A 141,310-nucleotide genomic window follows, 5' to 3' on the forward strand; every position below is an offset into this window, starting at 1 on the left:
TGCTGCCTTTTCACGAGAGGAATCCTGAATTCTTCCTCAAACCTAAACAAAAAAGTCAGCCTTTTATTCGTTTCATCATTATCTAGGGCTGCCACATTCAAATGATTCTCCAGCAGTCCCTTCATTTCCGAGTGCACACGTCGAGAAGGGATTGGAAGCCTTTTGATTAAGAATAAGAGGTGATGACACTACAACCAGTGCAGGGTTGTCATCATTACCGTGTACCTGCACTTCCACAGAGCTCTCGCTCTGGGTTGCCTCTGATATAAAGCTGCTGTACTCTGTGCCCTAATTGAATGGAACTATTTTATAAACACGCATTCCCTGAAACCCAGAAAAGATCCTTTTAGAGGGGAAGATATGGGGAGGGTGGTGGGGAGGTGAGGAGCTAGATGGGCTCAGTTCCTAGCAGACCAATTTTGTCTGTGAGAGAGATTTCTTTGTTCCCTGCAAAACTGCTTGTCGTCTACGAGCGGATATCGTGGGGATTTTTTCCCCTACAAGTCAAATGAATGATCTGACCACCCACTTTTAATCCTGTGATTTTCTGCTTTTGGCCTGGATTACAAGTCACCTATGGCCACCTTCAGCGCATAGCAGGCTGCAAGTTTACACAAGGCACCTAAGGGAAAACATCCGTTCCTCCCTGGCCCCGTTTGTTAACTGTTCGTGTCTGATAATTCAACTGTCTGACTTGGTCACAGTAACAACCTTTTGGTAGCAACACAGGGAAGAAACCTGCTGTCTACCCACCAAGATGCTCTCATCTGTCTCATGAGATTGTATTCATGTGTACATCCTAAAGCCACGCTGCTTATTGTGGGAGCGGCACTCTGCAGGTGACTTGTTAAGCAGCGTCCCTCTTTTCAACCGCTCTGTGCTCACGCTCTGGAATCTCCACTGGTGATTTACTGTTTTCCAGGTTCACTTTTAAGTGCTGATTTTGACCCATATTCCTGTCCTGGCTATTTCTCTGTTTCTGTGTTATAACTGCAGCTGTAGTGGATAGAAGTGCTGTGCCTGAGCCTCAAAGGATGCAGGATCTGTGCTGGGCCAGTGTCTTCTCGGAAACTGGTCCCCCAGTTGCAGTTCAATAGTTAAACTAATCCTCTGCTATCTGTGTGTTTAAAGGTGAAAGGCTTTTATTGTTAAACAAGCTTTCCCTGGAGCCTACATTTTAGTAAGAATACTCTAAAACTGCTATATGAACTTATATTAATAGACAACAAAATTACAGCCAATTCCTGGTACTATTTCAATAGCTATGTATGAAATTTACTGCATAAGGGATGTTGAGTTAAAAGTGGTCAGAGGAGTTACTTTTATCTTGGCTTACATATAGCATTACATTTACACCTGAACACAGGGTGAATTATCATCCAGAGGAGTTGAGAAGGAATCTCTTTTCTCCAGGAATGGCAATTATATTTGATTAGGTACATGGGAGCTTTTTCCTCTCCTGGCCAAGGAGCTGAGGGCAGTGCTTTGAAGATACCCAGCCTCATGATCAAGGTGTAAAGCATAATGACAAATGTGAAGTTCCTGCAGGGTCAGAGTCAGCTACAATAGTTCAGGGGAGAGGGCATCGGACTGGGACTTAAGAGGCTTGACTTGACTGCCCTGTTCTTCCACTGGGCTGCAGGACAAATCACTTCCTTTCTGTGCCACAGTTTCCTTATCTGTGAAATGGTGGTAATGAGCCTTTCTTCTTCATTTCTCTTTGTAATCGCTCCAAGAGCTGCAGGTAAAACATGCTATACAAGCACTTGGTATTACTGTGTTTGATTTGTGGGATTTTTCGGTGTGATATCCTAACACAAGGAGTTGTTTCAGATTGGCACACATAAGCTCAAGGACTGTGGTGTTTGTCATCCTGCTGTTAACAGCTCTTCCCTGAAATCATTTGGATGTACAGGCAGTACTCTGGTTTTGTTTTTGTTAGGATATCTGCAGGCTGCAATCTTAGTGCAACAGGATTTGTTAGTCAAGCATAGCCCTCGAACAAAAGCACCCAGAGGATGTGCCTATTCGGATGGTCTCCTTTGCACGACGAACCCCCCATCCTCTTGCCTCTGGTCTCTGCTGGTCCCCTGTTGAGAGGCCTCCGTGCCTGTGGTCATCAACAGTTTGCCAACATGACGCTGAGGAAGGGGAGGAGGGAAAAAATCCCCTTGACGTGTGGAGTAACCTAAGCCTCATTCCAAATGTGTTTGCTTAAGCACAGCTAAGGGTTCCCTCCTTCCCGTCCCCGTCACTTCTCCCCTCAACCTGTCTTTGTTTCACGATGGAAGGAGGCTGCTGGAGGAGTGGGGGGTTCTGTGGCGGTGCCTGTTGTGATCTGGGCACTCTTTGTTTGACAACTTGTGCAGAGTCCTGGCCACTGTCTCCTCTTGCTAATGAAGCACATTGGGATGAAGAGTCCTAACTGTGAGGTGATACCCCACCGAGGGTCAGAGCAGGCGGGGTGTGGGTGATGCTCTTTAGTTTGGGTCATTGGAAGTGAGAGATGCAGGAGGATGGTAGATTAGTTCCTGCTGAAACCGGAGAAGCTGCCTGTGTTGGTGAATGTCACCCAGTGCTCGGCAAATGCATTCAGATGAAATCACTGAAATCTTGGGTTTCAGGCCTAAGTGACCACTACAGGCACTAGCAGTTCCTGCCTGTGGAATAAACATTTGCTAAACACATTTCAGCATAAGAACACTTTGTGCAGCAAGCAATCGCTCATCACCCTCTGCCTCTTCTCGTTGTTGTGACAATCCGAACTCTACACAGACCACAACTATGTCAATCTCCCCTAGGAGTGTTTTACTAATAAATTGCTTAACTTCTTCACATCCCTTGACCAGAAGTCAGGGTGCAATATTTGCTTGCTGAATGTATTTGAGTTTGTTGTGCTGTTTTTCCCCCTATCTGTTCCCAGGAGCTGGAGAGCAGGGCACTAACGGGCGATGCAGGGCAAGCAGCCTTTCCACTAGCATCATATGCAGATAGTGCTTGGTGCTATCAGCAACCTGAAATATAAAGTGACTTGTCTAAGGCCATATGTTTCCTCACCTTCTCAACCTCTCCAGCTCATCTGCTGAACACCGTTAGCATTTGGGGGTAGGAGCTGTACAATGTTGATTGTTCATCCAGTGCTGTGGGCTATGAGATCTCGCTCTACTACAACTTAGGTAAATCGATTTTCAGGATTTCCAATGGGTGTACCTTTTCTTGACAGAAAATGTCACTTGCAGAGCGAGGACTGGAGCCAAGTCTCTTGACTCCTGGCCCAGTATGTCATCTGCAATGGGATCTTGTTCTGGGGTTGGAGCTCCACGGTGCTACTACACATTTATGCAAGAGGGCTGCTTTGCAGGGGTCTGCTTTGTAAAAACAAAACTGTAGCTGTAAAAACCTTATAACAAAGTGTGGACAACGGACAACATTATAACTTCAAGATTATGAAGATTACAGAAAGGGAGAAGTGTTTCTCTTGCATTTCATCAGGCCTTTCTGCAGTATTTAACTCTGGAATCAAATTTCTCCTCCTGTTTTCAAAATTTATAGAGCCAACTATGAAATTAGGGATGTGTCAACTGGAAATAAGGAAGCATTTGACTTTTACACTAAAATTAATTAAACTGTTATTACATTGATCTCTACAGCATCTGTTCCACTTGTATGCAGAAATGCTAGTGTGCGCTACAGGGCCATTTCATACTGGTGGAATTGGATGCTGTGATCAGCCATATGCTGATAAAATTATTCTTTTGTCAGCATGTCTGCCTGGAATTGCTTCAGGAGCTGGAAACATTCAAAGCAACAATGCTCAGTGCTGAGTGTTTAAGATTGCTGATGTGAAAGGGACTTTTGGTCTAGTTCCATACTCCACATACACTTCATACCTCACATACAGGTTGGCAAGCCTGTTCCTGTGTAAGCATCTAAAAATGGGCTGTTATAGCACTTGAGTTTTGAGACCAAACTTTGTTTACTGTATGGGGTATCACTTGTTCGCGAAGGTCCATCCAACTCTAGTCCAGTTAAATCTGGTAGTTCTGTTGGGGGTATTGGGTCAGACCCCAGAGAAGTCAGGGTAGAAGAAAGCTGACACAAACCCCTGCTGTCTGAGCGTGTCAGGCGGAAGGTATAGAAAATTAGGTTTGTTTGTTGGATGGTCCTTGGTGTGCTGTGTTATGTTTGTACAGCTTATAGATAGATCAGTCACAGGCACCAAATTCCATCAGAATATAAAAGGTTTGTGTGGCAAACGACAGAGCTGCATTCACGCTTTGCCTTCCTCTATGGTTTGCATCCAGAATTTGCAATGAAGCCCTATTTCACCGTGCACAAAGAATGTGAGATTTGTCAGGTGCCGGGAGGGGAACTGGAAAGAAGAAAAATAAACCAGCCATTGCAGTGGTTTGTAGAGTAATGATAGAGGAACTGTCTCAGTCCTGAGGTTATCTGCATTCCTCCCAGTGTGGTCAGCATTGCACATGGAGCTCCGTAGGGATTTAAAAAAAAAAAAAAAAAAAAAAAAAAAGGTGATGACATGGGCCAAATCTATCCATGGATAAAGATCCCCCAAAGATGAGCAGAGCCTCATCTGATTGTCTGGGTACTGTCCATATCTGTAATTAGTTCCTAAAATATGCACCTGAAACACAGCTGTTACAAGCATTTTTTTAGGAAAAGTGGCCATTTAAAAATGGGTATTGTGTTGGAGAATTTTCTTTTTGTAGTTTCTGTTTACAGTTGAAAGCAATTCTCTTCAAGCCTTGAAAAGGATGTAATTATTTGCTTTTACAATTAAAGCCATAAAAGCGGCTAGCTATTGTTGCATGCTCCTTGAAAACATGCTATCGCTTTTGATGACTGTGATATTATTAATCAGTTAATTATCATCACTTCATTAAAATAAAAATGCCCAAGTAAACACAAATGCCTTCTCTTTAAAGAATTCATCTGAAGGCTTCTGAATTTGCATGTGTGCTGCTGAGCACTTGTTACAGCTGTGCTGTACCTCTGTGCACAAGCACCGCGCTCTCGCACGCCGTGAACGTGCGCAGGCCCGACCTGCACCTCCGAAAGCGGGCAAGCCCCTGAAAGGTTGGTGCTTTGTAACAACTCCATCAGATGTCACCACAAGGTATTTGTCTGTCAGCAGTGGCCAGCTAAGTGATTAGCTGACACAGCTACTCGCTGTATGGGTCACTGGCAAAACAGACAGGTTCAAAAATTTAAGACATTTGTTCCAACTCCTCCCCAATGTCTTTCTTGCTTTGTTCAGCCATCAGCTCCGTTGTCTCATGCAGGCAAAATAACACTTGTTGGCACTTAAAACAAGCTCTTTTAAAATAGCCAGCCAGCCCATGGTGGGCAGAAATACTGGATTTTGTTTGTCTGGAGGGGAATTTTGTGGCCTTCCTGGGGCTTTTGCTGCCTCTGGTAGAGTGGAGAGGCAAGGCCCATCTTCCACGCAAGTGTCCACATTTGCACCAGCACTACCTGACAACTATACTAACTTTCTTAACTCTGGTCTCAATTTTATGTCCTGTTTTCACAGTCATAAGAAAACCCACATCAGCCCATGAAGCTGGTTTTAAGAGACAGATAAGCTTTTCTGTCTCCAGAAGTGCAGCTATCTGAATCCACACTGAAATGGAAAATTTGTTTTCATCAAGTTGCATTTCAGACTTGTCCCTCCCATCTCTTTTACTCAAGGAGGATTTGCGTGAACTGTAACTCAGGGATAGTTTGGTGGTTTAACAAAACATTAGTGGTAATGTCATAGCCCTGTAGATAAGAAGTGTAAATGAGTGTTATGATTGTGAGCTACTACAAGCCATAAAAGCTAATGCCCAAAGACAGTGATAAGAAATAGCAAAGATCTCTAGTGAGGCTGATGCCTTAAGAAATGGACAGCCCGTTCTTGTTACAGCACAAGGAAAAAGCTGATCTGCTTTTCTTAATTAAAGCTGCATTTGGCATTTAGTTAGGATGGTTAAAAGTTGCTTTCCATTTAACATTTCATTTTTTTGAGAATTACCCTAATGATATGCTACATCAAAGTTTCGTAAGGGCCTGGTTTCTTGAATTGCCTCCCCTGCACTCAATGCATGTGATTCTCTCTTGAAGTGGTAATGGCTGGTGATGAAAGCTAAGGGATGGGCGCAAGGTGATCCTGCTGGCCAAAAAAGTTGCATAGATGGAGGAAGGTAAAGAGCAGTTTTCATGAAATATAAAAGAGGCAAGTGTGATTGAAAGCCAGGGGATATATTTAGATAGAACAGGATCATGTCCTGTGTCTAGTTTCCATAGTGTCAAAGTCTTAGCTAAATCCTCATATCATAAAAATAAAAGTAGACAGAAATGTACTGTTTTAAATTTTGATTATGTGTCAGAGGGGCAGTAGGATTTGAAGATCTTGTCAACAGACAAAACGGCGGAGAAGTATTATTCTTTTGTAGGATTCAGCGCACAAAAGATACCACTCAGTTGGCCACAAATACAAATGTTGAGAGATATAAGCCAAAGAGCATTTTGTACCATGCGTGCAAAGGACTTTACGTAACTTACGCTGGGCTTAAAGCACCCCAAAAAAGGCCCACATTCTCCTGATATTAAGGGTTTGACTTCAGGCTGAGAGAGCAAAGCTATTCAGATCCTGAAAGCAAAAATGTTCTGCTGTGTTGGTTGTCTAAAAAAGACATGCAGCATCCCACTGAGATGCATGGTGGAGGAAAATATACCTACCACTCCTCCATCCATCCCTTCAGCCCTCAACACCCTTTTTTCACAAATGTTAGCAAAAATCAGTGGCTGTAGTTCAACGTACCTATCTTTTTTTGTTCCCACAAAAAATGGGAAAACCATGAAACCCATGAATACTTTCTCCTTTTTTTTTTTTTTTTTAAACCTGAAGAAGAGAAAATTTATCAGAGGACACATCACCGCTTACTTCCATGTGTTTGTGGGCATGGTTGAAAGGAAAGATGACCTTATTCTGATGAAGCTCGTGTATGCTCCACCGCAGTATTTTAGCAGTCCTGTCCTCAAGACTGCTGAGACTCCTTGAAGTTACTCAAGTCTATGGATGCCAGCAACTCTGCAATAACAAGCCATGGCTCTGCACTCAGGCTAATTACTGCTGAAGTCAAAGGGAGCCGGATTATTTCCTGCCAGAAAGCGCTTGATCTGCAGCAGAATCAATTCTGCGTGCAGAACCATTTGCATGAGTTTTACCGTTTTCCATCCTGAATGCTGAAATTGAGGCAGAGCAGAAATTAAGCGATTTGCCAGAGGCTGAACAGAGAGGCACAGACTACAGGGGGAAAGAGGTGGGGCTGGTGACTCCCAAGATATATTCATCAATTGGCAGATTGCTTTGTCCTACCAGCATGCACTGCAAGGAAAATTAACTACCTAAATGAGATGATTTTGAAAGGACTTTTTTTAGCATCTCCCTCAGCTGTTTTTAAGTAGAGGAAAATATGGCATGCTAGCCAAAACTATGTATTCCTGTAATGGCCAAATGTTATTCAAGCACCATTACTAATAAGAGCAGGCTTTGGCCCTGTGTGTTTGTCCTGTGCTCTTCTCTCTGTTCTGTACTACTCAATGCCGGATCAGGTGTTACTCCCCACTGTTCAGAAAACAGGAGAGGCATATTCACATGAGAAGCTCTAAACCTCACTGAATTCATTGTTAATTAGGAAGGGGTAGAGGAGAGAGCCCTGTGTCTAACTCTTACTGAATTCGTGCAAGAAAAAGTCCAGCCTCAAGTATATTTAAATTTTTACTGCCAAGTTAAACCCTTGCACAAAAAAAATCTTACAATGGAAATGCTGACAGGTCCTTAACTATAGTAGCAGTAGCAGTCTCTGCCATAATAAAGATGTTGCATGTTATCAATAATCCTCTTTTTGCCTGAATCCCTGTCTTTCTAAAGAGAAAGGGCTTACTGACTGGGCAAATCTATTTATAAATTTTGTCTTGGCACAAGAGGAACATATCGACAATGTAGTGGAGATCTGGGAAGGCAGCTGGTCTGACTGCTCACAAGCAGCAAGCTGAGTGTCAAAGCAGGGCACTTAAATTTTCTCTCATTCCTCTAAAAGAGGGAGTGGGGGGAATTAGCAAGAAAAAAAAAGCTTTCCTTTGAACAAGGCAGGGGCAGAGGAGCTACAAAAGATTGAGTAAACTGTCACACTTGGCTCACTGAAGAGCTTTGAAGGGCTTTCACATACTACTCACCATTGGACAGAGTCATCTGAACTGGGAACCAGGGTGTGCGTGTATTTATACCGTACGGAGCCACGCGTACCACGACAGCCCTAGCTGATAAGGATAACCCTCTTCCTGGGGTTTGATGATACTTTGCTCTGAATAAAATGATGGAGATGTAAAGCTGGAAGGAAAAGAGATAAGATCTCAAGGAGGACACTCACTTTTTTCCCCTCCGTGTCATTTGAAAAGGATGTTTTTCTTTTAATATATTGTGGTGGATTTCACATCTGCTCACTTCTAAGCAAAGTCTTACAGAGAAGAAGATGGATTTATTTCATCAACAGCATAAACTGGCAAAAAAGTTGAAGTCCTGTCATTTACCATCTTTTCACATTAGTGATATTCCAGTAGAAATTGGACTTTTTTCCTTTCAAATGGTAAGAAATAGAGATGACAGTGCTCCTTAATGTTCCTGTACACCTGCAGCTGAACAGTACCAAAGAATTGTCATATTTCCCCAGGTCCTTGGCCCATTTCTAACCAGTGTGATAGAGAATAAAGCCACCTAGATATTTATTAAGTGACCATGCTCCTGTGAGAATCAAGGCTTTGTGAATTTTTTCTTTCTCCTTTCTGCAGTTACTTTTCACAATTCATTGTATGCATAGCATCAGTACTGCACACGTACAGACACTGAGCTGCTGTGTGCTATGCGTTGCCACCTTAACTCTGCCTGCAGCCTTTCATTACGTTTCTTCACAACCCTTTCTGTATGTAGTCTTCTGGAAACACTGAGCAGTTGATAAGAGAAATATTTCACTCTTATTGATGGGGTTAATGAAACGATGTGGTAACGGAGTGTGTGTAGAACTAAAGGGTGCATGGACTAGGTGTGTAGTCTAAGTGATACAGCTCTGGTAAGGGTAAGATGGGTGTTTGGGTTGAGGTGAGGATGCGTCCTCTTAGCTTTGCTTCTCTTTCTGGCAGCTGTGTTGCTTTGCAAATCCCACGAGTGCTTCACAACTAAGTACTTGATGTATTAGTATACCTTGGGCAGGATTTTTTTTTAAAGAGCTCACTGTTGTCCTAGCAATGTTTGATTTCAGGCCAGGGATGAATGGCTTTGAAAATCCCACTCCGAACATATGTGGCTGTCCTTTATTACATGGATGTCAAATTTTCCTCCTCTTATACCCAAAGGCTAAAGTTTACTTGAAGCAGAACAGCACGGATCACATTGCTCTCATCAAAATAGCTTACAACACGCAACCAATAAGTAGGTCACTTATCTGAATGGGATACTGTATAAGTAGCATGTTTGCCACAAGAGACTTATGAGCAAGTCCCCTATGGTGTATATATATATAATAGTCTGTCGGTCTGATTCAATTCCCACAGATGTTTAAACTAGACCTTGGTTTAAATGGAGCTGGATCAAGGGGTATGCATCATGTATGAACTAGGGATGTGTCTTTTTCCACAAGGGCTTACTGAAGTAACTGGGGATGTCACAAAAGGCCAAAATTGATTGTATAAGTTCACTTTCAATCTTCACAAGCCATTTGAATGATCTAGACATATTCCTCCAGAAAATGCAGGGTATGCAGGGGAGGAGAATAATGCATGTGGCAGCGTTAGCTGGGGACATTGATGAACTGTTCAAATCTTGCAGGTGACCTGACTGACCCTTTTAGTGACTAAAGAGACATGAGTGTTTCTTTTACATTTCTGTCTCCATTCTCGGCTGGCTTTGGCAGAGTGGCTCAAAGTTATGGGGAAGATGATAAAGACAAAATTCCCAACTAAAGCAAAGAAATACCGAAAATCTTGCTGGAAAGGCTGTAATTTGGGCAATTGTCTGCTGACTGCTTTTGCTAATGGAGCACATTACATCCAACAGCCCCAGCTTGGGAAAGGAGTCACAGTTCGGGGGCCAGGAGCTGTTAAGCTTCTCTTCCAGCACTGTGCATAACTGCAGCACTAGAGAAAATCTCGCGCCCTCTGCAGTGAAATTCCATCTAGGGGAGAGCATGACCCAACGTGTTTAAGTTTAAACTTTGACATGCCTTACGTGAAAGATAACCTTTGACTGCAAGGACCCAGGAAAGCGCTCGCCGCAGGAGTCACCCAGCTGAAATCCCAGCGCCGAGTTTGCTTGCCTCTGGGTTTTGAAGACTGTGACTATAATTAGGAGGTGCCTTTGATGGATTCCACCAACACCTCTTCTCCCAGAGGACAGGAGTCAGGCTTGTGTGGCTAGTGGGAGATCAACTGTGAAAGCTGAGACTCCAACTGTATTGCACTGGAAAACCATAAAGAAGGGGACAGCATCATCATTAATTTAAAACTACTTACAGTGCTGATAACATGACACAAAGAAAGAATTGGCACTGAGAAAGGGTTGTTCTGCAGGGACAAGTTAGTTCTTCTACAGTTCTCATTACAGGAATTGCCTTGCTCTGGAGAACTGTTATTCAGCAGTAAAGTACAGCATTTTCAAGTGATTTGAAAAAAAAATAAACACCAGAAAAAAGAGCCCTCTTTGGCCTTTGTATAATTGCATATGTTCAAAGTCTCGTTGGTCAACCTAGGGTAGAAGACTTGAGCACTGAACAGAACTGAACAAGACCAGACTGCCTGGCTGTACCCTCTCCGCAACTATCCAGGTTTTTTTAATGGGCAGGAGATGCACGTGAACTTATTCCCTTGAGTATCCAGGGTTATCTGATTTCAGCCAACATAAAAAGGAACAAAAATGCCTTATTAGATGATCTGTATATACCTCCCTGACCGGGTCCTCATTCCTCACCTTGTTATAGCTCTCCCTACTAGCAGTACAGGTTTTATACAGGTGTACCTGTTGCCCTTGGTATTTGCACAATATTTCAGTGCTGAAAAATATGCTTAAACCAACGCTTCTGGTTAAGGTGTAAAATTAATTGTGATTTTCTTTCTCTTGCCTGGACTAAGGTACTTCACTTCAAGGAGCACCCTTTAAAGCTGTGTGCAGGAACCCTGTGTGCCGCCACCACAAATACCGTGTATGTGGTGTGTCACAGAGCAGGAGTGGGTGACCAGGACCTTCATTAGATGGCAGATTTCCACATTAAAATGAACATTAGCAATTTCAGCCTCAAAAACACTTCTTCTGAAAACAGTTAAAAGGCTTTGAGAGTAATAAAATATTAATCATTGGCAGTTTTAAGAAGGTAAAAGCATTTCCCGAGGGGCATCTTGTGGTGCTACAGCCTTGCCTTATGCACAGTTTCCTACCTCTCACTTCCTTCCTCATTAGGTTGGCATTGGGATAAAAGAGCAGAATGGGTCAGGAGGTCCCGTTCCAAGTAATTAGAGAGTTGCTTCTTTTATCTAAGTGTACCTTGTTAAAGTATATCAGTGTCAGCCAGGTTAATTGGAACTTTAATACATAATTGATGCTAATTTATGGCCCTTTTTGTTCCAGGATGCTCATGCGGACCCCAAAGTCAGGATACAGTTTTCTTGTTATTAATTATATACCGAAAACCAATATCCCGTTGGGAAGAGACCCACAACTTATTATAGTTGCATAGCTTTTCTGCCCCTAATCCCCTTGGTTCACTAGTGTTTCATGTTTTTTTAAAAAGCCCCTACTTAGTCTCAGCATAAAATAAATGTAAATGTTTATTTCTGCTTTCACCAGTCAACTTGCTCACCTCAATGGAAATGTTCCTCAGCTGTGTGCTACTGTGAGAAGGGTAGGACTCCAACTCTGTAGCTGACACTATTGTTCCCACAAAAATGCTTTTCCTCCTCAAATTGACAAAATACCCACGAAGAGAGAAGTAAATGCTATCACTGCCTTTTAATGAATTTAAAGGGTGAAGCCAGGGCTGCACATTGCTTTTCCAGGTGGATATTACTGAGAAGGAAACACCTAGCAAAGGCAAATGAGGGCTGAGCACTGTGCACCTTTGTGGCAGGTTTTTTTCACTGTCGGAGGTTTGGACCGCCCTGGGGGGTAGCAGCTTTCCCTGAACAGCACTATTCAGTGTCGTTGGAGAACTGAGCTTCTCATGGTGACATTTTATCTGAGGCACCTGGGAGCCTGAAACTTTTTCCTTCATCCCATGGTGACCAGGAAGGGCAGCAGAGGACGCGTGGGTCAGTCTGCAGTTCCCACGTAAGATAGGGAGCTGCTTAAGAAAATCACGGGAGGTATAGGATGGCCAGTTCATTCATCTTCCTTATGGTCTACACATCTCGGACTCAGTGCCTATGGGCTTTCAGTGCTCGTGCAGGCAAAATGTGAGGAATACTTTCCCTTTTGTCAGTTTAGCTGAGATTTTAGTCAGATTTTCTCTCAAAAAGGTTCTTCTAGCCCCTAAGTATAGCAGGGACTGCACAGGTAATATGGTGTTATCAGATGTCCCTGCTCAGACATATCCCAAAATAATGCCATTTCTGGGGTAAATGGTGGTCCTACAAGTGTGCTGGAAGTTCACCTGCTCCTGTACATTGCCAGATACTTGAACTGGTTAGATCCGATACGTGTACAACTGGTTCCTCCTTTAATTTACTCCTCGGTTCATTTTGTTCTCTGGAAACCAGATGTGGCATAACATGATAACATACCTGTAGTGGGTTATGCTGGAACATGACACAACATGTGTCAAGTTTCTTTTGAAGCTTTCTGAGATCAGGTATCAGTCAAAAGGAGGTCATTTTAATTATCAATGATTAATTAATTAGATGATTGTTGGACAGATTAATCCAAAGATTATATAGCACTCTTGATCAGTGTCAGAGACAGTGTAACAAATGAAGATTTTTAAGTTGAATGAATGGAAAGATTGGCGCTCAAAATTTCAGCTACTCATGTGAGATTTGTGTAGCATTTCAGAGGGTTGAAAGCGCTGAGGGGAAGTAGCATCTCTCAGTACAACCTCATGAACAGTGGCAACTAATCAGGGATCACTCTGCATTTTAGAATTGCTTCTTGATTTAAATATATTCCTACTCCTTTTTGGTTTCTATATGTCCAAACTGAACCATTTTGATTCATACTGCTATTTAGGGATTTGAGTGCTGTGCAAAGCTGGTCTGTGCCAGCAGTACTTGCCCAGTTATCCCACGTGGATTCTCCTGCTGATGCTGCCGGACGGTTTGGCTGGGGACCTGTAGCACAGAGTGATCCTGATCAAATCGAAGGCATCACTGATCACAGAAGGCAAGGCACAGACATTGGAGTAGGGATGTTTTGGCAGCAGAAAAATCCTTTTGGTCAGATCTGCTGTTTTTAATGATGCCTCATGTGTTCTGCAGCTCTGTATGCGCCAGGGCCCTGAGGGCACTTATGGTCCTTGCTGGCCCTGAGCAGGCCAATGACCCCATTTCAGCCCATAGTATGCACACAACTCAAGTGCTCATGTGCCTAATATTGTACACAACCTAAAGTGCAGTCAAACTTTGATATAAGATCAGTGTCTTTGATAGGCCAGCCTTTTGGAGACCAGTTTACCCGGGGGGGGCTAAGGAGATGTTAACTCTTTGCTTTCTTCAGTATTTCAACTGACGCAGCGTTTGCTTTTGCAGCATGTGAAATGTTAACGTTAGACAAGGTCCACCACTGCCCAAGATGTGGTGTAGGTCACGGTGAGAGGGAGCAGACGAGAGCCTGGAGGTCCGTCCATGGCTCCCATCAGGAACAGAGAAATACAAAGGTACCAGTGAGCTCCAGCTGCTGCAAAGCAATGAGGAGTTGGGGCCTTTCAGTAACAAAAGTGCATTTGTGAGTGCCCACTCAACAGAAATTGTGTTGGCAACTGCAGCAAAGAGAAAAGAGGGCTTGGCAAGCTGATCAGGCTCGTTGTTGCCTGGATGGCTCCATGGGCCGGTGTTTAACATGTCACTCTCCATGTGACTATAATCACTTGAAGTAGCTTCCTTGTACTTGATGCTTTTTGGGTGCCAGGCTATACAAGGTAAATCTCTTCACAAAGTTTTGGGAGCTCTAGGTAAGATAGCATCTCGAGCAGTTCTGATAACTGACATGGCGTTGCACTGTTCCTTGCTATATAGTGTTTGAAATGTGGCACAGACTGCGTGTTCTTGGCAAATTAGAGGTGTAGCTCAATATTCAGGTTTTTTTTATTTAAGGAATAATATGAGTATCTAGAAGCATACTTTCCAAGGAGGGTGAGACTGAGACAAACACCATTAAAAATTGAAGCAATCTTGAGGCTATAAGGATTGCTTGAAAATCTTGGCTTTTTCTCTCCTTATTCTTTCCTGTCCGAGGATTTCATGAGAGAGGACTGAGTGGAATCGATTAACCTCACAGAAACTCCAGCAAGACTTAATATTCTCAAAGGAAGGTCACCAGGTTTCAGTTTGTGCCAGCACTCACTGTCCTGAGGTATTGAAGGCTGGGGAGCTGGAAGTGAACCTTGGTCTCCAGCAAAGGAACTAGAGAAATCTGCCAAGCGATTTGAATAGAAATTGATGTGGCAGTAATTTTTTCTTTTTTTTGGAAGTTGCTCCTATTTTCAGGACTGCGCTCACCTCAGAAAGGAGGCTGGGGAATAATGTTTCACACGGCTGATTGTTACTGCTTTGGTGGCACAAAATAAACAGAATGGGGAAGGCAGCGAGTGCATTAGGGCAGGGGAAATATAAAGAAGCATTTCTAACCTCTCGCAGCAATAGGCAGCAGGGCACATAATGAGCTCTGCTGCACTAGTGTGAACTAAGGGAGTTTTTTTCTTTCCCCACCTCCCTCCTGATGCCGCATCTACCCGTGCCCCGTGGAGAGCAGTCAGTCAGGGTTAGCAGCAGATAACCCTGTCTTATTAAGTGCAGGGTCTGATTTTAGGGGGTTTTATTGGATTTGATTGGAGGATTTTATTCTCCCTAACATGTGGCTGGGAAACCTGCAGGCCATCAACTTGGATAGAGTTGGCTGGGGTTTTTTCAAAGTTGGGCCAGAAACTGTCCCTTATCTTCACTGTAGCTGCGGCATGGCTCCTCAGGTGAGGAGCCAATGCTGGAATAAATAGCCCTTAAGAAAAACAGAGCCCCTGTTTTCCTGTATATGTCTGCAATAATTAAAAACAAGTGAATCACGAGTCATCTGGCATACCCACAGCTTTGTGTCTATACAGGCATGGGCTTGGCATGACAGACAGGCTGGTGGTGGGAATTTCCTTCCTCTCAGACATTTCTCAGCTCTTGCTGACACCGCCTGCTTGTCCCTACTGCTTTCTGCACCGTATTTACTGCTATGCATTAAATGAATAATGATGACAAAAATAGTATTGATTCGTGAATCTCTTTAAGACAAAGAATGTGCAAAAAGTACCTCAAGGTTGCTTGTTTCTAAGCAGCCCCCCCCAAAGAAGCCCAAGGATTTTTTTTATTATTATTATTTTTTAGGAATAGAACGTAGAAAACAGGGGATTTCACTTATTAATAAACAGTTGACTCCAGCAGTGACTGAACAAAACTGGCTAATCAGAGCTCCCTCAGGAGGGCTGGCAAAATTGGGAAGGGCACCACTGCTCATACCAGGAGAGTAGCTCCTTCTATAGCTCCGTCACCCACTAGAAACACTTAAACAAAATGAGAAATACTCTCCTGCCTGGTCCCCAGGCCCAGGAGCAGCCCTTCCCAACTGTCACTCCACCCGTGGAGGTCCTTTCTGGCTGTTATACATGTTTTGATTTTTTTTACCTCAGGGACACTTAAATTATGAGGCTGTGCTTGCCACACATAGCAGATGCTGCTCCCTGGGGTTTTTAGCTGCTTGGTTTTTAAATCACGCTGCTGTTGCAAACCAATTAGGTCTGTTTTTTTGATGTTGTTTGCCTGGTCACAAGAGTTCAGTTGATGCTTCTGCTTGAACTGTTCTACTTACCTGTTGCAATGTATTTGCACACATGGGCACTGATTGCACCGATGATGCTACAGGCATCCGAAACTGCCTTGTGCTTCACTGTGAAAGGGTAATGTGCAACTCGGGAGATGCTGGCTTTGTAACTCTAAATATTCAGGTGTTATACATCACGCCTTCAAAGCTGTTCACATTAAATCAGTAGAGAAGTACTTTATTTCTGACTCGCATGTTTCTGTTGTAAGCACCGCTGTATCTGTTGCATAGCAGTGTTTTTAAAATCTCAGCCTTCGAAAAGAGGTGAATGGGATTGGGGTTTTATTGAGTGTCTATTGACAAGCTTAGGCTATAAGTACTTTCTAACACCTATGACTGTGTTTGGGTCCAAAATAAAGTGTATCTTGAAGACGTTCCCAGGAAATACCTAGCAAAACGCTGTATAAGCCTCATACTTCCTCGCAGCGCGCTCAGTTCCCCAAAGAGTTTGTAGCAGCTGTACTGCAAACCCAAAGCTAAGGAGCAGATTTCCATTTCACAAATGTCCCTCGAAATGCACCGTTAATTCTACGTACCGAGTTACCGCAAGAGGAAAAAAACCGGCTTGGGTGACATTTGCTTAAACGGGAGCCGGTGCCGAGCTCTGAGCCTGGAGCTCCCTCTAGCGGAGCGAGGTGGGTAGTGCAGCACCGCCTCGGCTCCTTCGGCTCCTGGGGGCTGCAAATCACAGCACCTCACAGACTAGGAGGTGCCGTTATCCAACCCATTGCCCTATCGGTGGAGAACTGGTAACATAAATCCCGTTTTTCAGCAGCGTTGACACCGATCCTAAAATGAAGTCTCTGTTAAAGAGGGGGACAGATGCCAGCTCTCCCCCTGCTAGCCAAAAGACCGACCTTGCCTTCATTCGCAATAGACTGCTCAGCAAAAAGCTGGACTGGACTCCTTTCTTGGTTGCCAGACTGGACTTGATCCCCCCCCAGCTGAGCTGGTTCTCCTGCTTGATTTGGAAAGCGCATGCCTCTCTGAGGCTACGGTCGTAGAGCTGGGACTGGTGGGACTTGAAACAGCTCTTTCCTTCCTTGGTCAAGTGGGTTACAAAAACAAATGTGCTCTGCTAGGTGTGCCTCCATCCCAGGCTAATGGAAACCTCGAGACCCAAGTATTTATCTACAGAGAGTAAAAAAGGCCACCCGAGGAGGCGACGGGTGGAAGGGAAGGAATTGTCTCCTCTCTCCACGGGGTGTGAATTACCTTGTCACTACAAGGACGCACTGTAGGCCTCTTACAGCTCAAGTGCTGAGCGCATGACTTGCTCGTTTCACCTTCCCTTTCCGCGCTTACTGCGGTGGCTGCATCTTGGGCATTTGGAGCACTCTATCGTATGGTCTCTCTCCCCCTTCTTGACCCCATGGGCAGACTGGGCTGACTTCTCTGGAAAAGTAGGGCAGGATGTAGGACAGTCATGTCAATGATGAGTCCCTGGAAATAGATGGGCTGTCTCTGGCGTGTGACCTCTGCTTACCTGAGCCCATGCTTTGGGATAGGATGCTACTCAAGCCTCTCCTGCACACCATGGCTGTCTGTGTGGCGAGGTGGGGCAGAGACCAAGTTTGTGCTCCAACATATTCCCAGCAACTTGTGTGCATTGTCATCAAGTCCTTGAGCTGATGATGTAGAGTCCTTTTGTTTATACCTCTGAATATTGGGGGAAAAATTTTACAAGGCTGATCCTTTGTAACTTACCCTGCCTATTTAGGGGACTTTTAGAAGCTCCCAAGGACTTACCTGCTGCTGCAAAGCCTTGACATGCAAGTTACAAACCATGATACAATTCTGGAATTAAAAGGGCTCATTAAGAGCTATGTGAATGACCAGAGCAACTGTGAACAGAAATATTGACAATGAAAACCTGATTGAGTTATGTTTCTGCAGATAAAAAGATTGAGTTTCAAAATCATGTGTGGACTTTTTCAGGTTGTGCCAAAAAATGTCCTTCTAAGATTTCTCTTCCCCCATAGATCCCATGCAAATTTTAGATTTGCATCCATTGTTCATGGGAACTGTTTTATTTTTATTGGGTTTTGCTACATGAGTGAAGTCATCTTTATATAAGAGACAGTAGTTGGCCTGAACTGCCAGGTGATAAGTATTACTTACATGTCTTTCTTGCATTTGTTTCTTTGACAAATAGTTTATTCTTATTTTTACATACCCCTTTCCAATCCCTTACCTTGAGTCTAGATTGCCAAAAGTGCTCGCCTTGCTGAAGTTCAGATTTCCCATTAACCACTAAAAGTCATGTTGCAATGTATGGCATCACAGATTTTTTAAGGAAGTAATCTATACCACTGATAAATATTCAAAGGGCACTGATAAGTGTCTCTTCCCTGAAAGTATGTCTTGATAAGGAGAATGTAAGTTTAGTCTCCATATCCATTCAGTGCAGATAAACGAAAACCAATGGTCTGAGTTGCTGGCAGCCTATACTGAGTTTGGACTCATGGCCTATATGCAAAATGTTTGATTTCAGTATCAACTGCTTCTGCTGTCTGGTCCCCAAAAGTTTTTCTTTGCCATCCTTTACTGTGATGTGATGGAAAAATACTGATAGCATGCAGGCATATTAGAGTAAACATGTGAATTCAAACTTCCCATATTATAGAATGTGTTGCATTTTAGAAGAAGATAAAGAATGAATGGCTTCCTTGGGAGCAGGAGCCAGTGTCTGGCTTTGGAGGAGAATCTAAATTTCCTAGGTCCCAGGAGTGGTCAGGTCTTGGGTCGGAGCTCTTGGCTTCCAGCTCGCTTTCGGGAAGACTAGTTGTGTGTGGTAGCACATTCAACAAATGTGCAGAAAATCAGTAGCAAGTCTAATTGGTGACTTTGAAGGATGGGGGAGCCGGCAGGAGAGAGCAGGGGATAAGATCTTGACAACGTTGCAACTTTCCATAAACTTGTTTTGTTTAATTCCATGGTTTTGAACATATGGTCTATCGACTCTTCACAAGCATTTAAATTACATTTCCTAGTGACACTGAGGGATACGTTATTAATGCGGGATGGTGGGAGGTGTGTTCACAAATCCGTTTATCAGATAATGGGATTAACACGCATACCTCCCGAGCGCTGCTTTAAAAAACTTCCTTCTAAATCTACATATTCAGCGACTACAGCAGCCACATTAGAGCACAACAAATGAAAGTGCTGGACAAGCATTTTGAAGGCCTTCTCTCACGGTTCTGATAATACGGCGGCGGCCCGAAAGGGGGAACAAGCTCTCACGTTACCGAGTCGGTTGGAGGATGTGAGCTCCTGAGCTACTGATAAAGTGAAACAAAGGCAGAGGAGAGTGCAGCTGTGTTTGACGCAGAAAATAGCAGAACCTAAACACTGAAGGACACTGTTCTGGCTGTACCAGCATCTCCTTTGCTTTTGATTTCAGCGGGAGACTGAATAGGCCCAGGCAGAGAAGGGGAAAGATGCAGGTGATTTAAAGATAGGATCAGACCTAAACTTCACAGTTTAACTTCTGCTGCATCCTATATAGGTCTGGCCATGCCACAGCCTATGTCTCTTTGCATGCACTGGTGTTTTATGACTTTTTGTGGTTTCATTTCTTATCCCACCCAAATTCTATATTTTTGTCTACTTTCTCCTGTATTCTTTATACTTAAGTGCTTTTTTAATACATAAATTGTGGATTGATGTGTTCCTTTTCTGAAAAGTCTCATCTCTAGAAGCAGTTCCTTGAGTTTAGAATATGATCAACCACTGCATTTTTACTATTACAAGCATTTTGCTTTTATTGTAAAATAAAAGTACAGGAAATTGCATCAGAGACAGGTTTTCTGTGTGAATTAGCAGAACAACGTTCTGTTTCTACAGGGACATGTACCTTACTTAGCATAAACTTCTGGTTTCTATGTGGCCAACCACAAAGCTTATCGAAAAATTATTTCTGTAGGCAAACACAGTTTAATTCAAAATATCATTTTTCCCTCTCTTTAAAAAATTCCTTGAAGGGAAAAACAGTATGGGGTTTTTTTTCAGGAAGAGAATTGCATGTTTCTCTTTGTCTTTGGTGGTAGAGACATGAACAAAACTCGGGCTGACACTGCTGAACCTGTGAGTGTTGTAAACATGAACTGCAGCTTTGTAGCACCAGCCTTTGTAGTTCTCTCTTTGCCTGTTTCACTCTTGCAAAGCAGAGAAGAAGGAGCAGTTTCAATATGCAAAGAACATCCCACCATTTGCAGAATGAGCTGGCTTCTAAGAGATGCTGGTCTCCGCATCCGTAACACCCTGGCTTTGGCAGAAAAGCTCTGCTAAAAATTCCGCTCCCCTATACAACCCGCCACGTCTTCTCACTCCCCTGCTGCAGTTCCGACCCCAGCCCCATCGTGCCGACAGTGCTGGTGGGGTAGATATGGGTGGAGGAGATGTGTCTTACCCTGACTTTGCTGCTGAAGCCAACACATCCAGCATATTCTAAGTTTAATGCTCTCACAGTGCATGTGTTAATGTCCACCTGAAGAACATGCACAAATTTAAAGATTAGCAATAACACAGCAAAGTATATTGTGAGATAGGATATGGGGTTTTATGGAGGAAAAGGATTAGTAGATATTGCAAAAAGCCGCTGCAGTAAAAGAAGTGCTGAGATTTTAATAACCTAAGGTATTAAGTTTTTATCTCCATTTTTCTAAAGCTCTGCATCAAGGCTTTTTGGAGCCATAGGGAGGATTTACACACACGCATCATCTATTAATGGAATCTGGAAGCCAAGCAGAAACTCTGGGCATCTTGAGACAAGCCAGGCCCAAACTCAGTGGTTCTTCTCATCATGCAAGTCCAGGGTGCAGGCTGGGCCATGGCCCTGTTAGGAGTCACTGTTCGATTTGGCTCCCGACCTTCAAATGTCAAGGTAGGCTGGATCTGTGCAAGTCCAGCACACGCATTTCTCCCTTTGGACCAAGTAGAACATAGAAAAGTAGACACTGTTTATTCTTCTTTTGCTGCTGCAAGGCCAAAATTGGAAAGAAACAGCCTGACATCAGTACGGGACCCAGAAGAAAACAGCTTTATCGCAAGCTATGACCTTAGCTGTGGCACTTGCAATGTGTGACTGTGTTTCCCTTCCGTAACTCTTCAGGGTTCTTTGCACCACCCTCACAGGAGAAGGACTGCTTGATTCATGTTGTCCTTGGTGGGAGAGCCCTGGCTCTAAGGGGACACATTCAAAGAGCCAGCAGGGCCCCTGTGCTGTCAGACCCTGGGTGTACTGGGAGAACAAGACCTGCAGAGACTGCGGCGCCGTGTGTGAAAGGGTGGGTTACCACCCCGTTCTGGTATGGCGGCATGGAGCCAAGTGAACAAAAGCTTTTCCTTCTTAAACCCCCTTGGTCCTGCTTGCGTGGCCAGCCCGTGGCAGCCGGCACGGGGCCTCTGGCAGGGGAGGACTGTAACCAGCAGTGAGAGCACATGAGAAGCTCCAGGTGGATATGGCAGGAGCAATGGAGAGTAAAACACATACGCAGGGAGCCTAAATCCTTAAATCCGAGTAGGTTGCCACTTTTTTCCTTTTTTCCTAGCCCCAATTTGTTTCCTCAGTTATGATTATACCCCGACTCCCTCCCAAAGAGAAAAGAGAACCTGTACTCCCGGGGCACGAAGCCCATCCCAGGGTTTGTTTCTTTTTCCTTAGTGCCTATCGCTCCCAACAATCCGTGTGTCTGTGCAAGTCTGACCTTCCACGGAGGGTTTTTTTTTCCCACTAGATGGTGCTTGAACATCTCCTCACCGCATTGCCCCGCAGCTGCAGCTCTTCTGTCCAGGGAGCTGAGCTCAGGGCTGGGGAAGCAGAAGCAGCCAGCAGGGCGGGTTTGGCTCTTGGTCTGCACCGTTGGCATCGTGCTTGCCACGCCATATCATGAATAATAAATACATTTCTTTTTCTTCTGCTGAAAACAGCAGTGGCAACAAATTATTAGTGGAAAGCCAGAGACCCCGCCAGCTAATTCCGTGCGAGAGGATTCCTGAAGTCACACGCTTGTTTGCAGAGCACAATCAGGTCATATATATAATGAGGTGATTTGCATGTCTTCCAGTGTTTTCATTTTGGAAGTCTGCTGCGGAGCTGTGTTCCAGCATAAGCTTTGGGCTGTATGGTTTGGGAACTTCCAAAATGTGGCTGGACTCCGTTCTGGTACAATGCCATTTGATGGCGGATTGTCTGAATCCACAGACCTCTAGCGATGATAGGGTTGGGAGAAGGAGCAACACCTGCTAGTCAGGCTGTGGTGCATGTCAGCCCTGAAACTCAGTTACAGTATGGTTCATGTCAGTACTAAAATTAACTGCAAATGCTTCTAGACAGATAGGAAAACTGCTCCGTGAGGGGCTCTGTGAAGACCAAACAGATAGTAATTGATATTTCGCTGGAGCCTGATGGGAATGAGAAGTTTAACTGCATTTCCTGACCAGAAAAAAAAAAAAACAAAAAAAATCTGATTTCACTGTCCACAAAGAAAAATTTAAAAACCATCCCTTTCCTCATATCTTCTGAAAACCAGCAATAAGCCAACAGGGTATTTTTCTAAAACTGTGTGTGTGCCCTTCTCAACCTTGGCATATGTTAATTTCAACTGCTTTTATACTGTATATTTGGACTTCCATGAGTGAAATATTAAAGCTTTCTGAAAGGGAAAGAAGTTTCTGTCAGCGAGGGAGGAGGGAATTACCAGCTGCAGAAGGAATTCAGTGCTCAGGGAAGTAAAGCTTAAAGTGAAGCTGCTGATTTTCCCAGATGTGGGCCTCTCTACATTGCTGAGGGAATAATAAATCAATCTTTTAAACAAGTTCACACAGGTGAAAAAATGTGACTGCTTCCTTCCTATATAAATAAAAGCTAAGAACTTGTTTATTTAACTGAAATGGTCTTCTCCCAAGCATAGTTTCCCCTATATTGTTAGGAAAAACCGTGTTATTAATCTGTATCTGTATTAAATCTGTGGCATAATACTAAGGGGAAATGATGCTTATGTAATGTTCAGCAATTCTGACTATAGGACTGAGGACCTGCAGCAGGACTGAGCCCAGCTGGCTGGTTCCTGTGAGTCTGTACAGCATCATCTAGCTCAGCCTGAATAGACTGAAATGTCTTATAAATCACAGCAATACCAATCAGAAGTGTGCATAACTGCAAGGTGCACTGAGCAAGCATAATTCCTTAAGGAAACATCAGATAGTAAATACTATTTCCAGGCTATTTTGTTCTAAATTGAAGCTTTAGCTGCCAGACAATTTATCAGCTTAAAAATCCAAGATGCTCCTTAAGCTGCATTTCACTGATCCGCATTAAACTCTGTAGAAGAGGTGTTTTCCCTTCTCCTAAAGAGGAGATGTGGAAGCTTGCTGTTGACATAGCAGTCATTCTGCTGCAAGTGCAGATTTCTGCCAAAAGTGCATCAGACATCCTTGAAAGCCCAGGCACGCCTGCAAGCTTGACAAGCTGCTCACCCCTGAGCCTTCCGCAGGCACCGGCGTAGCTCAACGTGGGTGTCAGTTTTCTGACTCTGCTTGCAAAGTGCTTAATTGTGATTGAGCCCAAAATGATCAACCTATTGTGCACCGTCCTCCCCAGCAAAGGTGTCCTCCTGAATGGCTCCTGTTATGTTAGCTCCCCCAATATACTGATTACAGGGATAAATAATGTATGCTGGGAACTACCCAAAGTGATGGGTGAGCTTTTTAGAGCCTGCCTGTGTTGCAGGCTTCAGTCACAAAAGGCATTGCCTTTTTTTCTCCTCTTGTTCTCTGGTTATTTTGAAAGTGTGTTTGGTTTCCAAAGCTAATGGCGACATTGTTTGCTTGCCAGTCAGCTGATTGGCCATTGTTCTTTTAAATCAGAGGGATTTAAACTAATGCTCTTTAACTGTTCTGGAAAAAATACAACTTTACAACTGGACTCGAACAGATAGTGGCAGTGAGAAATGCCACTATATTGCAGGAGGGCTGCTTTCAAAATGGTCACTGGCTGCAGCAGAAAAAAAAGGTTGACTGGCAGCAAGTAACGTAATGATCCAACTGATGTATGCTGTTATACCTGGTTTGTCAGGGGCACCTGAAGAGTCAACTATTGCACTGAAAAAGCGAGGGAAAAGTTATCCTGCGAATGCTCGGAAACAAATATATCATCATTTCAGGGTCATGCCCCCAGTGTTGCTTTGCATTCCCAGGACTCATTTCTGAAGGGAAAAGTACTTGGCTGATATTGCTCAACTGTGGTGTTTCCAAAGGCAACTCAGTGGGTCAGATGCCAGATTAAGAAGACTGAGGCTGGCCATATGAGTTAAGCATTTGTAAGTCCTGTCTGAAAGTTGGGGAGGCAAGTGCATTTAGGACTGAATTCAGAAAAAGTCCAAGATTTGTTCAAAGGGAGGTAAGAAGTCTATCACATGTCCAGAACACATCCTCCCCATGGAGCCAGGAGCTGTCAGACAGACATCTCCGATCTGACTATTTAAAGCATTCTCTTTTCCTATTTGTATGCATGGAGAGGGACAGAGAAGGGTGTTTCTCTTTTCAAATGAGGCTGCAGCAATAGAGTAGAGGCGCATGCCTAGTGCTCCCAACCCCTTTTTATATTCCATCTCTCCATCCGCCTGCCTGCAGTAATGATAATACCCACAGGGATTTGCACCTCTCAGCTGGAGCAGGGGAACTCCTCCAAGCACAGGGAGGAGGGGGAGGCACACAGTTTCAGAAAATACCATAAATATAACTGCCAGGCTCAGGGGAGCACAGATCGGAGATGTTGATTTGAAGAGTTAGAAGGTGGGGAGCAATTCACCCTTGGGGATAAGGGTCCAGCTATGGGGCAACAGCAGTGCTAAGGATGGATGTGGAAGTCAGAGAGAATCAGTGCAAAACTTGCAGCCAAAGCCACGTAGCAGGTTCTTGGGCACTGGGCTGTGTTTCTTCAAAGACTGCCCTCTCCTCCAGAGGGGAGTGCTTCATCTCGCAATCGGTGCGTTAGTTTGTCAGCTGCCTTCACACCCTGCCCTTCCACGCTCAGCAGTGACTTTCTGAACCCTCTGATGCTCCTGTTTTCAAATGTATTTCCTTATTATTTTCCCCAGAGATGAATCTCTCTTGTCACTTCACTACAGGCTATGCTGAAAGTTGTTTTTTTTGTTCTGTTATTCTCTGTAAGTGCTGGTGTGTAACTGAGCTGTCACAAGAACAAATCGGCAAAATAATTGTCTCTGACGGGGTATTCACATCATGTAACTTCCAGTGTCTGGCACGGATATTTAAACTAGCCAAAAAAACTGCTCTGAAGCACAGAAAGGCTTTGATTTTTGACTGTATCACAGATCTGGGTGTTACCTCACTGTCTTGTCTCACCCTCAAGGTCCCACTCTTACCCCCCCAGTTTGGAGGCAGCCTTTGCATTGCCGCTGTGTCCAACCTGGAATATTAATTGAATCTGTGAAAGATGGTGAAGAAATAATGACAACTGTCTCAGAACAAGCGTCCCCCTGCTCGCTACCCATAGCCCTGCTTAGTGGCTCCAATTCACACCCAGGGATGGGGTTAAGGATCTGATTTTGAGGTGGGGCTGGCTTAGTCCAGGACGGCTGGTGGGGTTCCCACTGCTGGCTGTCCACCCGCTCGTGCTGCTTGGAAGCTGGGATGGGTGGTGGGTGAGCTCCAGCCCAGCTGCAGCCTCCAGCTCAGCACTGTGAAGCCAAGTAGAGCTGGTAATACTGGGGCAGATGTGAGAAACTGCACTTCTCACATGGGCATCTTATTTAGGCACACAAAATTAGGCTGTCTGATTACATGCTGGCTGGTAATTTGTCGTGTTCTCCCTTCACTTTGATCTTAGAAGGAATAAAGGCTAAATTTTATGAAGTGTGTTCAGGTATTTAACTATGCAATTAGGAAATGCAATTCGAAAGTCCCACTAATTGCCTGTCTGCACCATTAGCCATTTAAAGAGTTTAAAAATCTATCCCCTCAGTACTTGACCCTGTTTCATAGAGCAACTTCCTTCCACTTGGGCACCCAGCCAGTACTCTGGGTGCAAAGGCAAGTGAGTAACATGGTGCAGGGGACTCTGCCTTTAAGAAATCAGAGTTTGTCCTGCAGCCATGGTGTTTCTTCCTCCTCCCATGTCATCTGCAGCCACTGCGTCCTCATTCTTCCCATTGCAGACAGACTGGCTCGAGCCATGAGCGAGGGAAATACGTGGCAGTAACACAAGGAGTATATCTGTACTGGAAGGGGGATGGTTAGGAAATAGAAAGCCCTGAGGTTCCTTTTACCCCCACCTAGCCAAGATCAGTTTCAAAACTACTGCCCTGCAGGACATCCAAGACTGACAATGACTACAATGTCCATATATACTGCCTAAAACCACCATCAGATTACAAGGAGGGCTCCCTCAATGTGTCCCTTGTTCTTAGTCTCCTTCCCTAATCTGCTGCTGACTATTTTGGAAGACTGATTAAGGCCAGCTGTTCATATGTATGTATTTATATACATAAATATTTTCATACATGATCGCTTTATGGTGATTCAAGAAAGCCACCAACCTTAGACAAGGCCTATTAAAGCTTTTAAATTAGCAATTTTGTTCAGATAACATGATTGTTGTTAATAGTATATATTGATGAGGAGAGAATTGCACCCAAGATTCATCTATGAAGACATGTGATTTCAGAGTAGCTCAAAATTCGTGGTTAATAGCATGTATAGAGAGAAGTAAAGATTTGTGATGTCCTTAGGTAGACTTTAGTACTAGAAAACTGCAAGCTATTGGCTAATTATCACTCATTAAATGTCTGTCAGTGCAGAATACAGCTTATGAGCTTTAAAGCTTACACTAATCAAGAAGCAAGATCAACCACTGATGTAGGTCACTTACAGCTCAGCTGATACGTAGCTGCTCCTCATTGATGTTACCACTTAATCATTTATATTGATGAAACAAAAAGTTACAGTTCTACGATCTGAAGTAGGGGAATAATTGCATTTTGATTATTAGGAAGTCAGTCACCAGTCCCATTTGCACAAACACTCAAGCAGATGAAAGGACAGAAAACTAAATGTATTCAGTGATACATCATCTGAATTGTATTGCTTATAAGTATTGGAGCATCCATGTAAAACTCTTAATTGCTGTAATATTGTTATTTTAACCACAACTATTGATTTATATTGTGGAAGTACTTAGAAGCACATAGTCACTGGGCTACTGAGAAAGAATCTTTCTAAATCTCTCCTTTGTTTATGCAATGCAGAGACGGTCCAACACTTTTATGGAACAAGGACCTGAACACACATCTCAAGTGAGTGTCCCAACCACCGTGTGATGTAAACCAGCCTCTCTTTCTGTCCCACTTACTATTTTTTCCCATTCACTGACAAACTGTTCCAGTAGGCGGGCTGCATTCCACAGGCCACTGTTGCTTGATAGTCAGAGCTTTCTCCTGGAACAGAAGCGATGCAGATTCGGGTCTGCATTTCACTCCTGGCTCAGGTTGCTCTCTTCACATGGTTTCTAAGGATATCCCCTGTGAAGTGCTTAATATGCTTAGAAGAGAGACCTTGGATTGAGGCACAAAAATGAGTAAGAAAGAAATTGGAGTATGTCATGTAACTCTAGAGTAACTCTGCAGCCTTCTGTGAGCTACTGAGCTGCTACTTATATTGGTTCCCAGGGAATGCAGCTGCATTATTTTTATGTATTCTTCATATTATGAAAACTGTTGCCTTAGAAGTTTACAAACTTCTGTGCATGTTAGTCATCATTAGTAGTTGCTATTTACACCTTGGTTCTCCTTTCACTTGCACTGGTGTAGCTGAGGAGTGGTTTGGTGAGAGCAGATCCTGAGTGGATGTAGATTGGCACAGCAATACTGATTTCTAACAGTGGTTCATGGCTCATGGTAACTGTGGGTCTTCCCCAGTAGAGTTATACAAAAGTAAAGCATTCAATTCAGTTATTGAATTCAGTACCATAATTGACATCTAAATGTGTAAAAATGGAGGCAAGTACTCCATAGCTGTGAGGTCTAGGGCTACTTTGCAGAAGTGTAGAAGGAGAATATTGCAGGAAGAATATAAAAGGATTGAGAGTTTATTAAAGCTTAGGAAGTCATTCACACTCTTTCCTTGGATTACTTGGACATGTATTTTAATACTCTGTGCTTTCTAGTTTAAGTAACATTGAGGTCATGAACCAAAGTAGCAAAAGCAAGAAAGTTCACAGTTAATAGTGACATTGTCCTTAACTTGCCCTGAGCTGGAAAGGTGCCTTCATGACACAGCAGAGTACTCTAAGGACATCGCAGCAAACTTAACTCACGTTTCGCCTCTGTGTGCGGCACAAGTGTAAAATAACTGAAATAAATAACTTTGTTTCAGTTGAGAAGCAGGACCAATGAACAAATGTCTGACATGGGCTGCTAGAGAGAGAGCCAGTTTCTGGCCCTCAGTTCTTTCTTTACTTAGCGGTGCTATCCTGGATTTGCATTTATGTAATAATTTGGCCAGGGTTAAAGAATCAAGCAAAGGCTTGGTCTGCCATTCCTTGTGCTTACCAGTGACGGTTTTCCATGGAGCGCAGGGAGTACTGGGTTAGAACCAAAACTAATTAATTTTCCAATAGCTTGTTCTAGAAGTTATTTTTAGTTTATCCTGACCTAGCTGCATTGTCATTTTGTTAAGAGCACTTTGATAAAGTAATACAATCGGATGTACTACTACACAGCAGGATCCATAAAGCAACATCTTGTGTAACAAGACAGATGTAACAAGAGTTATCAGGTAGGAGCTAGTGTTTCCGCCTGCGGTATTCAGCTTGTGGTATGAGATTCTGGGTAACATTAAACGATCATGTTTTACGAGTTGAAACAATCCATCAATGTGAAACTAAACACTCACCAAGGATGATAAACCTTAATTCCTGCTTTTAGATGTCTCTGGTGTAAGGGGACATCTGTGTCTTGGAGAACCCCATTCCATTTTCCAAGCCTCTGCACCAGGAGCTCTGCAAAGCAGTGGCTGCCTGAAGTTCTTACCGTGTGGCAAACAGCCTTTTCTTTTTTCCAGCTCCATTCATGGAATGGCTGCAGTTGTTTAGACATAGCTCTTTTTTTTTTTTCCACAGAACATGGCCTGCTGCTGATCCTAATACGGAAAGTCTCAGTGCAAGTTTTAAGGTGGAAAATTGGGCCTTACTCCTTTTAACAATTTGTTTAGGCCACAATTTTCAAATCAGACGCCTTAGATGTAGCTCTCCAACATACGGTCCTTTGAATCCATCTGAAAGGATTTAAGAAGCAATTGCCCACGTGTTGCTGTGGCCTTTCTGACAGCAGATACCACACACGTCAAGGACGGCACAAGCCCCTAATTCAGGGGCTCCAGTACCAACATAGGCAATCTGAATTGATGATTTCTGTTGGATCAGCAGTGGGAATAGCAGATCCTGGAGTTAAGCATCTACTCGAAGTTACACGTGATACCAAATTGGCACCTTAAATCTGCACCGAGGCCTCTTAACATAAAGCTCAGTGCCTTGGCAAGCTTATGTCCACATTAATAATAAATCCTGGTGACACAACCCGTTTAAGGAGAGCAGTAAGACCTGAAGCCTCCTTAGCGGATGCAATCTGCTTTGTTTTCTTTCAGTGCAGCCAGAATACTTGGAAAACCTATTTTATTCTGTTCTCGCTCTCATTATCGGTTTCTAATATGGTTCAGTCAGTATTCTTTCAACTAGCTTGTTACTTTATCTGGTTAGTCATTTTAAGAGCTATCCACTTGCCTAGGGAAGTCTGTGTGTTTTGATTTTATTTTTATTCTGAAAGACTGCAGTCATCTGGCTAATTATGTGAATGATTAAAGTCTTTAAAAGCCCTGATGGATTTTTTTACTCCCTCGCTCCCATTACATTCCAGATTTCTGCAAATGCAGACAAACGTATGTCACTTTGTTAAAGCAAAAGTTATTACTAACCAGTAAATAAACTAAACTCAACCGGACTTCTATTATAACGGCAGTATATACTTGGCAGAGCCAAGTAATTTCAGTGGTATAAATAAGGAATGGCCAGAAAGTGAGGGAGGCTGTAAGAGAGTCCATTGAAATAAGAGACTGAGTTTACTGAAGCCTTTCAGCAAAGTGACTATTTTATGAAGAGCCTTATAAGCAAAGGTCCTAGGCTTGAGCCTGCTTGTACCTCTGTATTGGTCATAACAGGAGAACCCTCTAAGTCTTAGTGGGATCTGGTTCCCTTGAGTTCCAGTAGAACCAGAGGAGAATCCGGTCTCATGGCTGATGTTGCTCATCGGTGGTGCCTTTCGACCTGGAGTGCAAAACCAGGCTGGAATGAAAAAAACATTTATGTAAGTTACCCGGCTCAGACATGGCCCTGACAGGGGAGGTAACACGGGAAAGGGCCCCCCAGCCTGAAGCTGCACAGCGGGACACAAGCACCACTTGCATGGGAGAGGGTAATACAGGAATCAGGGCAGTGGCAAGGTGTGACGTGAAGTGGGAAGCTTGGTGGAAAGACCGTATTACAGTACCTTGCCTCTGAGATGATGCAATATGATGCATTTATGCTATGTGTATATACATCAGTTTTACAGAGCTTGCTAATAGATTTTGGAGCATCAGAGTATAGGAAATAAATGGGCCTAGGCACTGGAAATGACACTTATGGTGTAGTAACAGATGAGCAGGACATTTTAGGGATTATCATCTATTATTTGAAGAAATTAGTGGATCTCATTCCACAGCGCCAAGCCCTTTACAAACATATTCCTGGACAGACAAATGTTTCTATTACATTGGCTTTCATAACAACAGCTAGAATTGGTTTATGGATATCTTTAAGACAGTGTCTTCTTTGCAGAATAGTGTGACATGGTGTGAGACACAGGACCAGACCAGGAGAAGGAAATCCTGCCAAGGTGTGGATATATCCAGGATTTCTATTTGTATAGGCTGAACCAAAGTTGTGCTGATAAAGAGTAGTCCCTGCTGTCCCCACATGAGCTCTTCCTTAGCCAATGTTAAACATTTTTCCTAGTCTATTGGCTGCCAACAAGTGGCACAGGATACTATAACTACTTTTCACTCCTGTCTCATAATTCCTTGAAGATGATTTTTGACTGTGCTTACTTGTGTCTGTATTGAAAGAAGATGGTGTAAATCAGAGAGTTTTAGCTGTTCTGTGGTTCAGTTCTGTATTCAGGTTTTAAATTATTATAAGCTTATGCCCATAAAAGTGTCCTGGTTTCTGTCACCTGTGTTTGGCTTCCAAGCTATATACCATCACTGAGATTTATAGATATTGTATGGCTTACAGATGCTTTGTGGACATTTTTGAGGAACTGTGTTCTCCACAGGTTTGAAACTGAGATTGTATTTGAGTGGAAATGGTGTTCAGGGACCAGAAACAACGAACAGGCAGAGTAAAAGCAGTTTCTTGTGAGCATAATGGCTGGAAGTTTAAAGCCATTTAAAAATGACTGGAAGAGTCTCCTGAATGATTTCAGGCATTGCAGAGTAAATGATCATGCTCCATTCATACAGGCGATGGCATGATAAGAATAGAGATTCATCACCTCATTCCTGAGATGTCCTTGAGCAGGTTGATACCATTAAGATTCATAGTAGCTTTTCTCTGTGCCACTGAGTGCCACGAATCATGCAGTGCTAGCGAGAATGGTCCACAGAGAAGGACCAGTGAATATCAGACTGAGAGCCAATGTCTCTTTGGGTTTTGCTTTCCCCCAAAGCTGAATACTGTGTCATCCTCTTCCATTCAGATGCTGAACAGCACCCAGCAGCGGCCTCCGCTGCGCGCAGGAAGTGGTCTGTTGGTCTGTCCTCCCGCGACGCTTACGAGTTCTCAGAAATGACTAGAGAGCTCTTGAGACCTTGTCGGGGCACGCAAACAGACATCAGTACTTTTACAAAAATACATACAACTGGCTTTTTTTTTTTTTGCCTGATTCTTCACTGTGCTTTAAACTGAAAAAAAGATCTCCTCCTAGTAGTATTCTTCAGATATTTGTAGCAAGTGTCTGAAAATGTAGCTTGAGAAACGCCAATAATGCTGATTAGTCCAGCTTACAGTACCAGAATACCTGTGCTTTACAAATACTGACCATTCTTCTCTGGAATGGTTCACCTTGGTTTTGATTATATTTTCCAGCCACATTGAATTTTTCGCTGTAGCAGGTGCAGATAAGTATGAGAACTGAAACAGAGAGCAGCAGTGTGCTTCTTGGGGAAATGGCAAGTGACTATATAATTTACTCAGTAGTATACTTCTACTTATAATTATTGCTAATTCAAAAAAATTCAGCGCAAATTGCATGACAGCACTGTGTAAGATGGGTGTAGAGATAAAACATGAACACAACCCATGCCTTGCAGGCTGACAAATGAAGTGTAAAATGCTATTGTTTGTTTACTGACTGCCTAAGCGTGTGATGAACGATTATCTCTGCCTCAAGAGGTAGCCCAAGGTTTCCAGTGGTATCAGTCTTCCTGTTTGTGATTCATTTGTGCAAACGGTGGAAAGCCGAGCATGTAACCGTGAAGGCAATTACCCGATTACTTCTCTGCCCCTTCAAAATTGTGTTGCTTCTCCATTCCCTTTCAAAACTCAGGGTTGCACTGGAGTGAGCCTGGGCGGGTGAGCCCCCGTCCAGCCTGAACACGACGGGGCAGGTCCAGAGCCGCAGTCGTGCCTGCGAACCCCTCCACTGCAAATTGCTGCTTCCCAGCAGCAATATTTTTCTAATGAGCTCACGGGGAGTGGGAGGAGAAGCTGGATTCCCCAAGGTGCATCCAGGGCTGCCGAGGGGTGGGAGCAATCTGTCGTCCTCCTCGGAGAAGGTTGCATTTATGCCCGTGTCAGGAGACTGTTGGACAGGGTTGGTTTTAAGGGTGTGACATCCTTTTTCTGCTTCCTGCGTGGAGGCTTGAGGAAGCCGCAGGGGGTGAGGCTTCGCCCTAGCTCGCACCCCAGCTGCAATGGCAGGCTGCGCCACTGAAAAAAGTGAAGTTCTGGGCCTGCTCTACGTTCTCCATACTGGCCCAGCTAATGGCAAACTCATTGGGGAAGCTGGTCTGGGCAGCAAAAAATAAATAAATAAGAAAGTCAGGTGTGAGCCTGATGGGTGTCCGAGTCCTCTCCCACCCCTGGTGAGAGCAGAGCAGCAGTGGGTCGGGGCAGCTCCTGCCATCTTAACCCAGCTCCAAAACCACCGCCTTGCACTCATCCCGGGGGGTCAGCTCACAGCACCTCGACCGGGCGTTTTGGGAAGAGCCCCTCTCTATCCCTGTACCATGCAGCACCCTGAAGAGTATTTCAACTGGGAAGTGCCGTGGCATGAGGTCTCCGCAAAAAGCCCTCAGCAGCGTGCGCCACGCGGGAGCTGGGGCTTGGCAGCATGAAATCCCTGGTTTTGCTGGGACGTGCCAGGTAGCATTACCATTTTTCCACACCAAGTAATTATGCTCAAGTGTTGTTTTGCCTTCGCAAGTGCTTCTTTCTTTCTGATTTTGATCTGTAATATTTTATTCATTCTGCTTCTGGCCATCCGATTCCCCACAAAGCACTGCCTGTCTGCAAAGCAAGCTGGAGGAGTAAACTGAGCTCTGGAAAATAAGAAAAGCTCCCAGTGAAAATCAAGGAAACCTTAATCCGTTTAGTGGATTAACGCAAAGGTGAACTGGTGACTAGACAGTAGTTTGTAAATATTTACCTAAGTAAGATATCTGATAGTGTTGAACACCCTAGACTTTGAAGAACAAGGGACTCCTAAAATCCAGTGGATGCCTTAAATCAGTTTCAGGGTAAAGTCTTGCCTCTGTTTTTAACAAAGAGGTGATTGGACACTGCAACAGCTTCATAAAGGAGGGCTGGGGTCCTCCTCATTTGAAGTCATTAAGTAAATAATTGGTTCTTTTTTTCTATTAAGGACTAAAAATACCTAGTTTCACCAAAAAGTAGGGTCTGTGTATGGGAGGTACGGAGTGAAACTGCCTGGCCTGTGGGAGGGGAAAGTTTAGACTAAAAGGTCTGTTTGGCCTGTGAATCTACACTATCATTAGCTAGTAAAATAAATGCTTTAAAATTAACTTAGCAATTCCCCAGCAGCTCTTGAACAGAGCATTAAAAAGTGAACTGTGGAAATGTAATGAAAACAATGCTATGACAAGACCCAAAGCCCTAATCTCCCAACTCACCAGCTGTTGAGGACCTCAAGGGCAAGACTGGAACAGATAATTTTCCTACGGTCTGCAAAATGTTCAGTCACTTTTTAGTATATAAGAAGTACCTCACAAGAAGACATCTGTAGCAGATCTGCTCACTGGGGCAAATAAAGCACCAATGATTTAAAAATTTATTCTGTATGGTCTATGTCAAGTGTTGTTAATTGTTATCAGAGCCAGAGCAGTTAAATTTCACCTGCTATTTGAACAATATGGAAAGCCGTAAGCAAACAAGTGACAATAAAATAACAGAATGTTTTGAAGCCAGTTTATGACATTTATAGGAACATCTTGCCTTTCCTTTAATCACAATATTGGAGGGATGGGAACTAGCTGTCCCTCAGGAAACATACTGTTGGTGCAGCCAGCTCACAGCTCTACGGACTAAATATGAACAAAAAATGCAAACAAATACAATTAATTGTTTGATCATACTAGCTTTCTTCTGGAACTGGGTTTGGGTGCTAAAATAATGTGCACCCCATTAACTTTGGTCCTGAATGCTCCTGGTTTGCCCAGTCTTTCCTTGTATAGCCAAGTGCCTGCAGGAGCATCACTGGAGCCCAAGGATGATGGAAAGAGGTTCATTTCCGTGGACCTGTTAGAACTGATCTCCCAGGAGATTGACTCTCTCTATCCACGCATCATTTCCTTCCTTTTCTCTCTCCAATTCAAACACTGTTTTTCAGCCTTCATTAAAACTGAAAAAAAAGATTAATTATTCTCCAGGAAACACAGGAAATAGGGATCTCTTGTGGGACTTCATATATATATATATATATATATATATATATAACTTTTAACCTAGCAGCATCATTACATTGTTACCAGAGTGGAAATGTATACAGTACAGGCTGCAGGCTGCAGCCTTAGCTATCTGATCTTATATAGTACAGTCTATCCGTGTACCAATTTGTAACATGTCCAAAGCCTTGTGAAAGCATCCCCATGTGTAGAATTACATTTGTGTCATATTTATTTAATGATAGATTTGCTAATACAGCACCTGCTAAACAGAATTGCAGACTATGTTGAAATCAATCACCGTACGCAAACTGGTTCTAGAAATTGGATAGGACATCTGCCCAGCTTATTTCTAGTCAGACAGTTGAGTATAGTTTTAACTATGCATATCTGTGTGTGTTTAGTCATCTTTTAACATAGCTAAGAGTCTTGACTGTAAGACTTTTTGGACACATATTAGATGTTTTCGGTTTCTACTGTTTAACTAAATGAAAATTGGTGCCCTCTCTAGACTTGGAATCAAACTGCTGAGAAGTCAGTGGGTGTCAGGAGTCAGGGCCCCTACATAAATAGGGAGAAAATTCAGTTTCTAGCTAGAGCTAAAGTTAGTTTTTTCTAAGTCTTTGTGTGCACATCCTTGAAGATGGATTTAGAGAGGTTTGAGCTTGAAAAGGCCGTGTTGGGGTTACCACTTTCTGGCGATGCCTTTCTGGGATGCTGGTGGCTGCAATGAATTATTGTGGGCTCTGACCTGCTGTCAGACTGGGGTGCATTCTGCTTGCCCTCCCCATCAGATATGCCTTTGGGCACAGGCGTAAGAGAGGGAAAATCCCTTCCCATTGACCTAAAACAGCCTCTGGGGAGGGAAGCATGTCTGGGAACAAAAGGGCCTCATTCTCATCCCATTTACATCCCTGTTGTAACTCCACTGGTTTACCTAGGCTTCTTCCTGGATGACCATCTCTCCTAAATACCTTCGAAATACATACATAAACATTTTTCTCTATAAACTTCCATGGAGTTTCCTTGCTTTGGAAAACTGTTTTATTTAATTTCTGTATTTAATACTCACTTGGAAGCTGGAAGTACTTGAGCTATAAAAGGAGCTTTGTGTACTTGATGCAGCTGACTTGATTTTCATCATGAAAAATATGTTAATCATCAGTTGCAGGAGTATGTCTTGAATGTTTCTGATTAAAGTGTCCCCCAGAAAGATGTTCTAAAAGTTGAGGTAACCAAAAGAAATCTGATTATTTTTTTTAAGGCACTGGTATGAATTATAACATAAATAATGTTATATTAAATAAATATAATAGTAATGATCATTAATTAATGATTATTATTGATTCAGTAAATAAATTAATGATTCCATATACTATCAAAGACTGACATGGTGTTAATTCTGGCCATCACTGGAGGGAGAGCCAGAATCCTTCCATGATTAATACGAATGTCTTGTCTTCACAGTTCTGCATGAAAAATAAAGTGGGTATAAAAACCAACAGTGTTTCTTTAGCTTTAGAGGTAGCTTTCACATCGGTGTTACAGGCCCTCACCATCATAAATCAAATAAGATGGTACATCAGTTCATTTCTGTATACACTTCTTGGGTTTTGGTTAAAAGACTATTTTTCAGACCTGCCAAGACAGAAAGCTTTAGCTACTCAAATACTGGAGAGCTTTTCTGTAACAGGAGATACCAACAGAAAAACTGTTGCTCAGCTGTATGCCATCATTGTCACTATAAAGGGCACTGGCAACTGAAAAATATCTGACAAATTGACAACTTGACAGGGACACGAGATGGTGAATTAATCTACCTTGGCAGAAGGCTGTTGGTGAATATTTAAATAGGTTAATAGTCAACATTAGAACCCTGAAACCAAATACAGGCTGGCAGCAGAAGAGAACAGGTAAATCTGATATCTAAATTATACTGTTAACAGTGTGCTTCAATCTCAGAATGAAAATCAGATTCTCAAATCTGAAATAAAAGAATAATCTTTCCTTACAGATTCTTTACTGAGCAACAGCCTTTTCTATCAAAGGAAGGATTTTTTTCCTTTAAGTTATGTGTGCCTTTACACAGGCAAATCCCCAGTTCCTTATTCAGCTCACACATAAATGCATTCAAATAGGAAGACAGGTAAGCTCAAGAAAGAAAAATCTGTTAAGAAAAATTAAACCCTATCTGGATTGGTTTTGATAAATTTTGTACATGTCTGTAAGACCCTCAATTTCTCTGGTCTTTCTCCCAAAACATCGTAAGAAATGCCTGCTGGTCTGACCACGTATGACAGACGAGAACATGTCTCTCTGGGGTGGCTTTCATGGTGGTTTTACAGCCAAGATTTGTGTTCCTGAGGGTAGCATCAATCCAACACCAGAGCTGAGAATGCAATAAAATGTGAAGTGAAAAAGGAACATAAGGAAGCTTAGCAATTGTGTAGATGACCTAACCTCAGCTGTTAACTGCTTTACTTTCTGGGTCACCTGCAGTTATCTTTTTGGCAATACGCAGAAGGGCTAACTCAGCTGGCACCACATACATTTACCTTGCAGAATATCATTAAAAATGTACGAGCTGGACAACGTGCTTTGTCCATATCACTTTCATGTACTTTCAGGTGGCATTTCTCCAAAGGGCTAACACAGTTCAATAACAATTGTTTTAGCCATCTGTGTGCTCTGTAATGAATTTGACTAACCCAGAATCCTGTTTATCTGAAAAAAGGCTCCAGGGTAGCCATGCAAGTCAGGTGGACTGGAAACTGTCTGTTTTCTAAGGATAACTCAAATCCAGATTAGTAATAAGAGCTAGTGCTGGTCAAATCCATTTTCATTGTGTAAATGGAAGGATGGTTCTTGTGTGAATCAGTTCTGGGTCCAATACTAATCAATATTTTCATTAATTATTCAGATTAGGGAATACTGTGTTATTTGCAGACAATACTAAGCTGGGAGGCACTTTGAAGGAGAGGAGCCAAATTCAAAATAATCTTGGTAAACTAGATAAATAGTCTAGGTGGTGCTAAAAAAAAAGTTCAATGAAAAAAATAGGTATTACTTAAGAATAATAAATTGCATGAATATTAAAGATAAAGTGACTGACTTGGCCTGCAGGAAAAAAAGTTAAAAATGTTGTAGCGGTGCATACATTGACCAGTAGTCAACAGTGTAATATTTATGGGGGGAAAAAACCCATGGGTTATACAAATGTACGTAAGATAGGTGGAATTATTTTTCTACTCTGTGCAGCACAGACAAAGCCTCAGTTAAAGTACCAGCCCTGTTTGGTACTTGGCAATATGGAAAGGAGGTGGCCAACTGGTAAAAGTCCAGATGAGAGGAACAAAAATAACCACATATTTTATGAGCAAAACTTGAGTAAACTGCGTGTTCTTCAGGTTAAGGAAGAAAGACTATTTTCAGATAGTACTGAAAGCTATTGCTCACTATTGTTCCTCATATTTGGGCCAGGATAAGAAGCAAAAAATTTACCTTCTGGTGAAGAAGATCTGGGTTAGAAGTACAGAAAAACTTAATGCTTTGGGGGATTTTGAGCCTTTGTAACTGATTTTTAGGAGCATCTGGATGACCAGGATTGGCTGGTGCAGCAGGTCTTGCCTTGGGCAGGAGTGTGGGGCTGGAAGACCACTGCCCATTTTATTTTCTAGAAAACAGTTGCTTAATTCACAACTGATGTCAGTGATATTGAAGTATCTGGATATATTTTTTGTGGGATGAGCAAAACTGGGGATGAGCAAAACAAAAGGAAATACAGTTACTTAAAAAATATGAAATGCTATTGTTTTGCTTGCTACTGCTCGTCATCTAATAACATAGGCTTGAATACTATATGCTGAGCTGTTGCCTTACACTTTAGCATGGGATTGTAGCACCTGCCATGAAGTCTGTAAATTATCAAGTGGCTAGTAAATTCATCGCTCAGGAAGCTTTACTGTTAACTATAATCTCATATTAGGTTTGAAGTCTTCATATAATTAATACAAGCAATCATGCCACCATCATTATCATTGCGATGCTGTAGTCCTAATTGTGAAAGAAGCATGTTTCGTGTGAAAGTGCAATAGCAGTAATTAAACCAATTGATATAACTGGAAAAGAATACAGACGCCTGAGCTCTTATTTCCATTGACAGGCACTAAGTTTTTGACTGCTTATGTTCTTTTAGCCTCTGACCAGATAATATTATATATCACATCACCAAAGGTTAGTTATGCAAGGCAAAACTTAGTTAATCTATGGATTCCACAGGAAGAATTACTATAAATATAAGTTTCAATTTGTAAATACATTTACCGTGATTGCATTGGGTTTCTTCCACATATATTTTAACAAACAGATTCATGGGCAGGCATGATAGTAAAAAAAAATAAATAAAAATGGAGAATATTTACAGGAATCAATCATCAATTTATAAATGTGAATATTCTCTGCTTAAGAATGATTTCTGTTTTAGCAAGCAGGAAATAAAAGGAATAATATGTCAAATGGGAAACAGCTCATTCTTTCAGAACTTTCAAAAAATAACTTCAGTAGCATTTACAGCATAGGGATAAACTTCCAGTAGCCTAGCACTATTCCCACTCAAGTCAATGAAAAGTCTGCTATTTATTTCAGCTGGACGATCTCACAGCTATTTTAGCAATTAGGTTCATGTAATGAATTAATTACATAAAATTATAAGCAATTGGTAGACAAATACAAAGGAATTAAATTATCTGGATGAATTATAAGCTGTGAACCACTCAGCTGTAATACTTATCTTTTGCTATTGTGCACCCTTAGAAATATTCCAAATAAGAGATACAGTTCAATAAAAGAGACTTTTTCATAAAAAATAAGAATAATAATTGTCATAAGTTGATTTAATTGATATGTGGATTATTTTATAAAGGTTTTGGTGAATTTTATGAAGCTGGTAAATTCCAAAACAACTCCTGGAAATATATCGCAAAACACAATCACTAGCACTTTCTCCCTTGTTTTTCTGAGTCCAGCATTTAAATCTGTACAGGATCCTGTCCCTCCTGGCCATTTTTCACTGAGCCACTGAAATAATTTCTTATACCCATGGCAAAAATCCTAGGATAAAATCAGAAACAGGGTCAGGCTGCCCACAGAGAATTTAATGCTCCAGAGCTAGAACTGATTTATTACAAACTAGTTTGTTTATAGCTATCTTGGATATCTTCTGGCTACTTCAAATTATGCATTGTTGACATACCCTCAGTCAACCTCTACTGATATTAATAAAACATTGAAAACAATAGATATTCAACTAAGGACAGAGTAAAATATGTTTAAAGACCTCTAGATTTGTTCCAATAGATGCTTCAACAGAGTGAGGCTTAACATCTTATAGGACTGGGCACCACTATAGCCATAGCATCAGTAAAGCACTTTTGCTGTGATCAAACATACAGTACAATAAGGAAGCTGGCAGAAGGCTAAAAACCAGACCTCTCATTCCATTAGAATCATTATCAACTAAAAATATATGCTTTCGGAAAAAGACAGATCGGGACACAAAAATAAAAATATGCAGGGAAATCATGAAATATGGGAGATTTATAGATTTACAGCTGCAGCAGACCTAGATGGAGAAAGTGAGACAGCAGAAAAAGGATTAGGATTAGGATTGCTTATGCACTTATATAACATTTGTTCTAAATTTGATTACAGTACTCAGTAAAATGAGAACTCAGTATTCATCACGCACAGCAAAAAACTTCACGTCAGCATCATCATTTACATTACATTTGCAAATATAATTAGGAATCATTTGTAAAATGGTTTGATTATGTTAATCAGCCAATGTTTTGCTACACTTGGAAGACATAAAGCATTGTAGGAACTTCAGATGGAGCAGCCATATGTTTCTTTGTCTCATATGGCTGCAGGAACATCATCTGTCATGTTCACAGCTAGGTTTTTTTGTCTGCAGTCTCTGCAGACATCCCTGTTATTGCACCCTACTTCTAGAATACTAGGCCACAAATGGATTTTTAAAATAAAATAAATAAATACACATATATATATATATACACACACACTCAAATTTTGAGTATCCATTTTCAGATTTATAAAGCTTGAATTTAAGAAGTGCTGAACACTTCCTGTGATTTTATTCGTTACTGTATTTAGTTATGAAGTTTGACTCTGAATTTATTGACAGGTTTTTGAAACTCTGAGTCTACATGACTTTTCTTGAAGCTTAGCCAGAAGTGAAACACGGATATGTTGTGGTATCAGTAGTACCATCATCTGTCATTAGACTATACATATACTCTTGCTATATGATATACAACTTGTGCTAAAAATAATTTTAGTTATGGGACTCCATCCTAAAGGCCAGTAAAGTCTCATTTCCCAAGAGTAGTACATACAACCCCGCTTTACTATGTTTACCCAAAAATAAAGAGGGGAAAAATCGCAACCAAACCCCTTTTTATGATTGCTATTCAAAACTGTCAATGTGCACCAGTGCTAACCTAAACTAAATTGCAATGTGCTGCATCTGGGGGTGAGGAAAGCATGACTGACGTGCACAAACCAGCACAGAGTGCAGCACGGGACAGGGGATCCCGCAGGATCAGGGAGCGGTGGGGGATCCCCAGACTGACAGGCCAGGATCTATCCTACCACCCTAGTAAGGGAACTGGGCCAGCTCCAGCAGGGCACGTGGAGATGGGGGCCACATTCAATCAAGAGACCAGATCGTCAGTTTATGGTGACGGAGCTGAAATAAGGTCAGGGTCTGGATCAACAAATCGACGGCTGGGCAGGGCTGGAGGTTGGCATCCCATGCTGTCGCTTGGGCAGGATAGGCAGCCCCAGGCTGCTGAAGTGGAGACCCCAGGACCATGGGCAGGATGTGGGGACGGTCTAGGGGAGGCTGCTGAGGTCCACAAAGGTCCATTAGCACCCTCAGGGCCCTGGTGGGGTGAGGGAGGTGAGCAGCTGTTTGGAGACAGCATGGCATTGCTGGTGGACACACCTACAGGTCTTGGGATATCTGCCTGCAGATATGGAGTGTGTTATTAGCACACATGTTAGCACTTGGTTTAGGCAGGAAGGGTGGTGGTGCTTAACAGACTGAAGATACTCATTCTGAGATGTAGATAGGTCCCATAGCAAATATCAGCTGGAGAAGTGATTAATTTACTATTTCTGAAGTGACAAAAATTCTACTGCAAACAGCGTATTGGAAGGAAGAAGCGTTTTTGCCAGCTTACCCCGTTTGGCAAATGCTTTCCCTAAACCCTTTTTGCTGTATAAAATGCATCTCTGTTAAAAAAAAATTGCTTTTACAGCTGTACTAATGAACAGCCTCAACAGCGTTGAGTAAGTGCAAGCCAGTGATTTTGCCTTGATCTGTGAGACCTTCAAATACTTGCTGATACATCTGAAACTTGTGTTCATGGCCAACATTGGCAAAGCTCTTTTGTTTTGTCCTTTACAGCCCAAGGTGGCTGTATCAGTTTTAGATGAGGCACTGAAATTTTCTTTACCTCTCCAAGGTGTCTGTCTCACTCCTCCAAGCTGTCTCTGCCTTGTTTGCTGAGGCATTTGCATAACCCAGACACACTGGAGCCCTGTGCTTTGTCATGGACATGCCTGAGTGAGGGAGTAACCGCTGCTCTTTAAGACACCTGTACAAAGCAGGTACAGAGTTAGAGTCACCGTCCACCAGTTTAATCTCTCACACTCTTAAGAAAGGGACAAACTCACAGACACTGGGTAATATCCTGTCACTTACATCGATTCACATGCTGAAATAGTGGGGAGTTGATGGGGAGTGCTGAATTAAGGCACTTCTAAGTTGTTTTGCCTTTATCTTTGGATGAGTTGAGAGAATAGAAGAGCCTTGATGAGGAGCCTGTGTAATCACAGCTCATTGCTGCTGGAAGTGGTAAGATCTAGAGGCACCCAAGTTAGGTTTTCACTGTCAAGCTGGCTACAACCCAGCCAACAGCACAGCAAGGAACACCTTGAAGAATATCTACTTCGTAATTTGAGTGCAGTATAGGGACATCTAAGCTAGCTTTATATGAGCTAGCTCAAATAGAGCTTTCAAAAAGAAAAGCTGAGCCCTGGAAACATTAAAAATATGTACTATAGATATACCCTTAGTTATGACAAGTTTACTTCATATCTAGAGCCCATTGAGATTTAGTAACAAAGCTTTTTCCCGCTTATGTGACTTATAAAGTCTGAACCAGCAGATGATCTCAGAAAATCTCTATCAAATTCAGTAGTTTGTCCTCCAAGACATGGGAAATGGAGGTTCTACATGAGGGTGTTTGAAATCCTACCTCCCACTAACTGGAGAATGTCCCATATAGCAGATATTACACTATTTTGAAATAAGCTATTAATCCAGGAGAGAGTGTGTACAGCCATGAACAGAATTCCTATGTTCCTTTCCCACAAAGATCTCAAACTTCTTTCCAAAGTAACATACCTAGGTGTGTGTTTGTATTACAGTTGTCACGGTAGTGTCCTAGGAGACTTGTGTTGAGAGACCTAGGTACTAGTCCCTGTGTTTATTCTCCAGAACTCAGTCTTTCATTACCCACTCAGTGGTCTTAACTGAGATGCCACAAAGCAGAAAAAAAACTTCCCTGTGGAATATATTATGAGATGAGTGTTTATTAAGAAAACCCAACATTGAGATGCATCCTTTTCTGCCTGGCAATTTTTTACGAGGGCCAATCATGAGGTGATGTACGAATGTGTCCAATAATCACTTGAGCATATAAATTAGAAAAGTAAATTGTTATAACAGGGCTACTGTAAGAATGAAATAGTTGGAAAAGTGTATTTTTATAAATCATTAAATAAAGAGTCTTGAGAAAAATTCACATTTTCTAAGGATATCCATGTTTATAATACAGAATAGCAAAATGATGTCACTGTCCAGGATATAATAGCAATTAACTGACTAATCTTAACACATTTCCTCACAAAACCCTGTTTTGCAAGATTATGAGTCCTCCAGTTTCCATCAAGACAGGGCCATTGGAGATGTTTTAAACCTTGTGAGCCGTGGGTTCAAAATTTAGCTCTTCCTTTAAAAAAAAAAGAAAAGAAAAAAAAAGAAAAAGAAAAAAAGGGCATGAACAACTGGAGTTTTATTCTTCATCCTGGTCATACTCAGCTTCACAAAGATAAGGGATCGCTTTTAAATATTTCCTATTTCCTCTAACCTTGGACTGCTTCCCTGGGGGGAGGGGGGGAAGGCAGTTCTAGAGAAAGCCACAAGCCAAACATGATGGCTTACAGGCAACACATAATTAAAAAGTTAACATGAGGCTGAAAGGGAGGGTGAACTATAACATTTTCCACAGCTTGCTGTTATTCTGGGGCCTTGCAAACTGCGTAGTACTGACCCTAAACTCTCTGACTTGCATTTAGCAGGCCAGGCTATTCCACACAGCCAGGAGATCATGTAAGTGCAGACATCTTTTTGTGGAGTGTGGTGCAGTGCAAAGTCCTCTGTGTGCGTGCAGGGGTCCTAATGGGTTTGACCTTCTGCATGGTGCATGGAGCCCCTAATCTGGCGCTCTGGGATCCAGCTCTGTTGAGCTTAATATGTTGGGCAGAAGTTGAAGCTCTACACTGTAAACAAAGCTTTCAAGGGAAAAGGAAAAAAACAATAATAGAAAGGTGAGGTTTTACATCAGGATCCAGGTTTTAGCAATTGAGAGAATGGGTAAGAAGAAATACAAAATAATGCACTATTGTGTAGATACAGTAAGTGTCTTGGAAATGGCACCTTGTACATCCTGTAATTTAATCTGATATTATTTCTTGCAGGGAACAAAAAAGGAATAACAAATTACACACAAGGTTTTCCTTTAAAAAGCTCAGTTCATTTTCTCTTTTACTTTTTCCCTGAAGACTGGTTGCTCTAGGCAAGAATCCACATGTGTGTTTAGATGAAGGGCCTTGTGACTGAAAATCAGCCACTGATTATCTATACATAATTGGTGCTTCAGCCAGTAATTGAATGCCTGTGGAATAAAGATGCCTTGAAGAAACCCTGTGTCTCTCAGGCAGCTCTTTCTCTCTATGGATTAGAAACAAAACGGGCATTTTTATAGTTAGTGTACATTTTTAATTACCTAAGTAAATAATGCATAGATTAAAATAGTCATTTAAAGAAATGATAAAACATTTAATTAAAAACAATAATGAGTGAGAGGAATTCTCCACCAGGAAAAGGGTGTACCATAAGTAGCTATTACTAGTCCTTTGCTACACAAACCTACATCCCTGCTCCACTCCTCATAGGCTTTGCTGTTTTTCTGTTTGGCCCCAAAGGACAGAGGTGCTCACTAGCTGCAATACAAGACCTGGACTGCCTCACTGCCAGTGCACCAGAAAGCTCCAGCTCCTTCGCTATCGCATGCCTCGTTTGCACTACAGCAGCAACCTGGGATGTGGCTGGTGCACCCAGGGATGTGGCAAGTGAAAGGGTGCAGCTACCATGTGTTTCAAAGTTTTCAAAGGCAGGAATGCTGTAGGCAGCTCACTCTCTGGCATCAGCGCCGCACTTCCATCTCATCTCATCTTACGCTAGATGTGGCCATACAGCCATACAGCATGCCAACACTTCACCAGCTCCCGCTGAAGAATGGCCCCAAAACACCATTGAAGAATAACAGAAATGCATGAATGTCTTGCACAAGAAAAAGCTCAGGGAGTAACATCAGCAGCCCCACTGTCAATTTGATGGTTGCATGTTCAGGCAACGATTCTGTGGTTACCAATGTTTAGTTTTATAAACCTAAAAGTAGTACCATTGATTATGTAAGAATTACTCATGTATATATAATTAGAAGCTTGCTGGACCTAACATTTAAGCGTGTGCTTTTATGTTTGTGTACACTTTTCTATATTAGACAACATTTGTGTCCTCATCTTGCTAAACAAACATCTGAAATCATTGCTCTCATAGATACTTAACTGGAAAGCTTGAAGTCTCATCAAAAAAACTAGATGATGGGTTAAACCTAATCTTTGTATCGGAAGGTGACTTTTTTCTGCAGCATTTGCTTTTTTTTCCGTATAAGCCAGCTGCGCAAATTCAAGTGAGGCTTCAGGGCAATATTTTAAAGTGGGATCTCTGATATAGGAATCTTCATTCTTAAGACAGTTGACCTTTGATTTCAGAAGTGCTGGAGAGTTATAGGCTAATCAATATCTGGCTTGGCTGCTCTGCTTCAGTTTTTCTCTTCTGAAAACTATTTACCTCTCAAGGGTGAGATGAAACTTCACAAATGTCTAGTGTGAGCTTTAGAACAATTTAAAAGGTGCAAAATTTTGCTAGCCAGGACGCTAGGCAAGGATGTTATTCTGGTGGAATTTTGCTGTATATTGGAAAAGGAATGCAGTCAGAGCCTTCTGCCACACAGGGCAAAATGACTTCACCCTATCAATATACTTTCTTCCACTAAAATATATACTTTTTAAAGTGAAAAATTTAAACTGCAGGGTGCAAATCACTTGTAAATTGCTTCCAGGTTTTGTCTGGTGAAGTAGTATCATTACAGTAATGTGGAACAGGAAGCGCAAAGTAGCTTTATGTAACACAACTGCAAGCCATGGAAATAGAGGCTTGCAGAAAGTGCAACTCGCACTTGGCAGGGACACAGCGACAAATATACTTGCACTTCAGAAAAATGGCATACGGTTTTTAGTGTGTAGTGGTCAGTACCCTGTTCTACATCTGATGATAAAGGAGGAGTGCATGAATATTAAGTGTATCAGTTAAGCTTCTGGCTTAAGGCCACTCTCCAGGCAATGTGCCATAGCTATGAAATCACTCCGTTATTTTAGATTTCACATTAGATGAATAGGGTAGTGCAAGCTGTTTGAAACTCATCTTTGATGTATTTAAAGGTTTTGAAATAATGCCTAGCAATTAATACAGTTTTGCTAACATTAGCTTTCCTAAGTGCCTGATAAAAATAGTCTTATTCCCCACTGTTTTAAGGTTATTTTTCTAATTAAATGCAGATGCTTAAACCATCAGCATTCACTGCAAGATTCAGTTGTTCAGACATTATATCATCTATCTTAAATCCTGAATTATGTTCCATACTTCTAACTCAACACTAAAAACTACATTAGCTCTATGGCAGATACAATTATCATTCGTTGCTATGTATCACAATTACCTGGGACCAAATGGGAATGGCAGGAATAGTACTCTGATCTTCACATGCAAAAAAGACTTCTAAAGTTGGCATTGACTTCACTGACACCAGTATTTGGTCACAGATAACCAAGTCTTTACTGCTTAAAATAACCTCCTTTAGTTCTTAGCCATACAGGCCCAGAAGCTTGTTTAGTTTAGTGGGCATGATTGATGGTTGGACTCGATGATCTTGAAGCTCTTTTCCAACCGAAATGATTCTATGGTTCTAAGCTGCAGACTTGTATCAGTGTACGCAAGTATCTGAAGCTGAACACTGTACTGTTTTGTTTTCCTAAGCAGTAGCTCTTTTCAGAGCAAAATGGAAGATTTCAAAGAGATCACTGCCTGACATCAACACATTTCAACACCCAATTTTAACCAAACAGCAGTTTAGCACAAAACTGCCAGGAGCAGGGAAAGGGAAAGGTGCCAGATCCTCCAGCACATGTACCTTGCTTTGGGATACATACACACTCTACACTTGCTTTTTAAGTTTACATCAGTGGTTACCAGGCCTCTTTTCAAAGTCTTTATTCCAATGTGTGCATGCTTCGCTTTTTTTTTTTACAAGATAACGAAGGTAAAACCAACGAAGTTGTGAAGCATCTTCACTCACTAGAAAAGGGGAGTCTCAGAGACGCCTAGGCCCTGCCTGACGGGCCCAGACACCTGACAGGCTGCGCCTGGAGCTCCTGTCTGGGGAGGGGGCTCTTTTTTTCCCAGGCCATCCCTGCCCAAGTCCCCGTAGGAAGCTGCTTGGACTCCGGTCACTCGGGCCCACGTATGACCCCTGTGATCCAGAACCGGCACCTGGGGGCAGCGAAGAAATGAGGAGCAGCGACGCTCCCCCCGCTGACGAGCTGAGGCGCCTCACCCCTTCCCTCCCTCCTTCCCGCCTGCCTCCGCCGCCGACGTCACTTCCCGGGGGCGGGCCGCAGCGCCGCGAGCCGCGGGGTGTCAGCGGCGGCCCTGTGATGGCGGCGGCGGCGGCGGGGCGCCGGCAGTCGCGGTGGCCGGGGGCGCCGGGGGGGCTGCGTCGCTCCTAACTCGGCGTCGGGCCCCTGCGCCATGGGGAGGAGCCGCGGCGGGCGGCTGGCCTGAGGCGGCGGCGGCGACGACAGCGGAGGGCGCGGCGCTGCCGAGGGAGCCCCGCCGCGGGGGCCGCGACCCGCGCCGCCGGGGATGTTGCGGTGGGTCCGGCAGCAGCTGGTAGGTGCCTCCCGCCGCCGCGGGGTGGGGAGAGCGCGGCGCCGGGCCGCGGCCGGGGGCTTCCCGGGCACCTCACGCAACCCCGGGGCCGGGCGGCCCCCTCGCCTCGGCCCGGTCCTCCAGGGCGGCCCCGTCCCGACGCCTCTGCCCGGGCCGCCGCCGCCGCGGGGGCCCCGGAGGAAGCGGGGGTGCGGGCGGACGGGCTGAGGGGGAGCAGGGCAGGAGTGTGTGAGGGAAGGGAGCCCTTCCCGCCGCCGGGAGCGGGGAGGCGTAGGGGCTGGGGAGACCCGCAGGCTTCACTTGGATCGTTATCGTCATTTTTTTTAAATTTATTTTTAAGATTTATCAGAGGGTTTGGGGTGTTTCGGGTTTGGGGGTTTTGGGTGGTTTTGGGTTGTGTTGCTTTTTTTTTTTTTTTTTTCCTTGAAACCACGTTGACACAGAGGAAAGCACGTTCTCTTACCTGTGACCCCCTTTGGGAAGGGCTCCCCAAACTTCTTTTCACGGAGGAATGACGGTGCCTTTTTCTGTGGACCAACACTCCAGAGATTTGCTGGCCTCTCTTCCTCCTTCACGTTGCGAAATCTTCCAAGGCTTTTTCACCCGATGCGTGTCTGTCTCATTTATTTCCCTGTACCTGAGAGCTTTGCAGCCCTTGCCTCTGCGTGTGTGTTAAGGCTTTGAAAGTGACGAGGAATGAAGAAAAACATCCGTGAAATGCTTTTCGCGGGGGAAACCACTTGAAAAGGGGTGCAGTTAGAGGGGGTGTCCCTCTAAATAGGTGCTACTTGCTATGCTTGTATTAAATAGTGTGCAAAGGAAATAAGGCGGCCGTGACTGTAATGTCTGTCGTGCTGTAGCAAGGAAGTACATTGAGTTACTTGATTTTGATTTGAAGTGTTGGCTGGCTTCCTGCCCCCTCCAGCATTATTTCCCTTGCATTTTCTCAAAGGGAGAAATTCCTTCTAAATGATGTATTTACAAACTTACTTTTCCCATTCACTGGAGTTACCTTGCATCACAGATGTTGCCCAGGTTAGTACGAGAACTTATATTAGTTAGGTTTTTATATTTTAGTGGTTAAAGCTTGTGTCTCACTAATGATTTGTTTAATTTGTTACATCACTTTTTACAAAAAAATATTTTTTTTTTCCTCTTCTTTCCCTACCTCCTTTCCCATGGCCCATAGATTTTTCCCAGATCTGTCTCTGAAGCACAGAGCTTGTGGTGACGGTCTCAGTGCCAGCTTGACAGTGCTCACTCGTTTGGTGTGACACCAAGAGTTATTGACCTGGAAATTGATTGCTCTGTCAGAGCTCTGACTGCACTCTTCTGTTCTGTTACAGTCATGCACATGTTTTTTAGAATAAAGCCTGTTTGGCATAACATAGCTCTCATTTTTTCCACTTGAAGCTGGCTTAAGTTTTGTGTGTGTGGTTTTTAAAGCAGCATTATGTTTTCTTTATAGTTTGGATTAGGACTGTGCCAGTGCTAGGAATGCATGTATCAAACATGGTTGCTTTTCTCCCTGTGAATACACTGACCAGCTTTCCAGAAATATGTTTGCCCTTAATAGAAAGTAAAAGCTTAGTGTAACAAGATCAACAATAAACCTAGCACTAAAAGGTTTTTGTTCTTCTAAAGGAAGCTATTTGATGGGAAAATAAAACTTGCACTATTTTTGACAGGGAAGGATTAGTAGAAGAATGGGATAATAAAAAATCAAGATAATCGAATAGACTTTAAATATGGTACTAAGGAAAAAAATTATTGCAACGATACATGTTTTGTGTTTTCTATAAACCTCACTGTTAGACCTTGATGGCTTCGTTGTTTCACAGCTCATAAAGATGAAAAATGGCCTAAGATAGGTATCACACTGCATGTTTCTTCTGAGGGATGCTCAGAGAACTCACCCCTGTGTATAATCATTGGTTTAACATAGATCCCACCATACATTTGCTTCTTCATATGTCCGTGATGTTTAGGTTCTGAAAGAATGTCAAAGGACTGAGAACCTGGGGAAAGATGCTGAGAAAATAATCAGAGCGAGTGGGAAAAGCGGGGTGGCAGAAATATTTGGATCAAAGGGTGGCAAAATCTGTGTCTGATTTATTTCTGATAGTCGAAGAGAAGAATCTGTGGGTTTGGATGCCTTTAGAGCATGTATTTGTACCTGTGCTTGACGTGGCAACAGGTTTTGAAAAAAATGTTCTCTTCTATACAGGAGGGTTGGAACTGGGGAAATATGTGGGTGTGATTTAAGTGGGATGTTGCGGTAATACAAAAGAACGTTGGTGTGCAATGTTGGAAAGTAGTAAGGGATTGGGGAAAGGGGGAGGGCTGCTACTTTGTTGAAGGTGCTTTTAGGTAGTTATTAAGTACTCTCTGTGTGAAACCAATGAATGTTTTGCAACTTCTCGTTTGTTTAAGCGGACAGTATTTCATATACTAATTGATGAGATTGTCCTGAGTGTATATGGTCTTGATAGCTCATGTTCTTGAGAGTTGTAAAAGAGCCAGGGAAAATGAAGCAGTGGTCTTAGAAGTAAGTAATGAGAGGACCTGGTATGGAATTCAGATTCTTTCAGTTAGGTTCTTTAAGTGGTGATTTTGCTGTGCTTGAGTTTGTGAAGATCTGTGTATGCCTGTATAGCTACATAAAGGGATGACTAGTCCTCTGAGAACAGGAGACATGCTGAGAATGTAAGACTTTCTTCATCTTTATTATGGTCTTACAAGTCCAAAACAGTTTTCGAACTGGGGTGTTGTCTTTTCAGTGATTTGTTGTATAACAGTAATTGGTGACACTAATACTGTTGCTCAGTCTTCAGTGCCTATGTGGGACCCTCTTACAAATCATCATTTTGTTTTGGTATCTTGGCCTTCTGTCTGCTTTATTTGCTCAGAAACAATAAACACCACCCTACGCAGCAGTTTATCAGTTTTTCTTCCTCTAATGCTGGCCGATACTAAATGAACTGCATAGTAAGTCATTAACAGTGTGCACCTTTCTAGTTAATATTGTTACATTACAATAACATTATCTAATTAATAGTTAGAAGTATCTAAGTTTTAGTAATAACAAAATGGAGAGACAAATGGAGTTACAGTTCATTGCCTTGAGTAAAATGGCTTGATGTATTTCAAAGACAAGCTTTGAGCAGGAAAGGTACCTGAGTTCCAGCTTTGTTACCTTGAGATCTCAGAAAGACAGTAGGCATGTGGATGTGCTGAGGGTTGCATAACACCACAGGCACAGCCAGCTCTGCTTGAAAAAAGCAGCTGGGCAAACAACAGTTGATAGGAAGCATCATTAATATTTAGGAATAGTACAGTACACTTTATTTGCATTTCCAAATATGATGGATTAGACTACATCACAAATCTCTGTACAGCAGAGCGCTATTGTGGCTCTCCTGGTCAGGTTGCACAGTATCAACACAAAACAAGAGTACAAAGTTGCGTTTGTAATGCTTAGTGACTTTCTGTACCACTTAGAGTGGTATAGATAGATTTATGACAGTGTTTGAACTGTGTTAATATCCTGATGGTGTTCCTGCAGTGTAGGAGCTGTTGCAGCGGTATTGACAGAAAGTAATGATAATTTCAGTTGTCTGGCAAGAAAGTCTCCAAAAATTGTGATAGAATACCCCTGTAGGTATGATCTTAGCTGCATAATTTTGAGCTATTAGTTCTATTAGAACTACTAGTCAAGTGAAGAAGGGTCTCTGGATTTCCCTTCTAGTTACTATTATGTAGAGTTTGAGCCTTTTGATCTGTTATCTAACAGTTAAGTGATTTACAAAAGATACTGCATGGAGAAAACCTAAGAGCTACCTGCCTGGTCCCTCTTTTATAAAGGACAGTTCAAGAGAAGCAGAATTGTGCTGTATTTGGCAGAGCATCTTCCTCCTACAGTTTAAGAACCTGAGTGCTGTTGTGCAGTGACAACAACTCTTATGCTATGCAGAGCAAGGTATGCAGGCAAATGCAGCTTTGCTATTTATCTGGAAGTCAAAGACAAAATGTATAGATTAATTCGTTTGGATTGGTGTCTTTTAACTGGAAAACTTAGTAACCAGACTATTTTATTTTGTGGTTGTAGGAAGGTTCAGATTGGGAGGGACATCAGGAGTTCATCTAGTCCAAAAGTTCTACCTAGCCTGCATTGAGAGGTGATCACAGGGAATGTTTTTGACTGTTCTGTGTTGGTTGTCCCCGTCACACCCCATGATCCCCCAGGACAATATCTATAGGGGTGTTCTTGTTCATCTTTTGGATGCATTCTAATGAAAAGCTGCTTCTACTAAGGGAAATGTCTTCAAATAGATTAGCACTAGAGGACTGTGTGTTTGGGATGTTCTTCCCTTTCCTTCCAGGTGTTGGTATCTGTTAAGATGTTCTGAGAGGACAGATGGTATTCTGTGATAACTTGCAGTTATTGGCATTCTAAACAAGGTGGACAGCATTTGATCTCATTGTTTGCACTGACGTGTGTATTATTTTCACTTAATCATTTTATAGAATTGAACCACTGCATTTACTTCTTTTTTTGGCCAAAGAATTCCCTGTATTTTTTGAATGCTGAAAGTCCTTTGAACTAATCCAATGACTGAGAATCCTAGCTTCTGAAATCACGTTGCTTTTCTGGAGCACAATTTCCCCCTTTTCTCTTACTTGTAATTGACGCCTGTTCCCCTATTTGGCTAAAATTAAGTGGGTGTTTGTTATTGCACACTAGCAAATGCATATTTGCTCAAAAGAGTTCCTCTGGTTCAGACTGCCCAGTCTGTACCTTCTGTACTGTCACCGAGATGCATATTAGAATAGCCCAAAGGTTGCACTGCTTTGGTTAGAGTCGTTTGAGAACTGGGGGTTAATGACTCCCCTCATGTAACTTCACACAGGAGAAAATATGGCCCTTTTCTTTTGCTAGAGGTATTCTGTGATCTGCTGGACTAGTCCTCCCATTATGTTCGGCTCTTTTAACCTTATTTTCTTTTTATATTCTGCAACTGCTGAAGGCTAATATATTTGCAGCACAGTGTGTTCCAAAGTGTGCAGAACCTGGCCCTGTCTTCAGCCAGCTGTCTGTTCCAAACGGAGACATCCGTTGTGTCCTGTGTGTAATTTTTAAATCTTATCTCATAAAAATCAAACTCTAAATTTAAAAATTGCCTACCAAAACCTAATCAAACCAGTCTTGACACTGTTTTTTTCAAAGACCATTTTAAAAATGGTATGATCAGGGTTGTCTGATGTGCTGTCTTGCTATGAGACATGGATGTTTGACCTGTATATTGTCCCATCCTTTTTTTTTCACCCCCCCCAGCCATGAGCCTTTTAAGCAGCAAATTTTTATTGTGCCAAACTTCCACTTGTCACACAATAATATGACCATTTAATTGACTGTTACGATATTCCTGCGCTAACAGGATCCTGCTCCCTTAATAGCTACTGTCTGTTTATATGTGACTGAGGGAGAAAAGTATTATTTTGTTGACAAAGAGCAAAAGCTTTTTGTGTTCTGGTCAGTAGGCGATAATGGGGGGATGGTCAGGGTAGATGCCTCTGTTTATTGCCAAGAGCTTGCCTCTGAACCCTCACCAGAAGATAAAATTAATAATCTAAGGTGAGTAAATATGTGCTGAATTTAATAACATTCAACATGTGGTTTGGATATTGTTGGTATTGCTTTTTCTAGTTTCGGATGGGTTGGCTGAATTAATTAAAACTTTTGTTTGCTTTCTTCTGGGGTGGAGATATAGGAGTTATAAAAGAAAAATATAATAATGTGTTCAAATTTCATTAAAAGCATCATGACTTGTGCCTTTCAGTAGTGACCTGCCATCTGTTTTTCTTCATTGTATTGTGGTGTTCTCAGTAGTTATGACTGTTTTTTGTAAGTATTTCACCGGGAAAAAAAAGTATCTACAGTATACCTCTAAAAAAAGATTCCTTTAATTTTTAGCACCAAATCTGTTTGTAAGCCAGCAAGTAAGAACTGCAGCAAAATAGATCTGATAAAGTGCCTCTGTAAACGCAAGGTCATATCTTCCAGCAAAACATAGGTGACATATTTGCAGCTAGAGGGGGGGGGTGTCTGTTTTTTTTTTTAATACAAACCTCTTTTCAACTGCTGTTGAGAACAAACACTGAGCAATAGTACAGACCTTGGTAGAAAAGATAGAAAGTAGGACTGACAGCTACACTGTGATTTAAAAAAACAAAACCCTACAATTCCTTGACCTCCCACATGCTGTGACTTAAGAGGATTTTTTTCTCCTTGTTTACTTTGAGTAAAAATAAGCATGGGAAAGGAGAACTTTTCTGTAAATGGGAAGGAGAGATAATGATGTGGACAAAAGGCAAGCTGATTGTTTTCATCCTGAAATGTTTTACAAGGGAAAGAACTTTTATATGAAAAGTATATTTTGTTACATGTTGTTACCCTTACTATCCTCTTTGCATATTTTTGTGCTAGGTTTATGGGTGGCTGTGCTAATTTTTGTGGATATTTACATATCTGTTTGGAAAAAGAATTGCAACAAAATAGAAAGGAAGCTTAAGATTTAGCAAGCTTTAAGGATAAACTAGTTTGTAGACATGTCTGAAAGCAGGACATTAAACTGTTACTTAGGTCATAAATCATGTTTGAAATGGAATTAAAACTTAAAGTGATATTTGGTGAATGGAGTAGACTCAAAACTGTAACATTAATTTTTACAGAGCAGGCTTTATCTAAGCACATTAAAAAGGAAGAGCCAGACAGTTCTAGCTATGAACTGAACTCTCTTCCTGTGACATTCGTTGAGCAACAACTGTTAGAGAAATTGTCAGTGTAATTTTGGCACACATTTTGAAAAAGCTCTAACATTTATTATTTAGAGGTGGTTTGGGGGGAAGAATTTTTTGAAAAGTGTTTTGGTTTTTTTTTTCATACTGAAGGAAAATGTGAATTAGACTTGCAGTGCAGGAGCTGGTCGACATAAGTAGCTATTGCCTACGAGAACCAATCTCAATATTGAAAATGGTGGGTTTCATTATTCATATGGGATAATGGTCATATGAGTAGCCCAGAACAGGAGCCCTTCATGCTTGTGTAAAATAGTTTTATAAATGACTCTTCAAATCAGCGGGTAAAGAGCATTTAATTTTAAGATAATAATGCACATAGTATGCAAGCGTGTGAAGGAATGTATGATTCTTACGTATCTCATATCCTGTCATGGACTTGACAAATGTAATTTTTGTATATGGTGAAATTGCTAGCTACAAAATTGGAACTGCTTTCTAATTTTAAGTGATAGTTCATAACTTGTCACAGGTTTGAATGCCTTATTTAATATTGAAAATCAAAGAAAAATGTTTCTGCTATAAAATGACGTAAATGAAACCAGGGACTGTGCAGAAAGGATAAAATTAGATTTAAAAAAATTTTTTTTTTAGATACTATGGTTATTCAAGGTATATGAAGGATTTGTGTGTTGAATGTTTCATTTGCGGTACTGATTCTGCATTTCTTAGCATGATTTTGTTCAGTAACTGCTATTTCTGTGTGATTATTGAAGAATTGTAGCACTTGCCATGTTCGAAGTACTTCATATACTTTGAGCAGCATTCTTAAAAGTGGTTATTGATTTTTGAGATCTCAATTCTTATTTCATAAAATACAATGCCCTATAGTTGCCTCCTAATGGGTGTCTAAAGTCATCCTTCGGCTTTGAAAATCTTGCCTACTCTCTGTTTGGGAGGGAGATGATACTGCAGATAAGGATAACTAATTGCTGGAGCCCACAGAGGAAAACTGTTAGTTCTGAAATTAAAACTGTGTAGTTGGAACTTCAAAGGCATCTTCATTCCCACTTGTTTGAAGCGATGGGCTGCCTTGGGAATCGTGGCAGAAGACCAAACATTTTGGACCACAAATACTGTCAAGCCTCAACTTCTCTTAGACCTCTTGGACTTTATCATAATGCATTTTTTTTTAAGGAAAAAATTTAGAGAGCACTGAATGTCTGTCGTGGTTTAACCAGGACAATGGCCTCGCAGAGTAGTTTGGGAGCCACTAGCCATTTCTCTGAGATTGAGGCTTGTTTCTTAGAATTTGAATGTTAACTAAATTGCTTGCTTTATTAGAGTTGAAGACACATTTATTGTAAAGTCTGTTTTCTGTCAAAAAGCATCTGAGCAAAAATATCACTGGATCTGTTCATTATTGATAATTTTCATAATCTGTGTGTCTGAGTATGAAAGAGAGCATCCTAAAATAAAGCAACAAATGAGGAATGTATTATAGACATTTGGTTAATTAAATACATTGAATGAAGAGGATAAGAATTCTAATAATCCTGTAGAAAAAATTCTGTTGAAGACAGTCACAAAAGAGTAGCTGTTATAAAGCGTTAGGTTTGTTTTATCATGTGAAGTCCAAAATGGATTATGCTTTGTAAATACTGTGATTTGGATTGTAGGAGAGGATAAGAAAGCCGGTTCCTTAATTGATGCAAAGTTGGGCTATTTCTAAATTAAGCAGTGTACCTAAATCTCTATTAAAATTCTTCGCTAGTAGTGGAAACTGGACATGTCATAAGTCTTTGAGAGTGGTGTATTAGAAAGCCTAACTTGCCTGCTCAGTTCGCTTTTCCTTCTCTGTTTTTATTGATGTTACAAGACCAGTATGTTTGGCATCAGTCATCTGGGTAGAGAAACTGGCATGGAGAAGTATGCTAGCAGTGAATGAGGCCAGTTTAGCTTGCTTGTTACTTTTGTAGATAAATAAAGAGAAGATATGTAGTTTTTAAAATTTTAAGTAGGGATTTTTCCAAGATATTTTTGTGGACATTTTGACAAAATAAGGTAAAATAAGAACAACTTGAGCTGTATGTAACCATGACTTTGTTCCAAGCATCACTATGACTTTTCTAAATACAGTACTCGGCATTTTTTTAACTTTGTGAAAGGAAGGATTATTGCTTCATGATTTCTCAGGCCTTGTTTCTTAGAGTGTTTATTTTCACAAAATAATCTAGACTGCTTATAGGTCTTTTAGGAGGTTACAACGTGATTTGTTATCAGATACTTTAAATGACTGGGTGCAGTAAGCAGGAAGAGGAAGTTGCATGAATAGTGCATGACTTGTGATACTGTTTTATTTCTTTACTGCAGTGATATTCAAAAGAGGAGGAACAAACTGCATGGCACTATGTAAACCTCAGGGTGCTTCAGTTGATTCAGTACTTTAGTTGTTAGAGCAGTGTTTAAAATTGCTGTGAGAGGCTGTTTCTTCCTTCACACTAACCTTTGATACGACAAATTCAGTTTGACTACTGCCCAGTTATGTGACTGAAAGAATTACTGGCTGACTGTTTTGAGTACAAATTTACACAGACTTCTGAAAATGTGCATGGATTGTGACTAGATCATCTTATCTGACAAGGGGAAAAGTATTCCATGTATATTCAGAAAAAAATCCAAAGCAAGAAAATCCATTTCCTCAAAACACCTTTAATCAAAATACATCTTGGCAGCAGTGTAATAGCAGGCTTTTGGGCTATCTGCCAGGAAGTGTGGTATTCTGTTTCTGTGGCCACAGTCAGTCAGTCGCCTCCCTAGGAAGAAGGATTCCTGAGATCGAGTTTTCTTCTGTTTATTAGGGGGTTTTTATTAGAATGTGGTGTCCAAAAGGCTTTTTGGGGAACTACTACTTCCCTTAGCAGTGTTCAGTATGGTTTTTGAAAGGAAGAAGAGGCTTTAATTGAGACTTCCTTCTTTCAAACCCCTTTCACTGAAAACTGGTCACATAGCAGAAATTCTTTTAGCAAATATAATTCTTTTTTTTTTTTCCTGTAAAAGCTGTGGGTGATGAATAAGAAACACTAGTCGATCATGTTAAAAGATACTAGCTTTATGCAAATCAAAAGCAAAAATTGCTTGTCATGTGATTTGTAATTATTGATGCATGTATTGCAAAGCTTGAAACAGCAATTGATTTGTTGTGTGCTGGTCTCATGTCACTAATCCTAGCTGAAAGATTTGCGGATTTCTGCTGTCTCACTTGACGCTGCTGTAGAGTGTGTGTGTGGGGAGAGCGTACGTGTGTGCTGCCATAAGTTAATAGTGGTATTGAAGAAATAAGACTCTGCAGTAGATAGGTTATATTATATCAACAAGTTGACTGAGAAGGCATTTTTTCTTTTCTTTGTTTACGCTTGCAGGTGTTGGGAGGGCAGTCTCATCCTTTGCACAGTTCTTTTTCATAGTGCTGCTTCTCATTTTATTACTCTGCCTGTTTCTCCAGTTGCCTATTTTGTTGTTTATTCTAATAATGCTTCCTCAACAGCTATATAAAACACTTCTTCCACAGTGAACCCTTTTGTTATATCACCAGGCTATTGGCATGACCATGCAATTGTTTTAGGGAGTTATTTGGAGGAGAGGTTGCTGTTGAAGCCTATTTCTTCCATGAAAGAAATAGCATAAAATCGCAGTCAGAAATTTCTCCCCAGTTCCCCAGTATATGTTTTTTTAATGCTCTTTTAAAGGAGCCTAATTATGACACAGAGGATGTCTTTGTCTAACTTTCAGAACAGTAACAAAATCACTGCTGAAGCTGTTTAGTAAAAATGACTTTGGTTAGAGTCATTACAAACTTATAAAAAAGGAAAACTACGAATCATTTTTCTCCTGCCCCCCCCCCCCCCCCGAAGTTATTTTGGTTTGTGCTTTATAAATCAGCTTGACTCAAGTATCTGTGTGTTGTATGTAAATGACATTCGTTTAGACTATTTTCAAAAACATCAAGTTTTTCTGTGTGCAAAATTTCTATTGGGGAGATATGTATCAAAGATTAAATATGAGAGCTGTATTCCAGGGGTAGATAATTCCTGGTTTATGTTGATAAATCAGCTGAACTTTAGCCAATAAATTTAGATTTAATTTGCAGCATGAAGGGGGAAAAAGATCAGGGTGGGTGGTTTTTTTTTAGTCACTTTATCTTATGGTCAAATTTTATTTTATTTACAGCTGATTCATGTAATACACCTGATTAAGAAGCCTTAAATATCAGATTTTGTAATAAACTCAGCTTTATTTGTTACGAAGTCAATGATCTATGCACTTAGGTAGAAATCACTGCACTAGATAACTGCAGGAAAACTAACTTATATTGAAAGGTATTGGTGATAACTAAATCTTTTTGCAAGACTCAAAATTTAATTTAGGGATACTCTGCTTATGCTATTTAGCTGCAGAAATCTTTTAACAAGGGCATGTTACCCTAGTTTTGCAGCTGAGTTTGATAATGACATTAGAAAGAGAAAAAACTGTCTAATAAGTTAAATTAGGAAACTGGGTGCTTTCTGCACCTCTTTGCTGGCTTGTGTGTAGATGCTATGCAAAGTCCCTTTGCTGTGCAGAAATCTGGACTACAAATCAGTTTTGTATCACGAGCAGGATCTGTGACCAGCCCCATAGTTACAGAAAAGTTAAAGGCATTTCAATTCTTGAACAATTAAGTTCAACGTCTGTGCAGAATTTTCCTTGGGGAGATGTGTAATTAAAATGTCTCTGGAGAGCTGCTTGGTTGCAGTCTCACCAACTAATTCTGTGATGACAGGGTTGTTGGGTACTTCTAAATGATCTTTCATAGTTACAGATATGAAACTTAGGAAATCTGGGTTCTGTTCCCATCTGTGAAACTTATTTCCTGCTGTGACTACAGCAAGTCACTAAGGTTGTCAAGGATGTGTCCTTTTCCAACCATAGCTCTGACAACTGAAGGGGTTCTTGTCCCCAGCCTGCCTTGCTTGTTCATTGACATCTCCATAGATCTGCTGACTGCACAGCTTCTGCACTTTCTCCGTGGTAAATTTCAACAAAACAGAGTTAAATTTGTGTAGACTGCAATTTTAACCTGTTTTAGCTGCACAACTGCACCTGTAAACTTGTATGGTCTGAGATTCTGATTTGGAAAATAGATTCCTCACTTTTAATCGGTTGAGTCTTCTTCAGCAGAGGTACTCTCCTCTGATAGAAGTGCTTGTGCAGTTAGTCTTGAGTTGCATGGAGGCCTTTGCTCTTCATAAGAAAAATGTTATTAAGTTCATCAACTTTCAGGTGCTCAGAGAGTGGCCTAAAAAGGGCATAAAAATACTTCGGAAAAAATGCAGTAATACCCTAGTCACTCTGAAATTTTTCGTTTACCTTGTAATAACTTTCAGCGAGTGGCTTGGAGATTAGCATTTATCACCATCAGAAGACTGCCAGTCGCTTTCTTTGCTTTCTCTGTTTTTTTCCTTGCTTTACGTCTGTTTGGTTTAGAGTGGAATTTTTTCAGGCTGTAGAACATGACTTTCCAAAGTGAGGATGTCTGGCATTTTGTGAGTGCCAGACATTTTCTGAGATGGAAGAGGTGTGTACCTAGTCTTACTAATTAAGCACTTATTTTTTTTTGCTTGCAAAACACTTTTATTGTGGCATCTTCTGGATTGATTTAGAAATTATGTGTCACTGATGTCAGATATCCAAAATGCTTCTGCTACAAATGTTGTTCTCTTTTAAAATTTTCTGTCATTGTTTAACAGGTACATTTTTTTCATCTTACTTTCATGCTTGTATTTCTTTTCTTGAACTTGTAAAGTTCCTTTCTTTTTGCTTTTGGCATCCTATGTATTTTTTCCCATCGTTTCCCCTATCTACTTTTTGTCTCCCTGCTCCACTCTTATCTTTAAACAAACTTTCACACTGGAGCATGTGACTAGAGCAGCCTTCCACTGCTTGTCATCTAAAGTTTACTCTCCGTCAAATCTCTTTGAAAAATCCCCCTTCCTTTCTTTCTCCTTTCTTTCTTCTGGACCTCTTTCTTTCTGAAGCATAATGTGTCTGTAGTAATGATGGCAAATACAAAAATTTGTATGTTTGAGAGGATTTTTTAAATTATTCCTTTACTTTAAAATGATGCCATCCTGAATGTGAACATACCTAATGCCCTGTGTTAAAGATATTCATGGGTTAAAGAAAATTCTCAATTGGTTATACCAGCCATTTTTTATGTAGGTCATTGTGCTCACTGTTCATCATCCTCTGCAGTTAACTGGTACAGAGGTATCTGCTGTTGGAGGTCTGTGAAGTATCAGTTTCTATTTGACGAGAATCAAAGTCTGAGCCTGGTTTCACTAGTGGAGCAACCCAACTGCAATGGCAGTTTCCTCACCTCCAGCAGTGGAATTGGTAATGCCCTTTGTAGCTGTTTCACTGTTTGTCCTTCCACTTGGCATCAAAGAACAAGGAGACCATGTATATGGTGCAAAGTTGGTTCAAAGATTAGGAATGTGTGACGCTCATGCCGAAATTCGCAACTTGCTGGACAATCATTGATTCCCTATGGAACAACTTAACAGTTCCAAATCTAATTTCATTAGTTTGTTCCATGTCTTAAAGCTTTTTCATTTTTATTTTAGTAATTTTCTTGGCCTGTTATCTGAATTATTACTGTTTTACTGTCTTGCATGTTTTGTTTTGCCATCACCTGCTTCTCCAGGTCAGAATGTTACAGCTAGGAAGGGTTCTGGTGAGTCATGTAGCCCCAGGAAAGGCTCAATTAAAGATAGACTTGAATGACCTAGATATAAGCCCTTGCCTTACAGAGACATTGCAACCTTCCCATATGACTTATTTTGGTTTTTAATTATTCCGTTCCATAAGAAAGGAATTTTTGTTTGTTTTTCCAATATCCAAACTAAATTTTCCTAGCTGCAACTTAAGCGGACTTCTGTTGTTCATAGTCCTTCAGATTACCCCTTTTCTTGGTGGAACAGTCTTACATGTCAGAAGATGTGCTAGTATATCCCAAGTTTCCTCTCCCCTAGGCTAAATTACTCTAATTTCTCTGCTCTTTGCTTTTTATATTGTTCAGCCTTGTGTTATATGTCATGTTTTCAGGATCTCTTGTGTCTAATTGTTTTGGGTTTGCGTGGCGGGGTTTTGGTAGTGGGGGAGGGGGCTACAGGGGTGGCTCCTATGAGAAGCTGCTAGAAGCTTCCCTGGCTCCACGTTGGACCTGCTGCGGCCAAGGCCGATTCAATCCCTGACGGTGGTAGCGCCTCTGGGATAACATGTTTAAGAAGGGGAACCTGCAGCGGGTAGCGGGATCGGAATGTGAGAGAAACCCCTACACAGAAGCCAAGGTCAGCGAGGAAGGAGGGGAGGAGGTGTGCCGGAGGAGGGGATGCCCCTGCAGCCCGTGGTGAGACGGCAGGCTGTCCTCCTGCAGCACATGGAGGGGAGCGGGCTAGCAGATGCCCACCTGCAGCCCAGGGAGGAGCCCACGCCAGAGCAGTCGGATGCCCCCGAAGAAGGCCATGACTCCATGGGAAAGCCTGTGCTGGAGCGGTCTGCTCCTGAAGGACTGCAGCCTGCAGAAAGGACCCATGCTGGAGCAGGTCGTGAAGAACTGCAGCCCGTGGGAAGGACCTACGCTGGAGAAGTTCGTAGAGGACTGTCTCCTGTGGGAGGGACCCTATGCTGGAGCAGAGGAAGAGTGTGAGGAGTCCTCCCTGTGAGGAGGAAGGAGCAGCAGAGACAATGTGTAGATGAACTGACTGCAACCCCCATTCCCTGTCCCCATGTGCTGCTAGCGGGAGGAGGTAGAGAAAATCGGGAGTGAAGTTGAGCCCAGGAAGAAAGAAGGTGTGCGGGGAAGGTGTTTTAAGATTTGGTTTTACTTCTCATTATCCTGTTTTGATTTGATTGGTAACAAATTAAATTGGTTCTGGGTTTTTTTTTTCCCCCCAAGTTGAGTCTGTCTTTCTTTGCCTGTGACCATAATTGGTGAGTGATCTCTCCCTGCCCTTGTCTTGACCCACGAGCTTTTCATTATATTTTCTCCTCCCCATCGCATGGTGGGTGAGGAGTGAGTGAGCGGCCTCATGGTGCTTTATTGCTGGCTGGGCCTAAAAGCATGACACTCACGTTCCACTCCTCTGGATGCTGTCCAGTTGGTTCACAGTGCTTCAACTGTGCCTCCCACTCCTCTTCCAGCCTCCTTAGTACTGAAGGCATTTTCCTCGGTGGCATGGCGTTACTGACTCACATTCAGCCTGTGATCAGCTATAGCCTTTTGATCTTTTTCTACAGAACTCCTGTATGGGCTTTCGTTCTCTTTTTGTAGATGCAGTTAATTGTGTCTAAGAGCTGTATCTTTCAGGCTTCCATGCATCTGGTTGGTCAAGATGATTTTGAATCTTTTCTTGTCATTTGGTGTTCTTGCAGTCCTGAGGTGGTATCACCTGCAAATTTAACATCTGTGTTCCCCTTCCCCTTGCAGAGAGACAGTTGATGAAAATACTGACCTTTAGACCTGAAACAGGGCTTTGGTTCCAAGGGACCTCACTCAGATCTGTTTTGGCAGGGAACTGTTGATAAGTACTTCTGAGTATCTTTCTTTTTAATGAGTTTGCTTTCAGTGTTGCTACCCCTCATGTGTGAATTGGTGGTAATGTCAGGAAATCACATTTGACGTTAGACAAAATATTAGTTCTCGGGGATAGAACTCACTTGGAAAAATAGTGTTGTCTAGTCGGATGCTATACTTTTGTTTTTAAGCTGGTGAGAATCTTTTCAAAATCCAGTTATCGTAGCATACTATTGTGACTTGTTTGTTTTGACCTTTTCTCATAATCTGTTTTATTAGAGTTATCATGATCTCGACTGTGAGGTTCTGTAATATATGTATGTTTCATCTCCATTTCTGTTTCTTCTTTTTTAAGTTTCATAGGGCTTCAAGTTTGCATGATAGCAGGTATTCTCTATCCTTTTTGAGACTTAGGATTTTTTCATTCATTTTCCAGAATGAGTACACAACCTCAAAATTGAGATTATTATTTTTTTCCCAATTTTTGAAAATTCTCTGGACACAGCAGACTTAAATTTACACATTAGTTTTGTTTCCCATTCTAAAACTGCTACTTGATACCTGGATATCATTTTTCAGCACAGAGATAAGTTTTACAGAACTACAGTTAATAAAATAGTCTTTCTGGATCATCTTTTTTTATTTATTTTGTGTTTTAGGGTTTTGACCCACCGCATCAAAGCGATACAAGAACTATTTATATAGCAAATCGTTTTCCCCAGCATGGCCATTATGTTCCTCAGAAGTTTGCGGACAACAGAATCATATCATCCAAGGTAAGGAATCAATTTGTCATGGGAAAACCACTTGATATGTTACTTAAGAAGTTGTGTAGCAAATGTGCATGTGTGTATTGTGTCTAATGGTGCATATACAATATTCAAAATGAAACAAGCTTTAAACTTTTTTGAGGAAAAAGATAGGTTGTTTCCTATGTAGTTTTTCTCCTGCTCTCATCCCTCTTTCCTCAGAACCTGACTAAGTACAGAACAATTAAGCATGTTGGTCAGAATTTCTGAAGAAAAGTAGATGTTACAGCAGTGTTGCCCGTGTCTGGATGTGATGCACAGAACTGCTTAAAAGGAAGGATGAAGCTGGTTGTGAGGATTTATAAAATAGCCAAAGTGTAAGATAGTACTCTGCATAAAATGTATCAGCAATGGACTGCAATTGCAGATTCCCTCCTAGTGTGACCTTGGACTGGAATCAATAGAACTGATGGTGGGGATGTGTCTTGTTGCTCTAGTGTAAGAGAGAAAGTTACAGCTGCAAGAATTAATTTCTTCTCTGCTACCCAGGATACAAGCAGCCAGATGACTCCAGCTGCTCCTATCCCAGTTGGTACGAGAACATTTAAAACTTTGACTGTAAAGGCAGTGCAGCTGCTACTCCTGCTTCCCTGCTAGCTGTACTTGGGGGGGTGTGTGGGGGTGTGTGGAAATTGGCTACAGCAGTTCTGTGTGGGAGTAGGGCAAGAAGGTTTAGGGGCGGGGAGATGGAAAATAGAAAGATGTAGGTTAAGAGAGTTTCACTGAGAAATTGTTCAGTATGTCAAAACTGTTATTCTCTCTCTCTCCCTTTTTTCCCTTCAGTATACAGTGTGGAATTTTGTTCCAAAAAACTTATTTGAGCAGTTCAGAAGAGTAGCCAACTTTTATTTTCTGATTATATTTTTGGTTCAGGTAAGTTGAATACTACTCAGGGAATTGCAATTTATGTTGTAAATTCTGCCACTGATTTTCATTCTGAATTTGACTTCTCTACTTGCATATTCTGTCTATAAAAACAACATATTTCCAGATTCTCTAGGAAAAAAATCTTTTAGAAAAGTATGTCCAAATTTAAGTACTCTCTTTAAGTTTTATCTTCATGAATGCTAATATATTTAAGCGTGCAGCTTCAAAGTCCATTGCACTTTCAGCACAGAGACTCAATTGTCTGCCTCAAAATACAATCTTAAATCTGTTCAAATGCGCTTTTTTTGATTTTTGTGGATTTTGGTGGTGTTTGAATAAACGAGGAGTTTTATGCTGTGCATTTTTAAATGCTTCTGGGACATTAGTGTGCAGAAATGCAGAGGTTCAAGTTCACTTGCATCAAATTGGGCAGTATGCTTGCTCTTGAGCTGAGCATAGATTAGTGTATATACTCATTGTAGGTGGAATCTTGCTTTTGTAAATCAACACACTATTGTCACACACTTCTAAGATCCTCAAATTCAATTTGTTCGGATAAAATGAACACATGAAGATTTACAGCTAGGATTGACAGTTTTTGAGTTTTGAAGACATCAGTTAGTGCTGTTGTTGATACAGTATAGGTCAGAAATATTACTGTGGCTTTTGTAGCAGAGTATATTTCTTCTAATTAAGAACATCCACAAGTACATTATAACAGTCTGTAAATTTTCTGTGATGTTTGCACCTCCAACTCTGTACTAGTACTTGAATTCTCTTGAGCCATTGCAGACTTAGTAGATGAAGAGTAAGTGGGAGAAAAGTTGTAAGGAAAGAGAGTAACTTTTGAAAGACCATTCGATATCTAAGAGACAAGATTTTTGGGGTACAGAAACTTTTCTTTTGTTACAAAATAGCATGCATTGAGCACATACAGCCCTCCACAGTGATTAACCAACACTTGCGGTATGCATCTGAGAAAGATGGTGCCTCATTGGGCAAAAATCAGGAATACTGAAGAGTTCATAAGATTTGTCTGTGATTATGCAAAATGTCAGTAGCAGGGCCAGTTCCACAATTTTTAATCCATTGCCTCCTGTGTCCCTTACTCTTGTTCTTTCACATTTAGAAAGAATGAGCTTTCTAATAGGCTGAAAATTCCTGTGTTGGGAGTTACTAAAGTCATACGGTTCTAACTTAGTCTAACAGAATGTGTTGCCCATCCCATCTTCCTAGGTAATGATATTGTCTTTGTCATTCCTGTTATGATGTTTCATGCTGTTTAACATATTGTATCATAAGGAAGATGGGGGCATGCTGGAGATGGAACATAAATGTTACTTAAAGTAACCACAGACGGTGTTGCGTTTTTAAAGCTTTTCTTTCTTTTTACTGCAAATCTACCTTTTTAGTTCAATTTTGAGTCACGTTCCTTTCAAACTGTTAGACTTCAGTAGTATCTAAATGAGGTGTCCATGAACAAATATGGATCTAAAGGCAGAACTTCTGTTCAGAATGTAATTCTGTTCTTCTCCCAGTTTGTGACACAAGTGGATGCCCTAATTTGTATGGGAAATGTCTTGTCTATATGTCTGTATTCTTGGAAACCGAACAAGAGAAAAGCTGCAGTCATTTTTGTTCATTTGTTAGAATGGAATTCTGGTTTTATTCAAATCCCATTTGGGAGTTCATTAATATCTAATATTTTTTTCTCTTTATAAGGCAAAGGTGCCTTTAAAAGTTGATCACCATGGTATCTTCTCTGTCCTATGAATCTCATTTGACCAAGATGCAGTGTCTGTCATTACCACCCTATTCCACTGGGGATGACAGAGCTGGGGCAAGCTCTCATTGTGTGATTTAAACATGCAGCACAATCCAGTCCACTTTGTTCACCACACATATGCATGCCAGAAACATGGTGACAGACTGCATTTTGTTCGCATGAGGCTTCATGCCAGTTGTGTGATGAGTGCATGTCCAGCTGCGTAGCAGGCAAAGGGCCATGGTGTTCTGGTGAAAGAAGCAAAAGGAGCAGGCTGCCATGACAATTCCACCAGCACAAAACTTGCTCCATTTTCACATATGACCCTCTCTTGAGAAAGAAGGAGAGAGTGTAGATGGCAGAAATGTCATGATGAACCCTATCCAGCCAAAAATCGGATGATTTTGGCATGGGTTTTCTTGGACAACTTGCTGCCAACCTGAAATTGCAGTGCTAGTTGAAGAGCAGACAGTATTGCAGGCTAGATCTAATGTTTGTTGTATTCTATAAATTGTCTGTGTTTTGGTGGGGGGAAAAAAAAAAAAGCTCATGCATGTGTTGTAAGGTGGCATAATCTATTTTCTGTATGAGGTTCTTGGCTCTTAACAGAGTAAACTTCATGTATGATTATATTTATTTTTTTTTCTTCTTTAATGGTTCCCAAAGCAATGCCATAAGTCTCAGGTAAAGTGGATCAAATCAGTGTCTGTGGTTTTGAATAGTTCTTGTGCATATTTTCTTTACAGCACTTGACCGTGTTGGTTTTTTCCTGCAGCAGAGGAGAACCACTAATACCCCCCTCACATACAGAATTTTAGTGTATACACTGCACTTTTGGCATGCCAGCAATAATAGCACCAATTGTAAAAACTGCATGTTAACTTGGGGGAACCAGAAAGGAGCAGTCTAAGAAAGTGGACTGTTTAAACTGTTGGAAATTACTATTTTTAACTTTATTTTCACTTCTGAAGTGGAGGTTATTATACTCTACATTGCTATTAAGCAGTAGATTGTATAGAGTATTGAAAGAGCTTCACGAAATGCAGATTTCTTTCCTTTGTAATATACTTTTGAATTCATCTTTGTAGGATGAAAACATAGCTTCCTTTTACTAAGGACTCTTAAAGTTGGCACATGCATTACAATTGTGATTAAGTCTGTTCTATGCCCTAGAACCTTTGTTTGCATCATTATTGACATGTATTATTTAGGTGTCAGGAATGGAGTTCTGCTCCAGAAATACTGCAGAAAGTGCAGTAAAAATACTCACAGGTTATAATGAGGAGTTTGGAAACTAGTTGTCATCTTGCTTCATTGGGTTTTTTGGAAGGTACAAATATAATTTGGGCTAACTTTCATATTTTCTTCTCTTCCAGCTCATGATAGATACCCCTACCAGTCCTATTACCAGTGGATTGCCATTATTCTTTGTCATAACTGTGACAGCCATAAAACAGGTAAATGGGAAAAATCTTGTAGCATGAAGTCTTTCTAAGGTAAAGTTACTTAACAAAGTCTGACCAAGATAATGTTTAGATACTAAAAATAAATTAAAAAGGTGTCATTTTTAGAAGGGATTTTTTTATTTAACGTTTCTTGTTAGACGCTTGAACTTGAGCATTTTGGTTAGTTGTCAAGCCCTTAGTGACTCGCTGCGGTACCCTTAAATGGACAGTGAATGACTGTCAGACAGCATTTTTGTCTAAACATTACATGTCACTTTTTATAAGACCTTTTCTGAAAGCTCCTCACTTATTCCTTTGGCACACCTCGCTGCATATTAAAACCAATCCTCCGCTATGACACACTAAGAAAGGAGCTTGGATAGGTGAAGCAGTGGTGCAATCCATGTTTGTCAGTAGTTAAGAAGCAAATTTTGCCCTGAGGAGTGTGTTTCATGGCATAAAATTAGCTGTAATCCTGTATCAGGTAAAAGGTTGAGTTTAGAAAGCTTCTGGTTTTGTTTTCCTTTTTTTTGGTTGCATAAAACATTTTGGAGTACTTTATAGCACTTGAAGTAAGAAAAATCTTCTAAGTATGTTTAATAGAATTTTAATAGAAATGTTATTCAAGCACCATACTACATCCTACTAAGACCTGGAGCCCCTGGAAGGAGAGGGTTAAAAAAAAAAAAGGTAGGGGGGAGAGAAAGAAAAAAAACACACTTCTGTTTTCTTTAAACCCTTAAAGCAGGAGGAGAAAGAAACAAGCACATAAATAAAGAGGTGATGTGGATAGAAACTACAATCTCTTCTGCAGGGATGTAATTTTCAGGAACTGTCCCCTTCAAAGGGTTTGACAGTGCTGTCTGGGGAAGAGATGCAGTCATAGCAACTGAAAAGTAAGCAGGAGACTGTTACAGAGCTACAACTGGCATTTCAATTTGTCTTCTGTGCCTGTAAGACCCAAAGCCACTCTGAAATAGGGCAAAATAAAAAAGCTCTAGCTTTCAAGGGATAGAATAGTGTTTGGGGCAGAGGGGATCTTTATGCTGGAATAATATTTGAACTAACATTTCATTTTGTTGCTGTGCAATTTGTATATGTAGAGTGCCCTAATCCTATTCAATTGCAGTTGTTATCACCACCCCCCAAAAAATCACATGTTCAAGAGCTACAGTCTTAAGTAGGCAATGAAAAACATCCCTTAAAGCTGTGTGAACTGAAAGAGATTGTGCAACTTGGTTAAAAATATTAGAATTTTTTTTCCAGAACGAAGTTGGACTTGTATAAGTCTAAAATTGTCCAAAATAGTCTACTACCACCTTGTTTCCAGTTGTTCAATCTTATATTGGGAAATATAAGTATCTTACCATCAATTGCAAAGAATAGACATTCTGTCATTCCTTCTAGTAGTTTCAAATCATTCGTGACTTGCCAAGCAACAAGAGTTTTTCTGATTGTCTCGGTGTCTCTGCAAGGACTATTGGAACTACCTAAACTGATCTAATGGACTCTCATGTTTATCCTACCTGCTGCAAAGTAGGCAAATAGTATTCACAAGCTGTTATCTTGTAAAGACAATTCAATGTGCTATTTCCAACAGGCTGCCCCTAGACAAGGAAGAAAGATAAATCTTTTGTTGGAAAGCAGAGGGGAAGATGCCCAGTATGGTCTCAAAACCAGCTCCCATTATCTTTCGAACCTGAAGTGGAATAGGGAGTAGATTTTAGGGGAAGAAACCCCTTTTGAAAGCTGCAGGGCACTGGTTCTGTACAAAGTTATATCAGGATAAATGTTAAACTGTAACTTAGTAGTCTTTCAAAAGATGAAGGGGAAAAATAGAAGCATTAACCATATCTGGGTTTGAGAAGCTTAGCACTGGGTGGAAAAACTCTCCCCTGCTTCCAGAAGGCCAGTTAATGTGACACCTCTAGCAACCTCAAAACTCAGCCTTATTTTAATCTCAGCCAAGGAGATAGAGCTTTTTCTTCCTAGAAATGTAATTACACCTAGGTCAGAAGAAGGACATACAGGACTGCAAAGTGATGCAACTTATGCTGTGTCATTTTGTCTATCTTGTTAGCCAGAGCACTTTCCTCCTTATGCCTGTGAAGATGTGTATGCAGTCCTCAGAGGAGTCCAGAATTAGAAAATAAAATAAATAAAAATAAAACAAAAATAAAAGTTATAAAAACCCAAAACAAAATACAGCAAAATAAAGGTATTTCCTAAGGAACTTTAGGGAACTTAGTTCGTTTCAGTAAGTTCATAGGTATTTAGGAAACAAGCTCATTGGAGACAGATGTTTGCATGACTGTCAGGTAAATTGGAAACAACTAGTTTGCAGATTTTGATTAAATATAGACCTAAAGCAAGAATGAAAAACCTGGTAATATAATATGCAGGCCTGTTTTCATTTTGTCCTTTTCTCAAGTATGTTGCTGCAGTTATTTAAGGAGGACTTAAGAATATAATTTAATTGAGGGATTTTAATCTTTAGTTTCTGTTCATGCAATTAAGCAACATTCCCTGTGTTCCTATTGCATCTTTCTTTTTAACAGTATTTTTACAATATTTGCAAGTGAGGATAAGGAACTCTTTCAAAACATGCCGCAGTAGATAAATTTGGGGGGAATTTAAACTGACCACAGTAAGTTGGCTCTTAAGAATTCCCTGGTGTGAGGTGTCACCCTTGTGTTGCAGGCAATAGGTGTCAGATGGAGAAAGCGCTGAAATCTGTACTTTCTAAAGAAGGTAAATTTCAGTTCTTTGCCAAATGCCCATATTGCTCAGCTGTTCAGACTTATGAGACAAATGCCCCAAGGTTACTGGATGTTAGTTCTTGTTTTCTTCTGTCATTCACCTTTAACAAGGAGCTGTAGATATTCACTCTTGCTTTTTCATACTGGTTAGGAAGGACTCCTAAAGAGTCTTACTTAGGGGTTTTAGGATTCTGATTTCCCAGTATCTGTCTGCGTGGCTGCTATTACTACACACTTCTTAATTATCTATTTTTAAGCAGTTGGCATATAAAACTTCCCCCTCTCCTTCCCATGCAGTTGTGCTGTCCCCACTCATTTGTGCTAGTAACAGTGGAGGTACATGAGGGTAGAACTGCAGAACTATACTTTTAACATGCTGAATTCATCATATAACTTTCCTCCAAACTCCAGTTAACTGCAGAATTCTCCAAACTGCATCTGCATTAGTACTCTTTGTGTTATGACATTCATATATAATATTTGTAACGTTCTAGGATGAGTTGGGATTATGCGTGCTGTTTCAGAGGGCCCCCTTCTTCTGTCTAAAAACTTCCAAGGAAGTGATTTTAACTCTTTCACATTTTTTATACCTTCAGAAAAGCATTTTAGGAAATGTATCTCTTACTGCAAATGAGTTGTAGGAGTCTTGCTGGGATGTAAGAGTCAGTTGAACTTCCTGCATAGGCTGATCCATTTCTTGTGCTTGCTCATGGGCCTTTCCAAACAGTACCTAGACTTGGGAATCAGAGATCACGCTATTGACAGTCATGCTGTTAGATTAAATAAGCAATGTATTGATAGTTTAGGAAAATAGGAGGGGAATAATATACCTGGATTCACTCTCATGGATGTTTGCATGTGTGTGTGCATGGGATAAAGGGTGCTTAAAGAAGTGCCCAATACCCAGTAAAGGAAAACTGCTTAATTTATCCATTAAAAACTCAGTTGCTGTCAACTGTTGCATTAGGACTCACAAAGAACTAAAACCTTCTCAGTCCTTTTCTCTTGCTATACAGAGCTGATGTGTGAACAGCATGTCATACAAAATTAAGAACTTTTAAGATTTCGTGCATAGGCAATGGCAGTAACTCTAAGAAGTGCTATATGGTGTGACATGAGGAAGTAATTTCAGTCTGTTACTTCTCTTAAAAAAAAAAAATAAAAAAAAAAATAAGAGAGACTGGGAGTGGCTGTTCCCAGTTTTGTGGTATATTAATCCACATAGATAAAAGATTGAATGAGTACTTGTTCATCTCGTCAGCAGAAAATGTCACTGCCTGTTTGTTTTAACAGAACATGGGACTGTTAAGTTTCTTCACCACTTCTGCTACTTTATTTGCCTTTACTTATTTGTGTAAGGTAAGTGAAAATTAAGAGGTTTCCCAGGTTCTTGAGTAACAGCTGTAGAAACTCAAGAGAAGTTAGTAACTGTATTCAGGCTATGCAGCAGGCATGTTTGCTTAGAAGATATTTGTTAATGCTTTATAGGTTTCTTGCTTAAAAAATAAATTCGTATGTTTTCCACAGGGTTATGAAGACTGGCTACGACATAAAGCAGACAATGAAGTAAATGGTGCTCCAGTTTATGTTGTTCGAAGTGGTGGCCTTGTAAAAACTAGATCTAAAAACATTCGGGTATGTGCCTAAGGACAAATTGAAAATTGTGTCTATCGCATAGCTAAAGCTCTTGTTTTATTAGTAATCATTGTGGCCTGTTTTATCATGATTCGTTAACAATGCTGAAATGAATTCTTCTCTTTTAAAACTCTGTTTGTACACTTCTCATTTGTGTTCACTTCCTTAGGTGGGGGACATTGTCAGAGTAGCCAAAGATGAGACTTTTCCTGCAGATCTGGTGCTTCTGTCATCTGATCGAGTTGACGGTTCATGCCATGTTACTACTGCAAGTTTGGACGGAGAGACAAATCTTAAGGTCTGGGTTACTGCTATGAAATAGAATGTAGTTAATTTGTGATGCTATTTTTATTTCAGCCTGTTGAAATACCACCCCCACCCGCCCCCAACCCGGTAGTCCTATATGATTAACTTAATGGACGCTGTTTTACAGACACATGTTGCAGTCCCAGAAACAGCAGTGTTACAGTCTGTTGCCAACCTGGACAAACTTGTAGCTGTTATAGAATGTCAGCAGCCAGAAGCGGATCTATACAGGTATCACTTTACTAATAGAGATTTTTGAAATTAAATAAAAATGAAGTGTTTAATATTAGGAATGTTATGGGTCTTGCTGGGATTAAAATAGCTTCAGATATCTGCTTAAATTTTAGGTCATAATAATCAGTGTGTTTATACATACATACTTACTGAAAGTTGCAAGTGACAAGTTAAGTTTTGATTATGTCAGTAGTAAATCAGAAGTTACAGGATAATATTTACCTTTTGTATTTTAATCATGACACTTATGTACATTTATGTTCTAACTAGTAAACTCATTTCCAGTTTTTAAAGAATTAAATGGCCTATGAGTGTAAGCAGGTTGGAGAGAAGGAGTGTATAAGATTCTGCCAGGAGATTTCAGTACTATATAGTATATTTTTTAATGGAATTAACTCAAACCGTAGAAAATTGTTGTAAGCTTATGTTAATTCTAAGGATATGTGTTGGTCATGTTTATTTTGCTTGTGCTTAAGAGAAGATTTGAACTCCATTCTTCAGCAGCAGAAATTTAGATTAAAACCATTGTATCTGACTGTACTTCATTTCAGCTTTTAACATCAGCAAGCAATGCCCTAGGCTCCTGAATTGTGTAATGGAAAATGGTAGCTATCGACTAGTAGTTTTCAAAATCCAAGTGTATCACAGAAACTTTGGGATCGTTGAGAAATATTAAATTCTTAAAAACTAAGATGCTTAGTTTGAACAGCTGTTCAAATATTTGATCTTTAGTTCAGTTTGTAGAGAACATCAAGTTAAGGTACAATTACTATAGAAGTTTATGTCCCTAGTTGTGGCTGGGGTCTTGCTAAATACGCAAGTGTCACGTTTTAAAAGCACAGTAGATTGGCTTTGTTAAATGAAAAATTACTATTTCTGATGGATAATATGCTAACTTACATTTGTTGAGGAATTATTTCTTACTTTTGTGGTTTTATTAGTGAAACCTAATAGGCTTTCTCAAATGACTGTTCTTTTGAAGGATAAATGTTTCTGTTGTTAAATATCTCTTGTAAAATTATTGCCAGTGTTGCCATATTGTTTTAGTTTGATTGTTAATGAAAGTTGATTATTTTGTACTTGTGAGCCATTAATGACTTTTCTGTAAATATGGAGGAGTTTTTTTACATTTTTTAGTCTTTATGTAGATTTTTCTAACACATGGCCATCTTTCATAGATTTGTTGGAAGAATAACTGTAAGTCAACAAACTGAAGAAATTGTACGGTAAGTAAAATTTTATAAGATTAATGTTTAGAACTAATGGAGTTAAAATCACAAAAAATAGTTACTGTTAAATATATGAAAGAGAGGGGTATTTTTACTGAAAGTATCAATTCAATTGTAGCTACATACTTCAGATGAAGATGAGAAAAAAATTAGTGAAAAGTTCATCGCTATCCAGTTTTTCAGATTTAATTGGGCAGTTCTGGGAAGCTTGGCAGTTCTGAAGGGGGTAATTTTTAGGCACTGGTAATAAGCTGGTAACTTTGTTGCTATTTGTTATTTTAAAACATTTATTGATCTTCTTAAACATTTTCCAGTGGCATATAGTGTAGACTACAACAGTTTCCCCTGTCATCTGTTTATTGGAGGCACTGAACAGGTGTTTTTGCAGTTGAAATTCCTAGAAATTATTGGTCTGTTTTAACAAAGCCTCTGCTACTAATTTGTAGCTTTTAGTATATATTTCAAACTACTGTACTACCTGGACTGTAAAGATAAGTGCTTACATCTGTAATAGTGAACACATAATTGTGTGCACATAAAACCATGTGCTCACACCCTTTCCCTATGCAGTCATAGCAAGTAGCATACACCTAACTAAACATGTGAAAATATAAAAATAAAGATGTGAAGCCACTTACAGACCTACATGTGGACTTCCTCAAAAGATTGCTAATTGCAGCGGGTTGGCCTCAGCTAGCAGCCAATCATCCACACAGCTGCTCATTCACTTCCCCACACCACAACAGGACAGGAGGGTAAATAGGAAGAACAGGAGTGAGAGAGGTCATGGTTTGAAATAGGCAGGAAAATCACTCACAAGAAATGGTCAGATCTTCAGGAATATTTAGCATGCAAGTTATTAAATTGTTTTCTCTTGAGAGTTGTTGATAATCAAGCTTTCAAAAAACTTGGTCACCTCTTCTCAAAATATGAAGCGCTGTGTTATGTTGTATAAATGTGTCACAGAAGCAGGTAGATCTGTTAAAATTCTTTTACTCTTCTGATGTCCAAAAGGTTATCCTTTACACATTTTTTTCATGAAATTTCTACCTGAATCAAATATTAAAGCAGTATTATTTTCCTTCCAAGTTCCACCTCAATGTGTGCTTTCAGTCTGAAGAACTGAAGGTCTTTGAGCACCTCCTATAAGGCTGGCAAACATCTGTCAATTTTAAGTAGGAGTAGCAGGGAGTTCAGAGTGAATCAATGATTTGTCAATGGTTTTGCAAGGAATACGGGAATGTAGAAGGCAGATCATTTGGCCCCAAGTCCAATGCCTTAGCCACCCCCCCCCAAAAAAAACCACCCACCCACCCCCTTCCCAAACCCACTCAGCTGTTTTCTAAGGTTGCTTTATGTGTTACTTAACTTAGAGCTTTTCAGAATTCATTACTGCCAAGCTTGACAGGTTCAGCTTTGGGATAATCTATCAAAATAATTTAGTTGACAACATATAACAGAGACAGTTTAAAGGGAGTGTGAAAAATAATTGCAAGTTCTGACTACTGGTGGAGCTGTATCTTCTGACTGTGAAAGATAAACTTGTCTAGTCTGTATTACACTGATTCAGGTTTTGTATTTTGGGTTTGTCAGACTGGTTTTACAAACTGCAAAAACCACTTGAATCCAGAAATATACAGTAGGTTTCTTATAAGAAAAGGTTAAATGCTTAGCCATTTAGTCCCTTTCAGTTCAATTTTTCAATTAAAGTTTGAGTCTAGCCTAAAAATATTATCATATATATGTGTAATTTAAAGAACCTGCCATAATCTGTGTGTATAATTGATGCACACTGTATTTGGAATGGTAACTGTCACATTTGTAGTCACATTTGCAGTAACATTTAAGTTAAATGTTTAACTGTGGGAGGTGGGGTGTGGGTTTGGGGGTTGTTTTGTGGTTGTGGTGGGGTTTTTTTAGTAACTCCAGGTTATGCTTTCAAAGGAACTTCAAGTATAAGAGCTTTGTTCATATAATAGTGATCATGGGCTACTTGTGATACAGCTAATGGAAAAGTAAGACAAACTCAAGGGCTTGTATGGTGTAGCACTTGGTGTATAATCTTTAATTCTTTTGCTTATACCCAGTATGTCAACCTGGCTGCTGCAGTTGCTCAGTTTCTGCTTTCATTTGAAACACTAACAAAAATAGTGATTGCACCTTTTTATTATTTTTTTATTTCAAACCAACCCTGCTGGCAATTTCTAAAGATGATACAGCCACTGGACTAGAACATATGGCACTAACTTTATATGAACTTTGATTTTAACTGGACCTTTATTTTCACAGTGCTGTTTACAGTTAACTTGGCCAATGAAATGAATGTATTATTGTGGTGTGATAGATGTGAGGAAAAAACATTCATGAAATTTTACTCTTGTGTTAGGAAGCAGAACTTGCACTGTTGTGGTGGTATTGTGTCCATCTAGTTGTTTGTCTTTGTTTTTCTGCTATGAATAGCTTTTGAACTTGCTAGATCATTTCAGTTTGACAGAGGGGTAGAAGTAAGATAGGTAAAATACCCAAACCTGAAATACCATTCCTCTTGCTCTGTGAGCTCAACAGGTTTTTTGCCTGCTGGCTTCTCAAATAACTTGCCGGTCTCTCTGAACCAGCCATTTGGTATATTTAGCTCAGTCACTAATTATGGGATATCGAACAGTGGTGGGAGAGTATGGCAGTGACCAAAGGAGACATGAAAGGAAACCGAGAGCTCTCTGGAGATGTGTGGGTGAGGTATGGTAAAAGGGAAAGAGGATTGAAGATGGACCTAAATGAGGGTGGGGTTGGAGTTGTTGCAGTGGGAATTCGTAGGGGATATAGCACAACTTTGCATAGGAAACTAGATTTCACCAGTCCTACAGAATACAGAACAACTAATTTTAAAATGCTGATATATCTATTTCTTTTTAGACCTCTTGGGCCTGAAAGTCTCTTACTTCGTGGAGCAAGATTAAAAAACACTAAAGAAATATTTGGTTTGTAGACATCTAAATATTTAAAGAGTATTCTCTTCTTAAAACATGTTGATGAACTGTGGTTTAATTCTACTTGCACTGAAGAAATTGTAATAATCTTGCTGACTGTCACCTGAGGGCATATGATTATAGATGAAGTAATGATATTATGCTGAAGAATCTATAAGGATATAAAGTTCCAGCTCTGATCTGTAAAAATATTTGAAGTGGTTTGATAAAGGAATAACTTAACTTTAATGGATAAATTACTGTTGTTACTGTTACCCATTGTTCAAGAATTTCTCCTGAGATTTACCATTCTGATTTCCATAAAATACATATTGAAGAGCAGTACAGTCATAATAATGAACAACGTTTTAGTAGGTGTTAAAATTGCTTCAGTAGTACTGTTTTACTGTAGCAGAATATTGCAAATACTTACAAAATACTGTCTCACCATTGTACTGAAGTAAACACAAAAGTACTCTCATGTCTTGATTTTATCCTATGTCTCTTTAAAATGAAAAATCCTGCAAATTTTATATATGCAGAAAGTAAAGTATAACTCTTTCCCCTCCCCTTCCTTCCCAGGTGTTGCAGTGTATACAGGTATGGAGACAAAGATGGCATTAAATTACAAGAGTAAATCTCAGAAACGGTCAGCAGTAGAAAAGTATGTTTATTTTCTAATATCTTTCTTATTTGTAGAGTTTTAACTTAGTTTTTCCTCGGTAACTTTAAAACCCTGATGATCTCATCATTGGGTTGTAGGCAAGGGAAGAGAGCGTAATTGCTTTGCCTTCAGTGGGAAGCTATAAATACAAAATCTGTTTCTTGGTATTTCATCCTTTATTGATTCTTTCAGTAGTGTACAAAGTTGAAATACCCAAGCTTAAAATGGACTGAAGCAGAAAACTTAGTTCGGGAGGTTTGTTTTTTCAGATGTGGAGATCATTTAATGATAAGTGAAATGCTGCTTGAACCAGATGCTCAGAGATAGTTTTCACAACAGTCCCAGCCTCTGCTGTTCTGTGCACCCTTTACTGTAAAACTGCATCATGCCTTTAAAGAGGATGGATTGAAGTGAAGTCTTAATCACTTAGAAATCTTTGTCCTGAATCATAGTATTTAATATAATGGAAAATTGCTTTCTTTCACCTAGTCTAAAGGATATAGCCTATCCAGATGTGTTTTTCAATGTATCTTGCTTTTAGCACAAGTTGCAGGCTCAGTTTTAAAAATCTTTGCTCGTAGTTATGGGATAGGTGTTATAATAATAGAGATTTATATGTTGAACCTAAGGAATTATTTTAAAAGGAAAAGGAGTTGTGATATATTGCATTTATTCCAGTTCCTAAAAATCTGAGATAGCCTCCTGGCATTCATTTGCAACATGATTGATTATTCTTCTATAACCAGATACAAAAAGACCTGTAGGGCGCACAGGAAAAGTTCAGTCATCCAAGCAAGGGGTGGAAAGGTGATCTGGCTAGCATTATGGAATATAGAGGCAAGTTTGACTATGTCCTGGTATAGTATGACCTGGGTTAAATAATCAGATGCAGGTGGTAGTGCTCTTCTAACTGAAGAAGATTTGGATTTCCACTGTGGTTGGTTGTATTGCCTTCACACCCTTGCTAGATACTCAGGGAAGAAGAGAAGGATAAGTCAGTCCCCAAAATCTTGGACAACAGGTGTGACACAAGTCAGCTGCTGGGGTATTCTTGCACCTTAATCTAGTCTTCATATTGATGTTTGTAGAGTATATCTTAGTCAGATGTAGTATTTCTTTTCACTTCTGTTGCTTGCTTGTCACATAGAAACTTTATATACATATCAAACATGGGATACATTTTTAAAAAAATTGTACAATAAGTTTTTTAATTAATTCATGTAACCACAGTGTGTCAACAGATGAAGTAAAATAAACTGAAGTTGCATTTTTTTTTGCCTCTTTGTAGGTCCATGAATTCCTTTTTGATTATTTATCTAATAATCCTCCTCTTTGAAGCCATTCTGAGCACTATTTTAAAGTATGCATGGCAAGCTGAAGAAAAGTGGGATGAGCCTTGGTATAATGGAAAAACAGAGCATGAAAGAAACAGTAGTAAGGTAATGTGGTTCTACCCAGTTGCATATCTGAGGAACACTCAACCACTGTATACTGAATATGATATTTATTATGTCTCTATTCTTGGATATAGGTGTAATTACCACATGATCCACTTGCAAGTCTGTGTGCTGTTGTTTCAGTATTTTTGAGATAGTCCTATGTAGTTTCACCCTTGTGTAGAAATATCTTATTTCTGTTACTGGTTAGACTTTTTTCTTCCTTTATGAAAAGACCAAGCCTTATGAAAATTTTGGGGTTTGTTAGGACATATTTCTGATGTTCTGTGATCTTACTATAGTTACTGTTCTTTTGGGTGTCTTTTGTCATTCCTTAAAGGAAAAGAGGAGGAGGATACCTGTTCTTGTGCACCTTCCATTGCAGTGATTTCACAGTTCAGGCATTTTAGACATTCTGTGATGTTGAGATTGTTCAGACAATTTTGTAAGGCTGTTATTTTGCTCAAGCTCCTGCTTGCCTTCTCACTCTTCTGTAGAGATTGGAGGGATACTTTGAAGAGTTCCTTAAGTCTGCAGTTCAGAGCATTCTGTATTTTTCTGTGTTCTGTTTAATTCTTGATTTCTGTACAAGTCTGCCTTCTTCCAAAGCAGTTCAGGAGCTGGCTGAAGCTGATTATAGGAAGTAGAGGAGATTTTCAAAGCACAGAAAAATTAGAAATCCAGTTTCCACATGTGATGTGGTGTCAGATGTTTAACACCCGCACCCCCCCCCTCACCTTCCCCACCTCCCAGAGAGCTGAGAATTGAATGTGCTCACTAAGTGCAAAAAGGTCCAAATTCCAAGTCAGGAGAGTTCTGTTCTGCTTCACAAGTAGAGCAAAATTTATGGTTAGTACATAGTGGTTCAGGAAGGAAAAAGAAGTAATTTGAGAATGTCTTTGATTCAAGGAGAATGAAGAGTTTACTGGCATTTCAGTAGAACATGCGACTTTCTCAGAAGCTTGTCATGCAAAGTGTTTTTGTGGTTTGACTGGAAAAATATGTTTATCTCAATGCTGTGTTTTGTTTAAATTACTAATTCAGGTTATCACTACAGTTATCAAAACCTTTTCAATGTATTCTAAACTAAACTTATCTGAAAGTGTCACTGTTGAAAAGTACTAAATGAATGTTAAAGTTTTCAAATTGTTTAATGACTCTTACTCTTAGTACCTGCACCCACTTAGCACGCTTTCAACTGTTTGAAGCGGTCAGTTGAGTAAATTCGTGGCTTCTCTTAATTTGAAGTAGTTGCTGGTGTAAGTTAGACTAGCCTGTGGAGCATTTTCAATTCTGAATAAAATCAGGATGAGGAGTTACTCAGTCTTTGCATTCCATTACCTTTGCCTTCAGGAGCGTACAGAGCCATCTGTGTTTCTATCATGTCTTTGTTTTTCTCTCTCCCTTGTTTACTTCCACAATCTGCTTTGCATTTCTCAATATGCTGACATGCTTACCTGAAATGCTTTCTCTGTTCATCTGTCCTGTATTGTGCACATTGTTATTTAATAGACAGTGCTTGAAGAAACTCACTAACCTTAGTAATTGTCAGTTCTTCTCAGTATATCTTCTCTTACATGAATTACTGCTCTCAGTGTTTATTTATCGTTTCTGGTTTAGTCTGGAAGATCTCTTGAGGCACAGAACTTCCTGAGGTTTTTGTCAGACACCTTAATTATTGGTACTGACTTTTATTAAGTAGTTGTAGCAACACTCCCTAATTAGGGAGAACAGACATTATTTAGCTTTGCAAACTGTTGACTACTTTTTACTTCCTTTCTTCAAAATGCTCTCCTCTACCAATAACTGGTAGAGTTGGAGGAGATGTTCCAGTTTTTCTCATCCCTAACCTTCCTTGCTCGATATTCAAGTGTTGGCAAGAGTCTTCCCAAAGTCCAGTTTAGATACTGAGTTTGTTGTGCAAACGAAAAAGAGGCTGCAAAGAGACTGTAATGTTGCATTTCAGTTTGTTGAAATTGTTATACCTAATAAAGAGAAATTTCTATCCTGTTCCATAGCTGTTTACCTGAAATGTATGTGTCAAACACAATGATTTGAAGAGGCATAAAAGAGGTCTGTGCCATTGAAATCCACAGTCTCTTTCTTGACATGTAGCCTGGATCACCCACATCACTGGGGAGTGCCAGTAGACAGGAACCCTCTTGTCACTCTGCTGTCCTAAACCAATACAGAATACTTGCAGATTCCTCTGACAACATGGAATATCAGTTGTTTGCCTTCACCATTTAATGATTCCTTAGAAAAGCCTATGAGTTGTGCCGTTTGATGAAACGGGGAATGTGTTGGTTTTTTCAGACCAAGAGACCTGTTTGAAAACAGAATCACCATGACAGTTAATATTAATTGGCAGCCCTCCTGACAGATTCAGTAGAAAGGACAAAAATTAATGAATTTGAGGATTGAAACATCCAGTCATAGCTTAAGGCAGTCTTTTTGCATCAGTCTGAAGGCGCGTTACTGGGGCAACCTGGAAATGCCTGCATTGTCACTGTGTGTGTTCTCTCCTGTGTATGTGGGACTTGGTCTCCTCTGGCTCTGTCAGTTTGTCATTTTTCATGCTTATTGAAACATAACTAAGTAACCGTGTTTCACCTAATCACTGCAGTAATCTTTACATTTTCTCTTTTTCTCTTGTAGATTCTGAGATTTATTTCAGATTTTCTTGCTTTTCTGGTACTTTACAATTTTATCATACCTATTTCACTTTATGTGACTGTTGAGATGCAGAAATTTCTTGGATCTTTTTTTATTGGCTGGGATCTTGACCTCTATCACAAGGAAACAAACCAGAGAGCACAAGTAAATACTTCAGACCTCAATGAGGAATTGGGACAGGTAGAGTAAAAAAATATGTTGTTTCTTCTTTTTTTTTTTTCTCTCCTGTTTTCTACTTCTTTTTTAATATTAAAATTCATTACTGCAGACTTTTTATTGATTGTGCTTTGTTTTCTGATTAATTTAAAAATAAGGTATAAATACCTGATGGCAGAAATTAAAATTTTTACATGATCAAAAAAGGTGTGTAGTGGAGAGTGTGAGTTGGGTTTTTTTTTTGTTTTTTTTTTCAAATTCTAACAAATATATGCAACTCCAAGTCTGTTTTTGTTTTCTTTTACAAAAGGTAGAGTATGTGTTTACAGATAAAACCGGTACATTAACTGAAAATGAGATGCAGTTTCGGGAGTGCTCCATTAATGGCGTAAAGTACCAAGAGGTCAATGGTAAACTAACTCCAGAGGGGTTTTCTGAAGATTCTCCAGATGGAAATAGGCATAGTTTGGTAAGACACCCCCCCCCCCCCATTAGGCATCCTAGGTAGAAAGTGTTTTATTTCAGAGAAATACTCTTCTAGCAGTAGCATTTTTAAAAAAAATCACAATTTCTGAAAAGCATGAAGCTATTAAGTGTTACTGAACAAATGATATTTATTAAACATGTTGAGATATGATTATTTAACATGGAATATTTGGCAGATTTTTAAGCAAAAACATATTCTTTTATTAAATATGTTCAAAACTGGGTTCATATGTAAATGTTACAGATGAGGTTTTTTCTTTCTTACAGATGAGAGAGGAAGAACTCTTCTTGAAAGCAGTTTGCCTTTGTCATACAGTGCAGATCAATGCAGATCAAACAGATGGTGCTGATGGTCCCTGGCATGCCAATGGAATAGCATCCCCATTGGAGTATTACGCTTCTTCACCAGATGAGAAAGCTTTAGTTGAAGCCGCAAGCCGGTGAGTTGTACTGCCAAAACTATCTAATGTAGAAATTACCTACTAGGGCAAGCAATTCATAGTAAAAGCAACCTTAAAATTTGCTCAGAAAGATTGTAAAGCCCAGGGCCTGGCACTGTCGGTTTACTATGAAAACATGCAAAAATAAAATACACAAAAACCTAGGCATGTTATGAAGTGATTATTTAAAATATTTATGGAAATCCTTGAGAAATTATAATGGACAGAGTATGTTGCTATTAAATGTTGTAGAAAGTGGGCATTCTTCATCTTCTCTAGAAATAGAGAGCAGTAATGGGGTATAAGAGCGCTGGCCCCCTCTCCCCTGGCCCCCTTTGTCAATAGGCATTATGTCTAAAGTGACAGTTAAAATTAAATGTATTATTTTCTTTGCCTTTTTAGGGTTGGAGTTGTATTTACTGGAACTAGTGGGGACAGTATGGAAGTAAAAAGTCTCGGAAAACCAGAAAGGTATTCATTTTTATTCCTTGTTTCTTTTGAAGGACAGAACAGTAGTGAAGATTAATATAATGTTCTCCTCTTAATTCTCTCTCTTCATAAGAAAACCTTGCCTTTCCACAGCATGCTCTTTTTAATGCTTTTCCCTTGATGTCTTCAAGACAGCTTGCATCTTATTCCTCACCAATTGAAACTGAGATGCAAGAGTTGTGTGTGAGTTACTCTGTGTAGGTGTGTATTATAACAGTTTGTATCTTTGCCCATTCCTCAAACGTTGAGACTGTAGTAGAGTTGGAAAACTGGATTGTTTATTCAAGTCTTACAGTTTGTGCTTTCAGCTCTAGAAGTTCCCAGAATCAGTCTCATGTATGCATAATCTAATTATTTTAAACGTTCCTAAAATGAGTAGAAATATTATTGATAACTGTGTATCTGTCATATGTCATAACACCTTTTATCCATTTGATCTGTGTCAGTTAGTTGGCAGTACTTTAAACTTAAATGTCTAAAATTAAGTTTCTAAACTAGTGGTAATATAATAAAAAAAATAGTCCAGTTATCAGGGAACATATGCTCCTCTTTGTGTAGATTGTTTACAAGTGCTAGAAACAAAATGTAGTTTTCAAAGTTACACCTGAAGTAATGATAGAAGGATAAAGGAATAGGTAGGAGCTGATTGTAATCTCCAGATGTAAAGCTAGTGTTCAGGAAAACTATTCCTATTGGTAGAAGAACCTTTTATTCTTGTAGAATGGAATTAAATATATATAAAGTGATGAAAAGCAATCAATTTCAGAAACACAGATAACATTGTTGCTCAACAGTGGTAGCATTACTTTTAGCATTTCTATATAAAAATGACACTTTGGGGAAAGCTCTGTGGGGTAAGACTGTATTTATAAGTCATTGTCTTTGGAAATTTATTTCTAAAAATGTTTTTTTCCCTTTCCCTCTTCTATTAAAACACAAAATACAGATATAAATTGCTTCATGTTTTGGAGTTTGATCCAAATCGCAGACGAATGAGTGTCATTGTAGAGAGTCCCTCAGGTAAGTGATCAGAAGTTGCGCAAGCTGCAGTTGAGAACTTCTTAAATAGTATGTATTCTTAATTTCTGTTCTATTTTACTTTTTAGGGGAGAAGCTTTTATTCACAAAGGGAGCAGAATCTTCCATTCTTCCTCGTAGTAAGAGTGGAGAAATAGACAAAACAAGGATACATGTGGATGAATTTGCTTTGGTAAGTGTACATGCTTGCCCAACTGATTGGATGAAAATTCTTCCAGTACAAATTCTGTTACTTGAAATGAACAAATTGCAGGTGACGCCTTCTTGTTAGATCAGAATCTTGTCTGCTCTGAATATAGTCTTTTATTTTCTCGCAGAAAGGACTACGAACTTTGTGCATAGCCTACAGAAGATTCACACCTGAGGAGTATCAAGAAATTGGCAAACGCCTTCATGAGGCCAGGACTGCCTTACAACAACGGGAAGAAAGATTAGCAGATGTATTCAACTTCATAGAAAGGGATCTTGAATTACTTGGGGCTACAGGAGTAGAAGACAAGTATGCAATGGAGTTTCTGCTAACTACACTGAAAAACATAGCGAGTTTATAACTGAAATATGATGTGTGCCATGAAAAAAACTCTTCCACAACCAAAAGTTCTGTGCTAGTCTTGTTTAGTATGTTTACCTCTCTGGATTGAGGAGCATTCAAAACATGTTGTACCAACTGATTTTGGCTTAATAAGTATGACTTAGTGTGCTTCATTAGGAGAGATTTAATGTATGTGAAATGGAATAATTACAGTAAATATTTAGGGTAACAGCTAATTCTTTGGGAAAACTCCTATACATAGGTACTTTGCAAAGCATTCTGCTTGCGTAGTGGATATTCTGTAACTCAGAGTGTATTGTACACTGGAGTGTACAGATGGAGCACTTAGAAGCATTTCATGCACCACAGTAGATAGTAATTGTGGACTGTTTTAAAGCTTCTCAAATGCAGCAGTGGTGCCTAATTTAAATTAAAATATGCTTATCACAAGTATTTGATCACTTAGCAGATTTGAAGTTCAGGTTTTGTTTTATCAAGGCCTTCATTTTATTACTGGTAACAGAATGTCATCTGCCAGACTATGATTCTCCAGAAATATAAGTAAAATTGGAAATGCAGTCTTAAATCATCATGACAGTGAGGTTACAGGAGTAACATGGAGTCACAGTGTGAGCTCTTTTTTTGTTAAGTGTTGTAAATTGGTTATTTAAGATTTTTTCTTGTTTCTAGACTGCAGGAGAAGGTCCAAGAAACTATAGAAGCGCTCAGGTTGGCTGGTATCAAAGTGTGGGTACTCACTGGAGATAAGCATGAAACGGCTGTTAGTGTCAGTTTATCATGTGGACACTTTCATAGAACCATGAACATCCTTGAGCTTGTGCAACACAAGTCAGACAGTACATGCGCAGAACAACTGATGCAGCTAGCCAAGAGGTAAAATATCTGAGATGTCATTATCTAAGTGATCATCTGAGCTTGGTTTTCTTTTATTTTCAAATTTTATGACAATCTCTTTGATGTATGTGCCAAACACGTGAAGTTGCCTTTTTAAAAAATTTATTTAGTAATATAATGACAGACTTGAAGAACCAGTGTGTCTAACATGCAAACTTCTTTTGTTTATTGTATGGGCAACTGCATAGTTCATAACAAAATTTAAATTTTTCCCTCACACCAATACAAAGCCAGCTTTTTTGTCCCTGAATAGAATAAAGGAAGACCATGTTATCCAGCACGGACTGGTTGTGGATGGGACCAGCCTCTCTCTTGCACTCAGGGAACATGAAAAACTGTTCATGGAAGTTTGCAAAAACTGTTCTGCAGTGTTGTGCTGTCGCATGGCACCCCTTCAGAAAGCAAAGGTAAGTGAGAATGTAATCAGATTGTCTTGTAAGTATTTTTATCATGGATTGAGGAGGCAAGGATTTCTGGAACTGCTCTGTTTGTTTGCCTGACCTTTTTTGTGACTTTTGAATCCTTGTTAAATTCAATTGATCTGGAGTAGTTTGCTCATAAGTTTATACATGCATTTGTGAAAATTTGCAAGTGGATGGAGAGTGTCAAAATACAGCCACCATGTAAGAAGGCGGCTAATCTTTAATCAGCCTCTTGAGTGTTCTGTAAGACAGTAGCTGTCCTGATCATCTCATGCCTTTGCATTGCCTGTTCCATCACTTTTCCAAAAGCTAAAGCTAAGAGAGCTTAAAAAAAGGCTAAATGGAAAATTCATGAAGCTGTAGGGGAAAAAATATGCTTTTCTAAAGATTTAAAAAATACCCAAGTTTGAGGAAGAAGGGAAGGGTACCTGAGGCTAGTCTCTGTGGGAAGTTTGCCTTAATGCTCTCTTTAAAGCCATTTTTCCTTCACATGTACTTAATTTTACTCAAGGACAGGTCAGATAAAATTAAAATTCAGCTTTTGTGGTTTTTTTGTTTTGTTTTGTTTTGTTTTTTCTCTAGAAAGCAAAGCTCTGAAGAGCTATAATATTCTTTCATTTTGAAATTTTCTCTCGTTCTTTTATGCTTCTCTTTTCTTTTTTTGACTAATATTCAATTGTATACCTCTACTGGAGTATTTTTTAATTTCGCATACTTTTAGCTTATCTGTATGCTTTAAAGGCTTTTTGCATGTATTTCTAGTAATACTAAACCTCTGAAGGGACACTGTTGCCCACTCTTATTTTTACACCTTGTCAAAAAGAAAAGGAAAAAAAGACATCTTTTTAACTTAAAGCACTAGGAAACACTTATGTGAGGTAGTAAATGTGTAAAAGAGAGCAGGCTATTTCACTATAGCATAAGTGACCTGTTTTGAGGTCACTCTTCCTGCTTCCAACGTTTAGCCAGACTTCTAATGCAGTCTTTAGAATCACTTCATTATAAAACTGGTCAGCTGTGTAAAAAAAAAAAAAAAATTTGGTATAATATTAGTTTCAATAAAATGTTAAAAGGAAGTTGTTTGTAACTACTATGAGAAAAACAATTTGTTGGGTGTGTCTACTTTATGTACACTTTCAGCTGAAATTTTTGCCATCCCCTCTCTTTAAGGTGTAGCTTTTTGCCTATTTTGTGTCCTTGTTCTTATTTTGTCACTTAACTTATCATGCATTTTGTACTGCCAAATCTGGCAGATAGCAGCCAATAATGCTTTCCTTAATTCTTATCCTGTCCAGCAGATAATCTCCATTATTTCCTGTGTTTTGTCATGAAGCATAGTAAAACCTGATTTTGATGGCAGTGACTTAAATTTTAAACACTGAAGTATATAAATCACTGAGACAAATGGCATACAACATGGGAGGTGAGGGTGGGGAAAGAAGTGTATGGCCAAGTAGTCTAGCCTTGCATTTGATTTTCTGCTGTAGGCACCCTTTTTTTGAGGTTTATTCCAAGGTTAAGATGGAATTCAGCTTAGTATTTCCCACATCTTTTCCTTTAATTTTAATGCTTGTTAATATATGGCTAGTGGTCTTACTACTTACTTTTGTATATTTTATAGCTCAGAAACCTTTTTGAACATTTTTCATGTCAGTAAATCAGAGCTGCTACTGATTGCAGCTGTTAAAACTTGCCAGAGGATTTGTCTTGACCTTTTCGTGTAGATGTTTGTCTGTCTAAATTACCACAGTCTTTGGTATGTCATGAGGACCACTCTGGGTGACATACTGCAGCCTTGCTACCTCTTTAATGCTGCTTACTAAGATCTAATGCTAAATGTACTTTAAATAATTACCCCTTAGGAATGGGGAACCTTTAAACTTGAATATTAATACTGGCAATTAGGGAATGTATTCCCACAATCAGGTGGTTTTCTCTGAACTGTGGACTGTATTTAATTACTGTTGTGTTCCTTGTGTGAAGTGAGTTACTGCTCCTATGAATCAATGCACTGATACTGCCAGCTAGAACTCATATTATTTGAATACAGTTGTTTGTGTCTATATACCTTATGCAGTTGTTGCTCTGTTACTTCCACTTTGGGTTTTCTGGAACTTCAGGGGGAAAATGCAATATTTTTTCGTAGATAGATATTTTTTTGTTTTTAGAAAGCCTTCTGGATCTGTATTCCCACCTTTACATCTGCAGCTCGTTTAGGGGTGATTAGTGAAGCTTCTACCTTTAGTTAGAGCTCTCTGGGAGGTTAATGAATTACTAATTCTCCTTAACCAAAAGCTTCATCTGACTAACTCCTCTCTATTTAGAATATTGTTGGCACTTACATTAAAGATGTGTTTCCTTTCTGTGAAGAGTGGGATATTGCTGCTCTTCTTTTGAGGATTTTAGAGCATTGTATGTAAACAATTTTTTTTCCTCTTTCTGTCATATCTTCTTCTGTGACTTTTCCAATTGAGAATACCCATTGGTGATAATGAAGTTGCTTTAAAAAGAAACTATTTTCCTTAATAACAGCATGTATTGATCTTTGAGCTAATACATCGTTTTTTCAGATTCCTCATTTATGCTGATCACTTCCATTAATTGAAAATGTGAAGAATCTGGGCAAGTCTAGTAAAGGGCACTAAAACTGGATTACTCGAGTAAATTTTCAGTTCCAACTTTTACTTGACTGTTTTATCATACAATAATGCACCAAATTAAGAGTTGTAAAGGAACAGATAAATAAGAACAGCAAAATAAGTGCAAGGCAGGCATAGTATTTAAATAAGGCTTGTGCCCCAAAGCAAGCAGCTTTCCTAAAGGAGCAATGAATTTGAGCATGTGATATGCCAAAGATGTTTTTTACCCTAGCGTGCACATTCATAAAACATATTAATCATATTTACAGGTAGGTAATTAAGATACTTGGGAATTAGTGACATTAGTGGGTTTGTAAGTAGACTATGTGTCTAATTTGAAAAATTTCTGCCCCCCTTTTTTTTTCCAGGTAGTGCGACTGTTAAAAACGTCTCCAGAGAAACCTATAACATTAGCAATTGGTGATGGTGCTAATGATGTGAGCATGATACAAGAAGCGCATGTTGGCATAGGTAACTTTCTTTTGTCAGAGAGATAAAGGCAAATAAGATGCAAATTTTAGTGTATTAGATAGAATATTAGATCATGAATAGTGTTTATAAACAGCTAAACTTCTAACATTTTTGCATCTGTGAATGACAGGGTGAGTCATCTGTTGTAGCAGAATTTTAGTGAAATTTAAAATTTAAGGCTGTTTGCTTTCAGAATTCTTAGGTTTCTTGTGTAGTCTACCATTTATCAGAGGTCCTGCTTAATGTTGCCTTAAGAACAGCAAAGATTCTCTCTAACTAGAATCTCAGAAGTACTCTGTTTCAGATATTGGAAGTGGATATCTCTAACTTCAGACATTGTCAGGTTCTAAGTTCCTGTGTAAACTTGACCTTTAAATGTCCCTTTGTGTTAAACTGCCACTGTTTGCACCACATCTGTATCACTGTAGAAATGCCATTTGTGTCTAGTGAGTCTTTGAGGAGAAGTTTGTATTTGAGAGACTGTTACTGATTCTCAGCTGGGCTTGGTAGTTTTCTCTGTTTATATGGTTTTCTGTTATTTGGCCAGGACCACCTTTAAACTTTTTTTGCTGCTGTGTTATATAATTGAGTACAAACCAAAACATGTATAACTGAATTGGTACCCATCACATAGTATGTTGGTATTTCCTTTACTGATTTTGTGGGATGTTGTTTGTTACAACGGTAAATGCTGAAGGTTCTAATGTAAGGTATTAGTGCATCAGGATATTCAATCTGTCACCCTTTGTGATTAAAAAGGTATATGTAATGTTTATCATGTAAATCATGTGGCCGTGTGTTTTAAGACTGTGGGTATAGCCTGCTTGAGAAGGTTGCAAGCCAAAAGCAAATTAAGCTTTATTCTACAGCTAGTTTGTCAAATAACTCAAGCTTATGAAAAATAAAATTATCCAAGTTTTTATTGTAATTTGTAGCATATTAGATATTACATGTACGCTGGTCAGAACTAGCAAGTCTTTGCCATCAAGAGTGATGGGACCTCTAGACTATTTTTTTCAAGGGCAACCAGCACTTTTAAGTGTCTGGTGTTCAGGAATCCTGGGCCACTTTTCTTTTGTAAAAGAGCATTTTGTTCTCTGTGTATGCTTATCCTAATCTTAATAATAGTTTTTAGAAATGAATTTGTGTTCAGCTGTGACAAGTGACAAGCATTGTCAGCCCATCAGTTAAGTAAACTGCTATTGTAAGAACAGCATTTCTATTACTCTGCTATTGAGTATAGGTCATATACTGTTCCTAGAAAGTACTGTAAGAAAAAATGCCCTGAAGTAAAAGACACTAAGTAAATTGATAATTGATGATGGATTGAGAATGGTTTGCTTGATTTGGGAATTTTTGTTTTGTATTAGTGTTATTAATTCTATGTTTTCCCATAAATCTTTTCTTAAGCATAGCTTATGTAAATAGTCTTTTTTTTTTTTTTTTTTTTTTAAATTGAATCTGCATCAAATGAGCAGTTTCCCTTAGTTGTAAGTGTCTGGAATAATGTCTTCTTTTGGAACTGAAAGTTGCTGAAGTCTTTATAATGTTGAAGTGCAGGAAAATAGAACTGTTGCTTCCAATGTATGTTGTTGTTTGGGTTTTTTTAAATGCTAATTTTTATAATGTTTAACCTTTTTTTCTATTTTGTTTTCCAAATATTACAGGAATCATGGGCAAGGAAGGAAGACAAGCTGTAAGAAACAGTGACTATGCAATAGCGCGGTTTAAATTCCTCTCCAAGTTGCTTTTTGTTCATGGGCACTTTTACTATATTAGAATAGCAACCCTTGTACAGTACTTTTTTTATAAGGTAAGTCTTCAAAGAGTGCTAGTGAAGTTCACAGAAAAACAAGTTAACTTTCTCCCAGCAAGAAATTTATTTCAGATCTAAGATTTTTGTTGGAAACAGGTTAAACATCTCTGTTCAAACATGTTTTCTGGGCTTTTTATTTATATTTTACAACCAAATGCAGTAGTTTAACTGTGAAATTTTTTAGTACTTCTGCCTAGAAATAGGTTTTAAATGCCACAATGAGTTTGCCTAGGCTGAGGCAGACATGTTTGCTCTCTGAAAGCAGTATTACTAGCTTGTAATTAAATGCATTCTTTACCAAGATGTAAAAGTATAATCTTTTTGTTTATTGATTTAATATGAGCCAAATCCATTCATCTTCCTTAAAAGGAAGAAGGAGCACAGGAAGTAGTTGAGGGAGGGAAGGGCTGGTAGAAAGTGTGTGGGGAGAAAGCATGCTCTTTGCCAGCAGGCTTACCTTAAGAAAACTTAACAGTCCCAGCCTTGACTTAAGAAATCCTGTGGTGAAACACTGCAAGGGAAGTAAGCACCAGGGACTGAGTTCTCTCTGGGTACCTCTCGGGCAGCTATGGGCATAGAGCAGCGGGGTGAGCTTAAGCAAAATGGTAGAGGGAGGAGTGGGGGGACGAGCCTGGGAGCTCAGTGCTGGGCCGGGGTGTTTGAAGTGCTAATAACGTCATCGATGGGGGTTGGTTTTGTTTTGTTTTATTTCCTTTTTTTCCATTGATCATCGGTTTTGATACGTGAAAATTTACTATCTTATTTGACATCTATCTGAGATTCTAGCATTGGCCACCAAGCCACCTTTATCTTCTATTGTTTGCTTTCATTTAAAGATAACAGCATGGTGTTATGTTTTGGTTTCCGTTTTGCCTACTCTCATGCAAAAAGCTCAAGTGAGCAGGGCACAGGCTTTCTTGAATGAAGCGTGGAAACTGTTTTGCAAAGAAATTCTTAAAAAGAAACTGAGGGGAAAATGAATGGTTTTCTCCTCCTTTAATACTACTTGTACTCCCATAAGGGGATGTGTTCAGCAAGCACATATAATTAAGTTTTTATTTTTCAGGTTCATTTTCCCAAAGGACAAACAAAATATGCTCTTGAGCAAAGCATATTGCTTCACTTTGCCAAGTAAAATGCTAAAATGCTTCATGCTCTCACTGTGTATTTTTACCAGCTTGTAAGAGTTAGCAGTTTCTTTTAGGGTTGTGAGGCAGATACTGAGGATTAACTGTTTTCTTCACTTTTCTTTTTTCAGAATGTGTGCTTTATTACACCACAATTTTTATATCAGTTCTTCTGTTTGTTTTCACAACAAGTAAGTATTGGATTCCTTGCATCTTGGTAAATGTGTATGAAACACTTAGGGTAAATAACTGAAAAAATGGGAAAGAACTACACAGGTGCAGCACAGATTATACACTTAACAAATATCCAGCTTAATTTTCTATATTCGATAGCTTGATGTTACTAGATGGTTATGTGAGCATAGCTTTTTTCTAACTAGCAAATTCATGTACTTAATGATTTGTTGCTGCTATTAGTGTGCTAATGAATTTTAATATAAACAACTTTTTTCTTTAAAAGACTCAGAATACTTTTTGTTTCCATTTTCAGACGCTCTATGACAGTGTCTACCTGACTTTGTACAATATTTGTTTCACTTCCCTGCCTGTCCTCATATACAGTCTTTTTGAACAGCATGTGCATCCGCATGTATTACAGAGTAAACCTGTGCTCTATCGGTATGTATATCTTGCATATATTGTCACAGTAGCACATTGTTTATAACAACAGTGGCATCTGCAAAAGTCTGAACTTGCTATTATGCTTTCCTGCAGTATTTTTATCTGTGATTTATGCAATTTTTAGTAACTATCTTGACAAAGAAGAACTGCAGCTACATACTTTTCATCCTAAAAGTTAATTAACATGAGTATTTTAAGAGAAGCATCTTTTTATGTCAGTCATGTTAAGATTGGAAGAGAATTGAGGACTCGGTCAGCTTAGATGACTGGCAGCCTTCTCCTCCATTACATGTAGGAGGTGAAAATCACTCAGACACACAAATGAAAAAAATGAAAAACTGTGGTTAGGGGAATCACCACAAAAAATGCTTTACTAAGAGGGGAAGCGATTTCCTGTAGAATTAGATGTCCTCCCAGTGGTAGCATGTTGCACTGCATACTGCTTTTTGGAGAAAAAAGTGCATATTTTTGTAAAAAAGAGGTGTCTCTTAGATGTTTCTCTTTTCCTAAAGGTCTTTTAAGCAGAGCAAGGGGCAAGTATCGAGAGGTCTGGCTTTTTCTTCCTCTTGCAATTCCACCTCAGGGAGAAGATTTCTAGTTTGTGCTATTCTGAATTTCACCCATTAGAGACCCTTGCCATTGGTGATCCCAGCGTAAAGCAGAGGCAGAACATGAGAGCTGAGAGTTCTTTTATTGCCTGTGATTTATGTATTTTTTCATATGTCAGCATTCGTTAAATGTGTCTAGGTACATTTGGAAGTTACATTTATTCAAAGCAGTAGTAGTCATGCAATGCGAATAGCTGATGGGTTATATAAAGACATTCTGAAATCCAAAATCTGTTTTATTTCTGCAGAGACATCAGTAAAAACGCCCATCTTGGGTTTAAACCATTTCTTTACTGGACCATCTTGGGCTTCTTTCATGCATTTGTTTTCTTTTATGGCTCATATCTTCTAATGGGAGAAGACACTTCTCTGCTGGGAAATGGCCAGGTACAGTACCATAAAAATTATTCTACCACTGTATTTTTGGTAATATTTAATGCTTTTTTGAAAAATCCTCTTGTGTCAGAAAAATCTAAGATTTTTTGTTGTTGTTTTTATGAACTACATAATTACCAAAGATGCTTTGCCAATATTTGTGTCTGCTCTCAAGAGTAACATTTCTTAGTGTGGAAACTGGAAGACATGTCAGAAAGTGTATGACCATGAAGAACATATCTTTCAAGATAATGACTGTACTATGATTGTCTTAAACTTTTATTTTGTATACTGTTTTTGTCAAAATCATATAACTTCAGTAAATGAGAGTTTATATTCATTCATTCAAAACTCATTTTGAGTTGGACTTAATTGCAGTGTCAAACAATAGCTTCTCTTTAGGATCTGTTATAAAATCAGGCTTAAATCTGAAAGTTGCCAAAAGTCTTAAAGCTTTTCCTGAAAATGTATTTATTTTGATTACTCAGAATTTTTAAAATAAGTGGTGCAAGCTGCTTTTAAACTATACGTTTTATTCAAAAAGTGTTTTTAAGACAATAACTTGAAATCATAAAATACTAATTTGATACTTTCTATTTTAAAGATGTTAAAGTTCACAGGAAAAGTCATATAAAAAACCCTCTAGTTTGGGTGAAGCCATTACAAGTCTGCTTCCTCATTTTCCCCAGTTCTGAGTTAGCTAACCCAATTTAGAACAATTAGATAATTATTTTTCTCTCATAAAACTGTTATGGGTAGCGATGCAAAAATGTATTTGCTTCTCTCATTATGCCATTCTTACTGCTGACATGAAGTGCTTGCTGATTCTTGTGTAGTGCTTGGTAGAGTTGCAGGTTACAGCACAAGGTACAAAAATAGCATCATGCTGTTTTCACAGTGGTCGCCTGGTGATAGGGAGTGGGCATGAGCTCAGGAAGTTTAGCCAGAAAAAGGATTTCCATATAATGATGCACAAACAATGGCCAGAATTGTCTCGAGTGACTGAAAGCAGCGAGCATGTGAACTGGTGGTTTGCATCCCTGCAGAGAAAGGAGTCATAAAGGGAGAGTGGTGCAGCTAGTTGGAGTACCTGTTTCATCATGAGATGTTTGATAAGAACATGAAAATCGTTGTGCTCGAGACTAAAATGTCTCGTGCAGCTGAGGTATGAGTGTGTCCTCTCTTGTCATTTGTTACAAGCTGTGTGGCTTTGAAGTTCTTGTGAACTGGTAAAGGACCTTCAGTACTCTTCTAATGAAGTAATTTTACACTATGAATCAGTGTGTTTCTGTGCATCTGTCCTAGTTGTCAAAGCACTTCCAAAATTGCTCGGTAAACATCCACACGGCAGGAACAGATATTTTTCGTTGTATTTAATAACAAATGTTTAGTTTGGGGAACAGATCATATTCTATAAGTCTAGACCAGTGTGTTAATGTCTGTGTTAATGGAGAAGGTTCTTTTAATGGTTTCTTGTTTAAATTAAGCTCAAGATTTTTTTGAATGTACTTAGTGAATGAGCATACTGGAAATAAAGCTTTCAGATGCCCTTTGGCTTCTCCTGTTTTCTGTGATGTGACTTAAGTCTTAGAATTTATTTGGAGTTGCTCTCTACCTCTCTGTGTTTGCTAAAAGATGGTTATTGGAACTGATAGAACTGTGTATTGCAGTAAAATATCTGCAGTGCATAAAATATGTTGCAAATTTAATGTGTGCCTGAAAAAGCCAAAGTTAAGGGCAAGAGAAACTTGTATACTGCTGAAGTGCTTTCTTGTAAGAAGTCCTCAAGAAGTGATCACTTTGTGCAAATGTGTGATGCGGGGTAGTGTTAGTGCAAGACCTCATGTTTTCATTTCAAGTTCTCAGTTTGGAGCAAAGCAGAATAGAAGAGATTGTAAATAATTTGGTAACGCTGGTGGTTTGTTAGGTTTACCTCAACGCATTGTGCAACAACTTGATCTTTTAGTTCTTTTTTCTCCCCCCCTTTTTCATGCTGTGCATGTCGTCAGATATTGAAACCTAACAGGCAAATGGTAAGAGTTTAGAAGAGGAGGAGATACAAAATACTGTATCTGTTACTTCACAGGATTAAAGGATGCAGCATCCACAGTGTAAATATGTTCAAAAATAAAATGGTGGCAAGAACCTGTTCGTATTTTGCGTTCTAACTCTGTGACCATTGAGAGCAGTGTTAGCAAAGACACTTTCTTTCACAGGTCACTCAGGAGCAGTAGTCTAATTTTACTTTAAGATTATTATTGCAGCAGTTAACAGCAAGCATGTTGCTTGTTGAACATTACTGTTGGTATGAAAAGTAAATAGAAGGCTCCAGAAGACATCTTATAACAAAGATCTTTAAAATTATCAGTAAATCCAGACTCATGGCTGCCTCAATTTTGTACCTTGTGTAAAGATGAGAAAAACAGTTGTGAGATCTATCATCAGGCTGTTGGGATTTTTTTTGTCAGAGCTCTGTAACAAGGACTACAACTGTGCGAATCCCAGTTCCGTGCCTCTGTGGTGTACTAACAAATCAACTCTAGGATGACTTTCATTGCCTGTCTGCATGTGGTACCTTTCTCCTTGCTTGCTTAGTTTGTTACTGGTAAATACAGAGTTCAGGGTTTGGTCATTGTTCAGTATGTCAGTGGCAAAAATAGCTACCAAACAGCAACGTCTTCAGTTTCAGCACCCAGACTGCATACAAGAGCAGAGCAGTTGGACCTGTCGTAGAATGGCAGCGTGTGTCTGAGTAGCATGTGTGTAGATAGTTTACAAACTCGGCATCCCTGCTTGGTTGTCAGAGCTGAGATTTTATTGTTGTAGAACTTGTTCAGAGTTTTGATAGTTTAATTTACATGGGCAAGAGAATACAAAAATGACAGAGCATTTTAGAATTGAAGCTTAATTTTGTGTTTATTAGCCTTGAAACAAAGTGTCTTTTCCTTAGAATTTTCTGTGAAAAATACAATGGCACCATTATTTTTGAATTGTAAAATTGTGCTTGGGGTAAAAAGTGAACTTTCAGGTGATGCTGCATGTTGAAAATGATCTGGAAATGTTTAAACTCAGTGTTTTGCACTTACATTAAAGTGAATACCTTCCACCCAGTATTTACTTTCTATTGGATGCTTATACTTAATTGATTAATTTTCCTATCATTTCATGGTACTGTTTTGGACTTTCTTCATATTTCATGTAGACTTTGTCGTGATTTGTTTTGAACCAAGAAGAAAGATGACTTGTGGGTTGTTAATTTTGCTCTTATCATAAGCTGGTTTTTTTTCTGGTAGTTTGTGTTGTATCCTTCTTGCTTTTTCATGATGATTAGTTGTCACAAGCTTATGACCACAGGCTTGGTGGTAGTAGACATTAGTGTAGCTGACTTGAGAAGAATCTAACTTACCGTGAATGCTCTTAACTGATATTTTTTATTTTTTTTTTTTTCCTTCCATGATTTTTGCCTTGCTGTTTTCTTAGATGTTTGGGAACTGGACGTTTGGTACTTTGGTCTTCACCGTTATGGTTATAACTGTTACGATGAAGGTATGACACAGTAATTACTCTCTGTGATTGGGTATATATGCAAATATGTAATAGAGCAATAATTTAAAATCGATTCAAAAGTTGTACAGAAGTAATTGATTCTTGAGGATTCCAGATAAGTGGTTTTTGTGTCTGTTTTCAATGGTGGTTAAAATTCTTCTTTGTAGTTTTTGCATGTTGCAGCAACGTTTAGTGTTTGAGCTGGAAGTTCATAAGTACGTTCAGGCCAGTATTTATAATTTTCTGTGAAGTGGGGGGGAAAAAGGAAGTTTATTGAAGTTATTTTTGTTTCAGATGGCACTAGAAACTCACTTCTGGACATGGATAAACCATTTTGTTACTTGGGGATCCATTGTATTTTATTTCATATTCTCCTTATTTTATGGGGGAATTATCTGGTGAGTGATTCTTTTTTATTTTTTCTCCTTTCTATAGCACATATGATAGATGAAGCTATGAAAAAACACTGAAATATTATGTTCTACCATCTTGCTCTAAATTTTGTGACAGGTGTCAGAAAATAAATTTTTAAACCTAGAGTGGCCACTTGCTTTTCGTGATTCTTTTAGAAATTTCAGCAATGCTGCAAAGCTGTCCTGTGCTAAAGGACTGGCATTACTTGTCTCTGACAGCCTGTGACTTTAAAGGCATTTTTGTTTTTAAAAAGTAGATAGGTTCCCAGAGGTGCTATGTAATAAGTAATTTGCAACAGAAATTAAACACTGGGGTTTGAATCAGTAGCGCGATGTATTTTTTGCTTGTATTTTGGGGTCTTGGCGGGGGGGGGGGGGGGGGGGGGGGGCGGAGAGAGGATGGTGATTGATTTCCTGCAACACAACTTAAAACGAAACCAGAACGTTTTCCTCCCAAATTGGTACCGACCTTCTCCAGAGTTTCTTTGCAGGTCAGATCCAACAAATTGCTAGCCTTCTTCATGGACACCATGCAGTTGTAACTGCATCCTGAGAGACTTGCTGCTTGATGTAAAATAAGATACACTTACACTTGAGCCTGCCTGTGCTGTACTTGTGTTTCTAGAAGTTCTTTTTAGTAATTGCCACTTCTTTTAACTTTTCAGGCCATTTTTACATACCCAGGACATGTACTTTGTATTTGTTCAACTGTTGTCAAGTGGTTCTGCTTGGTTTGCCATAATCCTCATAGTAGTTGCTTGTTTGTTTATTGATGTTCTGAAGAAAGTGCTGTACAGACATCTACAACCAACAAGTACTGAAAAAGCTCAGGTAATGTTATGCTTTTGTATCCAACTTGATGGGTAGTTAAAAGAATACGTTTGTTAAAATCTGTCTTGTAAACTAATTACTTTCCTGTGATATTTAATTATTCTCTTACGTTGCTGTCATGTTTAATGCATAAAAGTGTTCTCATTTCAAAAGATAGTTGTTAATTTAAAATTACAAAAATGAGGACACCATTTTACAAGCTAATAACATTTATGTTTAAGTAATCGATACTAACAATAGTAGAATTATTTATAAAGGGGTCTTTCAGTCTTTTGCATCTCAGCTTGCAACTGCATGAGAGGATCATATGCGTTTTTGCACTGCTTTGAAGATGGTAACTTTTTCTCATCTTTGTCTAGGTATTAGAAGCTCTCTCTTCAACTGTAATTGGCACTGAATAGTTCTTAAAATGTGATGAAAACAATAATTTTAAAAATTACTTTTGTAGGATGTGTTTTAATTAGTATTTCTTAACTCTCGATCGTATCATATGCCATGTATTTGATTGTTGATTATGTAATTAAAGATAATTACCCGTGTGGCATTTTCATAAATTCATAGAAGAGGTCTAAAGATATGCTGTGATAATACAATCTCCCTTTTGCCTGACACAGGCTACAAAGACTCCTTTAAATCATTCTGTTGAAATTAGGCTGTCTTTCAAGTAAATACCTGTGTTTGAGTGTTTTCTTCTTTTTAGTGACAGTTATGGAGAAGTCGTGCTGACCCATTGTTCTAATAGTTACTCTCTGGTTTCAGTTTTCAGCATTTTATCTTTTTATACTTTTTCTGCTAAAGTGAAAAGCCTTCTGTTAACAGTTTTTTGTTTTATTCACGGTTAGGTTTGTGATCAAGTTGATTTTCTCACTGATAAGTAGATTGGACTTGCATCTTTTGTCAAAAAAGTTATTTTCCAGGCTTTTAATCATTCTTGTGTTTCTCCTCTAATCTTCACCATTCCTCAACCTCATGTTGAATTTCGGATTTCAACAGTGGACACAATATTCCAGCACAGCATACATCAGTGCCGAGTATGGAAATAATGAATCCCTCAGCTGTATTCAGTTTACAAAATAATATAGATCAATAACCTGTTATCTTCTACATCTTTTTCTTATTACATTCGTTTCTTCCAGGTCATTGATGAGAGATCAAATAGCATAGGGCCAAAAAAAAAGTGAAGGTGAATGAAGAATCCAGTTCACAAAGATATCCCATATACAGTTATGATCTGAAACCTGTTAGCAGTTTTTAGTCTGTTTGTGTGCCATATTGATTTTGTGGTGTCCTAGTTGCTTAATTCAAATTACATTGAGCTATGTGCCATACAGAACTCCTAACTGCATTACATCAATATTGTTACAATTAGCATCTAACCTTGTAATTACCTTGGTGTATGTGCATGTTGATTTACTTAAATTACATTACCCTTCTAATTTGTGCATTAAAAAAAAAAAAATCCATGTGAGACATTCTCTTAATTTGCCTAGAATCAACATCATGCTGTCAAACCTATTGCTAAGCCAAAATATCCCATTAGTCGCTTTTCAAAACTGGAATATTAGCTGCTTTTTCCAGTCTTGGAATTTAATAGCTAAAAGCCAAAGTAAATAACCACTAGCTTTCAGAAAACTGTTCAACTAGACCTGGTAAGAATCTCGATTGCATGTTATTGCACTTTCAGGATTAGAGTGTCTTGATATAGGAAAAATTCTATAGGTAATGATACTTACATATCTTTTTTTTTTTTCCCCCTTCAAAAATTAGTGGCAGTATTTATCAAACACTTCCCTTTCCTTCCTTCCTGTACATCAGCTGTTTCTACTGGCAGTGTATTGGTATAGTTGTTGAGGTTTCTCATGTTCCTAAAGTGTTTGAATTAAAAACCAAAAAGCCTGCATCGATTTTTCCCCTAGCTTTATCCGTATACTTCTTGTTGCATTCTCTTGCTTTCTGAATCAATTCTGAAGAATTTCCGTGTTCAGTTTGCTTCCATTACAGTTGTGTCGTCAAGGACACAGTTGGACTTCTTATTTTTTAGAAGGAATCTTGATGAATGTCTTAACATTTTTCCTGTGGCTATAGCTTGATTCATAGCCATGGGAATTTTGCTTTGTGCATCTCTATTAGTCATCTTTTTTTTTTTTCTCCCCCCCCCCCCCTTATTCCCATTCTACTTTGCCATTTGACAGTGTCAGCATTAGGGTCTAGGTTTACCAAAATACTGTCTCTTCTGAAAATGCTTAATTCCTGATATTGCAAAGTCAAGGTATCTAAAACCTGATTTGACCAGAAATGCTTCAGTAGCCATTCAGTGGTTTCTCTGTATGTGTCTGATAGTGAAATCATAGCTAAAAATGTATTTGCTAAAAGGCGGCACCTGTTTGTTCCTTTCTTGAGGTTTAATATGTTGAGATTTTTCCCACTCTTACTTTTAAGAGGACAGTCAGCCCCACTGAATTCATCGGCTATTCCTGTAGTGAGGAAGTAAACATAAGTGAAGATGAACAGGTGACCACCTTAGCACATTTATTGTCAAGAAGTGACAGAATGCTTCTTTCATGATTATGCCTCATATTTGTTTAAAATTTCTAGTAAATATTTTTCTTTCAGTTTCAAAGCGGAGGAAAGGACTCTGACTTTCAGATGGAATGAGTCTGGAGAATGTCTTTGTCCTAAACACTAGTAATTTTCTGTGGAAGTCATTGGAAGAGTGAATATGGAAGTTTTGTATATTGCCCTTTTAAATGCGTTTTTCATAGTCTTGGTGCACCCTCTGTATAACTGAATATTTTTAATTACTCATTTTTAGTTGTAGGACTAAATTAGTATGTTTGCATATTGGGGGAGAGAAAAAGTTTAGTTTACAGTTACTACGTTTTTATCAGGGCAAGATAAATTGTTACATGAACTAGTCACTGATTTTTAAATCATAGCTATTTAAGTTAGTTGTTTCTGTCCACTGTCATTTAAATTCTAAAATATCTCCAGGAGCAGTGAGCAAAACACAGGTTTCTCAACTGAAAATGCTTGCCCATATTGTTTTAATTTCTCAGAAACTTAAGAGCATGCTAGTTGTGCAAGTTACCCAACTTAGTGCTCTGAATTCACTGTATCTGTAGGCATCTGTCTTACTCTACTCAGTATATAAAAAACTTGATTTTATATCTTTTATTAGTATAAGGACATAGCATCAACAGTCAGTCTGTCTCTCATCAGTTAGATGTTACATGTAGTTAAGTTATTCATAAGAGCACGAAGAAATTTAACTGGTATGAGAAACACTTGAGAATTTCTGCTAGAGATAAAGTTTTAAATGTAAATATTTTTCTGTCACAACAACTTAAAAAAAAAATCTGTTCTGTTTGGGAGGTTGGTATATTAAAAATTTGACAGGCAAGCATGAATTGACTTTTATAGAGGGGTGAATTTGGTTACCTTTACCTGCCTTGATGCACTTAGGGTGCATGTGTGTAGTTTTGTTTCTTTTTTTTGCTGTGATCCAAGGGGGTTTCTTTGCTGGCCTTAAAGAAAATCCATCTTACTCTGTTTGACTTAAGTCTGTTGCCCTGAAGTAGCTTCTGGGTAATTTCTGACTATAGGTCTGTTACAGAATTGTATAGGAGGAGGTGGACAGTAAGGTAAATCTGAATCAAAATATAAATCTACAGGTAAATATAAATCACAGCACTCTTGGGGGGAGAAGGTAGTACTGAATAAAGATGTCTGATAAAGTATAGATGTAAAAGTATATAGGCCTTTTTTCTCAGTATGAAAGCTGAGGTACACTTAAGAATGGTCCTACCAAACAGTAACTGGCTGTGATGATCCCAGGAGCTGTCTTGAAGGTACCAGGCTTGTGTTCTGTATATGATGTGTATTCCACTTAAATAACAATGTCGTGTCCTGTGTCTTTCTCTTAGAAAATTACTGCTACAACTTACTGACATGTATGTTCCATCCCTTCTCTGTCCAATTGTAGATGTACTCCAACAGAGTTGCTTTAAGTGACGAGTTCATCGCACTGCAGCCATTGTCCAGGGCAAGGAATCAGCTGAGCAAAATTAGGTAGAGTAGGAGGGCAGTTCCTCATCAACTCTTATGCATGCTGAAGGTGAACTAACCAGTGCTGAGAGAGATGGGAAGAGGCATGAATATTAGTGGGTTGAGAGGGCAATACCTGTAGCGCAGATACATTCAGTTTGGTTATTTCTTGGCTTTGCTCTGTGTTTTTGAGCCAAATGCTTCTCCTAAGTAGCATGTGTTGGACGTGCTTTTTTTAGGAAAAAACATCCCTAGCATGATGCTCAACTTTCAGAATACAGATCTAGCTCTTCTTGCATCCATTTTTAAATAATCACAGTTTCTAGCATGGTTATAATGCTTTTAATTTCTTTATGATCAAAATTAACAGTGCTTTTTGCATGTTGGATAATTTCAGCTTCATAAGGCCGTGACAGGAAGGTCCATGTATTTCAGGCAGCAATTTCTTGCGAGTTATTTGCCCATTTTAATTTGCTTTTACTTGTGTTGAAAGAGCAGAAAATGTTTTAAGTTTGGGTGCGTACATACACTTGTGCGGCTAAGGCTTTTTGTGTTTGTTTTTTGTGCATCTATAAAGTGAGTGTTGTTTGTTTTCAATGTGTATAGAGACATATTCTTAAAGGCATTTGGCTACAAAGTCCTATAAAATTAATCGAAATCAAAGTGTACATGTGTCTGTGTAGGTGAGCCATTATGATTCTGAAACTCTTCAAATGCACTGAGTTCAGTACATGAAATGCTACCAAATGCTGATTCTCTTTTGTAAGACTAAAATATTCATATGTATCAATAATGTCTCAATCTGTTTGGTGTTTTATCCTACTCTTATCTACTTCTATAGCAAGAATTAACGCAAAGAACTGATAATCTTTTAAATACTTTTTTTTAAGGTGACTGTGTTTAAAAACATGCAAATAGGTGCTAGGAGAACCAACCAACCTACATTTGGGGGATTTAATTGCTGTTTATTTAACTGAAGGAAAGTAGGAGACAGGAAGCTGACATTGTAAACGATTAGCAGAGAATTTTTACTGGTTAGTTGAAACAGATGATACAAGTCCTTTTAAGGGGGGGGGACGACAGGGTCAGGGTAAGAGAAAAGCATTGTATTTCCTCTGAGAATGTGCTACACCTTTGCAAGGCAAAACTTGAAATGGCTATTGTGTTTAGTTGTTAGTTGTCCCACTGTGAAACATAGAAGCTCAGATTTCCGAACACCTCAGGGAGGTAGTGGTGGGGTGTTTTTGTTTTGTTTTAAATTCGGAACTTACTAGCTTTAAAACAGGCAAACTGCAGTATACCTTTTGAATTTTAGTAAACTTAGCAACATATTGTAGAGATTCCTTCGTAAAGCTTTTAGAAGTTAGCTTTTAAAATTCTTTGTGTATCAGTGTCATGTAAATGAGTTACCTTTTTAAAACTTTGGATAACTATTTTACTAGTAAACCTCTGTTTTCTCACTGAATTATTAAAGTGAATTACGTGGTGCATCGTATCTACACCAAAGGTTTTATAACAAAAGATTCTGTTAAATTTTCCAAAACTAAACACATTTTAAGGGTTATGCAACGGGATGGTGAGAGAAGAATAAAGCTGTCTAGGAATGCAGCACTGTAGTTATTAAATACTAAAAACAGGAGAATGCTTGCTAACTTGAGGGGACTTTCTTCATATTACACTTAGGGAAGGGGTTGAAAAAAATGGGAAATCTGTTTTGTCCATGAGTAACAAATGATTATGCAAATCCAATTCTCTTGTATGTCAGAATTTTTACACTCAAGTACCTGATAGTAAGGTACCTGAAACACAAGCACCAAGTGCCTTATCCTATGCAGTTGAAGTTGTAAAGTGCAACAGGAAAGAAACAAGGATTTGGGTTTCTCTAGTTCTTTATTTGTAGTCTTGACGAAGTTTGGAAGCTATCCTGTGGATCCTTACCTAAAACAGTGAAAAGGAAAATCAGTTAATAGATGGAAACTACTCACTTCACTATACTAAATAAAAACTAATTTGGAGTGAAGACCATGGGTTAGTTTCTGTGGTGTCCAGGGCAGCTGTTTTCCAAAAGCAGTAGAGCAGAAAAAGCAAGGAAAACAGTAGGAAGACGGGGAAAAAAAACAACAATAAAAAAACCCAACCAACCAACCAACAAAACCCAAAAACAGTCACTTGGTGAATGTAGCTGTAAACAGCTAATTCTGTCACACCTCATTTGTACTTGCCTGCCCCCCCCCCCCCGAGTAATTGCATCCTTTGTGACTGCAGAATGCATGTGGATTGCTGAACAGATTTTGGCAGTTTTGTTGTTTGTTAAATAGGTATTAAAAATCTCAAAAGGAGTGTAGTACCAGGTTAAACCGAGTTATGCCTTATTCTGCAAATTTGCTTACTGTTCTGTTGATACACAAGAGCAGAACCTCTATGAATGCAAATTAAAAGACAAGTATGATGTTACAATCAATTTTTATGTCTATAGGCTTCAGAGTATGCAAAAAATGTTCAAGTTTATATTAAGTACCTTTGTGATGCACAGTTAAGAGCTTTGAGGGGGGTCTTTTAAGTGTCCATGTGATTCCTTTAAGTCAGAAATGCAGGTTTGTGTGTGCCTGTTAAGCTCTTGCCTCTGAATTTTACTGTTGCTTTTGTAACTTGGGATGAAGAGGAAATCAGGCAGCACAGGTCAGGTGCAGGCTTTATGCTTAACTGGAGACTGACTGAGTACTACTTCTTTCCTCTGTAGCTGTCTCTCCTGTTCTTGGAATATGTGAAATACATATCTTAGGGTGCTAACTGGGCCCCATTGTATCTCATTTCAGTTTTTTCTTTGTAAACAAAATATTGTGCGTGCATGTATGTATGCATGTCTCTGTGCTTTGTAAGAACTGTCAGAAATCTTTAGCCACATGTAAGAAGTGCTGCTCAGACAGATGTTTTAATTTACTTACTGATGGGATTAACTATATCTACAGAGTTTTTACCTTTGGACAGCGTGTTATGACTGTACACAATACTAGGGAAACATAAAACACAAAAAGTTTTTATTTACAGGGAAGGCTGTCAGTGCATAACATTGTATTTGGGACTCAAACTGTAGCATTTGCCTTAGCACAGCCAAGACCCTGTTCTTTCCCTGTCTACAGACCCATGAGTCTACTGTTGCCTTGTTTTCCCTCCATCTCTGTACAGATCTGCTTTCTTTAGCTGTCTCCAGATCTCCAGGCTCCTGGCCCTGGCTTTATGGCCTTTGTTACTCGTCTGTATTCTTTCCTCTAGTTACTGTTTCATAGGATTCCCCTCCTAATAGCTTTCATATCTGATCCAGCCCAGCTGTGTAGAAGTCGAGAACAGACAGGTTTCTGTTCCTTTTACAGTAGGGAACGTAGAATTTCCAAGAAGACTATTCAAGTGCAAACATGCGTTCACACTAGTGAAGTATACCAGAACATCTTAATATGCTGAACTTTGAACAAGGGTAATCTCTGCCTTTACAGGTTTGTATATTGTGTTAGCATAGCATGGTGCTAATCTGTTAGCTAATCCATAGAATCTATTGCAGGAAGAGGGAATAAATGAGAGAAGAATAGACTACTTTTATCTTCAGTCACAAAAGTGCACATACTTACCTGAAGATAGTTATACCTAATGACTTCAAAATAATAAAATAATTTTGCATTTGTAGGTTTACTTGATTCAAAGAGATCAAGGGTAGAAAAACTAAAAAATGTTGAAAACATAAGTGCTAGTGAAGTTGTTAGATGTCAACACTCTTATATTTTCTTTTAAAATTTTAAATCTAATTGTTTTGGATTTTGGTATACAGTATATTAAGGGTTAAAGAAAGTGAGCTTTATAGGAGGGAGCAAGTTTTAACTTAATTGTGGAATAGTAATAACCATGTCATATATATTTTCTGTCCTTGTGGCATCAGGCATGTTGGCAGCTAGGACCTGGGCTCAGGAAAATATACGGCAGTGCTCTTAAGTTGATGTACTGAATTAAATACATTTCCTGTTCAACAAAGTCCCAACTGTGTATTTCAATGTGATTAAATGTTTAGTTGAAATGTCTGTCTTGTGGCATATAGAATACGCTGTAATAAGACAAACAAACTGAAATGGCCCTTTCTATTAGAAGGGGGAAAACAAATAAAACTCCAAAATCTGAGAATTTGAAATAGATTTCAAATTTGTTGGGTTTTCCCCTTTGGTAGTCTATGGTGCGCAAAAAGACCAAACACTTCTAATACTCGTGCACTGATAAACCATGTTTGATCCACCAATTAACATGAAAAAATTGCCTCTTTACCTTGTAAATATGCCTTGTTCTCTCAGGAACAGATCTGTAAAATTAAAGTTCATGTAAAAATGGTAACTGTTGTAAAGCAATGCAAGCATGGTGCTTTATAAGATTTGTTGCTTTTCTGTCCTTCTAGATGGAAGAAGATAAGGGTTCAGTCAGCTCAGCATGTGACTTTGCTGAAAGCAGGCACAGAGGGGAGGACAATAGGCAACTGCTAGATCCATCTAGCCTACCCGACAGTTCTTACGTTCACTAGGTAGTACTCCCACTCTACCCTAATGTGTGTGTGTATATTTTTTTTTTATATATATATATATATCATATAGACAGACATGGAGCCATTTCCAAAATACCCGTATTTTTGGTATCTACAAGAAAATTTGCATCATAGTATGTGGGTTTCATTTTTTTCCTTATCAAGCTGAATCATTCTTTAATTCTGCACTTCAGTTGCTTTTATTTAATACATGAAATGGGCCATTATCATATAAAGTATTATGTTTATTGTGATCCAGGATCTTATCTTAGGAAAAATACTTTATTTGCAGCCCAAATATGAATAATATCAGATATTTCTCTAGACTTACTAATTTTTTTTAAAGCATTGTCTCTCCTGCCTTTTGTTGCCTGAGGGTTTGTTTCAGGTCTTCAGAGACCATTATGCTCTACTGCCTTACCATGCCAGGTTTTACTTTGATATAAAATGATGATCATAACTATCCACCATAGAGAGAAAAGTGAGAAAAGGGACTCTTTAGCATAATACAAATATCTTCCTTCCAGGTAGTGGATATAAATATAAAAATCCATGGTCACCAGGCAGTGATACACAATATATATATACATAAAATTGAATTTATTTTTATGTTGTCCTTACTGCTCTCCCTTACTTTACACTTAACTGTGAGTTTGATAAAACGTAAATGTTGCTTCTAGGCTTATGTAAGGCCACGTTTGCTGTTTTTTAAAACAGGGTAATACTTTTTCATAAATCGTGGTTCAAACATGATCCTAGCTTTTTGTGAGTATCTAACTTGAGAAGAACAAAGGAGATTCTAGTGAAGAAGAGACACCAGCCCTGCAAAACCCACAGCTGAGGGTTCACTCCATGAAAGCTACTCTGGGTTACTCCTGGTTCCTCTTTCTGCCAGTCTTTGAGTAACGTCTAGGACTGCTTGCTCTCAGGTCAGCAGATTCTAGGGAAAAAAATGGTCCATCTGATCGTACATACAACCACTGTAATATGACCTTGTACAGTAGTTTTAAAGGTTTTATTTGGTCTGCTTCAAGATAATGGATGGACTAAATATTCTTTTTGAAATCCTAAGTGTAGGAGAGCTGAGAGTTTGTTTTGTATTGCTGTGAACACAACCGTGAAGATCACTGCATGTGCAGCAGGGAGCTTGCTTTCTGACCTAATAGGAATTCCTTCTGCTCTGTATGCTGTGAGCACAGTATGAAGTGGCTGTGAAGGTCATATTTGCTAGTACTGCAGTGCTGCAAATTGTGCTGTTCCTGATTATGGTATCTTCTGTGACTGTATAGTTGTAACCCGATGTGACGGTCATCAAATAAAGGCAATCAGGGACTCAAGCTCTGTTGAGGTGTGTTTTGGTTTTGGTTTAACCAAAACCCTTTCTAGACCTGTTAGTTGCAATGCTTCTGCTCCCGTCTCTCAGGTATTTACAGAAGTTCATTGTCATAGTAAATGTTCATTTTCTGTCCAGAAGACCTCCAAAATGAGCGCAAGTTAGTCAGAATTGTGTGTTCTGCCTGCACTCATTCATGGGCTCTGAGATCCAGCAACTGAATCAAGGGTTTCAGTTTATAATGCTTTCTGTAAGTTTATACAATTGTTAACTGACAATCCTGTAAGCATCACATTAAGCAGTATGACAGGAAGATCTGGAGGGACCATGGGGAATGTGGAATAGACCTGAGGAAGGGGCAGGCATAGGAAAAGATGCATGGAAACACTAGTTTTGTCTGTGTGCTCCCTCGTCCCACCGGTTGGGATTCCCAGATGCCTCTTGTTTCTGTTAGCTGCCTCTTCTTTGTAGTATAGGAATTTTTCTGTTACGAAGCTGTAATCTGTCCAGTTGCCTGTTTTGGGGGATTAGGAAGGAACATGTCTACTCATAGTAAACCATTCCCATAGGAAACTGAGGTTCTTTGCTTTCCTTGCAGTGTTGGGCAAGTGTGGGTGGCATGAAAGAAATTGGGGTTGGAAACCAGTCTTTAGATGACAGTCAGTGACCTTTGGTCACACGGTTAAAATTTGGGGAAAGCTCTTAAGTGAGCTCTGTCCTATCATAGACTAAGAAGCCTCCTCCCAGATTTCTTCATTCACTGGTGTCTGAGAGTGAGGTGAGGATAATGGATGCTTAAATTTAGCCTGTGTGTTCGGCATTTGTTTGACAGGATGCTCTCGTGCAGAGCCTCAAATTAAATTAAAAAATATCTCCACACTTCACGTTTTTATTTTCTTTTGGAGCAGTTTTGGATATTCTCTCTCCAGCAGTACTAGATTTCAGTTAGATCTTAGTTATGCTGAGGTTCGCTAGTGTGCAAAAAATAATATAGAGGAGCACACTGATAGATGGCACTTCACTTTAAACCCATACATCTCTGTATTGCTGCTTTCTTTTGGTTTGGGTCTTTTTCTCACCTACAAAGAATGAACAATAGAAAGTTTATTGTGCTAATGTTGAATTATTCTTTGTGCTAGCATGAACTTGATTGATCCTTTCTAACTTCAGCTTTGTTTGCATTTAGATAAAAGATATTCACAAAATCAGGAATGTGTTTTTGTTCCTTACCAAGCCAAGGGTATCTATGGTAGTGATACAATGCAAATTATTGTAGGAAGTTGCATTCTACACTTCTTGAGGAAAAATTACTGCTTACAATCAGGTTGCTGCATTGTATTCTGCAGCGTTGGTCTGAAGCTTTCTCTTGATAGATTTCCTTAAAATAAGGCAGACCTGCAGCTTGTATAAATTGTTGTACCTCCACTGAGGTTAATCAAAGCATCACAGCTTAAACTGCATGACACTCCGCTCCAGAGATTTATTATAGTTGTAAGATAGAGAATTGCTAACCAGTTTATTTCCAACGTTAAGCAGAAATGGTGCTAAACAATTTCCATAAGCTCACCAAGGCTGCATTCAAGCCTTTGGAAGGTCAAATTTTAGTGTGTATAGACGTTAGGAAGGGAAATGGTAATGTTATTCATCGTTGTAGTTCTATAAAATTGAAAAATATTCAACACTCTAACTTTAAGAAAACCTGCTTTTCCTAAGTGTTTTCTGATAACATCTTCAGTATTAGTATCTCTGAGTACTGATTATTTTATTTTATTTATTTTTTTTATTTCCTCCTTCCAGCTTACTGAGGCAGGTTCAGGTATCAACTGCTTGGACTCCATGTGCTGCTTCTCAGATGGGGAAACAGCATGCACATCTGTTAGAAGAATGCTGGAACGACTAATGGGCAGATGTAGTCCAACCCGGGTCAGCAGGTGTGGCATTTCTCTCAATAGCCTTTGCTGCAGACGATTCTCCTATAAACTGGAACCTGATGAGCCTGCAGCAATAGATGTCTAGAAAACCAGCTGCAGGTTTTGCTTATTTAAGTAGGAGAAGCAACTCTTTATTGTACTTTTTTTCATCCTAACAGATTAGTTTCTTGTTTCTTTTTGAGTACTTTCTTTTGGGATGGGGAGGAGGAAAAAGTTTTCAAAAGACTTCTGTTAAAACGTTTAGTTTGGCTTACTACAAGTTCTTGTGTTGTATCTATCATAATTTCTCTTGATTTGTATATTCTTCTCTTTAGAAAATCAAGCCTCGCTGCTGTTTTTGTTCTCCTTTATATGATTTTTTTTTTTTTTTCCTTCACAAATCAGGAGTTGTTTGTAAAGTCAAAAGACTTTTCCCTTTGGTTCTTGATGTACAACCTCCAAATATTTACCTTGGAGCTTGCATTACTCCTGAAGATATACAAAAGGCTCACACTCCCCCCCTTAAATATAACTTCATTGTTAGAAGGACAGTCTTTAAATCTTTCAGCCATTGATTGATACGAAGATGAAATATTTTTGTAGTATAACTTTTATAATCTATTTCTAAAATCAGAGTAATTGACAGAACAGAGCCTTCAGGTTCTAAGAATTTTAAATGTTTTTTCAGTTCTAGAAGGTATATTGTCAAGACCATGTGTGCCATTCCAAAGTGTGTGCTAAATAAAACTTTTTCCTTCACAAACCACATGTGAAACAAACCTCGATGGGATAAAAGCACGTTAGAGTAATCGAATACGTCTACAGAGCAATACTGCTCTTGCAGTCAGCATGACTGTGAGAAAAGCTCTTACTAAATCTGCTAATGTGCCATCTCCTCATTTCCAAATAAAGAGGGATAGCTAACAAACATGGAAATATTTGGGGGTAGAAGTAAAAACAGTCTTTTGTACATCGTAATTTCTCAGTCCCTGAATGATATCACGATCTTTCATTGGTCAAAAGGCAAACCTGAAAAAGTTGCACTCCACCCATTTTCAAGGACACTCATATTGTATTTGAACATCTTTGTCTCTTTTGGTTAAAGGTTGTGATATCATTCATTCAGTATAAAATATTGTGTGGCTAATTTTCACTGGCAAGCTTTGTCAGTTCAGATTCTGCCTTTAGGTATTGACTTGGTACGTATTACATCTGTTTTGAACTCTTGTGTTGAACACAGTGTCTATGGTTTCAGTCAGTTTCTCTCTTCTGGCTTGCTTATGAAATTTATTCAACATTTCTACAAATCTAGGGTATGATTATGCAAAATGTTTCATTCCATATGAAAAATGAACTGTTATGATTAAGTACGTTTTTAATTCAAACTCTTGCTGTATAGAAAGCGGGCATGATGTATAAAATAAAAAAATTAATAGAATTTTTAATCTACAAGGTGAGCATTTGATTGGTCTAAAAATCAACATTTTGGTAGCAGTTGCTCTAAGTTTTTGGGTTGGTTTTTTTTTTCCACTTCTCTGTAAAACTGTGCTTTCCAAATGAGGAACTTCTCATGTTACTTTTTTTTCATTTATTATTATCTAATTAGAGCAGATTTTTACTTAACATTTGCCTTAGTAACGTGTAGTCTTACACGGTAGGTATTCTGTGGTTTATTTTCTGCAGTGCATTTACATTTTTACAATTTCCTCTTTTTCCCACTCAATTTTTATTTCTTAAAGAACTTACAAATATGTCTTGAAGATAACTCATATTTGACAGAATACTGAACGCTTTTTGAAGACTGCTTTTTCTCAGGTTTCTTGTCTGCTTACCTCATGTAATTTTCAGATGAAGTTCCATCTAGCTGAATAATTTTAGACTTATTAGAACACAGAAGTTAGTGTTATGCTAAATGAACATGCAGAACTGTTGGTGCTACACTAAGGGCTTGAAGTTTTGTAGTTTTTGCTTCTCCCTCTGGTTGAAATTACTCTGAACCATCTTCTAATTTCACTTAAATTTATGTACAGAAGAACTAGAAAAGACCTTTTTTTTTTTTTTTTTTTAATTTCAGTCTTATTTGCTTTCTTCAGTGACTTCAGTTCCTTCCACTCAGCATTGAAACTTAAAACCTAGTCTAAAAGTCAAGGTACTGAGCTATCTTTTTTTCCCCTGCACTTTCCTGGTAATATGTGAAAGTCTTTTTTTTTAATGTACTAATAGCTTAAATCACATGAGGCAGTTATAAGTTGTGAAGTGCTAAAGGTACAGTTAAGAAATCTATTTGGTGATTTAAAAAATGCTTGTAAAGTTGTTCAGCCTTTGTTGACGAGCTTGAGCTGCTTTGATTTTATTTTGATTTTTTTTTTACCTAAAGCTGGTATCTTCAGAAGATTGCATGGTCCCAAACAGGATGGTCTTTTGAGTGTCTTGTCTTGTCTTGTGCTTTGTAAAACAGAGCTTCTTATTCAACCAGGAGGTAGCTGCAAATTATTTTTTGTTGAATGAAGTTATGCTGATGAATACATTGTCTGTCTGTAGCTAGTTTGTGTTGTATTCTGTGTTCCTGATATTCTGTCAAATATGATATTCTGTCAAATACAATAACTGAACATGAAATCAAACATGGTATCAAATTTTGATAGAAACTTTGATGAATCAAAGTTGTACAAATGCTTGGAGTAGTGGGCCACAGGAATATAGTCTCTCGTACTTAATTTACTGCTTGTAAAATATATTTGAGAAATATTTTCTATAGCTTCATTCACCAGTTAGAATATAAAATGTGTGCTGTGTGGTATGATAAAATGCATTTTTGTCTGTCTGTTCCATTAAATTGTCTGTCAACTTGTCAGTCACAAAAATATTAAGAATGCTGGATCACACATTTCTTGTACAGTAGGATTCATTACTGAATTGTTTGGATCTCCTATTAGTGGTACTCGTGTCAAGGCACTGCATGTAAAAGTTCTAAAGAAACAGCAGATTTCTGACAGAGGGATATTTGGAGTATAAGTTCATTATATTTTGATTTCCTGCCTTCCAATTTTCTATTTTCAGCTTTTCACACACAGTCCTATAACATTGTTCAATCAAGAACAGTATTTCTTCCTAAGTAGTAATTTGTCCTTAAGAGAAAGACATTACAAGATCCCATCTGAATCAAAAGGTGTGACGTGTTAGGTACTTTGCCTGATGCCTTAAATTTTAACTTAAATTTAACAGCAAGGAATGAAGTAGATTCATGGCTGTAGATGAGTTTTGCCTACTCACAACTTCAGACAGCACGGATGTTTAACATGAGAACACCACTATACTGGGTTACCACGGTTAGCTGTGCGTACCACAAGGCTTTACTAGAATGACCTTAAGCTGTATCAGATCGTAGCATTCATAGTGCCTCAATTTACACATGCAATGTTCAGATTTTCTTTGAGGCACAGTTTTAAAACTTCAGTTGTAAAACTGGCATATAAACCTCTGGTCATTTTAGTTCATAGTGTTGAAAGCATCTGTAGCTGTGAGTAAGCTTTGTCAGAAAGGTAAACATAGAATTATTAATTACATAGTTGGCATGATTGATTGCAGTCTATTTTCTAAGGTTTGAATTAATTGCAGGCACCTATGTGAAACTAATAGATAAGTCTTTCAAAGAGTTACATTTGCCTAATCTCATAACACTTACCTTTTGCTTTCATAGACTTTTCTCCTTACCTCTAGATTTTAAGTTCCCAGTCAGCCAAACTTTTCTTTTATTGTCACTTTAGATCATGGAGTTCATCGGATCCCTTCTATGCCAACGACAGAAGCATCTTGACTCTCTCCACAATGGACTCACCCACTTGTTAACAGGGACATTTGTAAATGCCTTGTGGAAGCCATGTGGTGCTCGCATACCTATAGTAGGTTCTGAAGCGAGTTCAGTGCTACATCCCTGCCCTAGGAAAGACTAGCATGACTTCTAAATACAAACCGTGGCTTGTCTTGTGACCTAGCATAAGTCATCTGGACAGTGATTGCTTCCAGTATTTTTTTTTCTAATTATATCCACAAATAGCTAATTATTTTTTTTTTTTAATAAATGCTTTTTCCTCTGACCGTTTAATCTTTTTCGTTACCATATGGGCAGATTGGAATCCTGCATTTGATACGTGAGATGTCACTGTAGTGCAGTGACAAAATCTTTCTCCTCCCAACTTTGAGTGATCCAATAGAACTGAATTTGCACAATGAAACTTTAAAAAGTTGCATTTTTCATGATGACCCTTCACTTTAAACACACACATTAATTTTGAGCTGTCTCTTACAGATGCTTTCTTAGCAGTTTGCGAATCAATTTTGTTATTTCCATGGACGGTTATTGTATTCTGTAAGCAATCAGTTTAGTAATTTTTGAGAGTTAAATACAATTCAAATATTTATGCTGGTGTATGAATGGCAAAATATTAGTCATTGCTTTGAACAACACTGTTAACTTTGACAAATCAGTGATTTGGAATAACAAGGGATATAGCAGTTCACAGTTCTCTTAAAGTATAATTCAGAAGCTAGTCATCTTTTATTATGCCCTGTGTGGTTTTTTTTTTGGTTTCTTAACAATTCTTGATCCTGGCATGGAAAAATGTATAAGAATTGATGGTACAGAAGTCTCACTAGCATAAATTTTTTGAATTATTAATCCTTTTAAAGTTGGGGGATTTTTGCATGTTTTATTCTTTTTCATGTATTTATATTTGGTCATGTTGTACTTTGAAGATACAATTAATGCTTAATTATCTTCATATATCTGAAGGATCTGAGACATTGATGGCAATGTTTTGATTCCTAAGTATGCCAATAAAAACAAATTGCACAGATGGAGCTTTGAATGGTACATCTTGCAGGTCCATCTATTGTCCCGGTATAGATGTGTCTGCATGTTTGGGGCTGGGTAGCAACATTTGCCTGTTCATTCAGCTAGGATGGCTAAACCTGGTGGTTGTCCTTAGATGTGGGAGGTAAAATGGAGGTGCTGCCACCAGGGACATCTGTAGAGTATTGCCTTAGGCAGGGCAGTTTTTATGGCTGGGAGGCTGGTAAAAATGCTGCTGCTTCTGGACCCTTATTTGGATATCCAATTTTAAGCGGTCACTGACACTGAAGTCCCGTCAATAATTGGAAGAATCTTCCTGTCAGACAGTAAAAGATGTAAAGCTGCATACTAAAATTATCTCTGGGTGGAATAAACTGTAAATCAAACTCAGACTGTAAATCAAACTCAGACTGTAAACAACACCTACAAGAACTTCTTTAATAAAGATGTGGTTAAGTGTAGGATTTGGACAAAACCAGTATTAGCTGCTTGCACCCTGGCTGCACAGGTTTCCACTGTTGGCTTAAGTGGTGTCTCCTAAGCACATTAAATGGCAAATAGTTTTTATTTCATAATTCAGGCAATCACATCTTACCTTCCTGGTATGACATCTTAGTGGGGCCTGGGCTTCTGCCACAGGGATGTATCCCTCTTGTTACAGTCATCCCAAATTCTGAGTTCAGTGGGCTGCAGGAGAGGGAGTGTTCAAGAGGTCTGACTTTCCTTGTATCAAATGCTCCGGACGTTCCTTGCCTATAAACAGCTCTGCTGTTCATTAGTCTTGTTCATGACTTTAACTGGTATTATTTCAGTTCTCCTCTTGGAAGTTTATTTTTGCATTAATGACTGGAAGCTTCACTGTGAACTGAAGGCTGCAGATGATACTGCTGGATTTTCAAGAGCTCATTGTTCAAGGCAACCTTTGTGTAGTAAAAAAATTGTCATTGCAACTTTGTTTTCAAACTCACAGTGACTTGAACATGCAGTACATGAGGGTTTTTGTCCCACTGGTATAGATGAAGACCAGTTCACAAATTGATTAAGAAGCTTTAAAAACTGAATTATGAAACAGAAGAAACAAATTCAAAATATAGCAAAATTTCCTTTTAAACAAGTGTTTAATTCATAGTTCATGTCTGTGTCATGCCTTCAAGTGTGTAAGTGCAGTGAAGCTTAAGCTTGAAAATCTCAGTTGTACTCTAGATCGCCGCATCAAGTGTCCAGATGATGAAGAATTACTGAAAATTGAGTCTTGCATGCTCCATGTAATAGGTATTAACATGTGACCGATCTGACTGCATATAGTTTGAAACCTGGTTCCTATGTGGAGATGCAATAAACTGATTGTCATCTCTTCAGTCCCCAAGAAAACTTCTATCCAGATATGCAGTAGTAACAAAATACACTTGGATTTCAGGTATTCCTGTAACTTTCTTATATATCATATATATAATCTTAAATCTGTTTTTTAAAATAATGATTTTCTTCTTAGTAGTTTCTCATTCTGAGAGTCCATACTGCCATGGATACCTAGGAAATAGACAATTTTTTTTCAATGCTCTAATCAGACATCTGCTGTTTAGCTGTATCTTTTATAGTGTTTCACTTCTCAGAAGTACTTGTTTGTCCATGTCCACCATAGCATTCTAATCATCCAGTTAGTTTGTGTGACCATGTAACCTCATTAGTCTGTGTGGTTAGTGTATCATGTTTTGAAATATAAACTGTGGTTAATTTTTTGTACAGTAGAAGGCAGAGGCTTTGATATACAACCCCGCTCCAAGCATTTAGATTGGCTCAGCTGTGTACATACATGTATTTTGGCTTTTACCACACAAATATGTTAATTATATTTGCACAAAAGCAGCACAGTCCTATATTTGAAGAATAATTTACATTCATTATGTGTTTCTTTAAAACCTTCCATCTCCTCCTCTCCCTTCCCCCCTACTTTCCCTTTTCCCAGTGTTTGTAAGGTTACCGAAGAAACATGCATTTAAACAATTCAGGAAGAACTTAAGACTCCATCTGTCTGCCAAGGTATATTTTTCTATTTGCAGTAAATCTAAATCAGTAATTTCTCATTTAGTAAGAATGTAGAATTGGTTTGCATAAGAAAGACCAGATTTTTTGGTCTGACAAATATTCTGGATGGAAGAAGTGACTGTTTTTGTACTGATGTTACAAATTTTTAAAATTGCTTCTATTCAAGGAAGAAAGATTTTGTGTATTTCTTTGAGAGCTGAAATGTATGAAACCATTCACTGTGCATTGGGTACAGTGTAGAATTCTTCATGAAGAAGACTGAACAAAATACAGTTAATTCAGTGTAACGCTAGCATTCATCTCTCTGATTTAGAGTATGAATGGGTGAGGGAGAATTTGCCATAGGGAGGCAATGTTTTAGAATTACCTCTTAGCCTTGAAATCTGTAAGGTATGGCAAAAAAAGCTATAGTAGATGTTTGTAATTAAAAGCAAGAGCGGTGTATAGTCCCTTTACTATGCAGTGTCCCTGAAGAAGCACCTTCTCCATAGCCACCTTTGGAATGGGATTGAGTTCTCAGCAGGTTTTAGTTCTTGTTCTGTGAAAAATAGGGGGTTTGTTACTTAGAAAAATGTAGTTTTAGTTGCCAAACTTAAGCTTTTTAAAGGGTGCAGTGGAAATGATTAAGTGGGAAGATGCTCTGAATTGTTTCACAAACTAAAATGTAAATATTCTGCTTAAAATATTCTGTATATTTTTTAAGGTTGGGGGGACACACAAAAAGATGCAAAGGAAGGAATGCTGAAAACTTTGGCTTTACAATTTCAGAATGATTTCTTGTTTTTTAGTGCAAAAGATGATTTGAGAAAAGATTATGCAATTTAGAATGCATCTTAGGCAACTATAATTTCTAACTGGAAACCTTTGGTAATACTTTCAAACACATGTTTTTTATGATAGTATAACTTCTATATTGGAAAAAAAAATTCATTTTCTAGTGTTAGAAATGTCTCAAAGCTGTAGTCTACATTATTTTTAATAGTTTTATCTGATACTTCTGTACTGCTAAATATTAGTGATTTTGGTGAAATTCAGTGTTCAAAAGTGCTCAATCATAATGAACCTTTTCTGAACCGTTTATTTTGAGATTCTTGTTTTCTTGGTGTAGAATACCTAGTAACTCTTGCACCATCGCCACTGCCTTGTTACGCAGACATCATTGTTTTAAAGGAGTTAGTTATTCCTAGAGCTGGGCGAACCAACTGTTCATTATGGACTAATTTTAGCCTTATTTCTGTTCCTAAATTATTTCCCAGTTAGACTTTCTTCTTTGCAGATCTGGTTTTTTCTGTGAATGTTTTTATTGTTGGTTGTTTTGTATGTATGTTCTTTGCTTCTGTCGTTTGCTTCCAGTGGCATGATTTGTCTGGTTTCTGCTCTCTATTGGAATGACTCAGTTTATAACAGGAGGAGGAAAGATTGGATGCTCATGGCTGTATCAACTCTTGCTGTCAATCGTCTTAGCAGCACATTCGCATCGGTATTTGCAAGGCTTCTGCTTTCCATAGATTTTTTCCTTCAACTAAATACTGCTAGTAGAGGCATCAGAAATAACTCGGTAGAGAGACCTTGTGTGTCGCCCAAGCTTCTGTGGCTTTCGTTAAAAGGAATGTTCTCATCACTTTGAAGTATTCGCCTTGCTCTAGCTGTTGCCATGCTATGATGTTGTATTACAATAAGAAGTACATACAATTGTCATCGCTGTAGGTACGATTTTTTGTTGTTTCCAGTTTGTATAAATGCATAGACGTGAATAAAACCTAGAGGGGCTATGGGCTAAAGCCCTCTATGTAAGTAAGTAAGTAACATGAAGTGGAAAGAAGTGAAATATACTGCTGTTTATGACACAGAGTGTGACTTGACTTGTCTGAAAGAAACCCTGAAGTGCACCTAAATGGCCTGTGGTGTATATTAATTTTTCTTTGGCAGTTTTAAAGGAAATTATTTCATACACCAGCAGGTTCTTAACCTTTTTACATTTTGGAAATGGGATAAAAGATAATCTATGGGGCATATAGTTTAGAAAGGGGAAAATGGTTAAAAACAAAACTCACTTTCAGATGTAAGAAAGATATTTTACAATTCCTAGTTATGTTCCCGTGAGGTATTTCAGGTCCTATGCACACAAAAATAACAAATCATCTAGATTCTGCTTTTTTCACTGACGTGTGATCAAGTGCTGCTTCTTTTTTGAAGAAAAAAGCTTGAATGATATCGTCTCTGCAAGACGTACCTTTTTAAAAATGTTGATCCTTAATTTTAGGCAAATAAGGGGCATTGACAACTGGAAACTGTAGCAATAATTAGTACAAAGAATTTTGGACCTCTGACACTGTGGCTGCCTCGTTATTTTTGATTCTCTGACAGCGAGTCTGTGTGCTTGCTCATTGTACAGCTTGGTCAGTAGAAGTTGTTTTAAAAATGGTTTATGAAAATTATATTTATTAAATAAAAATTTAACTTATAGCTGAGTCATTGTTTTAATTATTTAAGTGTTAGAGGAAGATATGCCAGAGTAAAGCAAGGCTTGCTGCTCCCAGTGTCCCGGATCATTCAGTAGCAAGGTTGAAGATCTGTTCCTATTCCTAGTAGGCACACCCATACAGTGCCTATATACATATGTGCATGGCCACCTCCACAGATCATAGATGCTCAAAAGCACTGACGTGTGGAGAGCACCTAAGGCCTCACCTTGCTGCCTTCTCTGGCTGGAGAGAAGTCCATCAGTAAGGGAAAGAAAAAAAACCACAACTTTATACACAAACACATATATACAGACACACATATAAGGGGGGGTTCTCCAGCAGCTGAGCTCGGTCAGGCAGTGGGCCCAGTAGCTCCAGCTCACCACGGAGCCTACCACGAGGTTTGCTTAGCAGTGAACTCCAGCATGGCCTTTGTTCCCATTTCTTCAACAGCAAATGTAACCAGGTGTTGATTCGGCTGCCTGGCCACAGGCTCCATCATCTCTCCTAATTTGATTTACAGGGTTATGTTTTGACTCCTGCCAGTTGTCCTCTGAACTCTTCAAGGGAGGAGGGCTTGAAATTTTATACTCTGAAGACAGAAAATTGAGTTTATCAAGGAAACAAAAACAGTTGTAATTTCATGTAAAACATTAAAATTTCAGTTAGGCAGCTTTTGTTAAATAGAGAAGTTGGCGGAAGAACTTCAGAAGCAGGGTGTTGGTTTTTGTACCAGTTTAAATGTTCAGACTTAGGTTTGAGTTACAAGTGTCTGTTTAAACTGTCAGGAGCAAAAGTTTTAGTGTTTACTTACGCAGATCCTTCTACATGCTGGTACTAAAACAAGTCAGCTAAGTATTACAAAGCTAAGGCCTATTTCTGATTGATAGACAAGATTATAATTTTATCACATATTTAATGGTGTGGTCTAATCTTTGAGAGTTCAGAGGATTGAATGGCACCATAGGTTTAAAAACCAAACATCATCAGTGTACCATACTCAAATAAAATCTACAGACACTTCTGGCAACATTACTTAAATAAAGCATGAATGACAAAAGTTTATTAAATGCATTCTTAAAAAATTATATCTTTCTTAAATAAGGATTTCTCAGTATGGATTTCATTGTAAAACAGTTTTGAAGCAAGTCATAAGTTACTTTTATTAACAGATAGATCAATAAAAAAAGTCACTTCATTTAGGTACTGTAGTCTTCAGCCATATTTAAACAAATGCGCTGTGTATGCTGTCTTCCTTCACATGCTAAGTAATGTCAATGCAACATAGCTGGAAAAGATCAGCTTCATTTTGTACTTGTAAACATTTAGAACAAGCAGTAGGCAAGGTGTTGCAGCAGTTCTTAAATTCCCCCCACACCCCCAAAAAGACTTACCACTTAAGTGTGTTTTATGCAGAAGACAAGTATTCCATACGTCTTTTTTTCCCCCTGCTTAAAAGCACAAGTCTTGCAAATAATACACTGAAACAATGCATGAGAAGACTTAGTCATGGCAATTTCACTGGAGCTTTATTGCCTCTGTTGGTAATGAGAGGGATTGTAAGAAGTTACATTTGAACTTACAGAGATATGTAAATGATGGTTTTCTACTAAATATAATCTCGAGATTAAGTGTTTTATATCAGGGCACTTCTAATTTTGTACATATTTAATGTATAAAAACAGGTTACAAACTTGATGTTTGCCTTTTTTTTTTCTTGACATTTGGCAAAATTAAATTGATCCATTTAAGGGGAGATCATCAAATTGAAGACATAAGCACTTACGAATTAAAGCAATCCACTGTCTGCATTCTTAAAAAAAAGAAAAACCACACAAATATATAAAGGAAAAAACACATGGCCACATCTGAGCACGTTTCAATACAAAATATTCCCTGTAATCAGGCATTTTGTCCTTAGAACAACACCCTGTTAAATCAATGTTTCTTTCAACTTCAGTCACTCATTTTGAAAAACTTTAAGATGCCATCATAGCACAAATAACCCTTTTCTGCAACATAATTAGTCAAAGTTTTATGTATTTCTTTATAATTACACAGTAATTATAAGCGTGTAGTACCAAACTGATGACAACACTATTTTGTTGAAAAGATCTTGCATTCAAAAGGAATATTCTTTAAAACACCACGGCATTACGCCACTACCCAATCTCAAGACTTTTTTGAGGGACAAGTCTGTATTGGGATAAAAAGCAAGTCAGTTCTCCTCTCCAAACACAGCATACTTGAACTAATCAATCTGAAACTGTACCAAAACCCTCAAGACAGAAAACAGCACGCATAGATACCTTGTAGAGCTTTTTTCCACCCCCCACCCCCGTAATTTCAAGTCCCCATTTATATTTACACAAAATTGAGAAAGGAAATACTGAAAGCAGCAAAACACACTTTTTTTGGCATAGCCAATTCCAGTAGCTGGAAAAAGTTTGCAATGTTTTTCTGGAACTGTATTCTTGAAGTAAACGCACAACTGGATTTTCTTAAAAGGGCACTGCTATGAGGGGAGCTAGCCTTATGGTCAACTTCAAAGAGTATAAATAAAAAATTTTTAGCAGTTTAATAGTCAATTTTTTTCCTAAAATACTTTTAGCACCTGCATAAAAGTGTTCCGCTGTTTAGTGCAAGTACCAATTACTCATTTCAAAAGTAATTCTGGCCTTATCATGGGACTACTTAGAGCATGGACTTAAACCTCTATCCTTACTTCTAACTATAGCCTTTCTTTTCTCCTGGAGCTTGGTATTTTCCAGCTTATTTTACAGAGTAGTAGTTATCAAATGTCTTCACAAGTAACCAAGTGAGGAGTAAAAGACCATGTTTAGCACAAAAGCAGCTCAAAAGCTTTTGTAATATTAAAAATAAGGAAGAATTGCATCTGATAAAACCTGTTTTGGACAAAATGAACTTGATGTAGTTAAATGCAGTAAGACAGTAAGAAGTAGTGATGAGCAGCAAAATAATTTAAGCAAACAAAGCCAGTGTAGTATTTTCTATCTGATCTGTGCTTGTTTGGGAAAGCTTTACTCTTAATTTCTATATTTGGCAACCACAGTGATATGTCAATTTAAGGAAAACTCAACAAAATAATTAAAAAATGGGTGTCATCCATAACGGCAGTACCTCTATGTTACAAAGATTTAACTTCTCAGGATAATGGTTTCAAAACCTAGATTCACATCCAACTCACCAGCTTCTTGTACAACAGGGCCATTTGTTTCATCATACCTCAACCATAAAAATTACATGTCTTGATTTAAAATACTGCATTGTGTAGCAAACATTTAAGACACAAATTCAGTATATTCAAGTTTTAGATTTCCACAGAAATGAAAAACCTTTCTTTGACAGACAGATAAGCATTTCAAAACTGTAATGAAATCTGATTTCTTCGATAATAACCTAGAGAATATTAGATTCTATCATGACGCACACAGCTTATCTCAATGACGCTCACTGAAGGCTGACTATAACATTAAACACGGGTGCTGTAAGTGCACAGTAGTTGTGTCGTACTTCAACTGTTCTCAGTCAGTTGATGTACAATCAAACCATTCAGATAGGCACCTAGATACCCCAGCATCAACAACCTTGGGTTTTCTTGGTTATTTCTGCAATTGTTTTTACCATATACTCAAACTCACTTAGACAATACCTGTACTTTTCCAGAAAAGAAAAGAAAAAAAAAAAAAAATCGGACCCAGTACACTTAAATATATCACTCTTACAGGAAGTGCTATCAATACAGTCTTTGCAACTAGCCCCAAGTGTATATTTAAGGATTCTTTTAAAAATTGTTTTGATGTTGAGCTGTATAATTCAGATGCCATACAACAGTTGTCTGATGATGACCAGCATTGTGCTTTATGTGAAACCAGAAACCTCAAAATAATTATAAAGCTTCTAGGACTTATGGGAGATGAAACTAGGGTGGTCCACCAAAAAAAAGAAAAAAAAAATCCATGATGAAATCCACAATGTTGGAATTTTAACGGGCAGGAGTGGTCCAGACTAGAAGAAAAGCCCAAACCACCAGTAGAAGAATGAAATATGATATGGTCCAAGATGTATCCTTAAAGGTTTGTCTCAACCCTCAACCATATTGTGAGGATTGATCTTCAGTTCAGTCCAGCCAGCAGAAATTGACTGTGCAATTTTCCATTTCAGGTATTTGTACAGACTATGTACACTCTAGAAGGGTCCTTTAGTGCTACACTGTCGTACTTTTTGTCCCAGCAATTTGAGGGCGTGCAAATTCCACAAAGTCATCAATAAGAACTGGCCATGCTCCTAAAAGAAAAAAAAGACCAGAACATAAGAACTCAGTTCAACAAGGCATTCTTTTAAAAGCTTCAGATCTAAACAAGTTGTTTACTTTCCAGTCTTAACTAGGCATAGTTTCAAGCACAAAATGGTGGTTTTATTTTCTTGCTCGAAATCTAAGAGCTGGTTAAAGATTTCTACTTCCTTTAAACCCAGTTAATACACATCCCTTTCAAGGGTCATACTTACTTCATCTTCCTGACCAAAAAAAGAAGAAAAAAAAAGCTGACAAAAATTCTAGCTTAAAACTGTCCTGGTTTTGGTGCCAGAACTTGATCTCTAGGATGGCAACAGCTGCTTAAAAACATTGAACATTGGATGAAGCAGTCTATACTGTTAAGCAGCAGCGTATCTTAACATACTACAGCATTTACTGCTCACAATTTGATTTTGCATGAATGCCATGCTCATCTGTTAGAATCAGCATACTTAGCCACACCTGAAAACAGCAAAATGCACTCCGATAGCCAGCAATATAGTGTAACGCCCTAGGAGGCTGGTATTATACTATACTCTTCCATAGTCCTTATCAAGAGGTAGTTAATATGCATATCAATATTTTACATATTATGGGCACCCATATCCAAAGAGGTCCCCAGTCATGTGCATAATGATCATGTGAAGGTTAAAAATAATTGTGGGCTGGTTCCCCCCCCCCCCCCTTAAAATATTTTTATTCAAAATCATTAAAACATGTTTTCTGCCTTTAATCTTTCTAAACTACATTGGTTTACTGTGGGCAGCAGCCCATTTGCTCAATGATAAGAGAATGAGAACTGTCCATAACTATTAAATAAAGTTGTAGAAGTTTGCTCCCCTCTGCTCTGGAAGTATCAGAAGTTTACAGTTTCCTCCACTCACTGAACTGATCTGCCACCAATGACTGAAGGTAATTAGCTGTTCTTGGCTACAGATGGACTGGAAGAAGAAAGATCAATACAAAAGTTTACAAGAAACACATTTGGTAGGATATAACTTATGTTTAGCAATCCCTGTATGCTGCCGGCTTCACTTTCATATTACTACACGTCCAATCTTCACATAAACTGAAGCAACCAAACTTAAAAAAATATTCTCAGCTAAGAAATGCAATAACCAGAGGACCCTATGAAGAAATGCACAGGCCATGAATCAGTTACTTAGTTGAAGATGCCAAGAACTGCGCTGACAGAGAATCTGTGGGTTTTAAATGGACAAATATCAGGGTTTGTCTCAATGAGAATTAGTATTTGAGCTCAGACGGAAGAAAAAAAGAAAACAGAGTTAAGAAAGTTAGAGCATTTCTTTTTTAAGCCTGCAGTAACAGATAACAACATGCATTAAAGTAGCTCTAACTGAACTTTAGACCAGCAGTAATATTCTAATGATGCTGTTATTAGACAGCTGTGCCAAAGCAGATACACAGTAATAAATGTAGCATCACAGTTAGAAGTTAATGAAAGGAAATGGAAATGTTTACCTTCCTCATCATAGTTAGACATATCATCTGCTATCATTGTACTAAAGTCTAGAAGAAGGTTCCAGGTATCCTTAGGAATTGATCTTTTATGATGTTCCTGTTTGGAGGGGTGGAAAAACTTATGTTTAAAAAAAAGTAAATTAAAAAAAACCCTTATACACATTCATTTTTACTGTCTTGGACAAATCCATACCCCAAAACATACTTCTCTTACACACATTATGAAGTGCAGTATCTGGGATCTGCGTGAAAATAGTCTATTTCATCTACTCATTAATTTAAACATATTTATCTTCCAAGTTTTGAAAATACTGCAGTCTAGTTTATGTAAAGATTTAAACTTACCAACAAAAATTTGTTCCACAAGTCTAGAAATTTAAATCTTCCATTAAGTACTAAATTCCAGTAGGCAATGGCCATTTCTAAATCTGTAATATTAAAATATATTACTTTTAGAGATATGCATTTCAAATATATAATCTCCACAGGTATCTAACACTAAGATGAACCATATATTCATAAAGGTGAAAAGATTAATCTAATGCAAATACACTTGTGGATCCTTTACAAAAAGGCAACCATAAATAAAATGTTACACAATTATTTTACAGATTCTGATACTATCACTTGACTACAGAAGAACTGAAAATTGCCCATATTAATAGCTAAAATATCCAAAACACACAAGGATGTTTCATATGTCTTTTGCTAACTAACAATACTTTAGTTAAAATTCAGTGAAATATTTTTCTTAGAAATGCTATTGACTTGAAAAGAAAATTTGTAGTATTTTGTAGGATGAGCTGTAATTTTTTTCATATATAAAATAAAATTTACATAAAACAAGCTTTTTATTATTTCATTTTTAGAGCAACCTTGTTAGAGGTGCTGGCTTTGTAACATGGCTTTTGTCAAGTGTTCATTTCTGCAATCAGGTTTCCTTTTGAAAAAAATCTTTCAGTACAGTACAAGCAGACGGTTTGAGAGTTGTTTGTTAGTTGTTGGTCTTTTTTTGGTTGGGTTGGGATTTGGCGGGGGGGGGTTGTTGTTGTTTTTTTGGTTTTTTTTTTTCCAAAGACTCCTGTTAAGTTCTTGCTTGTTTTGAATCTGTTTCTCAGGACAACTGAGAAACCTGAACTGACACAGTTCAGGAACAAGAACAACCTACTGCCTGTCAGGCAACTGTGTGCTGCTGTCAGCAGTGGGTGCTATTACAGTGTAGCTGTTAGAAAGAGACTGGTTAGTCTAGCATGTAAGGAGGAAAAAAAAACAAACAAAAAAACAAAAACACCAACCAAAAAACCCCAACTCGCCTCCCTGGTATTTGCCAAAGGCTAAACTGACATGCATTTACTGTTTATTAGTGGCATACAGTAATGTGTTAGCTGATAAAAGAAAGTTATGTATCTGAGTTCTAAATCTCTACCTAGCATGGTCTCCATTACCAGGAATTAACAAGGACCTCTGTACTGTATAACAAAATGCTACTAATTGTGATCTTACTGAATTCAGTATCCATCACCAGGTATATACAGTAACCCCAAAAGGCTACCTAGTTAAGTGACCTCTGTTTTAACAAAAGCTCTTATATATTTTGCAGCCTAGCAAACTTCTTCCATGAACAATCTTTTTGTGAGAGCAGAGAGAAAAGGCACATGATCAGTGGCACCTCAGGGAAAAAAAAAAAAAAAAAAAAAACACCACACACCACAAAAAAAACCACAACCTGGCAACCCAAGAAAACCACTCTTCTCCCAGATGGCCAAACTACTTAAAAAACAGGGAGGTGGATCTTGGAGGTGAAATCAATATCAAACAAAAGAAAGCATGAACTCTGCATTGCTGGAGGGAAAATAGATGGTGATGAGGGGTGGGGGAGGGTCAGTAAATTTCTGAATTGCTTAGTATCTTTGATATTAAAAGTTCTTCTGGAAAAGCATATGCACACTATAATGCTTCTTGACCAAAGTAAAGAATAAAATATGTGGAGAATTTTCCAGCAGCTGCAAAGGGGTGTGATTTCAGACAAAAGTGTAAGTTTGAGTTTCGAGAAGCAGAGACAAATTAAACAGAAGTCACTGCTCCTCAGTAAATAAGCTATATGTGCAAATGACAACTTATTAAAATGAGTATAAAGGCTAGGTATCTCTGACAGAAGATTCAGATAGAAAAATAGGCACTTCAGCTTTCAACTACAGCTACTGTCTTTCTAAAAATTAACAGACACAAACTTCAGATTAAGCTGATAGTTCCTCAAGGAAACAAATTAGAAAACTTAAGTTTCATTTACTTGTGATGAATTAATAGCAGGCATACAAAAAAAAAGCAACGTCATCAAATCACTGCATATTTACAGTGGTTTATAACCAAACACTGTAAACAAACTGTGCATTTTGACATGCTTATACAATTTTGAGATTATTCTTGTGGGTAAGCAAAGGCCTTTAAAAAAAACAAATCTCAGGATGCTGCAACCTCAAACTCACTATGTGAGTCCAAATATGTAAAGCACGAAGACATAATGCCCTAGGACAAACTACATGCTTTAAAAGAAATTTTATGAAATCACAAAATTGGAAAGTAAAGAACAATTTCAGGTTTTAATAAGAAAGTAAAAGAATGTTCAGGAAGTCCTCATGGATCAAATACGAAAGTCTCAACATATATGGTCCATTTTGAGTTTTATCCAGAGGCATGCAAGAGAAGCAAACAATGTTTGAGACAAACACCAACTAAAAGGTATTCTCAAATGGTATGTAAATATCACAAGAAAAGACATCCACACTCCTTACACAGTAGTAAGGAATTATGCAAAGGAAATACATTTCCAGAACTGTGCCTGAACTACTGCACAACGTTTGGAAGATTAGAGACCAATATACATTAAAACCAATTTAGAAGTTCCTACAAGCAGTTATTTAGACATTCCAAAATTAATCGCATAACTAGAGCATTTGCTTTTCAGCACTGTATTTCTCCCAATATTCTTTTGCTTCAGGGTTACTAGAATTATTCTGCCCTATAGTAAATTCATGCCTAGAACTGTGTATTTATTGGCATCAAAAAGGCTGGTAAGCATCCAGATTTTAAGCTCAGTTCTTACATCATTTCTAGACCCAGACTTAAAAAAAAAAAAACAAACAAAAAAAACCCCCTTATACTATGTATATGCTATATGGATCTGAGAAAACTATACTTGTCTTTGTCACTGTTAGAGCTTAAGTGGCATAAAGAAGCTTTAAGATGAATAAGGAATAAAGCAAGGGACTTAGTTTTCCTGGTAAATAATTTTTACTGAAGTCTGTTCCATCTGGAATACTCAAAAGATTCACTTCTATATAGGACTTGGGGGGAGGGGGGTGTTCAGAAGAAGAATGCAACTCTTCCTTGTACCTTAGAAATACAGAGAAGAACATAAGAGGCAAGTACTACATCAAACAGTTCTGTTATTCTGAAGCTTTGAGAAAATTAAAAATGATCATGTAATTATGATATCATTTTAATTTGTCATTTCACTTTTACCACCTTACAGGGATTCTGCAAAATACTCCTTGTTGTATAAAGCTGTTTAAAGATTTAAAACAATATACAAATGTTACAGTGGTAACCATAAAAAAACCCCAACAACCCACAAATAACCCTGCAACCATTCACACTACAGAACTGATTCAACATTGACACTCTCCATAACCTAACTTCTATCTTCTCACAATTCAGCTACTGTCCACATTTTCTTTGTTGTAGCAGCCTGAAAAAATTAATATGACTTTCTACAGGAAAGAAGAATCAGTCCATTCATTTATTTGCAGGATTCAGATCTGACTATATGCATGCATTAGTATTTTCAAACAGTTCAGCAGTGCTCTTTTAGCTTCTTCAAAGACAATGAAACTCACAATCCAATTTGAAACAAAAAACAGCATACAGAAAGATGTTAAAGAATGACACAGAGTCAAAACTGAGACATGGAACTTTTGCTTAGTTACTTATTTTCCAATATTCAATTTAAGCCAAAAGTTAGTCCACATATACAAGACAATAAAACCAAAACAGAATCCTCATCTTTTCACAGCGTGTGAATGCAAAGCTGGTCAGTGGCAGTCAGTTTAAGGCATTTCCATTACTGAGAAAAATAAATTCACAAGCTGCCAAGGAAGAACCTACTCGCCTTTCAGTATTTTATTTCTTCTCAGAAGTAGAACAGTTAACTTAAGAAGTTAACAGAGTCATGAAATACTAGTTAGGTGTCATATCTCAACTACACTGTATATAAATGAATATGCATTCTGGTTGATTAACATTACTGCTTGAAAGAAATTTTTGTTCCCTCGTTTTTGCCGTTTTGACTAGACAAATCTACAGTTTTTTCATTTAGTTCCAACAGGACTGTGGTGGTGCGCTATTATTTTTAATAAGTGATTCTTCCACTTCACCTGTTACACTAATCAAAAGCACAATCAGCAGAAGAGCTGTGATGAAAAAAAACCCCAACATTCAGGGGGGGCAGGAAAGGCTGTAGATAAGCACCTATTACCAATGGCACAACAACAACAGGCATTGAGCCCTGGATATAGAGATCTATTTGTACTATTCCAATTCTATTTTGCCAAGACATTTGCAAGCATTTTTCATGTTACAAGAGACTGTACAAGTGTACTTATATGGAAATCAGTTTTACAGCTGAGATTTATACTAAAAGTGAAAATTCAATTAACCTGTTCAATGCTGTAAATTCTAAGTGGTATAATTATGCCTTTAACATAAGACCATAATCCATTGTGCTTACTGAGAATTGCACACACTCTTAGTGAAAGAATAAACCTTCTCATAAAATTTTGTAGTCTATATTAATGATGCAGATATTTCTATCAGTTTGAACACCTTAAATTGGCATCGACCTTTCACAACAGAGATGTATTTTATCCCAGAGGTGGTTATCTTTCAGACTCATTGGATCACAATAATACTTTCGCTTACTGCTTTAATCAGTCATTTCCCATAATTACGAACAAATGTTTATGATTAAGAATACATACCTAAACCTTTCTGTCCCGGGTTCTTTGCAAAGTTGAAAGTAAATTGATAAAAATCCTTAAATCTTCCTGGCTCTTTTAATTCTTGTTCCATTTTAGGAATCTGGGCCTTCAGTTTTTCTATGCTGTCACATCTGCATTTTAAAAAGTATGTTTATTTGTGTATTATTCATTTTGCCATAAAATACGAGTTATAAATTAAATAAAAATTTATAATTTTTTTGTGGAATACAATACAATTATCAAAACAAAGTTCAGGAAGCCTTTAATTAGTCTGCACCTATACAACAATTTCATTTCTTTGTTGTTATTTCTTCACATTGCCATTTGCACATACTAGCTGATACATCAGATTCTATAATCCAAAAGATATTTAGAAAAAAGTGGTAAAGACTCCTACATTCTCGTAAGGCAGAGAAAACCCAAGTATGCTAGACTGCAGACCGACACCCCTTGCTTTACCTACTTGAGTAACTCTATGGCAACTAACTGAAATACTCACACAACCAATGCAAATAGCACTCAGAATTGCCTCCCTTTTTTTGGTCACTAATCATCTAGCACAGACAGCAGATGTATTTTTACAGAGGCAGACAAGTGATGCTAGACTCCGAAAAGTCTCTGAAGCCTGAAAGGACATTGTGATTGTGAATTCCCCAAAATAGGGCTGTTTCACCATACATTCCAGTTTCTGACACTGGATTACACTGTCAGTATCTAATACTTACTGCACACTTACCCTAGCTCAGTCATTCCATCCATGAATTCCAGCTTTGAAAATTCACACTGCGTTGCAGCTCGGAATTTCCATGCAATGATGAGTACAGTAATGCTGGCTGGGTCAAGAGCTAGATCATCACAAAACTGCTGTATACCATCTATACCAATTTTATTTTCATCTTGAGGATCTTTGGGATATAAAAGTAAGTATCAAGAAAAATAGATTTTTGAAAAAGCTGATTTATTCCACAAGTGTATTTAAGATAAGCAAACATTTTCAAGAAGCCATTTTTGGGATCTGCCCTTATAAGGCTTATATTCACTTAGAAGTGAATATTTTAAAAACAAAGTTACATTACTATTTTCAATGGTTAAGCTTTAACAATTGAGGCAGTTACTACAATAAAGCTTCCCACACAATGAAGCTTATGTTATTTTCATTGAGACACAAAAGCACCACAAACATTTGTTTTCTGCCTAATAATATGCATGATATTCCAATTCATTCCATACAGAGAACAGTGGTCCTTTCCCACCAGCACACTTAATTATTGGCACCTTTGGTAAGACTGCCGATCTGTGTACCATTACAAACAATTATGCAGTGTCCATTTGCAAGCTGTACCAATACAATGATCAAATCTGCCCATAAACTACTAAGTCAACATTAGTTTTATGCATTTTCTGGCATCACCAGCATGCATGAGATTGGACATTGTAACCTCCAAGAAGAAAGTTAAGTTGCCCCATTACCGATTCCAAGTCAGCCAGGCACACTCCTCTTTCCACGAAGGAATCAACATCTGGTCTGGAAGTGAGATGCTCACATTTCAAGTGCACTAACAAAAGATCTACTAATGTAAGCCAACAAAGACTTCAGGAAAATGGTATTTGGATTATGCACATGTATGAAAACTGACAGGAAATGTAGCACTTGGATTTTTTTGTAGTGCTAAAACATAGAATTTGTTCTACTGTACTGAATCCATTTTATTATTTGTGGTAGCATATCATCAGTTGAACACCGGCTATAAAACAGCTAAAAGAGATTTATTTTTCTTTTCTGCTCTGTAACTATCTGACAATAAGCACAAGGTGAATAAAAATAAAGGTAGAACCCATCCTTGGTATGCAACCAACCTTCACTTTGTCAGGAGCGAGTCCTGAGTGATGCGCTTTCCCCAGAAGAATCACGTAAAATCCACATTAACCATTACAGTTACTTACTGTACACACAATTCCAGTTCCAGACACTAATCTTGTATAAAAGCACATATATTTAGAGCACTTGAAGCAACCGCATGTAATCCTTGTGAAGCACAAGCCTACATATATTCTCCTTCTAACTTGTATTATTAGTAATAGAAAAACAAAGCTGAAAGAGTCAGTTAATATTTCCAAGCACAAGAGCACAGCTGCAATGATACATTGTAATTAAGAATACATAAATACAACTAAGAAATAAACCTTAAATCCAGGGTACTCACCTTTGTATCTGTTATATAGCTGTTCTAACTTCTTTCTGTCCAACGATCCTTTAACACTTTCTCGTATATAAAGTTCAGGATTTTGGAAAAAGTTGTCTGTTGCAACATCTAACTTCCAGTCATTTTGAGACAGACAACTCACTGCTGTCTTTTCACTAGATTGTGTGAAGACCATAAACTGACGCACTTTATCCTTCTGTGATGATTTCAACTTGTTCTAGTAAAAACAGACAATACTGTAACTAGAAATACTTTAGTGGACAAAAAAACCCCAAAAACAGTACTGTTAATTTTTTTTTTTTAAATCAGTACCTTTCATAATTTTCCCAAGCAATTAGACTTCCTTTAAGTGATGGGGCAGTTAGACACTCAAACCAACACTTATTTTATCTTCTTTTTTAATTTTTTTTTTTTTTTTAATTTGAACTTACCTTCATTCTAGGTACTTTACATCGTAACAAAACTGAGTTAAATCATCACAAAAATCACGCTGGCAAAGCAATCAACAGACATAAAAATGGGTAATCTTATTGCATACTTGGAGAGAGAGCTGAAGGGCGTAGCAAATTCACATACAGCTGTAAGCTGGGACATCTTTCTATGTAAACCAATTTTCATTTGTTTGAAAAGAAAAAAAACATTCTCCTCTTAATAGAAGAATGCTACACCTACCAAAAAAGAGCACTTGAGCTGCCTAAATAAAGCCCATCGCTATGAAAATATTTGATAGATTAACTGCCTCTACAGATGCGGCAGAACAGGCCATTTGATAGCTTACCATCACTGAACGAGAGGCTGGCATTCATTTAGAGGCTGGCACTCATTTAGTCCCAGCCGACCAGACTAACAGAAACACCAGTTGGTGCTAGTTAGTGCTGGACAAGGGGCAAGACCATGTTGCCAGATAAGGATCATTTGATGTGCCTCTTGATGGCAGCAAGGCACTAGGCTGAGTCATCCATTTCAGAGCACTACACACTGAAATACCTCCAAAGATCTTTTTTTTTTTTTTGAGATTTTTCACTTTGAAGGTGCTTAACTCCACCTACATAATTTGCAAAACATTCCTGTGAGGCAGCATTGTCTCCATTTCACAGGTGCAGCAACTGAAGCTAAAAAAAACCCAAAAAGGGTAAGTAATTTTGCCGGAGGCAGCCGGCAGAGTGAGTAGCCAAGGTGAGAGCTCTGGAATTTCAGGCCTCCTGCCCAGACCAAGAGACATCCCTCTCTGCTCTAGCACAAAACTGAATGGAGAACTTAATGCCAGTAATTTATCAGCAAGGCCAAGCTGGATGGGGCTTTGAGCAACCTGGTCTAATGGAAGACATCCCTGCCCATGGCAGGGAGGTTGGAACTAGATGATCTTTCCAACCCAAACCATTCTACGATTCTTTGCTAGAGGGATTCCCAAGGATATTTCTGATGAGAAGCAGCACACTCAGTATTTCACGGGTATTAGTTACACAAAACTAACTGCTGATCAGGAGAAAGGAATCATACAGCTCTTGCACTAAATCCAAATTCAGTTCTAAAGTTCATTCAATATATTCAAAACAAAAAGACTCCTAACATTACAACTTGGTAGATAAAAGTTCTGACTTTTAAGTCAGGATTGGATTTCTTACATGGCACAAATATTTCATTTGTAGTTTACCTTTGCATTCTAATCAAAACTTGTATATACTGTTCATTATTGTAATTTCCAACTGCATGGCTCCTTCTCAGGGAGTATGGAGAAAAAAGGCCAAAAAAATCTCTAGATGAGATAAACCGTTTGTTCTTTGGCTGAGGATAGTTTAGGAGCAGTATGAGCTCAAGCTCTTCATTCCAAAGGATAATTAGTGTCCAATCACATTATCATTAGAAAAAACAACTAAAGCTTCAGAACATAAATTCATCTGCCCTAAAAGTCAAAATCAGTTTTCTGCTGCTTGATGACAGTGAACGTGAACACTATTATTCCTAACAGTAGTTAAGTTACCAGCTTCAGAGTTATGCCTTTAAAAAAAATACAAGACCATCACATTTGGCTTAAACTGATACCCACATAATAAACAGACCAATACCCTTTAATTTAAGATCCCTTAAAAAAAAAAAAAAAAACAAACAAAAAAAAACAAACAACCAAAACAATCCTATATCTACAACACTTAGCTGAAGCCAAAATTTTATTACACACTGCAGACTTAAACACAGTGATACTAGTTAGACTATACTACTTTTAAAGTTACAATGTGTTGCTGCTTTATTTCCATCTCAGTCTCTCCAATAAGTTTCTCACATTGGACTTTTTGCTACAAGCATGTTTCTGAAAGTCAGATTTCCAGAAGTGTTCCAGGTTAAGGTCAAGCCTTCAGAGCAGGTCCTGCAAAGACGCACTGCTGACAATTTGTGCACGCTTCAAGTTTCACAGCAGACATTCAGCACCTTACAATATTGAGCTCAAACTTCCACAAAAATCACTTACGCTGACAAAGCCATGTGGAATGACTTCCAGAAATGACTAACTGATTTTTAGTTGCAGGTTTGAAAAATATATTGTAAACAGATATATTAAAACAAACTATTGAATGAAATCCCAAATGAAGACAAAACAATCCCAAGGCTAATTTTCTGTATCAGTTACCAGCTTCCTCAAATCATTTCCACACAGCCAGAGACTGCTGCATCACCACAGACTCAGCTGCACTATAGGGCAGAGTCACACTTATGACCTTAGCACTATTTTTTTTTTTTTGACGAAGCTGATGCCTTTAATCATTAGGTTTTTGTTTGTTTGTTTTTTAAACATGTACATATAAGCATGCATAGCCCTTTTAATAGTGAGTATTCTGTAAAACCCCAAGAGGCTTTGTTCTGCCCTACTCCTGCAAGGGTAAACTCTAAAAGCAATGACTTACAACAAAAAGTCAAGGAAGACGTTTAAAAAGGCTTCACCGTGGATGCCCAAGACCACAAAAAGTAGCGTGTTTTGTGTGTTGTCATACAAAAGGAGAATGCAATTTATTAGATACAAAAATTGCAGAGTAAATCACTTTTATGATAAAATTTAAATCCTATATATGCACATGAGATCTTCTGTGCTTAGGGCTCCTTCAGTCATAGTGACAATATAAAACCTTTTTAAAAAGAACATTGAATTTGCCAAGAGTCAAGCAGCTAATGATACTTATCAGTATAGCATTCAGTAATATATTAAGATGCAATAAATCACACTGCTCAGCCATAATCTTTTTCTGGAATAACTGTATTTTTACTGGTCAAATACAAGCTTATTTTTAGTGAAGAAGTGCCAAAGCCCTTTCTTTATATTTGATGAATGTTTCCTCAGAAGCTTGCCAACACGGACGAGACACTCCACATCCTTAGTGACTGGACAACTCTTTGAAGGCCTAGTACGGGGCAGCAAGAGATGAAATTACTGCTGAGTTTTTATTATCCTATTATAGCTCTTCTTTCATCACATTAAAAAAACCACACTTCAAGCAGGAACAGGTTCCAAGCCTTCTGCACTTTTGAGGGCTATTTCTAGAAGCTGAGCTCTAACCTAGTCTATTATTGTTTTAAGTGTGCAATACAGAAGCCAGAGCACCCTACAACCTTTAATCCTGTAGTCATCAGGCAACAAATACCTTACACTGCAAGTGTATGTACTGTAATGCAATGCAATCCATTTAAAATATCTCAACTTTAATACTAGTTAAAAATGAAGACAGAATTTTATTTAACAGATTCCTGTCTTGCTAAAATACACAAGTGAAAACCACTGGAAAACAAATGCAACAATTTTTCTAGTAAGTCTTACCCCCTAGGGTAAGGGGAAAAGGAAAAATTCAGATCTGCAAGCCTTTTATCAAGTCTGTGTGGTATCCAAGCTACTTTTCATAATAAGGATGTCATAAGAGACAGAAGGTGAACTTACTTTTAAAACACAAAACAAGTTCTCCAAATTAAAAGCTACATTATGTAGATTCATAAAACTACAATAATTACATCATTCTAATGAATGTCTGATGCTATAACATTGATTTTAAAATGAAAAATTGCCTCTCCCCATGAAGTACTAAATTTGATAATTCTAATTCAATAACCCATTCTTGACCAGATACTTCAGTGAAAGATTAAAATAAAAAAAAATACTTGGGCTTTTTTTCCCCCCAAGTATTTTTTCTTCTGGCCTCACACTGAAACTTCCCCTGTCTAGGGGAGTAAGGGGGAATAATAATGCTCGAACTGAGCTGCCAACTCTGACTACATGGTTGGTTTTCCTTATCTTCTACACTCAAATTTCAGTCACCTCAGATTCAAAGATCAGCTCTGCACACTGGTCTCATCAACACTTTCCAGATAACTAACGGCCGTACGAGGGCTCCACTCTCCTGGATAAAGTCCCTGGGAAACAGTAACAACCTTCGTCCCACACTGCCTGGACTGGATAGCTGAGGGTTCCTACCAAAACCCTGTTCTTGGACTTTGCCCAAAGGTCATATGCGGCTGCCAGCGTGACAAGCAATGCACGATCAGTTTGAAGTATCACTGCCCAAAATTCCTTATGGCCCCCAAAGAAGGCATTCACACAGTTACTCCTTAATGAGTAATTGCTTTTCACCTTTCCCTTCCCAGCCACTGCTTACATATGATCTGATTCCTGCTAGTTTCACTGCTAAAGAAAGGAATTTGAATGATGTGACATCTGTGCTTTTGTTTCAGTCAGGACTCAAAGAAAAGCCTGTTAAGTTCTCATGCATGTGACAGGTAAAAGCCTTTTCTAAAACAGTATCAACGTCCACAAAGTCTAGGCTTTTATACTAACTGCATTTAAGCTCTAGCAAGAGATCTGGCTGCTGGAAGCATCCTTGCACTTTCAAAGCACCCCAGTGACAACAGTTCAAACACAGAATAACTTCAGCCCGCACACAGAAGAAGGGGCTTGTGCATGTAATAACCTTACAGATCATGACTGCCAGTTTTGTCACATCTTTATGCAACACTAATGGTCAAGCGAATATTGCTCCCTTACAGCATCTGAATCACTCCACATCGGGCCATAGCCATTAAAGGAACATACAAGACACCTACAAAATACATGGCTAAAGCATAAAAGGCAAAGTCATGAGTATTTTTCTTTGTTTGATAAGAAAACAAAAGATAATCACAACAAAAGTCTATGAATACACCGAATTACATTTTAATCCATCAACTGTGATGGCATACATGTATATTACCAAAAAACCCATAAAATCCAAGTTAAAGACAGCAACAATTAAAGTACATAGCCATCATTTCCGTATAATGTAAACAAACATGCCCTCCAACTAAGTTTCTCAAAAAGGGGGCACACAAAGTAAGATTGCTAGGACATTTTTAAGCTTCTCTTTCAAACTGATGTGAAATCTACTTGTCTGCAGTGGAACAGAACAAAACTTAAAAATTTACAAGGTCCATTAACATATAAAGTCCAAGGAAAAAAAATCACAAGCAACATAAAATCAAAGTTGCTTTTTACACCCTCTAATGTTCTTTTAGTGGATAAAATCGTTTCAGTACTTGCATATGTGGAGAAAGTCTTTCATAAAAGATCAATATATAGCGACCCAAAAGAATGCAGTAGTTGTAATAGTGTTTAAAGGTAATTCGTGTTAACCTGAGAAGTGAAGGAAACACCAAAAATCGGGGCTTTTTCAATTAAAAATGGATAAAATAAAGCTCTCGGTTGTTTAGCATTCTTAACTTTGGTCCAGGGCAGAAGCTGCATTCATACCTTGTATTTGCATTGGCACCATAAAACATAAGTAAAATATCAAGTGCTACATAATAAATTTCACACCTTGTTCACAGAGTAGTTCAAATTTCTGAATAATTTTTTCATGGCTCTAGTTGAAAGTGATTTTACAGTGTAAGTTCAAAGAGTTCTCTGGTAACCTGGGAGAGGAAACAAGATCATGCACCATCTTGTCCAGCACTCCGGTTACTCTATCCTAAGCCTAATGCCAAGGATCTACAAGTTTTACTATGGGAGAATGAAAACCAAAAACATTTAATATCAACAAACTGCTACAGACATGACTACGCACCATACAAAATAGCCTTGCAGAGTAGCTTGTTGAGTTAAACACTACATAACAATGTCATGAAGTACAACAACATTACAGACAACAGCGTCAGACATGAAATTCTTGTAATACTAAATTTTTACAACTTCCTGTCACCTGAGGTTTGCAGTAAGAAATTATGTATTTATCAGCACAGAAATATTCTTCAGAGAACACAAACTGGACAATATAACAGATAATGTAAATAGAGATAAGGTTAGCATTTGGCTCTGGATACAGATATTCACACACTTGCCTTGATTATCACACATAGTCCTAAATTCATTAAATTATTCAGGATAGTACAGGTAGTAGCTGTTCTCAGAGAAGATGGCTTAGAGTATAATGGACCAGCTTGCTGCTCTGTCTCAATTCGCAGGCACATTACTTGTCCTCATGATGAGATGAAGCAATAACATACTAACAGTTAAGGTGAAGGAGACCACTTCTGGTGGCTGGCACAGATGCTGCTCAGCTCAAATGAAAATGTGGGTAAGAGGCAGATTGCCAACAGCAATCCAAGGAACATTGCCAGGGTGGTGTACCTGAGCACTGGACAGAAAACGCTTTTCAAGTTACCTAAAGGGCCAGAGTGAGCCTAACAGGCTGCTGTAATGGTGTCCCTTCCAGATATTGGACAAAGACAATTCAAAGCCAGGAAACCTTTGTCCTGAAAGCACTGGCCATACAAACGCTGGTGAGACTAAGTCAGAGCCATAAGTGCTCTAACTGGCAGTGCTGCATGGGCAAGTAGGAGCCAGGCCCCAGCTGCAGGAGCCTCTACTGCAGCATTTGCTGTGCTGGACAAGCAACCCAGCCCCAGGAACCTGCCATAGCCACTGGAAGAACTAGCCAGAGCAGCAGTGCTTACGAGCAGAAAAATGGGACATTGAATCTCATGTTCCTCGATGGACATCTTCAGATCTCTGTGAAGAAGTCTCCCTACTCTTTTCCCTAACTAAATAGAGGATTTTGATATACCACAAGTATAGGTACAGAATCCTATACTTGGACACTAGAAACAATTCATACCTGTATTTACTATCTATAAAAGCTGCAGCCTGTCATTTAGTCCCACTTCAGTGTGTATGTCATCCTTTCACCTGGGTGTTGGAGCCAACAAGCACAACCTGGAAAATAGCTGTTTGCATAGGGCCTAACAACTATGCTCGGGGCCATGACTACAGTATTCAGATACTCCCTCCAATCTGATAAATACCAATCTATCGGTATAGTATTGTTCCACAGAATGTATCTG

The 141,310-nt window shown here is 38.8% G+C and overlaps 2 protein-coding genes across 16 annotated transcripts in view; one reads left to right on the top strand and one right to left on the bottom strand.

Annotated features, from left to right (window-relative positions):
* The first annotated feature begins 48,324 nt into the window (after positions 1–48,324).
* ATP11B (ATPase phospholipid transporting 11B (putative)) lies at positions 48,325–120,941 on the top strand. Of its 14 annotated transcripts, XR_012650928.1 has the most exons (32): positions 48,325–48,584; positions 64,659–64,775; positions 65,592–65,681; positions 68,817–68,897; positions 73,172–73,279; positions 73,449–73,577; positions 73,713–73,816; positions 74,998–75,045; positions 77,962–78,026; positions 78,597–78,678; positions 79,967–80,117; positions 82,773–82,970; positions 83,257–83,415; positions 83,700–83,872; positions 84,275–84,343; positions 85,308–85,381; positions 85,468–85,571; positions 85,717–85,898; positions 86,622–86,825; positions 87,100–87,253; positions 90,276–90,378; positions 92,046–92,191; positions 93,453–93,512; positions 93,812–93,939; positions 94,799–94,937; positions 98,406–98,471; positions 98,766–98,869; positions 99,550–99,715; positions 103,698–103,783; positions 111,445–111,578; positions 118,376–118,449; positions 119,809–120,940. XR_012650928.1 is itself a non-coding variant. In XM_075031460.1 (31 exons), exons 1-30 carry the CDS (start codon positions 48,558–48,560, stop codon positions 111,545–111,547), a joined length of 3,420 nt encoding a protein of 1,139 aa, XP_074887561.1. In that variant the 5' UTR covers positions 48,325–48,557; the 3' UTR covers positions 111,548–111,578; positions 118,376–120,941. The 14 variants fall into 14 exon arrangements, 13 of the variants coding, with proteins under 13 accessions (XP_074887561.1, XP_074887568.1, XP_074887563.1 ...); XM_075031460.1 differs by having other exon boundaries at positions 118,376–120,941; XM_075031467.1 differs by lacking the exon at positions 103,698–103,783.
* Positions 120,942–122,427: 1,486 nt separating this feature from the next.
* DCUN1D1 (defective in cullin neddylation 1 domain containing 1) overlaps positions 122,428–141,310 on the bottom strand; it is a 20,736-nt gene continuing 1,853 nt past the window's right edge. For both annotated transcript variants that reach the window (XM_075031471.1, XM_075031472.1), the window contains exons 2-7: positions 133,961–134,177; positions 132,493–132,661; positions 131,757–131,887; positions 127,066–127,148; positions 126,721–126,817; positions 122,428–125,228 (exon numbers count right to left, since the gene is read on the bottom strand). In XM_075031471.1, coding sequence (XP_074887572.1) covers positions 125,149–125,228; positions 126,721–126,817; positions 127,066–127,148; positions 131,757–131,887; positions 132,493–132,661; positions 133,961–134,177 — 777 coding nt within the window. In that variant the 3' untranslated portion in view covers positions 122,428–125,148. The remainder of the gene's footprint in view (positions 125,229–126,720; positions 126,818–127,065; positions 127,149–131,756; positions 131,888–132,492; positions 132,662–133,960; positions 134,178–141,310) is intronic.

The sequence above is a fragment of the Buteo buteo genome, chromosome 7, assembly GCF_964188355.1.
Source record: "Buteo buteo chromosome 7, bButBut1.hap1.1, whole genome shotgun sequence".
In the NCBI taxonomy this organism is placed as follows: Eukaryota; Metazoa; Chordata; class Aves; order Accipitriformes; family Accipitridae; genus Buteo; species Buteo buteo.

Excerpts from the sequence above, each read along its gene's own strand:
- ATP11B (XM_075031457.1), top strand. The coding sequence starts at position 48,558 with ATGTTGCGGTGGGTCCGGCAGCAGCTG. Across the intron at positions 85,572-85,716 it reads ATGTGGATGAATTTGCTTTG|AAAGGACTACGAACTTTGTG; the intron begins GTAAGTGTACAT and ends ATTTTCTCGCAG. Across the intron at positions 98,870-99,549 it reads TTTTATGGGGGAATTATCTG|GCCATTTTTACATACCCAGG; the intron begins GTGAGTGATTCT and ends TTAACTTTTCAG.